Genomic DNA, 144,179 nt, shown 5'->3' on the forward strand with positions numbered 1-144,179 from the left:
TGCAGCATACGTTTTTGTAGTGCAGTGTAACTAATTAGCCCTAGTATTTATGATAAGGAGGATAATTGTAAGATCAAACAGTTATTTATATAACATAACCTTGTTTGGATGCCTAGATTACATGCTTGGACATGCTAGAGCTTATTTATGCTGTTTTGTAAATATTTTAGGTTTGTTTCAGGTTTAAACTTTACCATGCACACCTCAGTGGCATGTAGAGAAATTCAAAGTAAATAGGTGTGCCTTGCTTAGTTATGGTTGCTAATCTATGATTGGACAATCACTTTTGTGGCAGGGGCTTAGCGAATGGTCTTTATTTATTTAAGCTGCAAGAGGTAGAATTTAAAAAGAATTCATCTATATGGGTTATATAGCGGGAATTCAGTGAGAATTGATTCACACACACACACACACACACACACACACACACACAAAGATTGTTAGAGCACGAATGTGCCTTGGACAAGCCTATTGTTTTCGTATTTTTCTGCTGCCACTTGCATTTTTTATGTGTTTGAGATGCTCGAAAACTCACAAAAATTGCCACACATGTCAGACCTGGTGAAAATTGCAAAGTTCTGCAGTGATTTGGCTCAGGCATTTTTTTTATGGTGTCTACATATGATACACATCAACATAACGTATTATTAGTGTGTGTTCTCTAACGCAACATAGTAGACAGAGGAAATGTTACAGGCAACTGGCATCCTGCCACTACCCCCCACGTGCTGGGAGGGGCAAGGGCCCATTCATCGCTGCTTGCAGCTTTAATTATGGAATTGTTGCCCGACAATGTCAAAAAATAAACTGCCTTCCCCAGCTTTTTACTGATCTGAGGTAAAGAAAAATATATTTATAAAACGTTTTTTAAACCAACTGATAGATAAATATAAAAAATCTTCATGTTATTGATGTTTTTTCACTAGTGCTTTTGACTCGACTTTTTTGTCAACCTTTTACTGCCTTTTTATGAGTTTTGGGACTATATAAGCCTCTGACTGAACCGTGTTGGCCAACCAATATAGTGACCCTCCCAAGCTGACAGAGCCACATTCAAAACTGGTCCACACAGGAACATTATTAAAGCAAAGAGGTGAAGGCAAAAAACGAAGACAGCGACAGGCCGCGTCAGACCTCCACACCTTGCTTCAAATCAGATACCTCTGGCTGCTTGCTTGCGTCAAAGGCCCCCGGCAACCAAGAAGTTTGTTACCACTTTGTCAAGGCCACTTTGAGCTTTCCAATAAGCTCCGACTTCTACTGTACTTTTATCCCCAACCCTCATCCACCTCTGTGGATCATCCTCCCCAGGTTCTGCTTATCAAACTGCTTCCTCACTATTCCATCTGTGTCCTCTTCCTTCCAGTATGCCAGTAACCAATGATCTTCCCATCTGCGCATATGAAACCAATTGCTGCCATCCATCACCATTTAAAAACCATTGACTGGATTTCCACATCATGCTGTTATTAGGAGGCCTGAGATACATCCTGCCAACATTAATCTATTAAAACTCCATTAGTCCTCGTCTTTCCGATACCCTGTCTACTCAGGCCGGATCTTCTGTTGCACAGACACCACATTAAGATCCATCTAAAGTAGGCCTAGATATTAATGTTACTGTTTCATGACGTCCATTTCAACTAGCCATTATGAGTGCTCAAGTAATACTGCTGTGGTGGACCACACCTAGGCTAATTGATGCTAAGAAACATGAGAACAAAACAGGATAGTGCAACACTGATGTATGGTATTGGTATGGATACATATATATATGTATATATATACATATATATACATATATATATATATATCATATATATATATATATATATATATATATATATATATATATATATATATATATATGTATATATATATATATATATATATATATATTGTTTGGATGACTGAACAACAAAGTTGGTCGCTGTGTGCATAGAGCGGGCTGTCAACGTCGGTATCAGCAACGGCGTTGTGCCAAAACTCCGGCGACTTGCTGCGGTTGGAGACTCCCTTGTGCACAGAATTATGTGCACCGCACACACACTGGAGAAGCTGCTGCAGTTTTATTTACAAAAAGGTGGAGCAAAAAAAATTGCTGCACTGAAAAAGCTGTGTGAATAAACTGGGATCTCCTTTGTGAAACTGGGTAAGTTTCATAATATCAGATGGTCTGCATGGAGGCATGAAACACTGTTAAAAATATCAAGACTATTGCCAGCCATTAAAATGCAACTGGCTACGAGTGATGACAGTGACTTGCAGCATATGTGCACAGAGCGTTTTCTGTGCTTTCTGTCAAACATGCTTGACATTGGCAACATTTTGAAGACCACATCCATTAGGTTTCCGAAAGAAAAGCTGACCATTGGAGAATGTAAGGATGAACTCATGGTGTCCATTGGACAGTTCACACTTCTGCTTGATGGTGAAGGCCACAGGGCACACACTTTTCTAATGCTGATGCTGACAGAGACAAGACAAACTTAATCAGGGGGGTTAATTGAAGAGTTTGAAATCAGATATGACTCCCTCAAGTCATGTGATCATTTCTTAGTATTTGATCCTTCAACATGGCCTCAGGAAATGCAAGCCCTTTGGAAACACAACAGTTTGCAGCATTCTTAAGAAATATGAGGCCACCTTGCAACTTGACAAAGACACCACTGTGACAGAATGGATGCGCTTAAAGCAGGCAGGAAAACGCCTGGGAGCCTCTTCTGTGTATGACTTGGTCCAAATAGTAAATACAAGTAACCCAGATGCTTACTCCAACACTAACAAGGTGGTTAAGCTGTCTCTTACACTGCCTTTAAGCAGTGCAGCTTGTGAGAGGTGATTCTCACATCTCAACATAATAAAAACCAAGTACAGAGCTCGTCTGTCACATGCTCGTCTCTCAGCCCTGATGCACATTCACCTGTCAAAGCAGACCACAGAGACATTTGACCCAAAGCAAGCAGTTGACCTGTGAATGGAGACAGCCAATTGGAGGCTCAACCAAGGACAGGGAGGTGCATCTGCAGCATCTTCATCATCTACCATGCAGGAAGCTGAAGCAGAGGACAGTGGGGGCGACACTGAAGAGGACAGTGAGGAAGACTGCACTTATTAAGACCACGCTACATATGGGGTGAGTACCAAACACCATCTCCTGGTACTCACCTGGGTAACTCACTGAAAAAGTTATGTGCACCCCTGGATATGATGAATAATAGTAAAGCAAGCTGTCACATAAACTCATTGCTCTGTTTAAATATTTATGTAATGCACAGATGAATATGAAGTGTAGAGAAAATGTTACAAACGCCATATTGAGCTCCCCATGAAGCCAATATTACAGAAATATAATTATGTGAATGGGCTGTGTGCAGTCATGCTTACAGCCCCAAAGCCAATATACAATATTTTTTTCTACAAGAGATCTGGCTTGCAATGAGCCCTCAAAACAACAGCAACAATCCAGCAACAGAGAATAACGCACACAATTCTGCCCCTAGTATTAATAATTTAGTACTCAGACACGTGTTCATATTTCACCACTATGTAAATCAAAAGCACGAAAACATCAACATGTAGGCCTATGCCTAAGTGCCAAACACTAAGCAAAAGAAAATAATGTCGCTGTCAGCCAAGTTAATTTACAATTAATACCAATACCAACATTTTCAATAAATCAATAACGGCATAAAAGCACAGAAAAAAGTCAGCAAAGAAAACATCAAGTGGATCTTAGAGAAAAATAAAACTCTAGTCTCATAGTTTATTGATAACCCCAAGCACACATACCAACTTAACACAGCCAACACATCATCTTGTTCATGTCAGCACAAGCAGCTATAGCTAATAAAAAAACATAGCCTACCTTAGTGAAGTGATATTGGCATGTCAAAGTGGGAAGAATTGGCGATAAAATGGCAGTTAACGAGAACTTCCGGTTGAAATTGGCGTTGAGAGGAGGAATATGAGAGGAGGTCCCTAAGGAGAGGTGACCAACGGCCGGCCAACAAGTAAATTATTTCAAATGATGGTGTCCTTCAGCATTTGGGAACCCAAAAACGTTTTTAATAGTCCACAACGACATCCTAAAGTGACATAATAAAGCTGTTGGTATGCTAGCTTGCTTATGAACTGCTATAGCCTATTTGCAATAAAGGTGTTTACAGCTACAGTAAAGTTAGTGTTAAATAAAAATCAAAAGACGTGATCTTTTGATTTCTGAGGAGGAAGGAGAGGCTTGGGTCCAATTGAAAGAATTAACAAAAGGTTTAATAAACAACATGATGAAAATGACAAGACAGAAAACAAATGTTACACTGCAGCTAACAGCAAGGCCGTAAATCCCAGGGAGGTCGGAGGGGTCAGGACCCCCCGCCCCCATCTAATGGTTATCCCCCCCTAGAAATATCATTAAAACAATGCTGTGTATTGTAAATAACATAATGATGTATACTTAAAATATCTGTGTAAGTAGTAAAACAATACAAACCCCAAAAAATGCTTTTTAAGTTTAGAAACATTTTGAGTCCTCCCTCCCTTGCCTCACAGTGGTTTGGTCCACTGCCTGCTGTACGCATAGACAGTATATAAGAATGGACCAACAGATCCCGTTGCTCTGGACGGAGACCAGTGAAGTCTATTAGAAGCACTTTGCCGGTGATTACTGAGCGTTTCTGCGCAGCCTCCAACTGAGAGAGACGACGTAAATGTGCTGTGAGCAACGTGTCTAAAAGTTGTAAGTCTTCTGGTAGCTGTGCCAAGAGAAATCTCAATTATTCCCAATCTTGCAGAGATGGAGAGCGTAGGTATATGTAAGGAGATAACATGGACACAGGCTAATTATTGCTAACTAAAATGCTAGTTAACATTAGTAATTAAACTAATTCGGTACGGTAATTCCTCTACTATACAACAGTAAGTCGCGTGGTTATGACACAATCGTTAGCCTATTTTTACAAAAACGTCTGCTACGGAGCCATAACGTGAGGTACAAGGTAATGGAGCCTTTTATACATTGTCGTGTTTCTTTAGAAATAAACAACGGACAAATAGAGTCTTTAAACGCTTCAGATGTAAAGTTATTTGTTTTATTCGTGATCGGGTAGTGACAGGAATGTAGTAAGTAGGCGGTTCAAGGCCGTTTTATTCACATTAAACATCGGATGAAGTTGTTCTTTTCTCAAATAGAAATTATGCTGAGTAATTAATGAATTAGTCATGACAAAAAAGTTTGCTATGTTAGTGTAATATAATGTAACGTTACCTAGCTTATTTAATAGCTTGTTGGATAGAAATGCACCCTCTACAACTAACGTTACCACAGCGATAAGCCTAACGTTATGTGTGTTAGTTAAGTTAAGTTAAGTTAAGTGGCTGATCAGTTAAATATATATCCTCTGTCCCAGGCGAAACCTAATATATATGTGGAGGACGCAAGAAAAAAAAAAAAAGTTCATGTGAAAAGTAAAAGATGGCGCCGCAGAATGGTGACACGGTGTGTTGGTGCGCTCTGTTTTGTTTTGTTTTGTGTTTTAACTTTTTTTTTCTTGCGATGGTACCCGTATCTCATTCACCAGTGAAGAGCTCGTGAACTTCAGGGGAACAACACCATCGGACTTATTTCCACCTTCATGCCACTGTTCTCTCTCTGCTGTAATGCTCTTTGCGCTTTATTTTTTATTTATATTTTTATTTATTCTTTATTTTTAACTTAATACATACTGTGTAAATATACTTATACTTATATTGTTTGTACCTATACTTATATTGTTTAATATTCCATCTAAAGAATGTGTGACATGCACCAACAACACCAAAACAAATTCCTTGTATGTGTTAAAAAACGTACTTGGCAATAAAACCTTAATTATAACCGAGCTATTAATATCGTTGTAGAACATACTGACAATGATTGACTTTTTCCTGAGTCTCCTGTTAGTGCTGCAGCACCTGTTAGGGCAGGACAAATGACACATTTATCATCCTTATTGTTAGAAAAGATTGTGACCTAATAAATTCTCATTAAAAAGCTCCGGTCCACCTTCAACTTGAGCAGAGTCTAATCAGTCAGAATAACTGAAAACACCTGTGTGGGTGTTCAGAGGTAAGATTTTTTTTATAGAAGATGATATATTAGGAGTGTTGTCACACATAGTTGAAGGTTTACAAGAGCAAATAATTCAAGTATGAAGACTAAATGGTTGTTTGACAAATAAACGTCACTATAACAATAGATTTATCCATATCTAAATATGTCCATATAATTATGACACAAGCCAATACAACAACAAACAACAAGAGTTTTATTGCATGTCATAATTTTACAATGCCCCCTTTCTGTCTGTTTGTATTTCACAATGCCATTTTCACAATTAAGATTTTCCTTATAATTTCATCACAATATCTTTGTCAATCAATCAAAGAAAAAGAAGGCAGAACCAGTTATTTAAAGTTTATTTGTATTGCACCTTCATAGGTCAGACATCCCAAAGGGCTTCACAATAAAAGACAAAAGCATTATAGGCTCTGCCCTGTTTGTCGTGATTGGCAGAGACTTTGGCATCGCATTGTGAAATAAAAACGTCATAAAACTCTTTGCAAAGAGGCAAGCGGAAATATTAAAATATATTGAAAATGTATTGGCTATTTCACAATGTCATGGTTATATGATTATTTGTCTGTGATTATTCAAGTGATCATTTATTTTTTTGTCTTTCACCTTATTTATTTAGTCTAATATTTAACACTGAGTCTATAATTACTGTAGTATGGCTCTCCTACTGTACAGTTTGCTCAAACTCAATTCTGCACCTTGCAGGTGTTTGAGCTTTAATCTCTCCCAGACTTTTGCCATTATCTTCTGACTCCAACACAGCATGTGAGGGTTAAAATGAGGACAAACCTTGAAAACTGATTGTGTTATTTCAAAAGTTAAATACATTACATTAGAGGAAATAGCTTTATCTTAATCATTACTACTGGTTCTTTTCTGTGTGGATTTTGTATGCATGACTCTCTTTCCATCACAGACCTATCACTTAAAAAGACGCCTGTGTTTGGTGTCAGCTGCTAAAGCCCTGGGTCACGACAAATACTGAGGATGGGTCAAGTGCAGAGGACAATTTACCTGCAAGAGGATCAGTAGTCAGCTAGTAGTCAGTAGTTTATAGCATAAAGAAATGAGGGTAAACAGAATCACTCTTTATTCTATTCTCCTGGGTCACAGCACCAAAGAGGAAGTGTGAATATTAAATATAATTTATTTTCGGCAAAATAACAAGCTCACTCTTGGGAGAAAAATAATGGGCTGTGTGTTTTTTTTTGGCAGAATTTGAATGCCACCGATGCATCTTTTTTTATATTGACAGAAACTGGTGGTAACTTCTTTACAAGATCATGTAACAAATGGCATAAATGACAAGACTCATAAATATTTTAGGCTATCATTACATTCGGGATCTTGAGTGGAAATTAGGGTATTTGTTTACTGTCAAACACAGACTTCATATGGTGACTTCTGATATAAATTAGTAAGTATAGTATAAGCTTTTGATACAACTCACTCATAATTAAATACAATACATAAAACCTGATCATAAATTGCTACTTTCTTACACCAAGAGAATACATTATTTGTAAATACACATATAAAACAACAATAGATCTAATTATAGATATTGGAATGACTGAATGTTGAATGTGAATTTCTTTCCTGCAATTTTCATAGAAACCTTATCCCCTACCACCTACAATGAGTGCATTTGAAACATAATCAACCTCCATAATAATTTTTTAGTGTTGCGGCACACACAAAATGCTTGTTATTTTTCACACTGATGCAAGACCCATTATGAGCAGAGAAGCTGTGAAATAGTCTGACGTTGTAGACTTCTTTCACTGGTGCTCTGAACAGTCCTGTACTGTAACTGCGTGGGTTGTATTGTAGTTCTCTAAAGGTCCCACTGGTTCACCCAAACCAACAGAGGAGGTGACCTTTGACCTTTTACCAGTCACTGACCCTTGATTGAGCTCATCTACCCGATCATTGTTTTCATTCTGGAAACAGAGACTGACAGTTCAACATAAATGATTCTTTCTCCTTAGCTCAGTCTGGATCAAACGGTGTACAGTGTGGTCACTTATGCTATGTTGTTTAGTGCGCATAATGGACAGTTCAATTCCTTGAACCTTGATTTCAAATTTGTCTTATTAGTAATCAGCCGCCTCTCAAAAACTATTGAGCTAGAACAGTGACAGTAACCTGTGGTATTAAAAATTGGCATTGAAACAACAGATATTGGCACTGGAAATGTTTCAACTGATATATAAACACAAACATCAAAAAGTTATAATCTCACAATGCTAATATTTTATTTCACTTTGAAATTTGTTTGCATTATGATGACAAAGAGGGCACAATTTATGTATAATTTGCATACTGGTGAGAGACCGCACCTCCACAGGAATCCTCACAGATGTGTTATACTCAGCTGGCATTTCAACGTTTATTTATGGTTGAAACAACGTCATGGTTCATGGTTGAATCACCGTTGAATTATGTTTCTATTTTGAAAGGTGAATCAACGTTTATACCGCGACGTTGTAACATAGACTGCTTTTATCCTAGAGACCTTCAACAATTAATGTTAAAGGTCTCTTCGGCTAAGCCATCTACCTGTCTCTTAGACCCCATCCCAACGAGGCTACTTAAATAAGAAGACACTTCATTACTAGATATGATCAATATGTCTTTATTAACAGGTTATGTACTGCAGTCATTTAAAGTAACTGTGATAAAACCTCTTCTGAAAAAACCTACCCTCGATCCTGAGGTCTTAGCCAACTATAGACCTATATCTAACCTTCCCTTTCTCTCCAAGATCCTTGAGAAGGTAGTCGCTAATCAGTTATGTGATTTCCTACATAGCAATAGTTTATTTGAGGACTTTCAGTCAGGTTTTAGAATGCATCATAGCACAGAGACGGCACTAGTGAAAATTACTAACGACCTTCTAACTGCTTCAGACAAAGGACTTGTCTCCGTACTTGTCTTATTAGATCTTAGTGCTGCATTCGACACTATTGACCATACAATCCTGTTACAGAGACTGGAACATTTAGTTGGCATTAAAGGAATCGCACTAAGCTGGTATTTTTCTGATCGATCTCAATTTGTTAATGTTAATGATAAATCCTCCAGGTACGCTAAAGTTAGCCATGGCGTTCCACAAGGCTCAGTGCTTGAACCAATTCTATTCTCCTTATATATGCTTCCTCTAGGCAATATTATTAGGAAACACTCAATTAACTTTCACTGCTATGCGGATGACACCCAATGATACTTATCAATCAAGACAGACGACACCAGTCAGTTAGCTGAACTTCAAGCATGCATTAAAGATATAAAATCATGGATGACCTACAATTTTCTGATATTAAACTTAAACAAAAGTGAAGTTATTGTGCTGGGCCCTAAACACCTCTGAACTTCATTATCCAAAGATATAGTTACTCTGGATGGTATTGCCCTGGCCTCCAACACTACTGTCAGAAATCTAGGAGTTATTTTTGATCAAGATATATCCTTTAACGGCCATTTAAAACAATCTTCGTAACATTGCCAAAATTAGGTATATCCTGTCTCAAACGATGCTGAAAAACTAGTCCATGCATTTGTTAATTCCAGGCTGGACTACTGTAATTCCTTACTATCAGGTTGCCCAAATAAGTCCCTTAAGACTCTCCAGCTGATCCAGAATGCTGCAGCATGTGTTCTGACAAGAACTACAAAAAGAGATCATATTTCTCCTGTGTTGGCTTCTCTGCATTGGCTTCCTGTAAAATCCAGGATTGAATTTAAAATCCTTCTCCTGACCTACAAAGCTTTAAATGGTCAAGCACCATTATATCTTGAAGAGCTCATAGTACCTTATTGTCTTACTATAGCACTGCGCTCACAGAATGCAGAGTTACTTGTGGTTCCTAGTCTCTAAAAGTAGAATTGGAGCCAGAGCCTTCAGCTATCAGGCTCCTCTCCTGTGGAACCAGCTCCCAGTCTGGGTCCGGGAGGCAGACACCGTCACCACATTTAAGAGTAAACTTAAAACTCTCCTCTTCGATAAAGCTTATATTTAAGGCGTGAGGAGTTGCAGCGTTCAGCCAAACCGGCGGGGGAGGGTGTGTTTCTACAGACGCAGCACCCCTTCTTTTCTCTGCTTCTCTTCATAGTCGTCAGATTAATCTACCATATAATCAATGATATAATCAAAGTAGAGGGAGGCAGGCCAGTACAGCCCGATCCGGCAGGGGAGAGTTCTAGCCTGACCAGGCTCCTCTCCTTAACCTGTCTCTCTTAATTATGCTGTTATAGTTTTAGACTGCTGGGGGACTTCCTTTGACACACTGAACTTCTCTCTCCTCTCTCTTTCCATCTGTGTGCATCCTTGTCCCAGAAATGCTTGTTACTAACTTAGCTCTGGGGAGCTTATTCCCCAGAGTCCTTATGTTTTTTTTCACCAGCATGTTTCCTTGGATTAGGGTGGCACCTAAATCATGGTTGCAGTTGTCCCGGTGGTCCTGCTCCACGCCCTGCTATGCCCTGTTACACCCTGCTATGCTCTGCAGTGCCCTGCTATGTCCTGCTATGCCCTGATATGCTCTGCTGTGCCCTGCTATGTCCTCTAACGCCCTGCAGTGCCCTGCTATGCCATTAACTACTACAACTACTATTTCTGGTCATTGTTCCATTATCTTTATTGTGGCTATTATTGCCACTGTTCATCACACCCCCAACCGGCACCGTCAGACACCGCCTACCAAGAGCCTGGGTCTGTCCGAGGTTTCTCCCTAAAAGGGAGTTTTTTTCGCCACTGTCACACTAAATGCTTGCTCTTGGGGGAATTACTGAAATTGTTGGGTCTTTGTAAATTACAGTGTGGTCTAGACCTACTCTATCTGTAAAGTGTCCTGAGATAACTCTTGTTATGATTTGATACTATAAATAAAACTGAATTGAAAATTGAATTGAATTGAATAGTTAAGTGCTGTCTTGTAAATGCACACTTTAGGTGTGCATTTAATGTACATAATAAATATCCAAAACAAAATTTAAAAAGATTTAATTGAACATTTTTAAGCTGCATAGGGTCCTGGAGAAGTCTGGGAAAGTGTCAAGGTCCCTCTGGAGGCGTGGTACAAATATACTGTACAGTGGGTACAAAATAAATGCAGACTGGGGATCTAGCAGGCAATCCTCTTAAAGACACATCATGGCACAAGCGCTCCACCCTACAAGATAAATACCAAAACTCAATCAGTGCACTATTAATATCACTTTAAACCCCCAAGTGGGCTAGCTGATGTGGTATTAGCTAGCGTTAGCGCTTGTTCAGCTAACCTCTACCAAAACAGCACAGCTTACATTAAAAGATAACCAGCCCGCTTCTATGTGAAAAAAAATGACAGAGATAAACAGACTTACTTGAGATTTGGAGGTTCCAGGTGAACTTGTGGAAGCCATTGCCGATATGCGGTTATAACGCATATGTGAGGATGCCTGTGAAGCTGTGTCCACTCTGGACTCACGTTGCATGTGTCAATGAATACTAAGCTGTTCCACCACTGTTATGTTGATCATCTTAAAACCCCATATATCCTTTTTGTAATTATTTATCTTGTGTCTCTCATAATTTTTATGTTGAGTAATGGACAGTGTATAAAATGCGCTACACAGATAAATTTGACTGCCTTGAACACATCTCGGATGAGCTGTTTGGATTAATTACAACAGTAGTGTTAAGTCTCATGGTTCTTTAGGTTTAACATGCCCATGATACTGTCACCTCTGTGATAACTGATATAAACATACGCATATACAATACAGCAGCTAAATACTCAGAGTGATGCTGCTTTATTAGCTCTGCTCCCCTTTTCATCCACAGAGAGATGCATCTGTTCAGTGTGACAAGTTAGGCAGATATGACTCATGTTTTCCATCAACATTTTGGATGGGCTCCAGTGTTGCAGGGGGACATCATTTGTTTTCTCAAAAAATAAATAAAACATGGTATAAAATAAAGTCAGTTTATGAGAAATCCAATGGTTTGGTCACGTCAGGCAATAATATATACTCACAGTAGCCTTAAAAAATGTATACAATGATTTCTATAACATTCTCAGCTCTTGCTTAATAGGCAATATGTTATTTCTGTACATTAATTGTCTTACCATGTTGAGGAGTCAGTGGTGTTATGGCGTCCTAATGGAAGAAGAAGAAGGTTTTGTCGTTGGAGCAGAACAGGTTTAATCCCTCAAACATTTATCCTTCAATTTATCCTTGTTTGTTCTGATGGATTAGACACTGATGACAGACTAAGCTGTGACCTTTTCACTGAGATGCATACAGTGGCTAAAAGACATTAATCTCCCTTGACTTTCACTCACGTTGTTGTGTGTCTTAAAGAACATCGCAAATGCATGTCAAAGCCACACACGTTTGCACATACTGTACCACATTGTGTATTGATTGTTTCAATATTCTGAACATTTCACATCCTTGCCTCGATTGATTCAGGGTGGCAATCTTAAAATGCACATATTCACAGGACTAACTCATACGACTGAGCATTAGGGCCACATCAAAGGAAAAAAAATAAGGAGGAAGATATTTTTTTAATTTATTTTGCATTTCGAGAATAAAGTTGAAATGGCGAGAATAAAGTCAACATGACGAGAATAAAGTTAAACTATACCATTTCGAGAATAATGTCGAAATGTCGAGATTAAAGTTGAAATGACGAGAATAAATTCAACTCCTTTATCACTTAATCACATTAGAGCGACTGTCCGCCATGCCAGCTGCCATATAGGCAGCATCAGAGATATGGGTTACATCCTTAGAGCGCCACTCCTTCAGGATCAAACAAGTTGATCAATTGTCTTATTGTGTACTGTGATACAACATATCCTCTCTGTATTGCACGTAGGTGTAACCATTGATACCCTTGCATCTGTCCATTACAAGCTATTTCAGTTTGCAGGAATACGGCCACCTCTTCCAAGTTTGTGTGGTTTCTCCTCCTGAAAAGACGCAATTTTCGGCACAATCTCTTCAAAGTCCTAATACTTATCACCATACTGTGTTTATGTGCTAAAAGAGAACGAGTTCATGCACTTTGTAGAATACTATAGGTAAAGTTAGTAGTTTGGTTTATTCTCAAAAGTCCGACTTGATTCTTGAAATATCAAGTTTTTTCTCGACATGTCGACTTTATTCTCAAAATGCAAAATAAATAAAACATCTTCCTCCTTAATTTTTTCCCCTTGATGTGGCCCTAATGCTCCGTCGTAAACTCAAAAATAATAAAATAGTATACACACAGTACAATATTAGAATTGCCATTTACAGTACACAGGGATTTAGCATATCAGCAAAGCAGATAACTTGGTGATGCTGACAATTATATCTGAAACAAGACTGTGACCTGCCACCTAGCTACATAGAAAAGCAAACACTATATAACACAATAACTAACAATAACACAATATAAAGCATAAACTAGGTTTTTGTAAATTTCTATGACTATTTAATCCATGTCATTTACAGATTATATTAGAATGCTCAGTTGTCTCTGCACAAACAGCCCATTCACTTCCTTTCAGGCAAGAGCAGGACACTATCACCAAGGTTTTAACCATTTATTGCAACAACAATAATACACGTTTTATGCTTTGAAACATACTGTATATAAGCTGTAATAATATAATATTGATACAGACTGTCCGTGAGCTTAGAACCCCTTCTGACTGACCCTGAAATACACATTTGATGAATATGAACAGGCATTTCAATAAACATTCACATACAATGAATGTAAATACAGGAGGAGGCAGAGGAGGTAAAGGGAGTTACTGCCTAAAAGTAGGCAGTATGCAGAAAGATTTAGTGCCAAATGTTTTAATAGACCACCTAATCTCAAAGATAAGCAAGCATAATGTGAGTGGATGGTATACATGACTATGAAATGACCATACCATTTGTATTTGAGAGGTCTTAAAATGCATAAAAGAGAGCATTTTATTGCAGCTGTGTTCATTAATGGCTTGACCAAGTATGGGTTTTGCCTTTTACAAATTATTGTGCAATTAAATTTTAACAAACCGTACAATCACTCAGGATGAGAAGTTGTAAATTAGAAAATAGAAGAGAAGCCATTTTTATTTTATAATACTTTAACTGCCAACAGAAATGGCCAATTTACATGATTAACAAGAGAAACACACACCTAAATGTCTCTTTCTATCTGTCTGTCTCTTGCTATACAGTATGTTTCTATCTGACTGCCAAGCACATTTTATACAATCTTTTTGAAATGTCAGGGGAAATAAAATGGGAATTTTCCATCACCTTGGTGGCAACAAATAAATTGGCTTTCTGAATGTTGACAAGCACATTTGCATGAAAACTGGGTGAACTGAATAAGAAGTATGAAAGTGGTTGTTTGTTGTTTAACCTCAAGACAAAAACAAAGAAACTCATGCTGCAATTTGCTAATACACTAAACTAAACCAGAGTGGCAGTGGTGGAGAGATATTATTGAACAAGTCACTAATGGTTAGCATACATTTATTTTAATCCAAGAAATGACATGTCTTTGCAACACAGAGGATAATTAAGTGGATTTTTGCAGTTGTAGTCCAACCTTTTTTTAATTCAACACATAATTGATATAAAAAGCAAAATATGCTTTGATGGAATCACATCTATTGTCTGTCTCTCATTCTCTGCCTTCCTCCATCGCTGCCTGCCGCACCCTCTCTACATCTGTGTGACATGGAGTTGTGAACAATTCAATGGCAAAAAAGATAAAAAAAAAAAAAAAATCCCACCATTTTTCACTGACTAGAAAAAGAGGATGTCACAGATTGTCAGCAGGAACACAAGGAGGAAGCAGAGAAAGAAATTCAAATTGTTTATTAAGAAGTGGTAGTCAAGGATGATGGTTTTCTATGGCAAGAATGGAAAGTGTCATGTTGCAGCAGTGTCAGACTGTAAAGGAAATAAAGAGAAGGAAAGAGAGCAAGAGAAATAACACTGGGCTACACTAACATCCGTACCCCGTATATTATTACTGAATGTGAACCACATTTAAAAGGTCAAAAGTATATATGTATGCTGATCCATTTTAAGGGGCCACTATACTCCATCCAAACTGATGAATTTAGAAATTTCCTGAGCCACAGCCATTGATTTCACAGTGGTGGAAATACATCAACAATTTTGCAATTAGTCAAATTATTGACAACTAGTTGACACACAGGACACCTGGGGCTTTTGGGGCCCTGGGGCTTGCTTTGCTCTGTTTGCCCACTTAGCCTGGTTGGTAGTCTAGCCTTGTATCGACCTGTCCTCAAAAAGTAGGTGGTGGTGGAGGATTGGTGACGTGATGATTTCACTCTAAAATGTTGTCATAAATGCTGCACAGACCGGGCCCTTAGACACTGATATTGTTGTTTATAAATAACTTGTTAAAGCTACTTTAGCATCATGTACTTATTTTAAATTAGCTTGAGAGCATCAGCAATATGTCTAATTAGTCTTGCTTCACCATTTAAATAATGTACAGCCTTTTCAACAGTTTAGAGACAGAAGAAACCACAAGCTAGTCAAAAACTCCACTTTTCTTCAGCTCCCTGGTTGTTGAGTTCCTCTCTCATTTCCCTTTGTGCTTCTTGAACAGGGTGTACAGGACCTTCAAGGTGGCAGTGTCGTCCTGAGAGACAATATCTGCCACACAATCCACAGGGAACATTTAGTGTGTATCAGTGGTGTAGTCTACGTGATACACAGGTATACGTAGTATACCCACTAAGAAAGCTCCAGGATTTCCATATACCCACTTAAAAATGCCCAATGACACGCAACAACATACTTTCCATTATATTTTTGATATACTGTATTTAGAATTATCATTTGTGTTTTTCTTCTTCACATAGGCTAAGTAAAGGTATTTCCACTGTAAATTGGTGCATAACAGTGTATCCAGATACAGGAAATTAAGTCGTTGATGCTCAAAACTTCCCTGGGGAGAACACCCAGACCCCCCACTATGATATGCCCCCCCTCCCCCAAAGGCAAATTCCCCCAAAGGCAAATTCTGGCCAATATATATATATATATATATACATACATACAGTACAGTATATCCACTACAGTACATTAGACTACACCACTGGTGTGTATTTATAATGGACCATCAGCATATAACAAGCCACTGAGGCAGCGAAAACACGAGGATGCTTTTACCAACATTAGCCAATAACTATGCTCACAATCCATCCTAACAGGTCATAGATCAGGAGGGCAAAAAAAAAAAACATTAGATGGACATTTAATCAACATGTCATTTAATCAACATGTCCTTGGTGAGATCCCAACAAAATTGAACTCTGTTGTGAGATGCACTAACTGAATAAATGTGACATTAAGATCAACTCCACCACCGGCTAACCTAATTAATGCACGCAGTGCGCTCCCGATTTAGACTCTCAGTGCTGGGAATCCTCATTCCATCAGAGCAATTATGACGGTAATTTAAAAGACACTAAAAATGTATTAAATTAGCCACTTGCTCTTGGCTTAGATTAATTGTGCTGGTTCTTACATTAACAGTTATTATGTTGAGGATTTACTTCACGATTACAGGCTGCATGGCTGCCTGGCAATATTGTGGAGAAGATTTAGTGATTGTGATTCAAGCTCAGAGAGAATACAGAGCATCTTGTCAATAATGGATCTGCAGGGAAGTGAAGTAGATCTATTTGCTATTGATTGATTCACACACCTAAATAAGTTGGTAACTCACTGAGTCAGTCACTCTATTTCACGCTTCTCTTTTTTGATTGATTTACTCCCCATGGCCAAAAGTGGACACCCATATGTGATTGTTGATCTCAATCTCATTCCATAACCATGGGCCTTAAAATGTTGCTATAACAGCCTTCTATAACTCGTCTTCGATTCAGGATTTTTTGGCTGCAGGGATTTGCTCCCATTCAGCCACAAGAGCATTAGTAAGGTCGGTGTTACAGTTCATCCTAAAGGTGTTGGATGGGGTTAAGGTTCAGGGCTCTGTGCAGGTTAGTTAAGTTCTTCCACAATAAACTGGGAAAAAAACATTTCTTTATGGACCTGGCGTTGTGCATCAGGACATGGTCATGTTGAAAGATTTAGATTTTTGTTTTGTTTTAATCGGTCGCTCATATCAAATAGCATAATTAATTGTGAAGAGGTACTTATTTAAAATCTTCTCTGAAATAGACCTTTGATTCCCCAAATTTACGAACGACAGCATACCATACTCTTACCTTTTTAAATCAAGGAGAAAGTTTCCATAATGTAATTATTTCACTGTTATACGATTATTTGGATGAATGCTCACACAAATCATGAACTCGTGATTTTACGTTGGGAAATCTGATAACTGACAAACACAAAATTAACGAGGACTTTTCACAGTGCACAGATACAATCATAATATATTTCTGGGATCAGTCTGATAACTGGGTGGCATACAGTAGCAGTGTTCATGAATACAGATAACGTATCTTCCCACACACACACACACACACACACACACACACACACACACACACACACACACACACACACACACACACACACACACACACACACACACACACACACACACACACACACACACACACACACACACACACACACACACACACACACACACACACACAGTATATGTAGCCATAGCTGTGAAGTTAAATCCCTGTGTCTATCAACAGGCACCAGAGTGACATTGTCCTCTTGAGACCGCCTCCCTCGCTCCTCCTCTCTAAATAAATGCTGATAACCCTGGACTGAGCCAATCATCCGCAGTGATACTCATTGAAACAAAAGTCACACTCATTTATATTCCACAAGCAATTTTTCCCCTCCAAAACACTGTCAAACCCACACTCCACCGAGGAGTGGAGATTAACTCAAACTACCGGGGCGACCCCCCCCGTCCTTCACTGATATACAAACAGATTTTGGCGTTTCCCCGTCATACAGATAAATGCTTTTGATAGTTTATATCATCTGAATTAGTTTGACATTGCTGTCTTGGAGCTCTGGTGTTTTTCTGTTGCAATCATTTTACTCGCAGGCACTTCTGTTTTATTTTTTTTCACCCTCTGTACGTGGCATTTTAATTTGAGTAAAATCTGTTGTCTGTATATTGTGTGAGCAGTCTGTGTGTGTTATCTCCTCACCTTGTGGATCAACGCTGGACACTTGAAGGCCTGCGTCATTAAGGAGGTCCAAGGCCAAGGTTACATTGTGGAGCTAGAGATCAGAGAGAAAAAGAATGTCAAACACAAAATCCAGTCACCACATTTTCATTGAAATTAGTAATAAAAATATATGTAATTCTGTTGTGAAATGTACCCACTAATATATTTTAATGAACTTATGGTTAAGCATTATCTCTATATATGTGGTGATATTTTATAGTTGCTATAGTTATTTGTATTATAAAACATAACCAACTATTTATTAAGTAGTGGAAGAAGTATTCACATCTTTTTCTTATGTAAAAGTGTCAATACCACAGTGTAGAAAAAAACTCTGTTACAGGTAATAGTCCTGCATTCAAAAAGTACAAAACTACTTAAAGTACCAAAAGTAAAAGTACTCATAATGCACAATGGCTCATTTTACATTCATGTTATATTATTGGATTATAATCATTGATAGATAAATGTAGCCTACATAACACTTTGATGATTTTATGATGTAACATATTGGCCACACGGGTGGCAGTGAAGGTCAGGGGCCTCGACGGACCAGACCCGGGCAGCAGACGCTGGCTCTGGGGACGTGGAATGTCACCTCCCTGTGGGGGAAGGAGCCGGAACTGCGGGAGGTGGAGCGCTACCAGTTGGATCTGGTGGGCCTTACCTCTACGCACAGTCTCGGTTCTGGAACCATACTCCTGGATAGGGGTTGGACTCTTTTCTTCTCTGGAGTTGCCCAGGGTGTGAGGCACCGGGCGGGTGTGGGCATACTCATAAGCCCCCAGCTGAGCGCCGCTACATTGGAGTTTACCCCGGTGGACAAGAGGGTCGCCTGCCTATGCCTGCGGGTTGTGGGGGGGAAAACTCTGACTGTTGTTTGTGCATATGCACCAAACAAGAGTTCGGAGTATTCGGCCTTCTTGGAGACCTTAAGTGGAGTCCTGCATGGGGCTCCACTGGGGGACTCCATAGTTCTGCTGGGGGACTTCAACGTGCACATGGACCAGCTCCCAGTCTGGGTTCGGAAGGCAGACACCGTCACCACCTTTAAGAGTAAACTTAAAACTCTCCTCTTCGATAAAGCTTATAGTTAGGGAGTAAGGAGTTGCAGCGTTCGCCTAGACCGGCGAGAGAAGGTGTGTAGGGGGAAGGTGTGTAGTCACAGTCATGACGCACCGCCTCCCTATTTCAGCTTCTCTTCATAGAAAGCCTACTATATTAGGGTATGAGGAGTTGCAGCGTACGCCTAGACCGGCGAGGATGGGTGTGTAGCCACAATCATGGCGCACCCCGACCCATCTCTGCTTCTCCACATAGAAAGCTTACATATACTTAGGGAGTAATGAGTCGCAGCGTGTGTGTGTATTCGTGTCACAGAAATGCTTGTTACTAACATAGCTCCGAGGAGCTTATTCCCCGCAGTCCTTATGTTCTTTTTCCAACTATAGAATATATCTACCTATCATATAATCAATAATATAGTAAGAGTAGAGGGAGGCAGGAAGTACAGCCCGTTCCAGCATTGGAGAGTTCAAGCCCTATCCGGCACCTCTCTTTAGCCTGCCTCTCTTAGTTATGCTATTATAATTCTAGACTGCTTGGGAATGTCCTTCCTCCCTATGACACAATGAGCTGCTCTTTCATCTCTCTTTTCATTTGTTCCTTTTATGTGCATCCTTCTCCCTGAAATGCTTGTTACTAACCTAGCTCTGGGGAGTTTACTCCCCGGAGTCCTTATGTCTCTTCTTCACCCAGAATATCGCCTTGGATTAGGGTGGCACCAAGACCTGGATTTTGGGTGCAGCTGTCACTGTGGACCTACTACACCCTGCTATCCTCTGCAATTCCCTGCAGTGTCCGGCTGCATCCTTGCGTCCTACCGCGTCCACCCATGCTGTGCTGTCCCACATTACACCCCGTAATGCCCTGCTGTGCCCTACTATGACATGAACTACTACGACTACCATTGTAGTCACTGTTCCATTATCTTTATTGTTACTATTTCTGCTACTGTTCATCACACCCCCAACCGGCATCGTCAGACACCATAGGGATGCTCATAAGTGTACTTGGTACCAGAGCACTCTAGGCCAAAGGTCAATGACCGATTTTATAATTATTTCATCTGATCTGAGGCCGTATGTTTTGGACACTCGGGTGAAAAGAGGGGCGGAGCTGTCAACCGATCACCATCTGGTGGTGAGTTGGGTCAGGGGGTGGGGGAAGACTCTGGACAGACCTGGTAAGCCCAAACGGGTAGTGCAGGTAAATTGGGAACGTCTGGAGGAGGCCCCTGTCCGACAGACTTTCAACTCACACCTCTGGCGGAGCCTTTCGTGCATCCCTATGGAGGCTGGGGGCATTGAACCCGAGTGGACAATGTTCAAAGTTTCCATTGCTGAAGCTGTGTCGAAGAGCTGTGGTCTTAGGTGCCTCAAGGGGCGGTAACCCACGAACACCGTGGTGGACACCGGTGATCAGGGAAGCCGTCCGACTGAAAAAGGAGTCTTTCCGGGATATGTTATCTCAGAGGACTTCGGAGGCAGTTGCAGGGGCCCGAAGGGCTGCAGCCTCTGCCGTGAAAGAGGCAAAGCAGCAGGTGTGGGAGGAGTTTGGAGAAGACATGGAGAAGGACTTTCGATCGGCACCAAGGTGCTTCTGGAAGACCGTTCGCCACCTCAGGAGGGGGAAGTGGGGAACCATCCAAGCTGTGTACAGTAAGGATGGGACACTGTTGACCTCAACTGAGGAGGTAATAGGGCGGTGGAAGGAGCACTTTGAGGAACTCCTGAATCCGACTAATACGCCCTCTATGTTAGAGGCAGAGCTGGAGGATGATGGGGGATTGTTGTCAATTTCCCAGGCGGAAGTCACTGAGGTAGTCAAACAACTTCACAGTGGCAAAGCCCCTGGGATTGATGAGATCCGTCCAGAAATGCTCAAGGCTCTGGGTGTGGGGGGGCTGTCTTGGTTGACACGCCTCTTCAACATTGTGTGGAAGTCTGGGACAGTGCCTAAGGAGTGGCAGACCGGGGGGGTGGTGGTTCCCCTTTTCAAAAAGGGGGGCCAGAGGATGTGTGCCAATTACAGGGGTATCACACTTCTCAGCCTCCCTGGTAAAGTCTACTCCAAGGTGCTGGAAAGGAGGGTTCGGCCGATAGTCGAACCTCCGATTGAAGAGGAACAATGTGGATTCGTGGATTTGGAGAAGGCGTATGACTGGGTCCCCCGGGAGATACTGTGGGAGGTGCTGCGGGAGTATGGGGTGAGGGGGTCTCTTCTCAGGGCCATCCAATCTCTGTAGGACCAAAGTGAGAGCTGTGTCCGGGTTCTCGGCAGTAAGTCGGACTCGTTTCAGGTGAGGGTTGGCCTCCGCCAGGGCTGCGCTTTGTCACCAATCCTGTTTGTAATATTTATGGACAGGATATCAAGGCGTAGTCGGGGTGGGGAGGTGTTGCAGTTCGGTGGGCTGGGGATCTCATCGCTGCTTTTTGCAGATGATGTGGTCCTGATGGCATCATCGGCCTGTGACCTTCAGCACTCACTGGATCGGTTCGCAGCTGAGCCAGAAGGCAAAGCTCTCAATCTACCGGTCAGTTTTCGTTCCTACCCTCACCTATGGTCATGAAGGCTGGGTCATGACCGAAAGAACGAGATCCAGGGTACAAGCAGCCGAAATGGGTTTCCTCAGGAGAGTGGCTGGCGTCTCTCTTAGAGATAGAGTGAGAAGCTCAGTCATCCGTAAGGAGCTCAGAGTAGAGCCGCTGCTCCTTCGCGTTGAAAAGAGCCAGTTGAGGTGGTTCGGGCATCTGGGAAGGATGCATCCTGGGTGCCTCCCTAGGGAGGTGTTCCAGGCACGTCCAGCTGGGAGGAGGCCTCGGGGAAGACCCAGGACTAGGTGGAGGGATTATATCTCCAACCTGGCCTGGGAACGTCTCAGGATCCCCCAGCTGGAGCTGGTTAATGTGGCTCGGGAAAGGGAAGTTTGGGGTCCCCTGCTGGAGTTGCTCCCCCCGCGACCCGACACCAGATAAGCGGACGAAGATGGATGAATGGATGGACATATTGGCTATAAACTGGTAAAACAAAAAGGGTAACAACTGAATTGTGCCATAATAAGTCATCGTACAGATATAAGAAGCACATTGCAGTGTGAGAAATAATCTACTATTATGTATTGTGGATCAGGCTGATACATAATGTGTTTATAACCAAAATGTTTTTTATTTAGTTTTAATGGTATCAAATATCACATATAATATGGAGTGTCAGAGTGTCTTTTATATAGTAAGTTATTCATAAACTCTTCATATCTGTGATAAAAGGGTCATAACTGTTTCATAGACTCCTCCTATTGCTTCAAGTAAAGTTAGATCAAAGATATCATTATAAGTGACAGAGAAGTAATTATGCATGTACTTTTATTAATTGTAAAATATTAATTTTATCATATCTAATATTGCAATAGGCCAGATTTTTGGATCAGGTTTCAGTGTTGTAGCTCATTATCCATTGTGCTCTTGTGGAAAATTAGCTCAAATTAGATTTGAAAACTGTTTTATGATCTTACAGTATAGTACTTTTGAATTAGAATAATGTAGTCTGTGTATATCTACATTTTCACAAGAATATATATAATATATAAATAAATTAAAACCTAGATCACCCGTGAGCATTTAGGCAATATAATGATGATTATACTAAAAAGTGAACCAGAATGCACTGCCCTTACTACCTTAATGTGTCAGGAATCCATACTGTACCATGTCAGAGTGATTGACAGGTGTCAGGTTGAAGTCATAGAGCGGGATGAAGAAGCCTTCCAGCTGTCCGAGCAGCAGCAGCAGAATCACACCGTCAGCAAACTAGACAGAAAATACACCACACATTGGAGCCCATCCAATGAAGGTGATATAATCTCAGGGGAAGAGATCAATGTATCTTTTATTTATTTATTTATTTATTTTTACAGGAAAGCCTCTACAGTAAGTGCTCCAAAACTGTGTTCAGCTGGGGTTTTTTTTATACCTGTTTGTCCATATCAGCCACCTGCAGACCCATGGTTGACATATTCTGGTTGACAAAGTGTAAGATGGCCTGAAAATGGAAAAAGTTAGACAGTTTGAAATACATGTTGGTCTTATTTAGCTGACATAGAGGGTATTAAACATGCAATATAGTTATAGCAATATAGTTACTGGTTGCACGACGAACGCAGTGCAACCAGTAACATAGCTCAAACACTGCGTTCATGATTCGACTGGTCATGACTGTTTTCCAAGATGGCGCCCTCATGTAAACATGAACGCTACTATCTTTATAATAAATCTTTTTAATAAACTGTCTGTACACTTACAAAGTTCTCAATGCTTCGGTTTGCATGTAGGGACCCTCGTTATGCTACCGTTGAAGTGTGGTGCTATTTTTAACCTTGTAGGGGTATAAAATAGCGATTTACCATCTGCCCCGAAAGCTAGCATTAGCAGCTAACCACCGGTTTGCGTTAGCTTGTTTAAAGCTAGAGACGCATTCGATTAGCATGAAAACAGATCCCAGAGAACGTTCAACTAGGTACACATATGTTATTAACCCCTAGGTTCATTTTGCGCCGGAATTGTCCTTTAAGGCCACAAACAAATTATACTTATTTATTTCCTATCTTAATACCACCACATACTCTCTCACTGCCGGTCTGCCTCAGTACTTTTTCTACTCTCCTTGTTATACCTTCTTCACCGTGTTGACCTTGTGATCCTCAAGCTTCAGCAGTTGCTCGATGGGATCTTCCCCTGAGTGACCCAGAGCCAGAAAAGTGTGTTAAAATCATTGTAGGCTGTAATTCCGCTTCAATGACATTAAAAATGTTAAATCTCCTCAACCTCCGACAGATTTTTACTCACTTTCAGTCTTGTTGAGAGAGTCTGAGCCTGCATCGCTGTTGAAAAAGACAAGAACATTTTAGGTGTTTTTCTCACATCCACAGAATCACACCGGAGAGAAATCTGCTCACCTTATCTCTGTCAGGACCTCCGTCTGTACACCTGATTTGATTCCACCTCTGCTCACCTGCATGAAAGATAACCCAAATTGAGCAGCACTGCCACAAGGTGTGTTTAAGACTGAGAATTGGTGCAGAAGAAAATGCTAAAGCTTCAACTGAAACTCACTTCCAAAACTATAACTTCAACTTTCACATTTGGTGGCAAACCCAGTTCAGGCTGGAAAGATCTCACCATGGCAACCAGCAGATGAATAGTGGCCAGAAGGTCTTTGTTGTGGATGACTGACAGGCAAACAGCAGCGAACAAAACACACATACACAGAGACATAAAAAACTGATATGACAGAACTCACACACTCCCAGTATGGCAGCAAAGAATCATTTTCAGCAAAGAATCATTATCATCATCATAAATGAACACCTAACTGAAATGTAATTACTACTGAAAACGTTAAGTTATAATCCTGCTGTTGATATTGTTTATGGTCTGCATTTTTTCAGCAATAGCCATTTTCTGTATGTATACATTCTATATTTACAGTACCTCTCTTTGCAGTAGTTTCAGACGATTCAATTGCATATGCAGTCGCATACATATACTCAAAAGGGATTCACAGGAAATGATGCAGCATGTAATAAGCCTATTTTTATTATCATATCATTGTTCACTGTTCACTCTCCTACAACTGTTTCAGAGCTGTATTAAATTATTAAGTTATTATTTCCTCCTGCTGCTGCTTCACATTAAAAGCATTCAACTGGTGAAATATTTGACACACTGGGTTGGCTTTTATTGTGAAGCAGTCGCAGGAAATACAATGTTTTTGTCAGAGGTTAGTGCTCACTACGATCATTCAAAACCAAACAAGACATTGATCCTTTTAGTCCTTTTCATCCTTTCAGTCCTATATGATTAATGAAGGAAAAGTTCAGACGAGTGCCTGGAAACTGCAAACACTTGAATATCACAGTTAGGTGTTCAGTTGTTTATATACAATTTGAATTATTTTTGAATTCACTTCACTTCACTTGCTTCCCTAACCCAGCACCAAAATAATCCACTGACAGGTGATAAAAACAGAACCCCATCATGTTGAGCTCCACCAAAATCCCTCACAGTTGGTGTAAGCTAACATGGCACGCTTAAGCTAGTACCAAATCTCGTTGCAATTCCAAGTCATTGCCAGAACAGAACATTTGTCCTCTTGCATGACTCACGTTTGACGTTCCACTTGATCTGGCTGCTGTCCTGCAGGCCCAGTCGCTTGTCCAACTCCTCCAGGATCACTCCCAGCTTGCGGATCTGAGCAGGGCTGGTTAGTGCCATAGCCTCCACAGACATGTGCACATCGGCCAACCTGGCTGTGGAAATCAGGAAATTATTATTATTATTATTTACTTAATATACTCTCTGGGCAAGGACTGTGTTTTGGATATTATAAATGACATGCTTTTAGGTAAACAACAAGGGGAAATATTTGTTAGTTTTCATCTTCAAATTTAGATTATGATTAAGTGGAAGTAGGGCAATGATAAATGACAGCACAATTGCACAGAGCAATTGTGCATTAACTCACACAGCAGGTGATGAAGCACCAGTCCATCGTACAGATCCTCCTCCAGACTCTGAACCACTATGTGATCCGGTTTCAAAGTGCTATTGATCCAACAAACCAGCGCCTGCCAAAACACAATTAATCACACAGTCAGATCAACAAAAACGTTCATCTTCTTGCATAAATTTTTCTGTTTCAAATGTGCCAAATGAAAAACAGCATGAAACCTTGTTTTTCTTTTTATTGATTTTCAGAGATAATACAATCTTGAAGTAGACAGAAATGACGACAAATATAAAATACTTTATTAGACATGTTATGGTTAATTGAGTTGTTTTTTTCATTTACTGCTGCATGCATGATCCAGCAGACTCTGCCGACAATTCCTTGGCCTGACTCTGTTCTGTCTCCCATCAGCTCTGATAATTATGTTCATTAAAATTTCACCGATCCTTTCACCTCTCTCTCCGCATCAGATATTATTCATGCTCTTCGCTCCTCACATATACATGCAGGCTCTGTAATGTATTTCCTGTGTAGCATTCATCTCCTGCCCACTCAGGACACACTCCCTGTGCAGCAGGATGGGTTTTGATGTTACAGTAATAAGTATAAATGTTTAATATAAGACAGAGATTCAGACAGCTATATATGTAGATAACAGGAATTCATTTCTTACCTCCTTTAGCTTTTCAAATTTGGGGTCTTTTAAAGACGCCGGCTGAATAAGCTTCTGCTTCTCTCCTGTGTGAATATATAAACAAACTGCATTGGTGGAATAGTTTCTTATTTTACAGTCTTTACCATGCTACAATTCTGTGACTGACAACTCTTTTATCATTTCTAGAAAGCTGAATATTTTATTTATTAAAAGGCAAACCCCTGTGTTTTCTCCTTAACTACAATATACACACAAATCCTTATTGTTTTTTTTATGTATTTCTGTGTTTCAGGCAGCCAATGGTTTTCATTGAAACCATATGGTATGAAAAGCAATTAGCAGAGTCCTTAAACTTGCATGAGTTGTGTAATAATCACACTAAACATTTAGTCTGCATTATGTTTGGTCAATTTAATATTATTCTCGTTTTGCCAGACCCTCCTCCAAAGCACGCTGAAGGAGAGTCTGGCTACTCCACAGCATTCAGGGATGGGAGGAAAACGTGCTCTGGTTTAATGGCATTTCTTTAAACCAATCAGAATCGTCATGGGTGGTACTAAACTCCGCACTGAGCCGCTGCAAAAAAGTTGTGCGAGAGAAAACTAAGATTGGACAGATAGTCTAGCTAGCTGTCTCAATTTACCCTGCAGAGATCTAAGAAGCAGTCAGACATAGTCCTCAGAAATCCACCGAATTTGAAATTCCAACACAAAGAAAGGAAGGAAGGAAACCTAAAAAATAGGCTCTGTGAAAATACATGCATCCGGCAGATTATAGACTAATCTAATATATTGACTAGAAGTACAGAGGATTTTAGTGTCTTTCAGCATATTGTTTTGGTTTAGTGGTAAACAACTTTATTATTTTCATCCACTATCAATGCCCTCAACAGAGATGTCTCCAGATGCAGTCAGCTGTTTTCAGATGAAAAAAAAGCTCTGATAAACCCACCAAACAGCAGACATGCCAAGGTAGCAACTAGCTGGTGAACATAGTGAAACATTTAGCAGCTAAAGAGACAGATATTTCCCTCAAGTGGTGGAAACAAGACCACAGTTCAAAAGAAGGTGAATATTGGACTTACATTCCCCAGAAACAAAACTCTAAATGAATGATGATATTGCTCCGTGTCTGCTGAAATAGGCAACTGTTGGCTTACACGTTCACCACAACAACTGATACAGTAACTTGACATTTGAGGAAAAAAGAGAAAAAAATGAATGATGCAGACTTGATGTTAATTGTGAGGGATTACACAAGTAACGTCTGCTGATGAATTTTCATATCAAAGGGAAATTAATTGAAACACATAGATGCTCACGATTGGGGGAAAAAAAGTGTTTAAAGAGATGTTTAAAGGTCTAAAATGCAAAAGAGTGATTTGCAAAATGATTAACTGTGATGTAAAGGTTGTGTAAATCAAGGTAAATACAGTAACCTAAAACATGCAAAACTACTGGAATTGTCCTTTCAAGGATACAGTAGGTCCAGGAGCTGATTTGAGACTTCAGCAGTCTGAATAATACAAAATTAAGTGGGCAATTCCAAAAGTACAGTCTTTTTAATATGAAATTATCCTATTTCTGCTAGTATAGACACAACAACCAACGTACATATGTAGGTGTGAATACTGCATTAAGATAGACTTATGTCAACCTAAATGTACTATACAAATCATGAGTGACTAAGACTGAAAATGTTTACTGAATGAACACATACCCTGAAAAGATTCAATGTCCACAGTGTCATCCTCTTTGTGATACTCAAAGACAGCAGCCTCCATCGCTTCTCCTCAGCAAACCCTGCAGAGAAGAAGAGCTTGAATATAAACCACAGTAGAATAAAGAAATACTTTGCTTTTGGCAGAAAGTATATCTCTCTCAAGCGGCTCAGCAAGTGTCCTCATGTTGTACCTCCAAATTTCTGCTTTTCAGGTTCAAAGATAACAGTCTGTACTTAGCTCAACTACACTGCATTTCTATTGTTGGATTTTGGAAGTGTTTTTTTATGACTGAAGGTTCCAAAAACACAAGTGAACTAGACAAAAACTTGTAAAACTGGAAAAAGGAAGAGGTTTAGTTTCCTCACTTCCTTTTTTCTTTTTCAGTAGCCTGCTCAACAGATCTGTAGATCCCCCACAAATTTGCAGGGCTGCACCTCTCCCTCTGAACATTTTTTAATCATACGGTCTGAGACAAAAAAACAGCAAAGTAACACACTACGACAAAACAAACGTGACCTGGAGCGTGTCAAACTGTTGTTTCCTGGATCTGGAGAGTGAAACTTTTCTTTTCCTGTGTGTTATTATGTGTGTGGCTTCCTCTTCCTGAGGTTGACAGTTACTTTCAAACAAGGTCATAAACAAAAAGTCTTTTAGACTAAGCTTACCTTCGGCACTCTTGAGAGTGACTCGGCAGAATGACTTCAGTTGAATTGAGTTCCGCAACTGTCAACTCCACAAACTGTCAAAACAGCGATATAAGATATGGAGGGTTGTACATAGCCTAGCCTACTTTATCTGAATACAGCCTCTTGTGAAGTCTATCAGCGTATAAGGTCTGAAGAAAATAACATGTCACAGGGTTGAAAGGGAAGATAATCACAAATGAGAGGATGTGGCAGAGAAGGTACTTCCTCTTTTTGATACTGGCTTTGCACACAATGTTTTTCATATAAGGGCATTTGAATTCTGTGTCACAAACGGCATTTAAGACTTTAATAGTAGCCTATGCGTTGAGAGAAAAAGAAAACAGGGAAGACTCTTTTTGGGTAGCAAATGTATTGTTGGGAAAACCACACTTCAGGAGGGCAAAGATAAACGTGACACTCAGAGGCCCGAACCACTCAGACTCGAGTCATACATCTCCATCTGTGAGCCGATCAATTTGCTGTCGTCTGGTCTCCAGCCTTCTCCATTCTTCAACAAACAAAAAGAAGGAAAGAGAAGAGAGACAACATGACAAAAAGCTCTGCATGCACACCAGCCTTGTTGAAGAAAAGAAAAAGGACCCCACATCAGCCAGAGGAAGGGGCAATTTGGGGGATGTGGAAGGTTACCATAGCAACAAAGCAATGAGATAAGAAAATAAAGGTCTAAAATAAACCCATAATTCCTTTAGCTAAACCCCAAATTGCAGGAATTGGCTGTTCCAAAGCCAATCTCGTTCAAAAGCCGAAGCAAATTTAACCCAGCACACAAATAAGAGACAAAATGAAATTCTCATTCAGTTGGATTTCAGGCATTTATTTCTTGATAGGCAAGATTTAAAAAAAAACAAAAAAAAAACGCACAAGAATGAGACATCCAGCGCAAGCGCGATTTAGACTGACTCATCCATTTTCTCAATAATTCACCACCGGCTCTAAAATGCTTGAGTGGTCGTGCACTGTGCATCTTAGCAGGGGGCCTATGCCCCGTTTCGGGAGAGCAGTGTGAGGTCCAGGCCTCCTCGGAGACTTGTCTGAAAGGCCAGTCATACAAAGATACTCTGACAGGGGCTCTCCCGGGACGGAGAGAGCACGCACTTAAGGCAATAGCATGTGGTGTGCTGTGTTCATAGTTCAGAGTCAATGAGTACTGTACCATTCACAGTTCCTTTCTGTCAAGTGTGTATATATATATATACAAAATAACGCGTTAATTTCGATTAATCTGAGAAAAAATAACGCATTAAAAAAAATTACGCAGATTAATCCATTCCATATTGACGTTTGCATACAGACGAACATCTGGTGCCACTGATATGTCTGCGCTTCTCTCTGATGCTCTGAAACAGACGTTACAGGAAACACAAACACCGCTGCATGTGACGCTAGTTAACACAATACTCAACAGCAGCTAACGTTAGCCTACCGCTAGCTAGTTAACACTATACTCGACAGCAGCTAACGTTAGCCTACCTCTAGCTAGTAGCTGGATTAAACACGGTTAAAATGCTGACAGCTAACGCTAAACGGTGTAAAGTGTGACTGTGTTTTACTGTAGAGGATTCAACACCGGGATGTAACAATCTGCAGCTGCCGTCGGAGAAACAACACAGCCGGTGCGTTCAATGAATCTGGTAAACTACAGCGTCGTGGTGCATTTGAAGTTATTGTAAATGTCCTTTTCCTATCTGGTTGTTGTTTTTGTCGATCAACAGCAATTTGAAATAAGTTATTGTTATTGTTATACATTATTATTAAATCATTTAATTTTGACCATATGGCCTTAGCAATAAACAAGCCGTTCTTTAATGTCACCAACTGTTGTTTAGTACCCTTTACTTTCTTAAAAAGTATCGGTTCAGGCACCGTTAATTATGTATGCGATTAATTTCGATTAATTAATCACAGAGTATGTAATTAATTAGATTACATTTTTTAATCGATATATATAGCCTAGCTGAAGTAAGAATATGCTAATGAATTTCAGATATTACCAGTAAAGGAATAGTATAAAAGGAATAGTTTTTTATTTACTTTCTTGTCATGAGTTGAGAATTAGATCAATACCACTCGTAGCTATATACACCCATTAAATAGGAAGATACAGTATAGCCAGTCACGAGTTAGCTTAGCATAAAGATGAACGTAGGGGGAAACAGCTCTGCCCTACAAAGGCACAATGCAGCAAAACTACTTTGTGTTAAATAGTAAACTAACTGTGCTAACTATCACAAGACACAGCCAACTAGACAGCTACAAAAAAGAGCGCTATATCATCTGAAGGCCAGCTGGTCAGATAGCCGCAGGCCAGCTAGCCTTAGTTAAAATTAAATGTACTTATTGTTTTTTCCCTAGCTAGTTATCTGTTAATTAATCTTGGTATTTTAGTGTGTTTTCCACATTATTAAATTAAGCAGCAGCTAAATCCAGTCACAATGTAGCAAAAAGCTAGCTAATCTTGCTAACAGTACTATCCTAGCAGTATAACTGCTTCAGCTTTTGGCTCTAGTTGACATCATGCAATTAGATGTGGTTATTAAACTGCATTAAATTCACATAATCAATTGTATTTAATAGTTATTTCTATATGCTATAGACAGTATATTTATTATTAAAATGAGGTTTTCCAAACTATGTTTTTAAAATGAACAAGAAAGCTGAAATGATACATTTTGTTGATTTTTTCTTGCATTTTGTGAAGATTATCCAAAGGCAAAATGTCTGCTATAGTATCTACATTCTTTATAGATTAGATATAGATTACATGGCAATGATGTTTTGAGCATAAAATAAAGGCACCACAACCTTTCTATGGTGCACAGTTTGTTGTCCAACCTGAAACTTTAAAAAAAATTCTGTAGCTTGTTGTTTTTACACTTTGTGTTACATGAGCTTTAGAGGTGTTGGTACGCAGATTTTGTTATTTACGATCAGGGCCAGAGTAGCAATTTCCCCTGTTTGCAGTCTTTATGCTAAGCTGACCAGCTGCTGGTTTTAATGTTAGCTTAATATTTAGCATACAAACCATGAGCGTGGTATCAGTATTCTCGTCGAACTCTTGGCAAGAAAGCGAATACGTGTATTTCCAAAAACTACTCTTTTAATATTTACACATATTAAGTTTAGATATATATATATATATATATATATATATATATATATATATATATATATATATATATATATATAACAGCATTTCAACTTTCTTAAATATTCTGGAGAGTAACCAGGTTAACACACAAATGTTTTACAGTTTTAACATTCCTTTTCCTGTCATGGCTATTGTGTGTATTCAAATGCAGGCTAAAGGTTGCAGGGTTTCCTGGGTTGCATTTAACATTCGAGGAAGGAATAAATAAGTACTGACATTTGGGGGAAATTAAATACTAACATTAAGGTCTCTCCGTGGGTCTTTTTAAGTCCCACATAATAATGATTTTTAAGTCCCAGTTGGTCTCCTCCAGTGTCCAGACTGTAATGCATAGTATCTGTGCAGGCACAGGGCAGCAATCAAAAGTATATAGTGGGGGGTGAAACTGGAAAAGTTCAATCAGAGTTTTTGTAGTTGGTGAACAGATTGTAGAGGACTCTGAGGGTGGACTTGAGGTTCAGGTTGACAACATCTGGAAAACAAAATGGAGACAGCAAAGATCATTAGAGTTTGCCAAACTTGTTTTGAGGAGTTTCAGATAGAAAAATTAGACCTTTGACAAGCACAAAAACTAATGTTGTAGGAGAAAAGTAGGATCCAAAAAATAAATGGACTGTGCCACCATAAAACCATATTTACAATGCAAAGTAGCTTCTTCTATATTTGCTGTTGGACTACTTTCCCTAAAAGGTTATTTGTAATTTCGGTAAACAAAATGGGGCTAGCAAAATAGCTCATCATAGATCATATGATGTATTACTTCTTACCAGGAGAGATTCAAAGGCACAAAAATACTTCCTGTTCTCTTCATCATTAACATGACATAGGCTACTACACAAGGGCTTATTTGCTTACTGTAATTTCTCATCACAACTAGGTCTTTGGTAAGTGATTCAAGCCAGACACCATTTTGTTACCGCAGTGCCATATTGCATCACCATTTAAACTAGGATACCTTAAGCTCCTTATCGTCTGCATTTCCCTGTTTGGGTGACACTGTTGATATCATTAACAGCTACCTTCATTTATAATGAACCTGCAGAGGTGCACAAACCCACAACCCTTAGCAAACTGCCTGCTCCTAGGAACACAAAGATAACAGCTATATATATATATAATACCATCAGCATGGGCCTGTGGTCAATGACTTTGTATCTCAGTGTAATGAGTCCTTCCAATTAAATGTGTAAAAAATAAAAGACGTAATAATCAGGTTTAGAAAGACTCCTAATCCTGTATACTAACCACCAACACAAGTGCTGGTATCCAGTTGGTGGATAGCTTTAAATACTTAGTTTTAGGCATCGTTCTTGATAACAAACTGGTTTAAATCCCATGCTGCTTCCACATGAAAAAGGTCCAGGTTTCCTCAAAGGTTGTTGAGGAAAATGTGCTTATTTAATGTCTCTTCTGTGACAATGACTTTGGCGGGCTCGGTAGCCTCAACAAAGTTGCTAGTAGGATTTCTGGGAGGAGTCAAACCCAGTTTACAGACCTATATAACAAGCAGGTGCTTAGGAAGGCTACTTCCCTTCTGGAGTGCCAAGATCACCCTTCGGACAGCGTTTGAACTGTTACCCCTGCAGTTGTAAGTGCAGTTATAAAATAATAGAGATATACAGACATAAAAAAGGAACATTTAAAGAGCAATTAAGGCCAAGGAAAATAATACAATAGAAGAGCAAAAGAAAAAGTATGTACGATGCAGTAAGTAGTAGAATATACGTTTAAAACTGGAATGTGGGATTTGAAATATAGGATAAGAATGTGAAGCGAAACGTAAAATATTTACGTTTCGCTTCACATTCTTGTCCTTCACACAAGTAGCTCTGAAAACTATGTAGGTATATATTGTAAAAGAGAGAAGTATACTGTACGGTTAAATAAATATTCTTAAATATATCGTCCTGAGATGGTACAGATATTTATGGCTCTAGCATGAGCTTGAGCTAAGAATTTTATTTAAATCAAACAACTCAAATACAATGCATTCTTCTTTCAATTTCATATTCTGTGGATTAAAATGAGTAAGTACCTGATATTAATTTGAATGCTTCAGTGGAGTAAGGTACTGATTACAGTTTAAGTACGTTATCAGTCAACTGTATTAGATCACAGTCTGAAAGCTATTTCTGTAATAGCATTTCTAACGGGGTTAATGAAATGCAATAAAATGGTGATAAAATGGGAAAATACTTAATTGTGAACTAATAATCATTATAATATAAACAACTATGTGAAACCAGTAAGTCATATTAATTAAGTATAAGTTGTTAAATTCTCCTAAAAAAAAGAACAGGCTGGTTTATTCAAACGTGCAGCTCAGGGCAGAATGAACCCAGCACCATCCGACCAGTATGAGAGTTTAAGGGTAAGGCAAGGTCTCCATCTACTGGACAACCTTTAATATGACTGCTACTGTAGGACATCAACGATTAAACTTCCTTTTTAAATGGCATCCTGTCAGCAAAAGAGACTCATAATCTCAGTCAGCCTCCATTAAATCTCCCCCTTGAAAAGGGTCTTTTATCTGATCTTGTAATAATGTAATCTATAAAATACCTTCTGGTCTGGCTTTGGGTTTCTTCAGGCCTCCATCCTGCATCAGCTCAAAGGCAAACGCCACATTGTGGACCTGAGGGGACACAACATGGAAACTCAATGTAATGATAAATTGCAAAAAAATCCTATTCGACCGACAAATTTCACTTTTTGAGGGCATAATCACCTTCTGTTCGAAGCTCTCAGGGGTGAGGAAGAAGTTGTACAGAGGGACAAAGTAGTCTTCTAGCAGCCCCATCAGCAATATCAGGTACACGCCATCAGCAAACTGGACACACACACACACACACACACACTTATAATAGACTGCATGAACATTTACAGCATATACAATAATAAAACTGCAAAGTAAATCAGATTGTATTATGTTTCAAAAATAATACATGCAAATAGAAGGAAGATGAGAGGATGAAAATATGTTACATAACACAAACTCATGATCGTTTTATATTTGACTGGACTGTGAGTCTCTAGATACTGTAAATGATCAAATCTCTTACCTGAGATTCCAGCTCAGTAACTTCCAGGTTCAGCTTGTTCAGGTGTTTGTTCACGAAGGTGATGAGAGACTGGTAACGGGATCAACAAACTTATTAATCATAAATACAGTACAGTTTAAAAAAATACCAACTAATTTGAAGTCATTATACTATCCATTATCTTTCAGAGAAAAGGTTTTTAATACCGTTTTCACCACGTTGAGCTTGTCAGGTGCGTGATCCAACAAAGTGTCAAACGCATCCCTCTCTGTTGTAAAAAAGAAATAATTCAAAGGTTATGAATACTTAATAAAGAAACAGTTTGCCATTTTTGGAAATGTCAATGGTGTACCACTCTCATATCTGTCCAATAATTATATGTCACCGCCATGCTAACCCTGCTAACTGCTAGCTAACGTTACCGGAGGACCAGGCAAGTGGGCCATGGCTGTTTACAACATGTAGCCTGTTCAGCGGCCGTAGCCGACAACGTTGAGTTATTTTAAACCGAGAGAGGGGGGGCTGTAAATCGGGAAGAGAGGACCGTGAGTTTGCCATAATGCCATAATTCTAAGCCAATAAAGTGTGTTCAGTCGGGTGGAGACGACGACAAGGTGGTGGTATTTTTAGCGGTTCTCACCGTAATTCTGAGCCGAGGAAGTGTGTCTGTCCGTCGAGTGGCGAGGACGGTGAGGTTGTTGTGTTTTTAGTGGTTCCTACCGTAATTCTAAGCCGAAAAAGTGTGCCTGTCAGTTGGGTACAGAGCTCCACGTGAGCACAGGCTTTTATGACTGTCAATATAGCCAGCATCTAACGTTAGCTACTCCGCTGTGCTGTGAAGTAATGTCTGGCTATGTGAGACAAGTTTCTAGCAACATTGTTGTGGATGCTGTGGTCTCAGCCTGGCAACCTCCATGAACTTCGAGTCTGGGGAGGAGGGGGCGGGGGAGACGACTCTCTTCAGTATTTTGAATTTGTACTGCAGTAACTATTTTAAACAGTAGATGTCAGTATTACATATTGCACCTTTAATGACTGGAAACAGTGGGAAACAGCTAGCCTGGCAAGTTGTGGTTTTACAGCTGTGGTTGTGAGGCAGCAGAGAGGAAGTCACTGCTCCTGGCCAACAAATAGTCTGATACATAGCCCCAAGTAAAACATTTTTGCTTTTAGACTTTAGTTTTTATTTGAATTAAACAAACAAGATATAACATGTTAATTAGTGAACTTTAAAGGTGCCAGAAGATAGACTGTGTTACCTTCAGGTCGAGCTAGACTAGCTGTAACATATTTAACAAACAAATATGAGAGTGGTATCAATCTTCTCATCTAATTCTCAGCAAGAAAGTGAACAGCGCGTTTCCCAAAATGTTGAACTTTTCCTTGAGGCAGATGAATAAAGAAAGAATAAAAGTAAACAGACATTTCCATAATTGTAACTGTGTGGCTTAAACTCACCAAACCTTCCCATCATCATTCTGAAAAAAAATGAGACAATTTGAAAAACTAGTTATACTATAAGATATAAGATATACTTTATATTACAATTAACATTAATAATACCTTACATTACAACATTGATATAAAAAGAGGTGGATACAATTATTAAGTATCAGCTCTTACTCTGTGGTGCTCGTCAGCTCCTTGGTCACAAGAGCCGTCTGCAGGATGCCCTCTCGTTTCTGCTCAAACAAAATCAAAATGCTTCAGTTACTTCATGAGAGAATAACTGCAATTGTTAATGCACATTCTGAAGATGACATGTGCAGACATGACATTGAAAAACACTAAAAGATGACGGAAGGATTTAGCCATAAACTGACACTATACTATGTCACTATGATCAGTGTTAGCCTCATTATATTATTGTTTTGAATGGGTCTTGGTTATTTTCATGGTTTTAGACAGCTCTTGAGTTGTTTTAAGGTTACATTTAGGCAATTTCTGAGATGACATGATTGTATTACAAATTTTATTTGTAACTTGTAGACATGTTTTTGTTAAATGTTGAGGTATATTTTGAATTATCTGTCTTACGTTGTTTATCTGTACCTCACTGTTATTGCTGCCTATATTGAAAAAGAGATTCTTAATCTCAGGGATATAAATGAATAAAATGTAACTATACACCTTTGTAATCATCCCTCCATTATTGAACATAATGATAGTGAATGCCAACCTTGTGTGAGCTTGATGAGCCACTTTACCTTGATGACGACCACCTGCACAGAAACATGCTCAGGCAGTCTGATGGGGGCCTGGAAATGCATCGCGAGAGCCACCAGCAGATAGACAATAGCCACCAGGTTCTTTGAATGAATAGCTATAACAGTAAATCATAAGAAAGGACTGTAAGCTCTTTGCACACTGCAAGCGAACATACTGATGCAAGCAATTTTCAAAAGACGAAAGGTAACAGTCTCTGCTTTTTTTTCAAGAGACAAAACTAAAAATGAAAAATCTGCAAACGAGCAGTTAATGAAGCATGAATTAATCCAACTCTGTGGACTGCAGTGGGAAATCATGATGTTTGTAGAGCTCCTCAAAACTCTGTACTGGGTTAAATTATTGCTATTTGTAATGCAAATTAAGAGATTATGTGTTAAAGAGGAATTCCACCAATTTTGCACGAGGTTCAGTTTGCCAGTCACCAGGATGCAGCCTGTAAAAACAGATGTATCATGTTTTCTGTGGCTGTGGAGGAGCTCTCCTATGTGTGACAAAATAACCCCAATGATATCATAATGATGTCATCAGGGTTATCTTGGCGATTTGCATTACGTGAAATGTAGGCTCCAATATTTTTTTATCCATCCAAATCACTGAAGTCGTTGTAAAACTCACAGTCCACACTCCACTCAATGGTCCAGCCGTGAGGCCTCAGCAGTTCGTTGACGGCCTCCAAAACCGTCTGAAGCTTCTGCTTTTGTCCGATCTCTGACTGGGTCACCTCGGCCACGTTCAGCTTCCTGCCTGACAACTCTTCTGTCAACAACAGGAGAGATGAGATATCAGCTTAAACACACAGGGAAAGACTTTCCACAATCATTAATAATTGTTTACAGAATCACGCAGCAGTATTGTCTTGTACTGAACACACAGTACATACATATATATATATACACTGTATATACTGTAGCAAGCAAGCAATGTCTAAATTAAGAGGAATTAGGAAATCGTACAGATAAAAAAGGTAGGTATATAAAAGAAACCAGCAATACTGATAACAAAAGAAAAGGAAATCTAAAAAAGGGCACTGATGCAGTTGGTCAAGACAGAGTACATAAAGGTGCAAAGTGTGCTAAAGGAGTGTGAAAACTAAAAAGGGCTTTAACAGAAATGAAGAAATCACACATCACTTAAAATGTTTCCTGCTGTTTATCACACTTCTACTTAAATAATTGTTAAACAGTGGATGAGACAGTTTGTCAGGCTGCAATAATTATTTCCACGGAGGACAAGTGGGAGCGAGGAAGAAACCCTTCAGTGTGGAGATAAAACAATGAGGAGCTGAATTTTCCCTTTGATAACACAAAAAACACAGAATTTAAGAATCTACATACAATTAAAACATGCTCTATGTAATAAATGCAATAGATAATTGGAGCACAAGTAACATGGACATGAATGAACTCAGAGTGATGCTACCTATACAGTACAGGCACATGTGTGACATATAGCAACTAAAACCTGCTAATGTTATTTTAACTGAATGAATTTAGAATTTCAGAATTTAGTTTTTATCACTGCTACTGTCACAATGATATTATTGATTTGGCAGATAATTGTTTCTAAAGTAGATGATTTTGTCCAACCTACAGAGTAACAAGAGATTTGTGTCATCACAAAATGCTTATTTTTTGGGATATTGGCTTGGGATTAAACGTTATTAGTTGATAGCATGCAGAAGGGGAAATCTGAAAATGTTTTCAGCCTGCTGTAACAAAGACAGAAACAAGGGTGAGGCCCCAAACAGACCAAAGACACTGAATCTTTACCAGACACAGCAGCACCCCAGTGAATACACACACTGGACACTGACCACGGGAGAAAACAATGTGCCAATATCAGTATTTTGAAATGTTATTTTATGAGGTGGATGTTTAGTATGAACCTGCTACAGCTTTTCAGTGACAAAGAATAAAGATCAATGGTAGGAGGCAGACATTTCTGTTTTTACTGCAGACAGTGTGCTTCAAAATGAAAGAAATGTTAGGGAATTGTGTTTACAAGTAGTCATTATCAAAGCAGGTTTTAATTCTAATTCCAAGATAATACTTTTAGGCAATATATTCACTGATGCCAATTTACTAATGCTGAATTAAGTTTGGTCTACTGCACAGCTGGTACAGAGGTGCATACAGAAATCATGCAAAATAAGGTACTGAATTACTGCTCACTGTCAGCACTGAGTTTATTGCAAATGCAACGTTATGGTCATAGAACTTTGTCAAAAATTAAACTCACAATAGTAAATAAAAACATCTTTATACTAGAGGCCACAGGCTGCAAATAAAATGATAAATTGCTGTGAAGTTACTCTTTTTCCGACTGGTGCGGCCTGTTGCTCTAATATAAATAATGTTGTTTCATATTAAAGTCAGTCCAAAACTTTGCATTTCCAATAAACATAGTGCTGACAGAGTGCAGGAATTAAACACTTTCTACTACTACTAATACTGCCAATTTTCATACTGGTACATGGCACATTTAAGGCCTACAGAAGCTATATGGATAAAGATGTTGTGAGAGTTGTGATACTTTCTTCCTCACCAAATAACTTCTGGAGCACTTGTCCATCATAACAGTCCTCCTCCAGGTCTTTGACTATGATCCTGTCTTCCTCCAATTCACTGTTGATCCAGTCAATCAAGACCTGCACACAAATCACAATGCAAAAAAACCTACAGTCAAACTCTACGTCAAAAAAGTCAAACTCAGTCAAACTTCATCTGTGTACTGTTTTCTTCGTGTTTTCATCGCTCGGATTGTGCTGAAGAGATATGATGCTTGTGCACAAAAAATGATCCCAGACTACCTTCAAAAGATCTTTAAATTTAAGATTTTCCCGCGATGTTGGGTCCAACATGATCCTCTCAGCGTTTTCCTCTGGTGAAGATAATGCAAGAGAAACTCAGCGTAGGTTATAGTGACACTCAAATATCCTGTTTCATTTCCTACATATTTGTCTCCCCTTTTGGATACATACATACATACTTTTTGTCTCACATAAATACAACTCTACAGACACAAACACACACGGATACAATGTTCCTATCACCCCCACATCAACAGTGATTCACATGGTGACTAAGGGCAAAGGCGTCTCCCCTCCACCCACTTTCATTTCCTGCTTTTCCACTGTCAAAGTCCCCATTACTCATATATATATATATATATATATATATATATATATATATATATATATATATAATCCTCTGTGACCTGAGTAACCTATAACACTGAGATGCAAAAGTCTTAAGAAGTTGATCATATTTGAAATGCAATTGCAGCATCAACAACACTGCAACCAGTTCAGGCAATAATAGTGTTTTAACATTAAAGATGTAATTTCAATTAAAAATGTGATGTTCTTCACATGTGCATATGTGTGTTTGTGTGTGTATATACCCATCAGTGTGTCCTCTGGATGGATGTCTGTCCCTGTAGGAAGCATGGGAGCATTGATGGCATTCTTCCCCTCCTCATGGAGATCACTCACTTGTAAAACAAGAAGACACACAAAAAAACAAGAACAAATTCAATAAAAACAAATCAACAGAAAAAAGACTTGATTGTATTTCTATTCTCCAAGTATGGAGACAGAAAGTGAGATAAGCGGGGAAAGACTATGGAACAGAAATGAAAAGACAACAGAGAAAGCTTGTCAGAGTCACTGGTAACAGTATTAGTGCACAATCACCACAAATCCCCCTTGTAAGGACAAGTGTGGTGTACATTTGCGCCAACTGGTCCTCCTCTACAGCCACTACTTCAGTCACTCCACCAACACTTTTCTCTATTTAGTGTCAGTAACAGTCAGAGCCTCACAAAATTGCATTTATAAAGGTTTCTAAAAATGGGTTGACACTTAACCAGAATCTTAGAGGGGAACTCTACCAGTTTCACACATAAAAATCTGTTCACAGGTCTTGGTGAGTACTGCTGCATACAGTATTTGAAAGAAAGTTGTATAAAGCCTTCTGTGGCTCCCAAGGAAGCGGTGTGTAGTCTGATAAAGTCCTCAACTGACATCACTTGAGTCAGTGTCGGTTGGGGCTGCAGACTACAGGTTTAATAAAAAACAGTTGATGTGCGTGGCTGGGTTAGCCCAGTTGGTAGAGCAGGCACACATATATGGAGGTGTATACCTCGACGGAGAAGGTCCAGCGTTCGAGACCGATCTGAGACGATTTCCTGCATGTCATCCCCCTCTCTCTCCCCTTTCATATCTATCTGTTCTTTCCATTAAAGGCTGAAATGCCCCAAAAAATATTAAAAAAACGGTTGATGTGGACTTAAAAATAAGTGAGTTAACCTCTGTAGGCTGTTGCTCATCTCTGCTTGAAGCTACTTAATGTTTATTAGATTTACATTAGATGCTACTAGCATAATACACCCGAATGTCTGAAACAAACTGAGTATAGTATTGTAAAGTATATTTCAACCATTCTTTTGTCAAATGCCCTATATTGTGCTGATAGGAAATTCTGCAAAAGTTTTCAAGCTGTGAGTTTCAGAAACAGTTTGAAGGAAATGTTTATCCAGGGATGTGTACATAGACAGTGAAATAAATGGACACAGTCGTTAGCCTATTTTTACAAAAACAGCTGCTACGGGGCCATAACGTGAGATACAAGGTAATGGAGCCTTTTATACATTGTCATGTTTCTTGAAATAAACAATGGACAAATAGAGTCTTTAAACACTTCAGATGTAAAGTTATTCACTGTCAAAGTGACGCCAAAATGAATGGGAGTCAATGGAATGCTAGCAGAAGGTGATGGCTTGTTAGCCTGAGAACAACCTACCTTACCCCCTTGGATTTGTACTGCAGCCTGAGCTTTCACACGTCTGTTACTTCCTTATTTTTTCTCCACCCATGTGGGGCTCTTTCCATCACAGATTGCATTAATGTCAATTAACGTCTTATTTAAAAAAAAAAAATAAAAAAAAAATAATCAAGTAATTTAAGAATGTATCTTGGCATTTTATACTCAAAATATGGTTAATTTAATTAATTTATATATTTATACTTTTTATTGATCCCCAGTGGGGAAATTACAATGGTATTAGAATTGGAAAGTCTTTAAGTCTTTAAGGTTGATTTAAGGTGACAATACACAAAAAAAGTAACAAACACTTTGAGTGAAAAATCAATTTCCACCGATATGCTTTCACTTCTGACTGGAGAGACACTCCGGGGATTTAAAGGCTTTCTTCCTCTAATGGCCACATTGCTTTTATCATCCTGCATTTCAATTTGTACAACCTGCAACAGGCTGGGCCCCAATCAATGGTCTCCAATCTGTTATTTCATTGACTTGACTATTTATAAAACCAAGGAGAACCAACGAAAGCACTTTGAGGGTTTTTTTTTCTTCAAATTAAAAGCATGTAAAAGAAATCTATTTTTCTGATTGAAAATATAATGAAAGAAAGTCTAGAACAGTTACAGTGTTTTTATGATACAATCTGTACAAAATCTTAACATCAAAGCTTGTACAAAGATATACACAATTACCCCGGGAGGAGGGGTCCCCACAGATCTGATATCAACTATCGCATTACAGATCAGCAGTTTGCTTTGTAATTACATAGCAAGCTTGCTGCATTTCATCATAATTGTGCTGCTTCCTCCCTCCGTGTCCATGGGACTGCCTTACTGCTGCTGGCACTTCACACAGTCAAGTAAAATGTGGGTGAAAAAGGTCAAATTATATAATATAATTAATTTGCTCATAGCAGATTTCTGCAGAACGATTTATGGAAATAAAAATACTTTCACTCGCTGGTCCAGAAATATAACAGCAAAGACGCCAGTTGATTCTATAATGCTAAGTGAACATTTTAAACACATTTTCACATCTTGATGACCTCTTAAAACAACTGACACAACACATTGCTGGGTATTAACCTACAGTTGCACTAAGGTAACAGGTCCTGCTTCCCTATTTCTACTTCCAAGTTCCTCAAAGTCCAAAATGAAAACCAAATTTACCTTGTTTCTTCCTCTTAGTCCCACACAGCAGCCCCGCCATGTCCCCACTATAAACCTCCGGATTCCCTACGATGGCACCGAGCAAAGGTAAATGTAGGAGTGTATGTATATGTGTGTGTGTGTGTGTGTGTGTGTGTGTGTGTGTGTGTGAATCGTAGTCGGTGGGACTGAGCAGTGGCAGGGGCATCATCACGTGTTTATTTCTGTCACAACCCTCCACCCCACATCTGCGGTCCAGTTACAGGAGACGCTGAGGGGGCGTGTGTGTGTGTGTGTGTGTGTGTGTGTGTGTGTGTGTGTGTGTGTGTGTGTGTGTGTGTGTGTGTGTGTGTGTGTGTGTGCGCTTGGGACAAGAAGGACCACACTGGACATAAATGTGCAAAAGCAACTCAACACCAGTAAACCTCTGGGCTGTTAAATAGTGGACACAGGACCAACTTCACTGATCTATGACAGGTATAGTGTCGACTTTTTGTTGTTGTAACTGACTGATAAAATTGCTGTCTAGTAATTTCACAGCAATATAAGAGAAGAGACTTGTTTTTGTGAATAACTGAGCATGTGAATGGAGCCTTTAATATGTTTTGCTGCAGCGGATAATCAATCAGACAGCAGCTGTATTCCTGTTAACAGAATTACACTAATTCAATACAAATCAAAGCCAGCAGTCAAGAACATTTATCTTATGCAAGGTTCATTGCACAAATGTATGTAAAGAGCCCCTCAGTGTTTTTTTACAAACCAATTTGAAAAAAAGGACACAACAGCAACAACATACGGTCTGACTTCTTTTTGCTTTAGCGATAAAAATGTTCTAAGTATAATCAGTCTGCATCATAAGCAGCAGCATAAAGCAGATTAAAATCGACCTTGTCTTGTTTGGTTCCACTACTTGCGAGGGGGGGAGAGAGAAGGCGGTTCACTGTGGCACAGAGGAAGATATAAATAATGCAGCAGTATAGAGAAAACAGGCCGGACCTTAAATATAGCTCTGGTTATTTACACCAACACAGGCACCAGTGAGTAACAGCAGCCAGGAGACAACAGAATCCCTGAGTTTGTTCCAAATGGGGCCTTCAGCAGACATTAACTCTTTAATTTATTACACCTAATAAATATTATCATATCTTATTTACTTTATGTTGTAATTCTGTTTTTTTTTTTATTTACTATTTTTGTATGTTTTTTCTTGTCCAAATCAAGAGTCGAAAGATAGAGGGAGTTGAATTGCTTAAAACAGCAAGTATGCTTCTGTCCTTTTTTGGAGTAAGTCTACAGGCTCTGACACACTAGCCATACGACCGACCAGAAAAGGCAGTCGGACAGTCACCCAAAAAATCTAAACCGGCAGCTGATTGGACGAACGTGTCACGTGGGTCTGGCTGCTCCTGGATTTTACAACCGGGCATAATGGCGGCTTCATTCGGAATACAATCTCATATTTTACGAAGATAGTTCACCAAAACGTGTTTCTGAAAACATTTTAAGTGAGAAATAGGCTATGCAGTTGCTGAATCTGTCTTAATTTCAGATCGACAAAGGTCAGTTTAAAAGATTTTCGTCAGATTTTCAGAGGCTTAGTCACGCTCATCCCGCTCGTCATTTCCGGGTTAGCGCTCCACCAATCAGATTGGTCATTGAGTCTGACTGCCCGCCTTTCGATTCAACATGTCAAATCGGCCCAAATGAAGGCCGACGGCTCCTCCGACGGACGACGGCACGGAACACACGGAACAGACTCGAGTCACTGACCTCGCCAGACTGTCCAACAGCCGATAATCGGGTTGGTGTGTCAGGGCCTTAATATGTTTAAAATATCAGTGAATCTCCTGAATAATGGCTACTAATAATACCATAACTGTTTAGTCAATATAATTTACCAGCGATTTGGATGTTTTTACGATTTGTACAGTATTTGCAAGACAATTCTACATTCTTAAATCACCAGTATAGTTCAAGAGCAAAAAAGCCAGAAAGCAGCAGTATAAAAACAAAAAAAATCTATTGATTCTAGTAATGTTTGTTTAACTTGTACAATTTTTGGATTAATTAATGCATAATGTACTCAATTCTCCATCTCTTTTTGGTAAAAATAGACAAAGAAATAAGTATGTGAAGTGAATAAAAAATGTTAAATAGCAACAATAAACAAATGACTTACTATTGTCAGCATCCATAGAGTGTAAATACTCTTCACCCTCAGATAATACAGCGAGGATGTGACCTGGCGTTCATCCTCTCCGTCCTTATAAAGCAATAACATGTTTTTTTTCTTCACTAAACTATCACTTGTACAGCACTGCATGTTGCAGACAAGGGCTGTGGAGCCTTGTCAGAGAAGTGCAGACTTCCTTTATGTTTATCAGGGATATACAGAAAGAGCCATGGACATGCAGTTTCTTTGAAAAATACTGTATGTCTGCAATTGCAGAAATCTGGGCTCTGTAAAAAATATTCCTTTATGTCTTGTTGAATGGCCTCAAGTAACACTTTCCATCCTATTTCTGACACAACAAGAAGAGGGTTTAGGGGCTTAACACTGAACTACAATGTGTATGTGTTGTTGCTAAGGAGTGTCAACACAAACCCACGAGTATTTTTTCTTAAAGGCACAATCCTATTACACTATTAATGAGGATTCAGCAAATGTGAAACAACTTTTTGTTGTGGTGTTCTTTCTTCAAGAATATAAAGTACCACACCCAAATGTAACAGAAACCACAACAACAGAAGTAGCAGCATGCGAGGCCACAAGCTGTGCTCCATTACTAAAGACTAAACCTCACATACTTCCATCCTGTTATACTTATTTCTAATTCAAACATCACTGAGATCGACTTTTAAAATAACTTGTCTATCAGCTGAGCTTTAATCCACTTAGAGCACACACTAGGGCACTGCACTCTCATAAACTGCACTCACTCCCTGAGACTGCACTGAGACTATGAGGGATTGCCTTCTGTCCAGCCATATGTTGGCAAAATTAAGGTCTGGGGACCACCAAGGGTTTTGGGAGGTATGTTGGAGGTTGCCAAATCAGGGAACAGTTACATTTTTATGTTGTATCATTCATTACATATTAGCACAAAGGGAAATTGCTAAAGAGAGTATCCCTTTCCTTACTTTTACCTTTCCTATACCTACACTTAAGTCTGCGCCAGAGTGCTATGAGAGATTTCCTGATTTTAACAACCAAGGGGACAGAGCTGCGACAGACCTGCAACTCCTTACACAGGATAATTAAGGTTGATTGTTGTTAAAAAAGGAAGACATTTGGAGGATTCTTTATAATAGGACAACCTAGACGACCTGTGTTGGCATATTCAGTCTTGAAATTCAGACTTCTAAAGAAGAATATAGAGACACTACAGACATTTTGGGAAATCGGGTTCCACAGAGCCAGATAAAAAGATGTGCATGATAGGTCCATGACAGAGTTAGCCTAGCTTAGCTCAAAGACTGGAAGCAGGGGGAAACTGCTAGACTATCTAACAAGAGATACAAAAATTCACATTGATATATCAAGACATATGATGATGTTGAATGGAGGGCTGAAACTAATGATTTTAATTTTCATTATTATGTAAACTGACAAATTATTTTCTCGATTCATTGTTTTGTCTGCAAAACTAGAAAGATGATGTAAAGAAAATCCCATCACAATTTCCTCGAACCCTAAGTGACATCTTAAAAAAAGCTTGTTTAGTCTCACTAACTGTCCAAAAATACAAATATATTAAATTAACTACAATAGTGATAAATCAAAGCAGCAAATCTGAGAAGCTGAAACCAGCAAATATTTTGCACTTTTGCTTTAAAAATGACGATTGCACAACTTACCATTTCAAATTCTGTTCAATTGATGTTGATGTATATCCTCATTTCTAAACAATCAATTAAGCTTCTCTCTCTCTCTCTCTCTCTGTGAATAAATATATCATGCTCCAATATTTATAACAACTTAACAACTCTGCTGTATATGTATCTTTCATGGTCAACAGTTTTGGGACTTCATTTTGAGAAATACTGGTATAAGTTCATTCTGTACCAAGTTACTGTATATTAACCAACAGCACATCTATATCACCATTGGAGCTTTAAGCACAACCTTCAGCAGCAAGACAAACACTCTCATTTACTCATTTAACCAGGAATCCACCTCCCAGTTATCATCTAACTAACTCACTGGGCTGAGCTGTGTGCTGGTTTCTCTGTTTAACCCCTTAAAGCAGCTTTAAGGTTAGAAGAATCACCTTATTCCACTCTGGCGGGACAGTATTAATCAGGGCTCATGATTATTTTCATTTTCAATTTGTTTTTCTGTTCATCACTGAGTCTATTAACAGTCTGAAATCCACATATATTTAATTTACAATTATATGAAACAGTAAAGCAACAAATACACACATTTGAGAAGTTGATCAGAGTTTCTTTTGGCATTTTTTCTCAATAAATTGACTAACAAATAGATTCTCAAAATCAGTCAATCAGCTAATCGATTAATTAACTAATTGTTTCGGCTCTAATGTATATCATGTATCATTGTGCATCATTCATCTTGTGCATCATTTTTTATACACATTTCTCCCCCAAAATTCAGCCTGACATATTTGGTTTTACTAATTTTTGGCTTCAAAACTTTAAGTTTGATTAAAATTCAAACTATTAAATCTTCATCTAAAGATGAGTGGAAGCCCATGGTTTTTAGATGAGATGTATGGAATTTTAAAGGGGCTCCTAAACAATTAACATGTCTCTGTCCTCCTGCTGGTGGACCTCCTTTAATGGAAATTACAAACACATGGCAGTGAGCGTGCACACACAACACAACACAACACAACACACACACATACACACACACACACACAACAAACACAGAGGCGTTAAACTTTGCAGCTGTCTGTTTTACCACAGTGTCTGGCCTGTGGGAGGGCAAAAAATAGTTTGGCCAATAAGTAAGAGGACAATAAGTTAGTGTTTTAATATCCAAAATACAGTGAGAGCAGTGATCCTCTTATATCCTTATCTTCAAAACCTTGCATTCCTGTCACCACTGTGCCTGTATGACCTATTTATGTTCATTACCTCATGTTAAAATGCCTGTAGAGTTGCTAAGGGGACTTTGTCTCGCCTCTCATTCGCTAAGAGAAGTATGAAACCCATATCAAACTACACTAGGGCTGAAAATATGTTTTGAACCTCTAATATAGGCTATGACACACTAATCAGAAGGATGTAAATGCAACATTTAAGCCAGATTACAATAGTAGCCTACCAAAGAAAGTCAAAAAGTCAAGATAAACTGAGTACTAGGGAAACACGATCAATGTTTTCATGTGTGCTGTGCATGATTAAAGTGCCAGTGATGTCCCAGAGGAGAATATTTTAATAGCGTATCATGTGATTGCAGCACCATGGACAAAAAACACAACAATGGTATCAAATAAAGGCCTTTCATAATATTAGAATATCAACAAAAAAAAATGACTTACCTTCTTTAGACTTTTTCTTTCGCACCAGGGTTCCTCCTAATTTCCCGAGGAAAGATTCGTCCTTTTTCATTTTTGCGGACTGCGGGGTCGCAGATGTGTTCGCAGTCCCAGACATCTGATCTTTCAGTAAGATGTGTTTATGTGCTCTCATATGTATTCGTTTATAATGTCACTCTTCCCTGTGATGCGTTCAGGGCACCGGTGTACGATCATGGACTGTATATGAAGAATACACCGAATTCACATGCAGACTGAGGAAAGCAGCGCTGGTCGGGCATCAGGCATCAACACAGACGAATGACTCACATGTGATGCGAGTAAAAGCTTGATCTGCTTCAATGTTTACTGACGCTTCATCCCACAGCGCCTACTAACGGCAGGATGATGAACAGGGTCAGGGTTTATCAAGTCTGGTCGCCTTAAAAATAGACAGTAGTATCCTAAACCAACATAATGATTTTATGTATTTGAATGTTTTAATGTTAAATACATTTACAATGACAATAAATACATAACTATCCAGTGAAGATAAACTAATCTCAATCTAGTTTACAGAGCTTTTCAAGAACTAAAGACCATGAAATTTGTTTGTTTTTTTAAATCCTCTAAAAGCTAGTAAGAGTTTACATTCTCTAAGTGGTGGAAGAAGTATTGTGATCATTTAGGTAAAAGTAGCAGCACTACACTATAGAAATACCTGAAAGTAAAAATCCATTCAATGCATTCAAAATTCAAATTCTAAAGTACAAAAGTATTATCAGCTAAATGTACATAGTTTTAAAAGTAAAGTACTCATTATGCAGAATGGTCTCCGTCAGTTATGTTATTCTAATTTTGAATAATTATTAATGATGCCTTAATTAATGCAAGCAGTGCTTTAATGCTGTAGTTGGTTGAGGATTTACTTTTGGTTAGTTTATTCTTTAACAGAGCAACTGATCATGTTTTGTGCATAAAACTCAATATGAAAAGTAATTAACTATAGCAGTGAAATAAATGTAGTATCTCAAAATTGTACTTACTATATTCTTTACTTTTACGAAATTACCGACAGTAATCATAGTATAACAACAAATAAATGAGAAAAAAAGGTTAACTTTTGACAACAAAGATTTAAGATAAATTCAAACAGAAATAGGTTTGAGTTATCGATGGAAACAAAATCTCAATCACATCATAATTTATAACACAAACCTGTATATGTCCAGTATTGACAGACGTTACTCATGTAAACATATCTTTAACAAGATCAGAAAAGATTACTTTATAGATTGAGTTGTTAATGTGTGCATCAAAAGCACTGTAAATCAATGTGACAATCAAACAATATTTTGATTCATTTTGATTATGCCGTTTTAAAAATACTATTTATTTTAGGGTACAGTGTGAATGATAAAAAGCACCATTTGGACAAAAGAATCTGGCAAAAAAATACAACATTTTATTAAGACATTTGGTTGACGTGTTTCAACTGATTAAACTGACAAAAAAAGAAGTAGGATTGGCTTCAGTGCTCATCACCTCCTCCACTCTCTGGTGCTGTTTTTAGGAGACAGAAATTCCAATTAATGTAGTACAGGTGAATCTTAATTTCTGTGGATGTCACATTATGAGTAATGTTTTTATGTGATGCTGCTGTTGTGAACTCACCTGTAGTCTGCAGTAGCTTCCAGTCCACCTGCAGTCTGTGTCTCAGTCTCTCCAGTGCCTCCACGTCCTCTGGTAGAGGAGAATGAAGCTTCCCTAGAGAGGGGGCAGCGTCCCCGAAGAGAGAGGAGGCCGTGGGGCCGACACAAGACGTCTCACCTTCCTGAAATGACAAAATAACTGACCACTAAAGTAGAACACCTGCCATCTAAACCTCCCCAAAAATGAAGCAAAGGATAAACACTTATACTTCCTCCTCTTCTCCTTCTTCTTACCTGCATGAGTACCAGTGTGTGTCCTTGTGCGATGCCCTGCAGCAGGCCTGTTAGTTGTTGCCACACACTGTCGCACAGCCCGCTATCTGGCATCCGAGCCAACAGAACCAGACTGGGGTCATACTCATATCCAAGAGGCAGAAGGAGGCCCAACACAGCCTGTGTAAACCCTGACACGTCACTGCATCCCTGTAGGAGGACAAGCAAACACACTTGGGATGTGACATCTGTCATTTAACAAACACAAACACCCCCTGCACATAAAACACTCACAGTATTATTTCAATATTTAGTGAAATATTCCAAAGTACATTGTAAATGTGTTCCTATTAGAAGTATTTAAGATCTCATGCTATCTATCTATATATATATATATATATATATATATATATATATATATATATATATATATATATATATATATATATATATATATATATATATATACACACACACACACAACCGCCCACCAAGAGCCTGGGTCTGTCTGAGGTTTCTCCCTAAAAGGGAGTTTTTCCTCGCCACTGTCGCACTAAATGCTTGCTCTTGTGGGAATTACTGGAATTGTTGGTAATTTATATAAATTATAGAGTGTGGTCTAGACCTACTCTATCTGTAAAGTGTCTCAAGATAACTCTTGTTATGATTTGATACTATAAATAAGATTGAATTGAATTTATATATTATTACTTATTTAGACATCTTGATATGAGAAGTCATAATACGATCATACAGGCAATACTGAGTTAAGCCCTATTCACATGGGACTAGTATTACCTGGGGACCTCTAGTAATTTGTAATAATTGCAGAGGTCGTCTGTGATCTTAATCCTGTGCAAATCTGCCATATCCGTAATTTGTCAAATTAATTTCTAAATCACAAAAGGTTCACGGGTAATACTAGCCCCGTGCGAATAGGGCTTTAGCATCCAGTACAGTATTGCATGCACACAGAAAATATGACTTGATAAATGCTCTGAAATGTGATTTCTACTACAGTAATACACAGTACCTTCTTCAGACACACAGAAATGTGATATTTGCATTTCTGTTCCTCTGGCTCCCTGTTGCTGAACTGCACCACAAGCGTTGTCCTAAAGATGGAAAGATTTCTGTCATCATGTTGGGGACAGATGTCTTTTTTTATTTGCTCAAAGGGATACACGTTTTTAATCACAGTCTAATTCAGGGACACAAAAATGATATTCACCCATCCTCTGTGCCGTGACTCGAGACCCCCGCGTCTCCAACACACACGACCAAAACCCTGCATGAGGAGAAAGCCGTATTAAATCAGACTGATTTACTCATATTCAGCTAAGTCAGCTTGTTCTTTAAAGGAAACTTTCATCTCTTGAAAACTGTATTTGAAGCTGAAATCCCTTCATTTGGCCGCACCACAAATGAGAAAAATGAACCAAATAACAAATTGACACCAAAATCCCAAAAACTCAAAACAGCTTAGCTTATAAACATTTTTAAGTGAAAAAAATAATAAAAATCTACGTTGTGGGGAATACGCTTAGTCGTTTTCTTGCTGAGAGTCAGATGAAAAGATCGACGCCACTCTCATATTTGTCCATCAAACATGAAGCTACAGCCAGCTGCTAGTTAGCTTAGCTTAGCATAAAGACTTGAAACAGGGGATAACAGCTAGCCTGGCTTTGCCCGAGGGTAACAAAATTTACCAGCGCCCTTTAAGCTCACTATAACATGTTATAACTCGGTGGTAGGCATATCTGGCTACCTCAGATCCAGGCTGGACTTTCCCCCGTTTCCAGTCTTTATGCTAAGCTAAGCTAAGCATCTCCTAGCTTTAGCTTCATATTTAGAGTACATACATGAGTGGTATCAATATCTCCTCTAACTACCAAGTAAAAACTACCAAAGTAAGTACTTCTAAGTGTATTTTCAAAAAAAGTAGAGCTATTCCTTTAAGGGTGGATGTTTCCTGCACCGAGGCATGCTGTCTTATTAATGGATCCCCTTTTCTATCTCAGTAATATTAAAACATACAGTCTCTGTCCATATGGATTAGAGCCACATTGCTATACCTGTTGCGGAGAGCAGTTGCAGCATGCTGGACAACACACATCATCGCCATGGAGACGTCAGGGACCAGCGCCAAGCCATTGCAGATCTGAGAGGCAGTAGTTAAATATAATGACATCAGCCTGGAGCTCATATAGGCAGGTCGGAAAAGCAGATCACATCACAGCACACGAAGGAGAAGACAAATAACATCCAGACTGTACCTCATTCCTCTCCATTTTCTCTACAAGGGCAATAAGACTGGAGAGGGTTGTGAGAGCATCGCTGTCATCTGCATCTTTGAGGAAATTCTCCCTTATTGTGAAAAAAACAAACACATTTTTAAATAATAATAATAATAATAATAATAAAGAGCCTTTTAAACTCAGCTCCTCTGATGATAAACTTCCTGTGTCAATAATAAGATATAAAGTTTATTGCTATGAAAAATGTAACCTCAGTTTGTTGACTATAACCGGGTGCTCTGATGAGCTGAAGCGTTTACATCCGTCCGGGCAAGCCACGTCATCAGGGAGAACTAAAGCAGTGCGGACAGCAGGAGCGACACGTTTCGGAGGCTCTGGCCACACCTCTTCCTCTGCACTTTTCTCCTCTTCTACCTTCTTCAGCTTATCTTCTTCTTCTGCTGCTAATTTAATGCGCTTCGTGGTGACATCAGAGGTGGGCAGCTCAGCTGGAGAAAGGAGTAGGGAATTATTTGATGAAGCAGTGAATATAAACGTCATCTCTGACTGAGGCCAACATTAGCCGATACTCGCATAACACACCTGAATCTCAGGCCGACCTGTCAGTGGCCGAGTTGCATTGTGGGTTATATGGGGTTTTATATATATATATATATATATATATATATATATATATATATATATATATATATATATAGTTAAGAGGCTATTCTTTTTAAGGAATAGCTCAAAAGAAAAAATGTGGATGTTATACCTGCATGTTTGAGGCAGGACCAGTACTGCCTATGAGCTGCTCGGACACAGTGAAGGGACTCAAGTGCACTGGAAAGAGAAAAATGACTTATTTACACACACACACACACACACACACACACACACACACACACACACACACACACACACACACACACACACACACACACACACACGCTGAGACCGACCTTTCACAGGGACCATCGAGATTTGCAGGTCGAGGCCCAGGATCTCCAAGCAAAGTTTGAACTGTTTGACACACAGACTGGGGGAGGGAAGTCAAGTTGTATCCTCCCTGGAAAACATGCACACAATAAAACATTTTAAAACCAAATGTTCCTCCAACATGATGGTAGCAATATGTACCTGTATGTTTGTGTTGTATCTGCGGCCTGACCTCCAGCACAGCACACAGTTTCCCTCCTGCGAGGTTCATCAGGAGGTGAGTAAGGTGGGCAAAGATGTCCGGGCTGGCACACATTTCACCCTGAAAATAAAGACCCATGTGCAGTCAGTTTACCATATATTGTGCCAATGATGGCAAACAGACTGGACACAGAGTTTTACAGTACTCACAAGTCGTGAGATTAAAGGGCAACGAGACATAAGTGCAAGGGGTGCACAAGCATATGACACTACATACATTCAGTGGCCACTTCATTTAGCCTGACAAGCCAGACCCACATCAAGATGTTGGGTCTGGGAACTCACCATTGGCAGGGCTCAATCCGAGGGGCGGGATAAACGGTTGTCTTTCAAATTCCCTCTGCACCCAATAGGCAGTGTTGGGCAAGTTACTTTTAAAAAGTAATTAGTTACAGTTACTAGTTATTTCTTCCAACAAGTAACTTATGAAAGTAACTAGTTACTTCAGAAAGTATCTAGTTCGTTACTTTCAAGTAAATTTTTAAATGCTCAAATGTGACCCCACCTCCACCTACCCCTCTTTAATGGAACTTAAAATACATTTTCAATTATTTATGATAAATCTGAATATTATAATGAAATTTGAAATGTAATACAATGCATTATTAACAGAAACAATGTACACAAATCTAAACTATTTTAATGTTGCTGTGGGACAAAGTGAGACTAGCCTCCAATCAAATGCCATGTATGTAGATAGTACATTTATATAGGGGATCGATACAAATAACACAACAAAATTAAATTATGCTTGTTAAGCACTATACCAAAAATAAATAATATATGTGTGTGTGTGTGTGTGTGTGTGTGTGTGTGTGTGTGTGTGTGTGTGTGTGTGTGTATGGGGAGTAGGTGATAGAGCAAGGGCGAAGTGAGAGAGTGACGGCGATTAGCTTTGGAGCGAGTAGCGACTCTAGAGTCATATAGTAAAAGAAACAAAGTGTCTCCCTTGTTCTTTCTGACCACGGTGGAAAATCTGTAGCAGGAAAAGTTAACCCTCTCCTTGATTTCATAACGCCATACCTATCTATCTCGTTGACTGACTCGCTTGTGTTATTCTTGCAACGTGTCGTGTGTCCGACTATGCGTGCTTTCGAACAACCGCCCAACTCTACCTCTGATTGGCTCACCATGACATTTTACTCAACCTCAGCCAATCATCAGCATTTATACGCTTGCGTCGTGCACTGCCCACTAACCAAGGAAGAACAGTAAAAAAAGAGATCTAGTTGGTCTGATGAAAAAAACAGCTTCAAATATAGTAACGCGCCACATTTTTTGGCAGTAACGGCGTTATTAAGATGGGAAGAGTAATCAATTAGATTACTCGTTACTGAAAAAAGTAACGCCGTTAGTAACGCCGTTATTTATAACGCCGTTATTCCCATCACTGCCAATAGGATAGCGCTAGCTACAACCAGAGCAACATTTGTTGATAGATTAAACTTTTGCTGTATCCGGTCGTCAAAACTCCGAACGCAGCTTCCTTTTTTAAGAATGACTTCAGTGCTTAAGTCCAAGTCTTCCAGAGTCGCGGCCAAAGCCGATTCAAAAGACCGGTGTTCGCCAGCAGCAGCAGCCATCTTCTTTGTTTTCAAAGTAGCAGGGAATTCACGCGGAACCGTCGCAACTCTGCCGTCCTTATGTTAAGCCCGCCCACCGACTCTATACACAATGTGATTGGCCTGACCAGAATTTGGTTTTTCCAGCTCGCAAGCCAACGGAGAGTTTCTAGACTGACCCTGGCTGCAAATTACATTTGCTGCCACTACGGTGCATCTAGATTTCTAGGCTACACTTCATTAGCAATACCTGTAAAATCTAATACAATGCAACACAACTGCCATATTATATATATATATATATATTATATATATTGCCATAAACTCTACTTTTATGATGCCTATAATGTTCAAGTTTTTGTGACATTGTCATGGAGGTGTTAATTCAATTGTATGTTTTAGTTTAATGAGGGCATAGTTAGTGATGATGTTGTACTGGACTGCATTATATTCAGAGGCGTTTCTAATGTTCTGACCCCTCAAGTATGTAAATGGTACATTATAAACAAAAACAACTTTCAATATAACGTAGTCCAGTACAACACCACCTTTATCTATGACCTGAATAATAAACAATGCCTCCAAAAACGGAACACAAGTAGAATTTATGGCAGAGCTGTTGTATTGAATTGCAATACATTGTACAGGTGTACCTAATAAAGCGGCCACTGAGTGTAAGGTCAGCATACACAGAAATCTGCAGAATCTGGCATTTTAAGCTATGTATATTCAGTACCTCTGGGTCACCGATGGCTGAGTCAAAGCCTGCACACACCAGGACCAAGTCTGGGCTAAACTGTGACAAAGAATCACAAAATGAATCATATATTGACATAAATAATCTCCAACACATCAGTATCTGCAAAACGGCTTACCTCGTATGCGACTGGCAGAAGGATGTGACAGAAGACTGAAAGATAGTCACTGTTCTTCATTCCGACCTGAAATGTCACACATATACATATATATATATACACACATATATATATATATATATATATATATATATATATATATATATATATATATATATATATATACTACATATACTACATATATATATATATATATACATATACACTATATATATATATATATATATATATACTATATACATACACACATATATACATATATATATATATATATATATATCTCATATATGGGACTTTGTTTATAAACAAACATTCATACACACAATCAAAAGCTAATCTGAGATCAGATTTAAGGTTTCACATTATGAATGCAAAAATACAGCAACATTTTCTGGTTTCAGCTTAAAAAAAAAATCAGTAAAGCTGCTCGTTTGTTCCTAACTGCATTATTTTACTTAGTGGTCAGAAAGCATGTTGGGCTCTGTTAACTCATGATATGAATGATCATAATTTGAAAATGTAATACATTTAATTATTCTTTGATTAACCGATTAAGGTTATCAATAGTAAACATGAGTTGCAGCCTTAATTGTTTTTTATTAAAAACTATGTTTTTATACCAATTTCTTCTTCAATTTTTCAAAATACAATTTATATTATTGTTAAAACAGAAACTCCATAAAGTTTTTACTCTTATTACACTATTATTTTTTTCAGTCAATACAAAAGTGAGGCAAAGATAAAGCAAGCAGCATTTTTAAAAGAAGGCCTAACAAATTCAAAAAGGATTTACAATAACTTCAAGTATTTGTTTGGTTACTTACTTTGTTCCATGGGACATTTATATTGAATCCTGACCCTTTCTCTTTGCCAACACTGTTGTAGTCTGATTCTCTAAGTTGAGGCCAGAATTTCTGATGCTCGTAGCGGTGCCATGAGAAGTAGAGCACGCTGGGAATAAAAATGTAGTATGCAGAATGTATAATGCCAGAAGACAAACATCCATGTAAACAATTCAGGATCCTTCAGATAGGAAAGACTCACCTTGGATCATCTTCAAAACAGTACTGCACCCCTTGACCATGATGTACATCCCAGTCAACTATCAACACCCTGAATATATAATATAAAAAATATATTAAGACGTAAATAAATATATTGTGGCACAACTAATACTGTAGGTCTTGCATGAATAAAAAATATATATATCTAAAGTTACCTTTTAACCCCATATTGTTGCTTGGCATATTGAGCTGCTATGGCCACATTGTTGAACACACAGAATCCACTGGCAGCACTGCGCATACTGTGGTGTCCTGGTGGTCTGTCAACGATGACAGAGAAGTGGTACACATGTCAAGATTTATGCAGTAATTGATGAATAATTGAGCCTATACAAAGAACAAACGCCGTATAACTGACAAACGAACGCTTAGTATTTAGTTTATGATGATATAAAGTTTTTTAAGTAGCTGATTTGAAGCTGTAAACAATATTTGGTATTTTTTAGGGGTTGCTTAAATGCTATTCTAGTTCCATACATCCCAAATGTATCTCTAAAAGTTTATTTATATCAAAATTCTCAAATAGTTAGGATATTTCTAGTTTGTATAGAATACTTAAACTGGTTATCGTTCAAGCTTCATCTCTGCTATTCAACGTTCTCTACTATTATTATTATTATGAATTATGTGCCTAGAACTTTCTATTTCCAGGTTTCTATTGTATTTGATAGAACTTGAGACACATTGTCCATCTATTCATCTTTAAAAATGTATTTTATTAATTGTATGAGGAGTGACTCACTCAGGTTTTTTTAATGTATAAAACTGTTTTTTTTCTATTGTGAGCTTGATGCTTGATGAAGGTCTATGAACGAAACTTTGCTTTCTTGATTAACTTAGTGCTGACAGTGTACGGGAGTTTCCTAGCTTTGCATGACAAATACTAGAATATCAGTTATGACCAAATAATTACATGCCTATCAACTTATCAATAAATAGACTAAACCTTCCAGCACTGGTACCACAGCACCAACACAATCAACAATGAAAAAAGAGAGACTCAGACACATTTACTGTAGCATCTGGGTACAAATCCGGACTGCTCTAACTGGTTAATGGCCTCACCTGACCAGAGCCATGCCGTTCCTCACCTTCCCCGTCATAACACTGTCCACAAGTTGCAGTGCGGCACCTGCAGCCAGCTTGGCACAGTGATAGATGTTCTAGGACAGGAAATGAAAAAGAGGAATGTTTACAGTATGCCAGAAGTGAAGCTGACCTGTAGATACGGATAAATGACAACAGTTGCAACTCAGCTAGTAAGAATATTAAGTGTAGGACTAACTGGGTGGAAGTAGACGTCACCATACTGCAGGGTGAACTCTTGCAGGTCCTCCAGAGTCATATACGGGGTCTTCTTCACCGCCTCCAAGTACTCCTCACTGTTAAGAGCAGCAAAGTGTGTGTAGCTGAGTGGCTTTAGGTATTTACTTCAGCCCTTACATAGAGGTAGAAAAATGAACTGAACCAGGTGGGGGCTCTCTGTCGACATCAGGACTGACCTGTGAACCAGCAGGATGTCTGCGTCCGTCGCCTCGCGGACTGGTACGGAGACACAACGATCAGCAAGACCGGTCTTTATCAAAGCTTCATGACTCACTGTCAGACGCTCGGGTACCTCAATCTTACATACAGGGCTGGAGAAATTAATTATTTAAATAATGATCCATACAGTTACATTTTGAGTTTAAGATTTGTATATTATTCTAGGATGTTTTGATCTGTATCTTTGATCATTTGAAACTAATTCTTTTTTTTCCATCATTTGTAGTTTAATCATTTTATTTTTATGTACAGACATCCAAGAAAACAGATAACAGAGGTGAAAATGAAGTGAAGACATTCTCCCAAAAGAATACAAAAAGTAGTATAAACAAAGAAGAATTGGTGCTGAGAATGCAAACACATTATGGTAAAAGTTGTTGTTTTTTTCCTTTTGTACTTGTTTGGTCCATGATTTATGTGCATAATAATAACCATATGGCACAAACACAAACAAATCTCTCCTAAAATATGCGAAATTATGTCAAAGATACTTGTTATAACGTTGTGTCTAACTGCCAAAAGCTGATCTATACTGATGTATCAGTCACAAAATCAAACTCTTTTGAAAAAAAAATAATAATAATTTGTCCATATGCTTACACTGCATTAACACAGCAGTTGAGCTCGCCAGCAAAGAGTAAATAAAAAGTGCTGAAACAGAGAACAAATTAAGTAGCAACTAAACTGTATGAGAAAAACACTGACGACAAAATAAGACCTAACGAGGACATTTGCAAACTTAAATCGACTTAAATGCTAAATGGGTCAACTGCGGGTGCGCCTCACTAACCGTCCAGGCTAGCTACAACGAACCGCAACTTCAGTTCCTACCATTAATTTAAGACCAAATCGCCGATCTGAAGTAACGATTTACTACTTCGTGCGATATAGCTAGCTACATTTTAACAAATATTTAATCAGTGATACCATTTGGGTTAACTAGCGTTAGCTGAGTTAACGTTGCGTCACGTTACTTGTACCAACTATAGATTGTAACGTACGCTACGCTATATGAAAGGTAACGTTACTAACAGAGGAATACAAATAAGTGAAAAGTACGTTAACGATGACTTTACGACGCAGTCGTGGTAACGTAAACTTAATACGAAGCAATTAATTCAGGCTTAACGTTAACGTTATTTGATTACCTCGCTAAAGTTATATGTACCAAATGTGTCGTTACTACATGTACTTACTCAACCCAGAGCAATTTGTATTTGGTCATCTCCTCATCATAAAGCAATGCTGTTCCCATCTTCATTATTCCTCAGACCAGTCAAACTGCAACACATATAGCAGCGTTTCGACGACTTCCTCCTGTAGTAGCAGCAAACTGTTTCTAATATAAAATGAAGTAAGTCAGAGAAAAAGACAAAGATGGAAAATCAATGACTTTCACCGACAAGTGCGCAGTATAACGGAGACCGAGCATGGATGTACCGCCGGGTATTAAGAGAACTGGAGACGTCCTTTCTTTTCTGCATTCAACATTCACCATTACAAATTAGTCTTCTATGAGTTTTATGGAGGTTGTCAAACAGTTTAATGGTGGATTAGCGCCACTATCTGGACGGGGTCAGGTACTTGCTTCTGCAGAAGAGACACGTATTCTTTCAAATTGAAATATGGGCTTAACTACTATTACTTATTCCTATAAATGGAAAAATGCCAGATATATACGTTTTGTTTTTACTGGCTGGAAGCTGCTTTGGTTTGGATAGAAATGGTTGCCACAAATTCAAAAAGGCAATCTTTTTTATAAGCTTATATGTAATATTTTTGCACAGGCCTACACAAATATTTTATTAGAGCAATCCATCACTCTTATGTAGCCTAATAAACACACACATATATAAATGTTGTACATGCGATAAGAATGTTCATAATACTTAAACCTTGTTTTAAACCTTTGCTATATACACTTTATTTGAACACTTGGCTTACCTTACACTTACACCTTACCATACAGTTTTTTAATGTTTTTATCTTTATGCTTTTAAGTTTTTTCAGAATTTTATGTTGTTGTTTTATACTCCTGAAGTAACATTATTTTATTTGAACTTAATTTTTTATAGTTAAAATGACAAATACAATTGGAATTTAACTATATTGGCCTGCTGAAAATAATTAATAGCTATTGTATTTTGTTCCTCTTCTGAACCAACATTTTTACATATTTATAGATGTTCTAGGCCTATATGTTCTTGCAATTAAAAAGACAAATGTGAGTTTACATGATCCTTATTTTAATAGAAAAAAACAACAGTGCAAGACAAGTCAATAAACAACTCAGAGTATATTACTAGTACAACATATAGATACAGATCAGATGACATGAGAACATTTGGTCTGGCATGACTTTCCTTTTAGAAAGGGGTGGCATCTTTCCTGTGGGAAATGTGCGGAGTGAGAGCAGGGAATTTTGTCTATGAACTCATGAATGTTCATTTGATAAGGATGTTATTTTGAAAATATTGACCTCTGACACAGTTTCTTTCAAAGTTTGAAGACCACTTTGGAATTAAGTCTAGTGTTGATTGTCTTTTACAATACTGAAAAACACATCACATACAATGCTGCTTCATTGTCAACAAACAAAAGTTTCACACTGGTTCCTCAATGTGAAATTCCATCATTTTGAAGCAGTTATCTCAGCAATCATCCCACCAACCTCCCCCACCCTCTCCTCTTCTCCCTCCTCTGTCCTATCTGCTGTTTCCTCTTGTGTTCTTGTGGGAAAAGCCGAACTCCTTTCCTCTTTCTCACCTTCATCCTCCTTTCCCTCCCTTTCCTCTCCTCCTCGTCCTTTCCTGCTCGTCCCGCACAACACAAGAAGAGCTCCTCTGCATCTCTTCCTGAATGACGGGTCGCATGCAGCGTATAGGAGAGGATTAAGGCAGGAGTTAAGATAAGCTAAACAAGTGACATATGGCTGAGCTGCCAGTAAAATCTGATCTAAAGAGCAAGAATATGGGACAAAGCCAAACTCCAGCAGCATTGAAACCGTCTTATTAACATGCAGAGGCAGCCAGCACAGGAAGAAAGCCATCACTAAAGTCACGATGACCCTGAGGAGTCTTCGCTGGCGCCTGCGGTCAGGACGAGGGCCCCGTCCAAAATGTCGGCTGAGGAGCTGGGCCAGTGAGCAGTAGCAAACCAGCAAGATGACAAGAGGAAGCAGGAAGCCAATTAGAGTTGATTTAAGACTCAAGGTGGCCGTCCACCACATCTCTGCCCTCTCCCGATCTCTCTCTTCTAGCTCTGCTCCAATCAGCATAGAGTAATCCATCTGGCAGGAGAGGAAGACTGATCCAGAGTCAGTAGTAGGATGAATTTGCTCCAGCTGCCAATCATAATCAGATTCAGGGTCTACCTCTACCTCCCTGACAGAGCGCAGCAGCAGACCAGGAAGTGCCAGCACGCCCGCCAGCACCCACACCCCTCCAAGTATCCACAAAGCCCTGCTGGGGCAGCTCTGTGGGGCATGGTGGCTGGAGTGCCGGCGTCCAGTCAGAACCCAGTACCGCTCCACACTGAGCATGCTCAGGCTGAACACACTGGCATACATGTTGAGCGCAGTGAGGAAGCTGCTGATTTGGCAGAGGGGTTGCCCAAAAGGCCAGTGGTAGCCCATCGCTGTGTAGACCGCCCACAGAGGAAGAGTCACAAGGAAGCAGAGGTCAGCTAACGCTAAGCTGGCTATCAGAGAGTCTGTCAGTGAGCGGGAGGGACGAGGGATGGAGGGAGGATAGGAGGAGGAGGAGGAGTGAGAGGAGGGTCTTTGTCCTGAGAAAGATCCACAGTTCTCCTTGTTCTTCTGAGGAAATGACCCATGGTGAAATCTACCAGCACTGTTAATGCTCTGCTGACTGGTTCTGAAAATGCCAGTGCAACAAAGCTTTCCAGTTCCCTTCCCATCGGCTCGGTCCAGGTAGGCCCACAGCACCAGACTGTTGCCGAGGCAACCAACCAGGAAGGCCAGCAGGTAGATGGATGGGATGATGGAGAAGGAGGGAGACCAGTCACTGTAGTTGCAGTGGAATAGAGGAGGGGTAGAAGGAGAGGGGGAGGTGAGGAAGTCTGACATTTGTGCCACCGTCTCTTTGGTTTCTATATCAAATAGTTTGCCATTAAAATCATTGGAGGTCCCAATATTTTCTTGGCAAGCTGAAGTTTGGTCAAAATAATGTCTAGAAGCACAAAGTTCAAACTCCTGCACTGGAACAGTTGTTTTAGATATAAGATGCAGGGCCTAGATTCCAGTAGTAGACCAGTCCCCTGTTCACTCTTACTTCTTCCTCAGTCCGTTGACTTGGATTGCCTGAAATTTCAATTAAACACTATGAGATTCTAAAACTTTTGCAACAGGCACAAATACTGTAAATATTGTATTTGCACAGCTTGTAACAACAAGGCAACATTTAGCTACACCAAAGATTTTGTTACACACGTTACTTGAGGAATGTAGTTTAGGAATTTTGGACTAATCTGCCCAAGAATGCTGTAAAGTTAAGCAGACTTTTTTACATGCAAACAACAACCACATGATAACATTGTATGTAAATTGTGTTTTCTTGTCCATCATCATACTATAATAAATAATATCACATAAAGGATTTAATTAAAATCTAAGAATTAAGCTGACTTTGAGGCCGTTTTAGGCCTCTCTGACACCATTTAAATTAATGGTTTCATTCCTACAACAATCAAAAGGGAAGTTTCTTGATCAAAAACGCAGAAAGAGACACTTCACACTGCACTAATAAAGTAGCTCCCAATAATTAGAATGAAGCAATTGACCCTTTTAGGCATTGACAGATGATTAGTTAATAATGCAGCATGTGAATCTTGTGTCTGTTACTGTTAACAAGGTTAACTATATGCTGAAATTATTTTTTTTATTTGATGTTGTATGTGATGGGATGGTGGAGGGGGGTACATGGGTTGTGATGTGTTTTATATTTCCCTTAATTGATGAAAATAAACATAATAAATAATAAAATAATAAAAAAAGAAAAAAAATATTATGCTGAAATTGTTTAAATTCATTCATTCATTCATTGCAGCCTTTATCAAACTGCATGTTTTGCATGTAAACGTTGCACCCAAGCAATCCTAAATAAGGGGCTGGGTCTTGAGAGGAATTATGATGAAGCTCACTTACCTCAGGCTACTTCATCAGCTTGGACGATGAAATCCTTTCTAAGATGCTGCGATGATCATTGTGGAGCAAAATTCAGCCACTGTCCTCTCATCCTGTCTTCTCTCTCAATCTGTACATCTGTACTGAGCTAGAAAGTGTGCCTTCCTCTCAAGCCTGAATATATAGCTATGTGCCACACACACACACACACACACACACACACACACACACACACACACACTCCTTTCTCTTGTTCTAAGACCAGACCACCCCAGCAGAGTGTTACGAGACCTGCAAACACCCCCCCACAGCACAAACCTACACACCTCCCAAGAGACACAATATAACCCCCCCCACCCACCCACTGCAAACACACACAAACCCGAGACACACAAACAGATCCCCCACAATCCTTTAGGCTGCTCATATTCTCTATGCACATACAGTACACAAATGTGTGCAAACACTAACAGACTCTTTTGTGTCTCACATGTTCACGCTCAGTGTGTATACAGTCATCAAATGTAACAACTCACACAGAGCACAAACAAATAACAGCCCTCACTTTCATAGTCTGACCGCAATATCAAATAGAATAGTGAATGTATGTGAGGCTGCCTTCATGAATATATTTAAATGGGAATTTAAACCATTATTCTGTATATAGCTGGTGTAAAAAAAGAAAAATACTGACAGTTTTCAGATGAAAGTAGATCCTGATCCACAGCTGTCCTATCTCTTGCCATAAGGAGGATGCCAATTCACAGTATGTGTGTATTAAATGACAGTCAGTGGGGTGAAGTACTGTACGTAAGTACAATTTTGAGGTACTTGTACTTTACTCAAGTATTTCCAATTTATGCTACTTCTTAACTACAAGGGAAATACTGTACTTTTTACTTCACTGCATTTATTTGACAGATGTCCGTTACTAGTTACTACAGTTATTACCTCCTACATAAAATGTGTCTTTGCGTTTAAGTGGGCAAACTTACTATAACTATGACCAGTAACTGTCTTACTGAATAAACAACAGCATATATTTTTGTAATAAGTAAATTGTTATCATAACACATACTTTTTCTCATGATTAAAAGTTCAGTGGCAGCTGACTACTAGGAATGAAATGGTCAGGTTAGGTGTAAGATGTTAGCTGTGTTAACAGCTAAATCAAATTTGATTTTGAACTAGAAATTCAAGTCTTTGAATTTCAATAGAAACTTGAACTTTTACAATATTACATTCATAAAATAATATAATTTAAAGATAGCAATAGTGGAGATTCCAATCGGAGACGTTGCAGTTCATGGTTGGTGTCTTATCCCCTGAGCCTTTATGAGATAATGTTATGTTACTACATTTAACAATAACAAGTACTACTATACAAAACCTCTAACTCTAAGGTAGATGTAGTCCACAACCTCCTCAACTTCACCTTCAGAGATGATAATAAAAAGGAGTTTTAGTGGCATTTTGGCTTTTATATGTTATTTTTAAGTGCTGTTATTGATGGACGGATGGATGGACGGATGGATGGATGGATGGATGGATGGATAGACGGATGGACGGATGGATGGATACAGTAGGTCAGCATGGGGTTACAGTGTAAACAGTAAAGATGTCCCAATAGTAAACAGGAAGTGTTTGTTACCACAGGGGCAGAGGTCATGGTGCCATCAACCTGTTGTTATGGAAACAGATGTTTCTAAAAACATTCCACAGTCTTTTCTCTCACAGAAAATGGTAGTGAACACACACACACACACACACACACACACACACACACAGACAAGGAAAGAAAGGCAGTAGTAAATACAACTGTTTCATTGAGAAGAAAACTGTAGGCTGAGGATCACAGTGGGAAACAACAGGGGAAGAAAGCGCTGCAGTGTAACAAAAGACTTTGGAAGCCCACATAAAGATTGACAATCTTCAGAGTGGACTGAACTACAGTATCTGTATTGACAGTGGTTTTTAAATCCATGCATCATATCATCCCCCCAATTCCTGAGAGAACAAAGGTGTTTGAGTGGTGAGATCAATCCACAGCTTAAAAGAGCAGCCTTCAGTATTCTGGTGCAGCTACCACACTCTACAGGCTTTCAAATTTAAACTGACATCTGAACACTTATACACTTGATCAACAGGCAGTGTTTGATACAACTGTTTGCACAAAAACTTCGTACAGACATTCTGATTACTGGGGATCCCCTGATTTGTCCTCCAGCACCACCATGAATTTCTGTTGGATGTTGAGTGAAATGTCTCAACAGCTATTGAATGGATTGTCATGAAACGTAGTACAGACATTTATGCCCATTGTAGCATTCTGCTAAAAGCACCACTGTGCAGTGCTTAAGTAGTTCTCACAGAGATGCTAACACGTCTTAATACCTAGGGCTCCTGGAGAGCAATGTTGACAGTGGATTGTCCTGGTGAAACAAAGTGAATTAAATTGCACTTGAAGAGAGGCCTCATTACAATATTCAAGGTTCGGTGGTTCCTGGGGCTTAAAAACACATACCTGTATTATCCTGTATTAGCTTGATGATGAAATATCCAGCAGCATTGCTTAATTTGATTGTCAGCTACCAGAAAGTTTATTTCTGTTCTGGATATGTTTGGCTAACCTTTTTCTAGGCCTTTAAAGAGCTTATGACACAGATGGGAAACTGTAACCTATGAGTTCATTATTGTAATGGGGCTTGAATGAAAGGTCTCAAATATTAAACATATTGAATGACTGTAATGGTCTTAATATTATTTTTTTCAAAGCTGACATTTTGTCTCGTCATTGCAGGGAATTCACAGGGTTTTATTTTAGAAAGGTTTACAGGAACACTTAGTGCAAATGGAAAAGAGTCATCATTAATGTTATTAGTTATTGGTAAAATGTCTTGCTATGAAAAAAGGCCTATTGGCTGTGTGGATGTGTTTGGACTCTTCTTGGCTGATATCCCCTCACTCTCCTGGTTTTCAGGATAATAATTCACTTCAATTATAAGATTCCTGTATAATTTCAACCTGAAAGAGGACCAGTCAGACAGAATTACTCAGAACTCCTATGTGGTTGCGCAGGAGGACTTTTAGGATCTCTAAACTGTAATGGCCAGAGATGGATTTTCAAACATGGCAATAGTTTGGCTGCTTGTAAAGTGAAAAAGATAAGAATTTGCATAATATGCCTGGGATGGTATGAAGCACAGAGGAGGCACATACAAGTCCACACAGCAGGACGACGTTTCTAAAGGATTAAATGCTCCGGGGAGACTGCATGATTCGTCATGATTGTCTACAGAAGGGATCAAATGCTCATCTGTCTTCTTGTAATTGTGATGGCAGGAGCAGAGGTGAAGGAACACCTTTCACCTGAGTGTAAACAGTTCCTGTACATGGGCACGTTGCCTCGAGGTCTTGAGGAGCAGCATTTTAAAAAGATTTGCCAGATCTATGTGGGCAGCCCAAGATTTGTCACCCTGTACGACACCTTCAACCACATCCCCGTTTATTCTGCGTACACCTTCAAGCGCTCGGACGGCTCCAAGAAGGTTGATGTGCCTTGGATGTATGAGCCACAGGTAGGGGCTGAGTATTGGATTTGCTGTCTATCCCTCCTTTAAGAAAAGCATACTTGCCAATGTTAAAGATAGGACATTTTGGAAAGATCCTTTGGCAATCAGTCTTATCTGATAATCTACTTACTTAACACATTTTTAGTTTTTAATAATGTCAACGTTTATCCTGACAGCTCTCCACAGTGTCTGAATCACGTGAGATGCAGCCGTTCCCTTCAGAAAACCTCCACAGTAGTTTTGAGGATGCTCAGGCCGTGCTTGACGACTACTCTAACACTGTAATCTATGAACGTGGTCAGCTGAATCCAGACGAGCACCAAGCCCACCCTGATGACAAAGCATCCACCTACACCCTGACAAACGTGGTCCCTCAGGTCCGAGAGTTCAACATTGGTCCCTGGAAAAACCACGAACACATCATTCGCAGGCGGCTCAACAACTACTGTCGTGGCACCGCCTATGTAATCACCGGGGTCACTACCTCGGGGCACACAATCCGCCGGCACAACATCAATCGCCTGGGCATCCCCACCTACCTCTGGTCGGCCTACTGCTGCATTGATTTTGACCACAATGCACCGTACTCAGAGCGCTCTAAGTTTCCTGCGTTTGCAGCTCATGGGCTCAACAACAGAGAGGATAACAAGGTTCAAGAGATGACGGTGCCGCAGCTGGAGGACTTCCTGAAGGGGGTAACTTATGTTGGCAGCTCTTTCCAGATCTTCTATGACAACTGTGTTCCTCCTAATAGTGCCCTGCATCACCCTTAAGAAAATGGAGATGGGTCCTTCATATTTAGCATATATATTGATATCCACATCAGTGTCAATAATATTCAACATTTAGAAGCTGATTAGGAGCAACTCATTTCATTAAATATTTAATTAATTTATTCTAAATTTTACAGTTTTTTGGGGTAAATCAAACTTGTTGCCCACGTCTCAATTTGAATTCCATTATCCAACTTACAGTGTTCCATCCATGTACAGTGGCCACTTATTTGCTGATTCAAATTTTTGTCATACCACTATTACCCTGCATTTCGTTATAATTGGACTGATCTTTACTTATTTACCCAGTATTTACTGTTTACAGTAAAATGAAATAATCTCAGTTAAAAAGTCCACTTACTAGCTTTCCTGAGCTCCATTCACGTTAGAGGATCTGGTTGAAAGCTGTTAAAAACTATTAAGTGGACCTTTGAGCTTAGATTTTGTTACATATACTGTGCCCGAAGGTCAAGATTGATTCTCAATGTTAACATCTGAGTAAAAATCCCCTTTGTAACTAACTATTAATTATTATTTCAATGATGTTGTATTTGATGGTGCATTAAGAAGTTTTTGTTGGGCATGAACTCACCATGAAAACCCTATATGGTTGTACAACTCATTCACTTTATCTCACGGTAACTAATCTTAATGATTGGGAACTACACCTGCCTCTGTAGGCCTTTTGTTCAGCACAGTTAAATTAGACCAACAGTTGTACATTTTGCATACAGCCTCTTAACTGTAGCGCTACTATTCACTTCTCTTATGGGAAGTCACACAGGCAAATTCAGGACAAACTGGGCCAATATCCAGATTTTATTATACATTTTATTATCCTCTAAAATAATATATTTACAACTCTAGTTTTACTGGTCAATGAAAATTTGAAATTTGTTTCCCTGTTAATCAGAATAGAAAACAGTAGTAAGTTGGGTTCAGCCTTTTTAAGTGGTACCATTTCTTCTGAAAGTTTATTTGGATTTCAAACGGTTCCAAGAAATGTGAACTACAAAAGCTAAATAAGTTTAAATAAAGTTGGATGTACACTTTGACTTTGTTCATTTGTCAGGATCTGGTAAGATATCTTTGGTACAGCAGGTCACAGATGCTACAAACAACATCAAAACACAAAACAGTGAAATGATCCAACACTAAGAGGGCAGATACAGATATAGCCCCAGGGAGAATTGTACAATTAGTGACCGCATTTAGTTTGAGTGGATAGCTGTATCCTGCCAGCTGGCATATGCCACAGTGCCAGATGGTCAGCGCCACTGTTTTGACCAGCAGCAAACTGTTAAGAGCTCAAAATACATTTCACATCGTTAAATGTGCTCTAAGCGATGTCACTCGTTTTTTAGGCTACATTTTTTGTGACATACAGCAAACATCTCCTCACTATATTAGCTGCCTGTCCCCTGAACACACTGTTAAAAAACGCGGTCTCTGTAGACAGCCCAGGCTCCACAAACGGCAACACAAACAAACTGTGCCAACCTGCACCACGAAACATAACAAAGTCTTCCAGCGTTCCGACAAGAAGGATTTGGGAGTGGGGGTTGTGGGGTTAGTGCGCAGAAGCACGGAAGGGAAGGGGAGGGGACGGGATGAGGAGGAGGGATGGGCGAGCTAGCCTCGTTTTGTTTTAAAATACTTTGAACGTCAACAAGAAGTGCTGTCACCCAACATAGCTTAGAGCACCTTTAAAGCAACACTATGTAACTTTCCCGCTTCGGTCTCCCTACAGGTTGTCTTATTGGAACTACAGCTGCAGCTAAAAGTTACATAGTGTTGCTTTAATTAGTAGAGGGAGACAGTGTTTATGTAATATTTGTGTAGCTAAACACCTTTCTGTGGAAAAGACATCCATCTATAAATTGCAGGAACGTCTGTCTGTCAGTGTGTGTGTGTGTGTGTGTTATGCGCATATCTCTCGAACCGTTAGTCCGATGGATGTCAAACTTGACAGGTGTCATGCTACGGGCACGAGTAAGTGCGGTGCCAAGTTTGACATTGTTTGGATTAGAAATGCAAAGGATATCGTTAAATATATAGGTAAATATAATAATCTCTCTCTCTGCACACACACACGGTCCGGTTCTGGTGGTTGATGAATGCAGATATGTGCTGATTAGCTCTCATAACAGGCTGGGTGGGCAGCGCACTGCCATGAGTCTATGAGGCTAATGTCTGATTACTCCACATTTTCATTGTCATATTTTGTGATTACATTCTGAATCTGCAGCATTCTCTGTCAGGTAAATATAGAAGCACAATGTCTTCCTCTGATGTAGAACTAGCCTACACTGTAAGTCAGTAGTAGGCTATACAGTGGAGTTGCATATTAAGTGGTTTGGGGTCCTTCTGTTCATTTTATGTCATTTTGGGGTACAATTTGGTTTTGATAAATTCTACAAGCAGCAATACCACAGGCCAAGTAATCGCCCGTTCCAAACAGGCACATTTTCAATGTGCACTGCACTAGTTACTAACAATGGTATTAGGGGTGTGCTCGATTAAAAAAGTTCTCAGTCGATTAACACACTAGGATTATGCAGACTAATTGATTAGTTGATTTAATCGACAGATATGTAAAACGAAGTTTCGCCACTTTAAATCTTATGCTTACCAGATGTGTGCTCATACGTATGTTTCTTGGAATTAAAAAAAAAGCATAAAAAAAAATTATAATTTGACTAAAGAAATCTTAGAAGAGAATCTAAGAGAGGGCAGCCCTACATTGTATTGTTCTGAATAAAAAGGTGGAAAAAGGTTTCTTCAGTGCATTGAACAATATCTAAAAACCCTCATTATGCTAAGAAATGAATAGCATATTGACAATACATACACATGTCAAGAAAATCAAAGAAAGACTGCACACTATTAACTCAACATTTTTTAATTTCTCTCTTCAAGAGTTTTCAATTTACACATTTAGCTTAAAGTTAAAAAACAAAAACTCATATTTCTGTACAAAGAGGGCTTGCTGAGCACTGTGTGCAGCAGGGATTACTGTATGAGACAGCAGCCTGAAAGCAGAAAAGTCTACTTAAATCATTGTCAAAATATGCTGAATCATAGCAGCACAGAAACACTTAAAAAAAGTTGAATAATGATAAATTCTTGATCTTTGTACTCCAAAGAAATAACCTTTTGGCTTCACACCGAACCCAATCGCTCTCGCTGTCACATGCAGCATAACACACTTAAAAACACTCACAACAGTTAGTAGCCACAGTAGACAGGTGCTTTGCAGCCTGCAGCAGCAGTCCAGTTTGTGCCAGTGGGTTTTGGTCTCAGTTGAACCAGGTGGTGTTGAGCTGTGTCTGTTTCTTGATGCTAGTGTCCAACTTGAGGACCTCTCTGATTGCCATGGTAGCGTAGGTTGAGGGAGGCAGGGAGAACTCCATTCGCAGAGCTCGATACTTCCCCTCTGTCGGAGGAAGGAGATAATTACTGTGTTAGAGTGTGTAAAATGATGGCTGTCAAAACACTTTGCCATCTCATGAGAAGTCAACAAAAATCTGCATTCAGGCATCTCAACTCAATGCATCTTATAGACCCCTAATTGGCTACTTCAAGGTTATGCTACATTCATCAACATGGGGAAATTGACAGGGGGGGGTCTTTAGCATACAAATAAAAATCAGGGAACCTACCAGTATATTCACATTTGAGTACTTAAAAGTCCAATATGTAATATATTTACTGTAATAAATCCAAAAATGACCCCAATGCGTCATCATATCTTAAGGGAACGTGCTAAGTTAAAACACTTTTTTATGACAACAACGCTAATGCCAGTATTCTCTCCTTTTGAAATTTCCGTTCCGTGACGGAATTTCTGTTTGTGTTTTGGCCTGTGTGTTGGTATCAACTGCCCAGTTTGACAGCCAGGCCGGGTTGCCAGATATACCTGTAAACACGTAAACCCAGCGCGCTACGGCTGTAACGTTAGTAGAGCCATGAAAGCAGCGAACAAACCAACAGGATCAGCAGAGATAGATTCTACCAGACCAAAAAAAAACAGAGACGTAACAAACCCCGGGTAAATATTGGAGATGTATTTGAACGATGGAGACAGCTTAGAGCCCAAAAGGATGCAGAGTTGGCCAATTTCTCCTGAACAGGTAGCTAAGCATTAACTTCAGGCTAATTTATCACGGCTACAAGGGACGGGCATTTTATGTCATTTCAACATTTGTGTACTCACATTGAATTATATAGCTAGAGTACCCTAGTTGGTTAATTGCAAAAACAATTGAGACACAGCCAGTAAAGTGATTCCGACTGGTCCTGGCTAATAAAGCCAATAAAGTGTGTATTTCAGTCAGGTGATAAAGGACGGCAAGGTAGTGGTATTTTTAGCGGTTCCTATTGTAATTCTTAGTGGAGGAAGTGTGTCTGTCTGGCGTGTGGCGAGGACGGCGAGGTTGTTGTGTTTTTAGTCGTTCCTACCGTAATTCTAAGCCCAAAAAGTGTGCCCGTCAGTTGGGTACAGAGCTCCACGTTAGCACGGGCTTTTATGACTGCAGCCAGCATCTAACGTTAGTTACTCCGCTGTGCTGTGAAGTAATGACTGACTATGTGAGACAAGTTTCTAGCAACATTGTTGTGGATGCTGCGATCAGCCTGGCAACCTCCGTGAACTTCGAGTCTGGGGAGGAGGGGGCGGGGGAGACGACTCTATCCAGTATTGTGAATTTCTACTGCAGTAACTATTTTAATTCACTGACACTAGCTGTCAGTATTACATATTGCACCTTTAAATAATGGGTGAAAATACCAATTTGCAGAGCACAAACAACCTGTCATTTCTTTTAATTTTTTTATTATTCTGAGCAGTTAAGTTGCATAGTGTCTCAATTTCTCAATTTTCTCTTCACCCTCTTAAGTAGAAGCATATTCTGAGCAGTGGTTGCTCCATGTCTGCTGGATGTGTAAATAGGCAACAGTTTGCGAACATGTTCACCATATCAACTTCACAAGGTCATAATAGGTCAGAGTTGCTCTGTGGCCAAAAAAAACCAAACAATGTAGATGTAAGGATGTGTGGGGGCAGAAACTTGGTCAGATTCAGTTTAAAGCGACGTCTATGTATAGTAATGTTTTAACAATCTCACAGCTGTGTCATACATACAACATGTCATACATACAACTCAATTCAGTATTGCTGCAATGGCAATATAGTCTAGTCCAGGACAGTTCAGAGAGTTGCCTTATCTGAATCACTTTTTCCTACCACAGAAAAAAAAGTCAGTCCAGTGTATTACCACTTTTAACATGCACCAAAAACAATCCTAACAGGAACTTTACCTTTGTTGAAGACAGGAGCAGGTTTGTTCTCCAGTTTCTCAAAATCACTATGCACCAGGGAGATCCTGGGGTCATCATACTTAATCACCTCCCTGCGTAAAATAGACAGAAACACCACAACACACCCAGTTAGAGAAATCACAGTATTACAGAATAATTCAGGTAAAGCATTCAAATAACTGCATATAGTAGTAATTTAATTTGCTGCTAACCAGCTGACATCACTGGGTCTGATAATGATGCGTCTGTACGCTCCAGCCAGAGAGTAGTCCTTCACTTTGTGTCTCATGTTGTCGATGTCCAACCCGTCTGCAGAGAGCAGCTCTCTGTAACCTTTACCCACTGACAGAAAGACACGAGCATTACAGTCAATTACAAGCTCAGGACTAAACTTTCTTTTCATTTCCTTTTCTGTGGGCTTACCTTAATTCCATTTATTGCCAATTAATTTAGATTTTGCTAAAACACATCTTTATTTTCTCTTTCATTTAGCTTTTTATCAGCAGTTTTGTTATTAAAACATTTGTCAATCTAAGCTGATGCAGTTTAAAAAGCCCAATGGTGTGGGTCTGTGTTAACGGGTGTTTTTGTCACATACGTTAGTGTTAGAACCCCCCCCCAAATGTTATTTTATCTTTTTATTTAACATGCAAACGAATGAACTCTAAAACACACAGAGCCCCTTCTTACCATGATGAGAGGGGTAGATGACATCAAACCCAGGAAGTGGCATTACGATGTCGTGGATGGAGCGACTCTCGGCCTCCTCTGCAGACAGCACGTGTGCTGTGGCTTCATCAACAAATCAGAGACAACATCAGTCGGCAGCAGTTTCCCTTTTAACATCATGATTGTCAACAATTGTCTTCACGTTTAAAACTGAAATCGCATGATATAAAGTGCATTTTCCATGACTAATATTAGTTTTAGTCTGTTCAAATAATACAAATGATTGGTTGGAAAGGCTTTTTCTTATGTAGACATCATATGGGTAGCAACAAATTGACTACTTGGAAATGTTTTGATTCGGTTGCTTTTAACTTCTGGTGACACAGGAATTGCAAAATGATCTGCATTCTTTAAAGCTTACATTAAAACTAAAACTAGTTAAAGCCATGGTTTGACATTTTGGGACAAAAGATATTTTGCTCTCTTGCTGAGAGTTAGATGAAAAGACTGATACCATTATCCCTCATGTCTGTACGGGAAATATGAAACTGCAGATCAAAACGTAACGTAAAGTGTAAAACCTAAATATTTGTGGTTTTTCCAGGTGAGGAAGCAAATAAACATATTTCCCAAAACAGCAAACCATTCCTTTAGTATAAAACATTAGCTTGCAGAAGAGAAAGATGAACTTCTTACTTCCTTTGAGCACCAGGTCCCCCTCCACAGCCTTCAGACCGAAGGCCTCGATTCTCCGGCTCACCATGGTGTTCCACACCACACTCTGGTAGCTGTGGATGTACATCAGACGGTTGTTACGAGGGATCTGAAGAACAGACAGTAATCAGTAAAGCTTCTTTGGATGTAAATTAAATGTCAGTGAACATGCAGGTTTAACTAAACAGACAGCTGTTCCAAGTAGCATACAACACATATTTACACCTGACATCTGCCCAGTACAATAGTCGTGCTTTTGACCAGTTTGGTTATAAGAGCACTATAACTGGCTGCGTTACTTATTTTATGTTCTGTATGTCTCACCCACATTTCCAGCCTATTATTAGCGTCATCAATACAAAAAAAACCAACCAGTCCAAAAGCAGTGACGATGTTCTTCTTGCCATACATAGACAGGCCCCGCAGCAGCTGCCCCTCCACACAGCGCTTGTTGGGCAGCTTTTTCAGGGCTGCCTCTGGATCCTGAGTCTTTGCCCACTCCTCCCTGCAGCGGACCAGGAACTCTTTCTCCGCTGCAGAATGCAGTAAAGATGGAGTAAGTGTTGACATACTTTTTAACCACTTAAAATATTGAAGAAAAAGAGTGCGATTAAAAATAATAAATAAATAGAAATTAAAAAAAAGAAGCTCATTACCTCCAGGACGAGGCTTCAGAATCAAATCCACCACCTCTTTCCAGTTATCTTTCAAGATAGCCCTGTCCCAAAACAAAAGGAAGAAACAACACTTGTCGTAACTTATGCTATGTCATTATCAATTTGTCAGTATCTCCCCCTGCGTCATGACCTTACCTGCCAACTTGTTGTGTAGGCACAGCTGTGGTGCCAAAGCGCTGCATGCCATAGTAGTTGATGAAGCCTGTCTGCCTGAGGGATGTCATGGCCTGAGCGACCTGCTCATCGGTCCCTGAGATGTTCCTGGTATACAAACAAATCAACAAATTAAACAATAATGAGAAGTACAGTCATGTAACAGTGAAGGTAACACAGTATGCCTGAGCTATTTGAATAGAGGATAGTGTTTTCTAAAAATGGAAGCTAGATGCACACAATGTAAAGAAACACAACATAAAAGGCAATCAATGGGACAACGTCTTTATGCTAGTCGTTAATACATTAGGTATAAACATGACAGGGAATTAACTGAAGAACAGGAACATGCTAGAAGAATCAAATGGAGGTATCAGTTTATTTATTTATTGGTGAGTCGTAGTATTGTAGACGTGGAGATTGTTGGACCTTTCATGATTATAGCAGATGATTTTTGATGATTAGACTAAATCCAAACAGGATCCTACAATTATCCAGCTAATATGCTGTCAGATTAAACTCTTTTATAATTAAACAATAGGGGAGAAGACTGTCCATGGTGACCTGCATTATTTATTTGGATGGAAAGCTGCAATACTTTTTATGGCCTTTATCTGGGTAGTTGACTTCTTGGAAATGCTTTGTTGTGGTTGCTTTTAACTTCTGGTGACAGGAGAATTGCTAAATATTCTAGGTTTGGGCTGCCTGGTTAGCTCACCTGGAAGAATACGTGCCCATATATAGAGGTTTACTCCTCGACGCAGCGGCCGTGGGTTCGACTCCGATCTGCAGCCCTTTGCTGCCTGTCATTCTCCCCTCTCTCTCTCCCCTTTCATGCCTTCATCTGTCCTATAAAAATAAAGGCCTAAAATGCCCAAAACATAATCTTAAAAAAATATTCTAGGTTTGGAGATAACATTGTCAGCTTAATACTTAGTGTTTTTATGAATTCTACAATGTTTTTAATTGCTTGTTTTTTGTAGTACGTACAAAATCGTAATAAGATAAGACGTGCTGACTGTCCATGGTGACCTGCGTTATTTTTTCGGAGACTGATGAAGACCACACAATCGTAAGAATCCGATATCAGCCATCATGGCCAAATTTGGGCTGTTATTGGTCTTTATATCATCTTTATATACAGGTTACACAGTAATCAAAACAAGGCACAGGAAAGGGGTATAATGTACAACAGTTAAGTAAAACGTCAACATAAATAACATCTGCTGACCTGATGACCACAGTAAAGTGGTTTCCCTGCAGCTCTCCCAGTTTAAGAGGGTGGTTTTTGTAGCAAAAGTTTCCCAGCTTGAGGTTCATGAGGCACTTGTTGAGATGAGCCAACCTCTCTGCTGTGATCCTGAGAGGACAGGGACATGGTTTCTTTAAGTACTGATGCTGTACAACAAGCTGATCCACCAGAGATCATATGCCTAGTAACAGCAGAAATGCCTCCAGCAGTGACAAGATGGAACATGTACCACCTATTTAAAAATCATCCACAGACAATTTGCAAATGAATGCACAGTAATTAATGTTGTGATTTGCTAAACGCATTACACACTCACTTGAGCACTGCAATCTCCTGCACAGTGATGGCTCTCTTGTCCTTGGTTCCCATGTAGGAAAACATGTTGGGTCTAAGCCTAGAAAGACACAAATTATTGTAATGATGGTGCTTAGCTACAATCATATTTCATTGGGCAAATAGACTGTCAATCTGTTCCTTATTATTAAATAATGATCATTTTTAAAGTACTACATTCAGACCTGAGGAACTTTGATAGCACATTGATAGCGTCCATGGTGTCCTTGTTCTCCTTGTACAGGACAAAGTGGCAGAAACTGCCCCGGTTTTTGGGCCAGAAGTGTTTCCTTGGAGCTTTTATGGACACAGAAAAGAAGTAAATACAGTAAGAATTGTTGAGCTAAATAATTCAAATATTCAAACACACAAATAGCTTTAAAGATTCCAGTTCAAGCTTAACATATTACCTGTAAAGACAACTACTTTGTGATGGCAACATAAATAAATAAATAAGGGGAATACGTTTTAAATTCTAATTACAAAAACAAAAAGCATTTCAACCACATCTAGTAACCAACACCTGACTCAATGTGGGTTTTAACCACGTCCTCTGTGCTGTGGGGAGAACAGGTTCTTACCTGCAGTTGCTTTGACCTCTATCCACCAGAGAAAAGCAAAAGGAGGATAGAATAATGTTACTAAGAAAGAGCTGTTTAAGGACTGTAGGGAAAGTTGTCAGGGGTGAGATCTCATGCATGGGCCTGAGAGTGGAGCATGGTATTTAAATGGTTTATGCAACAAGGGTGCAAGGCATCACAAAAGTGAATCTCTGCTATCCTTATTGTGTTTTAAATCGTTCTCTCTGACCAAACTAAGCGAAATCTAGAAATCAGCATTCCACTGAATAATAAAGTCAGTTAAAACCAAAAATCAGCTTGTTTAAAAACCACCGCGAGTACAGATCGGAGCAGAATCATGCAGATGTCTTGATCATGCACAAGTGCATGCAACACATTTTACTGTACTGCAGACCACATGCACTGCAGCAGATGAGTGGATGGCAGACATGCAATAAATCATTTGTCTGATCATTGAATTAATTTACTAGTCAAGAGCTCTGTCCAGACAGTTTAAGGCTGACATGTGACATCTGGTTCTGTCTTCTCTCCACATACCAGCTAGAGCTTTCTTCCCAGCAGCATGGTAGGCCACTATGAACTTGCGGCCTTCCTTCTCTTCTGTCTTTGTCTCCAGACCAGCAAACTGAGTCTTGATGGCTTTGTGGACCAGCGTCCGCTTCTCTTTAGTATCATCCATCACCTACGGATGTTAAAAGAGGAGTAAGGACATCATGTAAAACTCCCAATGAGTTCTAAGTGATGTCATAAAAAGGGATCCAGGATGTGTAAACTCACCTCAATAGAGACATTGTCCTCTTTATTCTTAAAGTGCTGCAGCTCCCCAAGCTGCTTTTTCTGCTCTTCAGTCAGCACGTCAGATTCCTCTGGCTGCGACTGAGCCTCTGGGACTTCCTAAATTAGAAGAAGTACCTTGATGTGACAGTTGCTTTGTATGAAAGGGTTTCTTTAATATCTGTTTTGCTAACAGTATCAATAGCACAGTTACAGTAATGCATCACCAAGTCTATGTGTATAATGAATTTGAGTTTCATCTCTGACTGGGTTCAACAAGAAATAATACCACATTCTAAATGCTGACTGGTACTCCCTTGCAGTCATCTTGTGGATATAGCCATGTTAGTAAAATCCCAATAATAGTATAATATAGAAGTAACGCTGGTGATTGAAATTTCATCCAATAGCTTACCTCTGCCTCTGCAGGGATAGAGAGGTCATCTAAATGCAAGATCTTGCCTTCTTTGTTGATTTCATGCACCACAAAATCAGAATATCTGAGAACAAACCACAATCAATCATCTGTTAAACAATTCAAACAGAAATTATTTATGTAAACTAATGACTATGGAGGACAAACCTTTCCTTCAGGATTCCTGAGAAGCCCTCGTGATCACTGACATACTTCAGGATGCCCACATCCAATTCAGTGAGGCCATACTTCATCATATCAGCAAAGGTCTCACCATCCTCCTCTCCATCATTTGTTTCGCCCTCTGGCTCTTCCTCCTCATCTTGGTGGGGAGGGCCTTCATTCTCGTGATCGCTCTCAACTTTGGGTTTCTTTGACGGCGTGTCTTCCTCTTCATCCTCTGGACAGCCTCTCTTTTCTCCCAACTGGACAGGGACAGGCACAGGCTCAGACTCAGCCATCAGAGCCAAGCTGTGACAACAAAGACAGAGAAACTGTTGTAATACAAACAGAGCCACAAAATACAACCGTTAGAGTGTATTCCACCAAATGAACAATTATTATTTGGTGTTTACTTGTCATGGGAAGTAAACCTACTATGAAAACAATTGTATAAAGTTTTCTGAGAAAATGAGTCATTTCGGGCTGGTCTTAGAGACAACCCTTTATGGTATATTTTGCCTTTATTGGGTGACACCAGGAGAGTCTGAAAATCAATAAAGTTCCCCAGATGGACTCAAAACTGGGGACATTACAATTACATGGTCAACATTTTAAGCTATTAACCCATCATGATTTATATACTGTTTTTTCTAGTACAATGCTACACACTATGTGTGTATTCCAATTATCCTGTGCAATTATCCATCATGGATACATCTGTGTAAGTGAAAGATGTAGCTATTTTATTAGTATTTTTGTCCGTTATTCTGGTTGTTTTGTCTTGTTTAATTTCTTTTTATCACTCAGTCACTTTTTTCCTTTGTTTTTTAACTCTTGAGCTGCTGTAACAAGTACATTTCCCCGATGTGGGATCAATAAAGTTTTACCCAGGAATGTAATTTTGGTGTGATCCATCTTGTTTTATATACCATCACTAGTAATATATTAAGAATGCTGTACTTAAATCTACGCAGTAATAGCTGCTGCACTGAAATAAACTTAAAATACAGCTGTATTGCATTTCCGTGTTTGCATGAGTAACATTAATGACAACAAACTCAACTGACATTAATGGCCTAAAAAACGATGCTACTGACTTAATAGCGTTGTTTGCGGAGCTGAGGTAAGGCAAGAGACAGATGTGGCTCTAGGAAACGCTTCTTGTCTGACAGCTGTCAAACACTTGCAGGGACTTCTTAACGGACCCGAGTTTCAGGCAGGTACTGAAAAGACATAACGTTAATGAACATAATGTTGAACACTCAAAAGTTAGCAAAGTCGCTAGCGCATTCGCATTGTCATCTGTTAGCTAACATCACTGGCTAAGGTTAGTGTTGCTAGCAGCAAAGCTAAGCTGAAACGTCAGTGTAAATAAAGCGAAAACGTTGTTGTTTCTAGTCAAACGTCTGATTTAACTTACCTGCGTCTGGAGATAATCACAAGAGTACGGACAGCGTTGAATGCCAGCTTGTTCCACACGTGTGTGTGTGTGTCTGTGTGTCGTTGCTTCCGGAAACAGAACCTACCCTAAAGCCCTCCCACTGCAAACGTTTGGTTAGGGACCTGTCAATCATTCCCCATACTCTCGACCGACAGCAAAAAAAGAGAAAAAATAAAAATAAAAAATAGGAAAAACAACAGCTCAAACTTCTTAACTGTCACACATGTTTTTACATACAGATGTTAAACGTTAAAAAAGGCACTCGCTCTTCTTCTGCAATGTTTCCGTTAACATAGCAACTTTCACAGAACGTTACAGAAGTTTTATTAATGTTGCTTAGACATGTGGACATATGGCGGCTGACTTCACATGGTGAATTATTTTATTTTATAACATCACCAGACCAAAAATTATGTAGATAGGTTGTGGGAGAAAATAAACATGAATGGAAAAGGAAGAAGGAAAAATACATGAAATCAAATCTATCTATAATCAAACTATTAAACAATCAAACAGTCCTTGTCTGGTAAGAAGAAGAATTAATGGTGGTAATTGCCCAAACACCGGCGCCGTGGCTTAGATGGTTAAAGCGCCTGTCTAGTAAACAGGAGATCCTGGGTTCGAATCCCAGCGGTGCCTTTTCACTGTGGAAGCTGTTATTCAGGCCTACTTAGTCTATGCAGTTCAAGTCAAGGAGAAACAGCTGATGACCGTGTGAATAATTGTAATTGTCTTGGTTAGTGCACATTTGTCTGTTTGGCTTACTCAATTACAGTAGAGCTTCAACTATTAAGTGGTTGATCAACTGAAAATGAATCAGCAACTAGATTGATAATCAATTAATTTTTTTAATCTTCCTCAAGCAAAACTTCAAAACAATTGCTGGTAAAGCTTCTCAAATGTGATAATTGGCTGCTTTTCTGATTGCAAACTGAATATTTTTTTAGGGTTTTGGTCAAATAAAACAAGCATTTAAATAGCACCTTTCACTATTTTCTTACATTATAGACTATAAGAGCTTTATCTACCTGACATATGAACTATTTTTTTAAACTGTAAGGGGTTGGGGATTATAATTATTGTAGGCTACTTCTAGTAACAAATGTGTACCTTGTTGTCACTCTGGTAATTCAATTGTTTGTGATTTCAGACTTTGTGAGGGAGCTGTGTTCTTAACAGATATTATTATCCATAAACATACATTTTAAACGCAAGTCTAATTCTCACTTGTCTGTTGGAGAGCTGTATAAATACCACTGCATGAGTAGTGGGACCTGGACAAATAATTTCACATTATTTATCACCCTAAGATGGTGTTTCTCATACTAACCAAGAGTGACGGAGCTTTTGTGCACTACAATAAAACTGTAATATTGTCCAAGCATACAGCATCAAAATCTATGTAAAAAGTCCAATACATCTTGATGAAATAGCATAAAACAGAGAGTGGGCTGTGGACGGGATACAAAAATCACACAGCTAACTAAAAATAGTATAAAAGCAACAAACCTGGGCTTGCTACCAAGTTTTTGTATTGAGTGTACATAGATGCAATGTAGAAATGTAACATATGAGAAGAGGTATTAGATAATATATAGATAACTAAACTACTGCACCTCAGTTGTCTTTCTAAACTAAATACATGTTTTGTCAGTACAGTTTGCTTTTGTTTGTTACACAATATGTCTATTGTGAGGTCTAAGCATTTCATTTTTTAAGCATTTTTGGGGTATTGCCTTTAAGAAAGACTCAGCAGTAGAGAGAGATGGGGAATGTGATGCAGAAAAGGTCATGCATACGTTTGGTATGACCTTTTCTGCATCATATATACTATAAGCTTAGCCTATAACAAGTGCTCATCCTGTGACTTCATCCAAACAAAAAGTGTAGTGGTGAAAGAAATATTATTTAATTAACTAAAAACCGTAAATACTACAAGTAAGTGGAAGTAGAACTGATGCATGTGTGAATAGTGTAAACAGCATTTTAATATCATACTTGATCAATGTGGTCGTGCAGCCAATTACAACTTAATGTATATTACTATATTGTGTATAAAGTACAATATTTCCTGGAGTAGAAGTATAGTGTAACATAAAATAGAAATACCTAAGTTAAGTACAAATAATATACATACAAAAATAAAAATACAAACTCAGTCATTCTCTGCACTTTTGGAGGTACCTCCCACTTTGACCTTAGGACTTCGAGCCCATACTCGGCACAAATGTTCCTGTACACTATGTCAGCCACTTGGTTATGGCGTTCCATGTATGCCGTACCTGCTTGCATTTTGTCTCAGGGGCATCTTTACACAGCCTGCACCTGGGGTCCTGTCTTGTATGGTAGACCCCAGCCTCTTTTGATCTTGTGCTCAGAGCTTGTTCTTGTGCTGTTATTATTAGTGCCTCTGTGTTTTCTTTCAGACCAGACTTTTCTAGCCACTGGTATGATTTCTCGGTATCAGCCAATTCATATCTGTCGGTGGTACATCCCATGCTGGGGCTTGTGCTTCCATGATGGTTCCTCCTCTCCCCCTGCCTCCTCATCACCGGGTTTCTGCTGCCTGAGATATTCACTTAGCAGGTCATCACTTGGGGCCATCTTGATGTACTCCTGGATCTTTGTTGTTTCATCCTAGATAGTGGCTCTGACGCTCACTAGTCCTCGGCCACCCACCTTTCGCTTGATGTATAGTCTCAGGGTGCTGGACTTGGGGTGAAGCCCTCCATGCATTGTGAGGAGCTTTCTTGTCTTGATATCAGTGGCTTCTATATCTTCCTTTGGCCAGGTTATTATACCAGCTGGGTATCTAATGACTGGCAGTGCATTTGTGTTGATAGCTCAGACCTTGTTCTTACCATTCAGCTGGCTCTTCAGGACCTGCCTTACCTGTGTTGGCACTTGGCTGTGGTATTCCAAGGTATTTGTAGTTGTCCTGAACATCGGCTATGTTGCCTCCTAGTAGTTCGACCCCTTCAGTTGTGACCATCTTACCTCTCTTTGATACCATCCAACCACATTTATCTAATCCGAATGACATTCCGATGTCATTGCTGTAGTAGAGCATTGTGATGTGGATCAGTGAGTCAATGTCACGCTCATTCCTGGCATGCAGCTTGATGCCATCCATGGAGAGAAGGTGGCTGATAGTCACTCCACTTCAGAACTGGTATCTAATAGTCAATCCAGGCAGTGCACTGGTTAGTCTGTCTGTTCACACACACACACACACACACACACACACACACACACACACACACACACACACACACACACACACACACACACACACACACTCTTCCATAGAGATAACTGGACTAAAACGTCTAGCAATCTACCCACGTAGGACTGCACGCGACTCCCGCCAGAGGGAGCGCGTGTCATCTAAAGGTAGAGTTTTGTGTGTGTGTGTGTGTGTGTGTGTGTGTGTGCGAGAGAGAGAGAGAGAATCCGGCTGCTGCTGCTGCTGAGCTGCCCGCTCCTGCTGAAGGGAAGAGGAGGAAACATGAGCTCCAGGAAAGGTGCGTATCCCTCAGCCTCTAACCTGACTATGCTACCACACTTCTGGTTTTATTTAATATGAAAGTGGCGGAAGTTACGCGTGTAGCTAACCTACCGGGCACGCTAAATGACCCGTGCCAGCCAGCTTTAGAGCTTAATGATGTGTGTTTGTGTTCTCTCCCCGTCCCTCCTACACCCTTCTCCGGACTCGGACGTCGGTCATGCCCGTTGATAAACGTAACCTCACCCCGGCAGTAATGGCCATCCAGGCCAGAAAAAGGAGGCCGAAGGGAAAGAAAGACAGAACGGGTCACCATCGGAGGTAAGCAGGGCGGCGGCGGTTGATGACTGTTCGACGTAGTGGAAGTGAAGTGTTTGTTTGCCGGGGTTTGGTTTTCTTGGCAGCGGGTGCTTCTCCGTGTGACGCCGGGCGCTGCTGCCGGTGCCTTGGTGGTATAGACTGAGCACATATGGCAAAAGCCGTGTATTTTCAGCACACAGGCAGGCTACTTTGGAGTGTGGGAAGTTGCCGTTTACGTTAGAGGACTCAGACTGGGACTGGGTATCTGTATGATGAGGACCACACTAACGGCGGTTTCCAGCATTTCCAACATTTGCATCCACAGAATCCTACAATTCTTCAGCTTCGTACCTCATTTTGCCTCTCTTAGGTTCCACTACTGATGGCCTGTTGATTGATTGATTGATTCTGACTGGGGTTTGCAAAAGGAGATGTGACAGATTTGAAAGCTCATTTCCTTTGCTCCTTTGCAGCAGTGATGGCAGTAGTATACCAGACGTATAACACTTCAATTTATCGCCTAGCCTATTTGTGAATCTCTCACATGGTGTTTGATTATGTAACTTTTCTTGAATTTGCAAGAGCATTGTTTCCTGGTGTGTGTGTGTGTTTGTGTGTCTGGTTTTGTTAAGCAGTCTTGCAGGGGAGATGCACGGGTATTTAACAGCGTGATTTTCCCGGCATGACTGGTTGCAGCGGACTCGAGTGTGAGCAGCGCAGTGGCTCTGTAAAGTGCATGCGAATTGGAGTGGGGAGAGTGGGAGCTTACTTCATGGCATGATGCTATTGGAGCGACGTCACCGGCACCCGAAGAAGGCCTCAATTAGGTGATACCAACAGTGTGGCCATCCCAGGGGGCTGCTCGGGTCTGCTGCTTGAATGTGCTTGTAGGCTATTCCCAAACCCCTGCACATTGAATTACAGCAAACAGATGTGTGCAAAAAAAATTTAATTCACAATATATTGGATTGTCACATATTTCAGGAAGCTACCTTGTAAATAATAAATGAAGCCAGTGGTAGCTCTGAGATTGGTGATATGTTGTGGATGTGGCCTTTTGCCCAGTGTATGCTGGGATATATACAGTCGGGCTCAACTCTGATAGGATTAAGCAGGCAGAGAAAATGAGTAACAAAATGAGTCGAAATGACTCGGAGGAATGATTCCAGATTATTCTTAAAGATATTCACAATGAAATAGGGCTGCAACTAGCGATCATATCCATTATTAACTAATCTGCTGATCTTTTTCTTGAACAAGAGATAAATCATTTGGTAAATATACAATTTAGCATCATTTAAAACAAGGAAAAGTGTCAAATGTTTACATTTCAGGAGCTGAAACCATGTGTTCCTTGCTTATTAAATGACTTAAACAATTAATCGATTATTGAAATAGTAGCAGCTTAATTTTCTGTTGATGGACTATTTGTCTCAGCTGTACAATGAAGCATATTACATAAACTCATCATCATCTAGCAGAGGCTTATCTGGGTCTGGGTCACCATGGCATCAGGGCACGCACGCACACACACACACACACACACACACACACACACACACACACACACACACACTCTTCCACCACAAAGAGACTTTTACATTTAGATCAATGTGTACTCTGGTTCAGTCAATGCATTGTCACTTGACTTTGATCTATACTAATTTAAGCTGATACAACTTCCCATGTTTGAACTCTGCAAATAAATGCACGACCTTAAAAAAAAAAGGGAAATCTTTCCTCACCCACCGACTGTGTGCCATCTTACCTCGCTCAGTCTTGCCAACAAACACACGGGAAGGAAAGATTAGAGGAACAGATCATGCTTTCTTGCTGAGGACTTACTAGGAACACACTGGAGAGTTTGCATGTGTGATGTTGGGGATTACATATGTACTGTATGTCCATCCGTTTATCAGCATCACATAGCAAACCCACTAGGCATTATCAGTTATTCTTCCCGAAAAGTCCTCTACTCAGGGTGAAGTTTGGTAGAGTCATGCTGGGGCTTATGTGAAGTTACCAAAAAATTGCACTAATAAGAAGAGTAAAGGTATCCTGCTCTAACAGGTGCAACAAAATTGTATATTTTATTAGAAAGTCATTAGTATAGAGTAGACATGACAGGAAATGATTAGAGAGAGAGGGCGGCGGTGTGACATTGCAATTGGTGGTCAGTGTGTCTGTGGGGTTTACCAAGTCTGTTTGGGCCTTTTTTAAATGCAATGCACTTTTTATGTGCACTTTTATTATCCAAATATACATGAGATGTAGTCATACAGATTTTTTTTGTCTTCATTACTGTTCGAGCCAGACTGTGATCTGAGTCACAGAAGTTTAGTTATCGTTAAAAAAGTGTGGCTACTCAACACCTTCTTTTTGCTTTGATTTTCTGTAATCAAGTTTGAATTCCTGCAGATATTTAGGTTGTTTTTTTGTTAGGGCAATCATGCTCGCTAGCCCATAAGATGCATCACTTACTGTGCCTAGAGGATCAGGTTGATTTGCTATTCTGCTTTCTGTGTTTCCCACAGAAACAAACTTTGCTTTTCCTTTCAGTTCTCTTTTCTATTACCAGAATTGTTGTGGATTTTATGAAACCTGGAACCCCACAAGCTGTAACTTTAACAAAAGACCACAATTACTATTAGATGAGGCAATGTAAACAGTACTCAAGTACGGACACATTGACAGTTGTTTATTTACTGAATCTGTTATTTAGGGACAATAATTAAGTGATTTTTTTTTTTGCCACAATCAGTATCTCAGATACCATTGATCAGATACTGTCAGGATGAATGTTGTTTCAGGAGTTTTTCAGTTTCACTTTTTTACAGTTTAAAAAACAATGTGACATTTTTGTACTGATTCACCTAAAGGGAAACTGCATCATTTGTGAGGGAATAAATGCTCCTGTCACCTTGAAGTTTAAAATCGTCAGTACAAGCGGTGGATCAGTCATATGTTATGTTATGTTGTGTTATGACAAATACATTGATTGCTGAGCAGAGCGAGTTTGAAAAAACCAAACACCACATACCAGGCTGAAGCAATGCCAGCAAAATTAAAAGCCACCAGTTTTGACTTGTATGCGCAGCTGTGCTTTGGCATTATTTGGATTTATCTTCTAAAGTAACACAGTTGTGTGTGTGTGTGTGTGTGTGTGTGTACATAGGGGCGCAACTACCTAGTGTCAGGGGTATGCAGCCACAATTTTGCCCCCCCCCCCCCAAAAAAAAATAAAAAAAAAAAATTAAAAAAGTGTGCCAGACATCATCATGTATGGGCTTTAAATAATAAAGGTTTATTTTAAAGTATATCGGCGACATTAACGTTTGCCCGGTTGCCCTTGGCAACCAAATTGTGACAATTGGCAACCTAATCATCACCCCTGGTTGATGTGATTTGAGTGGTGAGGGGCTTTCCATCTCTGTGAAGGACACAGTGAATGGGTTGGTCAACCTGAACTTCAAACCATACTGGACATTTAGTTTTGTGTGGTCTAATAGAACTCCTACCTGATGTCATCACTGGTCTCATCTTTACCTGATGCTATCGCCGACCTCATGTCTGTCTCATTCACTCCTTGCCTGTGTTCTTCTCTACTAATCTTATAGATATAGACATATTGTCAAACAAACATTATGTAATAGGTTTTTCCATAATAATAAGAAATGAATCTGTTGGTATCAAGTGTCTCCCCCTACACTTCCACCTAATGTTAGACCTACCTGTTGCCTCCCCCTGTCTTTCCTGATCCACCATCCTCACACCTGAATGAAATGAACTCACTGTTAAATATAGCAGCCTAAATTCAATTCTTATCAGCCTAGTGATGGCATCAGATAAAACAACTATTATGCAGTAAGGTTGTGCTGCTGTTGAAATTACATTCACATTTTTTATATATATATATATATATATATATATATATATATATATATATATACACACACACACAGTGGTGTGAAAAAGTGTTGCCCCCTTCCTCATTTCCTGTTCCTTTGCATGTTTGTCACACTTAAGTGTTTCGGAACATCAAACCAATTTAAACAAAAGTCAAGGACAACACAAGTAAACACAAAATGCAATTTGTAAATGAAGGTGTTTATTATTAAAAGGTGAAAAAAAATGCAAACCATCATGGCCCTGTGTGAAAAAGTGATTGCCCCCTAAACCTAATAACTGGTTGGGCCACCCTTAGCAGCAACAACTGCAACCAAGCGTTTGCGATAACGTGCAATGAGGCTTTTACAGCGTCCTGGAGGAATTTTGGCCCACTCATCTTTGCAGAATTGTCCTAATTCAGTTACATTAGAGGGTTTTCGAGCATGAGCGGCCTTTTTAAGGTCATACCACAACATCTCAATAGGATTCAGGTCAGGACTTTGGCTAGGCCACTCCAAAGTCTTCATTTAGTTTTTCTTCAGCCATTCGGTGGTGGACTTGCTGGTGTGTTTAGGATCATTGTCCTGCTGCAGAGCAAGTTCGTTTCAGCTTGAGTACACGAACAGATGGTCGGACATTCTCCTTCAGGATCTCTTGGTAGACAGCAGAATTCATAGTTCCTTTTATCACGGCAAGTCTTCCAGGTCCTGAAGCAGCAAAACAGCCCCAGACCATCACACTACCACCACCATATTTTACAGTTGGTATAATGTTCTTTTATGAAATGCAGTGTTCCTTCTCGCCAGATATACTTGGACACACACCTTCCAAAGAGTTCCACTTTTGTCTCATCGGTCCACAGAATGTTGTCCCAAAAGTCTTGGGGATCATCAAGATGTGTTCTGGAGAAATTGAGACAAGCTTTGATGTTCTTTTTGCTCAGCAGTGGTTTTCTCCTTGGAACTCTGCCATGCAGGCCATTTTTGCCCAGTCTTTTCCTGATGGTGGAGGCATGAGCGCTGACCTTAACTGAGGCAAGTGAGGCCTGCAGTTCTTTGGGACGTTGTTGTGGGGTCTTTTGTGACCTCTTGGATGAGTCGTCGCTGCGCTCTTGGGGGTAATTTTGGGCGGCCGGCCACTCCTGGGAAGGTTCACCACTGTTCCATGTCTTCGCCATTTGTGGATAATGGCTCTCACTGTGGTTCGCTGGATTCCCAAAGCTTTGGAAATGGCTTTATAACCCTTTCCAGACTGATAGATCTCAATTACTTTCTTTCTCAATTGTTCCTGAATTTCTTTGGGTCTCGGCATGATGTGTAGCTTTTAAGGATCTTCTGGTGGACCTTACTGTGTCAAGCAGCTCCTATTTAAGTGATGCCTTGATTGTGAACAGGTGTGGCAATAATCAGGCCTGGGTGTGGCTAGAGAAATTGAACTCAGGTGTGGACAACCACAGTTATAGTATGTTTTAACAAGGGGGCAATCACTTTTTTCACACAGGGCCATGATGGTTTGGATTTTTTTTCTCCTTTAATAATAAACACCTTCATTTACAAATTGCATTTTGTGTTTACTTGTGTTGTCCTTGACTTTTGTTTAAATTGGTTTGATGTTCCGAAACACTTAAGTGTGACAAACATGCAAAGGAACAGGAAATGAGGAAGGGGGCAAACACTTTTTTCACACCACTGTATATATATATATATATATATATATATATATATATATATATATATATATATATATATATATATATATATAAACACCTCGGTTTTGCACATTCTAAGTTAGCCGTAAACCCCCATTTGGCTGCTACATTCCCAGTGTTAGCAAACGCTAGCTAGTCTGTTAACATGAATATTTTAAGCCTTCAAGCACAGACGTCACACTTTAAATCCTACTTGTTGCCTTTCACCATCCACTCCTTTTCCCTCTTTCTTTTTCTATTTTTAGCCCCCGACAGCTGTTTTGCTTTGTTTTTTTCCCATAGACAACTCACTACTCGTACCTGCTTGCTATGCGCTCATGGTGCCCACCCGCTCCCCGCTCGCCCCCCGCCCCCGCCTCCCTCTTCTATGTCAACATTCTATGATGGAATCTTATGAGACAGGGCGCCTACTCTAGCCTGTTAGTCCTCTAAAATGTTATATAATAACATTGAGGAAATGCAGAAATGATTTAGAAACGCACAACAGCAGCCACATATAGAAAATACCCCATGCTTTAACCATGCTTTGGCGCCCTCCCTATGGTGCTGCGCCCCTATGTGCCGCATATAGCGCATACCAACTTTTTGCGCCACTGGCTATTAGGGCTGAACGATTAATTGCATTTGTGATAATATTGCGATATGTAAAGACGCAATTTCCTAATCGCAAAGGCTGCGGTTTGGTCACGTGACTCGCAAGAGCAAATCAGTCTGCACCCGCAGAGAATGCATCAACTTAGCACGCTAACGCTACGCCGTACCTTGAGCAGATTTCTATTCATTCAAACAACTCTGAGTTGTAGTTTAAAACTTTTACAGCCATTTTAATAAAATGATGTACATGCAGTTAATAGATACAGGCACGCAGAACTGAAGGCTCAGTTAGCAACGATTAGCTCTGATTAGCGGTTAGCTCCAGTTAGCTAGCTCCATTATAAATATATGGAGTGGAGGAGACTGCCACGGGGAGGGGTAACAACCAGACTCTGATAAATGACGTTCTGGGAGCTTTCACAGCAGCGTGGCTGCGTTGTTTCAACGGTTTTATTAGTACAGTTAATCCCACGGCAAGACCAGCAGCAGCATGCTACTGCTAACGTAACGATAGCCTCTCTGTCTCTGAGTGTGAGTGCAATGTTGACGCTGTCATGCACGCGGCACGCAGCTTCATGAGGGGGAGGGGCTGGAGGCAGCTCCTCTGTGTGCGCTGTAAAAAAAAATACACTGTTGTATATACTGTATATACTATATTTTTACTTATTTAACTATCTAGTAAAGTTCAAAGACAGTGTTTAAAAAGTGCAATCCACATGTTTACATATGTTTATTACAGTAAATGATAATTAAATGTAAATACCACTAAGTGTGGTAAAGCCACATATTTGTTTTTATATTTCTGCAATCTGCCCTTTAGTTTGTGTGATTTGTTTCTGACTTTCATATGAATGTTTACATCAGGCGGTCAGTGCTCAATATACTACTGTGACTGAAAGTGTTCAATTCATATAAATTCATGCATCACCTAATTTCATCATCACATACAGGCCTGGCCTCCAGGAAAGAACAGTTTGTTTAATCTATTTAATCTTGTATTGTTCATACTATACAATGATTTATTGCTTGTCTTTGTTGAATAATACAGAAGACAAAGAGCTTAAAAAATAATCGCATATTGAATCGCAATCGCAATATTTTTGAAAAGAATCGCAATTAGATTATTTTCAAAAATTGTTCAGTCATACTGGATATACAGGTTCTGTAGGTGGAGTAGTAGGAGATGCTTTGATACACTATCTCTTTTCATTGTGCAACTTTTGCTCTTGTTGTCCTTTTGAAGTTTAGGATATTGCCTGCCCATCGCAACCTGATCTTATTAATTTTTTTCATCAAGATATTTGTCATTCGTCTTGCTGATCTGGCTATTGGTATTACACAATGTGTGTGTCGTATTACACTGTGTGTGTGTGTGTGTGTGTGTGTGTGTGTGTGTGTGTGTGTTACTTGAGTTGTGGTTATGAAAGCTTACTGGCATTGAGCCACCTGACTTGTTGTGTATGGTCTAACAGGTTGAGGAACTTTTACTAAAGATTTAGCAATGTTCCCATTCTTGCAGCATTTCTTATACCATTAAGTGGCTAAATATGTTTTCATAGGGCTGCAACTACTGAGTGTTGTTATTATCAATCAGTCTGTCAATTATTTTCTGGATTGATTTGATTATTTTTCAATTGTGAAAAATGTCACAATTTCCTAAAGCCCAAGGTGACATCTTCAAATTGCTTGTTTTGTTCCCGAGCGACACTGCAAAATCCAAAGAGATACAGTCAACTATCACATAAGATGAAGAAAAATATTATATTATCTTATGTTCAAACCAACTTAACTACGTTTCAGACAGTATTTAAACATATACATCTGTGCAATGTTTACTTCAATTCTCACTGTGCAGTTTGTTATATATCCACCATTTGTTTTTTAGTAGAAATTGTTTAATTAATACCAACAAAACGAGTGCTTTGCAAGTTGCTGCAGGAGCCACACAAAACAACAGTTCTCTTTTCTCTGACATGACTTGTTTAGTGACAGATCATAACTTTTACACCTTCACATTTATTTTTCTCAGTTTATCAGCTCTCCCTTTATTGAGTTTTTACTTGAAATAAATGGACCATCATGCCCTTTGTTGTGCATGTTGCCTTAGCAACACTGGATGTATGACTCTAGTAGACCAGTAGCAATAATAACAGAGGGAGGGAGTCCTAGTCACCATAATTACAAGGCACAACAATGATGCAGTAGTTTTGAGGCATGGCAGAGTATAGTTGGCACCTATGTAATGACTGCAAAATAATAAACTTTTCTTTTCTCTGGCTTTTTAAAATGGCGGCTAATGATACAGATACATATATGACTGAAGGAGGTTACTGCAAGAGTTTTGACTAGCAACCCTTTCCTTGACCTGTCATAGGTTACCATCAGAGCAAATGCATCCTCTGGTGCAAGTCGACCCAACTGTCCACTGTTGATTAAAAATCAAACGTTTGATCTGCCTTGTTGAATACAGACTATAAATGTTTCTGCTTTTCATATTAGACAATGACAACTCATAGCAAGTTTCAAGTGGCCGAGGCTTTAATGTGAACTGCCTGCTAGATTAAATGAATATGGATCAGCATACACAAACATGCTAGGGTCGTGAGGGTGAAAGATATATAAAGCGACAGCATAATAGCATTCATTAGTCATAACTTTGCCAGCTGGAGAACTGGTGAGTCTAAATGCTAATATTCTTCTTGGGACATGTATCTGTCAGCTAGCAGTATACCAGTCGTAGCAGTATGGGCCTTTCTGCATGGAAATGAACTGACTAATGTTCCCACATATTGCACTTTAAACTGCATTGATTTTCGTCGAGGTTTTGCCCAGCCCGTAGTCTTTGACTGAAGATGAGAGTAGGCAGCCAGCTAGAACACTGTGCAGAGACGAGACAGGGTTTATTCACTGTATCAGGCAGCAGACTGAAGCTGGAGTCTGTCAAGATTTAAATCACATGTCGGGGTTCTTTTATGTTATGAATTTATAAAACTAAAGCAGTTATATGATGCATACCACATAAATTACATTTTGGTTTAACCGCATATATATGTATACACAAATAGCCATCACTTACCACAATACTGTACATGAAATATGTACACACACAGTGCATAACATTAATATACAGGCTCTATCCTTGGCCCTTGTGATTTCATAAATTCTCCATATTTTTAAAGATAATTTTATGCCTTAATTAGGTTGCGATAGTGGAGAGAGAAGACAGGGAGAAAGACAGGTGCAACAAAGGGCTGTGGTTAATAGTCTGCATATTAACCCCTAAGCCCCCAAGTCCATCTACAATTTGTTCCAAAATTCAGTTTTTCTGAATACAGTTTTTAAGTTTAGTTTGATATAAGAAACACATATTGCTTTAGTGTGTGAGATGTTAGAACTACGGTTCAATATTTGGGGAAGTTATTTGCTTTCCTGCCAAAAAGTTATTACTCTCATACCCGTGTGTAAAATATGAAGCAAGCCTAGCTTAAGTCAACAACGATTGAAAGTAACAAAATCCCCCTAAAGCCCACAACCACCATGTAAAATCACAGGTTGCCGTTTTTCCAGTCTTTATGCTAAGCTTAGGAAGCTAAGCTGAATCCAGCTTCATATTTAAATGTCAAACTATTGCTTTAAGACAGACTTTGGGTTTTGTCATTACATTTAGCAACGCTCTTTTTGGTCATGTGTAAGATCCGTCTGCTGTTGTGATTGTCCTTCATTGATCAGCAAGTGGTAAGCAAAGGGTTCTCTGTTAATTAATTGAAATGATTCCCTTGGGAGCTGGGGAGTCCAGCTACTGTAGCTATGGATGAAAACCATGGTGGGTTAAAGTGCCCATATTATGAAAAAAAACACATTTTTGGGGATTTGGGGTGTTATTTTGTGTCTCTGGTGCTTCTACACGCATACAAACTTGGAAAGAAAACCATCCATGCCGTTTTGAGTGAGATACGGGTTTCTGAATGTGTCTTGCCTTCAGTCTCCGGGTGAGCTGTTCAAAATTGGCAGGGCTTTCTACGTCACTAGCCGAGACGAGGGGGCTAATTGTAGCATGCTAGCTCGTTCTGAATGGCAAAACACTGCTACAACACACACTAGTTCACCATAATCTACAAAAGAACTACTTACATGTCCCTATTCTGCAGGTATTCCATGCAAAGTTGGAAGTGTGCCCTCGTTTAGAAGAAGTATCCCGACTGCCAACTAAGATGTTACAGCAGTGAGAGGTCTCACTCTGTAGCTAAAACAGAGACCTGAACACAGGGTGAAAAGAGGAGCTGCAGCAATGTGTAATACAACAAAAATATGGTGTTTTTTGAAAATTAAACCAAGTAAACCTATTCTGGTACAACCTCAAAATACAATTATGAACCTGAAAATGAGTATAATATGGCCACTTTAATGGTTAGTATGCAATGTATTGTACAGACGTGAGGAAGCGCTCAGAGATTTGATCTTTGGCAAGCAGATTTGTACTGTTCCGCTAATAAAGCTCCCTTCATCAATACTGCAGCCTGGCTGGATGAAGCTGATGGCGGGTGCTAAGACCAGAGCATGTGAGCTGCATGCAGAGAGAGGGAGGGAGAGACAAAAAAGGGGGAGAGAGAGGCATGCTGAAAGCTAGAGAGGTGGAGCAAAAGATAAAGAGCGAGAATCGAAAGGAGGAGGGAGAATCGAAGGGAGGAGGCCTGAGCGGGTGAAGAGGAGAGTTTGCATGTGTGAGCATGTGTCTGGCCAACTTAAGCAACAGGAAAGCTGGGGATGGAGAGAGTGAGTAAGGAAAAGTGGAGAGAGGGAATTAAAGGATGCCACAGGGCAGCTGAAGGCAGGAAACGAGGGTTAGTAAAAACTGCTGCGGTGGACACACATGGAAAGCACATAGGTTGTTGAATGGCAAGCAGCTGAATGTAGAAGCAGAGTGGAGAGCTCAAAATGTTAATTTACATACAAATTTGACCCATGCAGGCTACAGGCCTATGTCCGGTTTGAGTTTAGAGTCACAACCTTTGAAATGTGTCATTCATTACACGTCAGACCTGCAGGACAAGAATGTATATAGTTTCCTTCAAGCAGCTCAACACAGGGCAGGTGCCAAAAGAGTAATTTCTTTTGTTTTCATTGTCATGGCCATGGAGGAGCCATCCACACCCACTGTCTGTAATGTCAGGATTGTTAGGTGTAACTAACTAATGTCAGCCTACAACACTAGACTTTATAGTGACAGTTGAGCAAAATTAAGAGCTGCGGTGAACTGCAGAGTCGAGTGATAATTTTCTGTAGGTTCTCAACTATGAGGGAGACCTTCACCTATACATCGTCATTAAATCCATAAATTAGTGCAACTTTAATCAGAAGGAAAGTTATTTAATCCACAATCAATGTATTTTGATGATGTGTTTAAATTCCTAACCTGTGCATCTAGCTGCATATGAGGAAGGAAATGTTTTCAATCTGTCCAAACTGGGAGAAGTTTACTCCTGATTTATTTTTCTATAATCCTACAGTTTAATATAAATAACCCAAATAGGAACTGAAATTTGTGGATATAGACTCATACTGTCAGAGAGACTGGCTATGCCCCTCACAGCTCATTCATTGTTATACATACTGAATTGTAATATATCAGCCGCTTCCTCTGTGGTGTCTGAGTAGGAATGATTTCCTCCCTGGTGGCCACAGTGCCAGCGCTGGCTGACTGGCTAATTGAATATACTAATAGAAGTAAGCCACTCCAGTAGTTGTATAGGAACTCCTGAAGAGAAGCTCCCAGTTTAAACTCACATTTCCAACAGTCATTAGTTAGTGAGGTGTGCTGCTTTTGTGAGCCACCAGGTTGCCTTTTGACTAAGAGCTTAACAAGGCTAAAGTTGAGTGATTGTTATTTTTTAGCTTAGGCCATCAAGCCTGCCAGCACTATAATCTGTTGTCATTAGGCTATATGAACTGCTCCTAAAGTGTACTCTTATAGTGGCTTGTTTTAGGGACTTACAGGGAGGATTTTTCTGTTGGATTTTGCTCCCCTTTATCAACGTAGATGTTTGTCTGACTCGGGGAGTTTGAGCTGTTTAAGGATTTTCCTCCTGCTTTCCCAGAACGCTGGCCAGGAAAGCACAATATCCGAGGAAATCTACCAAGTCGATCAGATTGAATGAGCAGACAGGACAAGAGGGAATTGAAAGAAGGCGGTTCCCATGTTTAAGGTGTGTGTTCCAAATTGGATTTGTTCAAGTAGGGACAAGAAGCAAGGATTTGTTCCTCTCTTGTAATGCCTCTGAAGTGTGATCCAGCTCTGCAGTTGCAGGTCAGTGGGTCATCACGGAAGGAGGAAGGGAGGACATTAATAGGGCATGTGTAATTCTGTGAAGGCTGGAGGAGCTCCTCACAGTAGGGAGGCTGAACACTGCACAGTCGCCCTCCACTGCCACCTTCTGGACCATTGTGAAGGAGGAATTGTGCTTATGAAGTTCCCCTTCTGATGGATGTTTTGTCAAATTTTCGAATTATTTCTGCATTTTTTAAAATTGAAATGTATTTTTTTTTACTGCACCCTTTCTCATTTTTTTGTTTATTTGGCTAGATTTTATATATTTGATGCTTTGATGCAAACAAGAATGTATGTGTGTGTGTGTGTGTGTGGTACTTAAAGTACTCAAAGTAACGTCTCTATCAAGTAAATCCTTTATTATATAGCCTATCTATATTCTGATAATAATAAATGTGTGTTTTAACTGATACCTGAGACAACTGAGACAAATAAGTGGACAGTACAACTGTCAACTTTTTAAAAACATGTTCACACTAAAGAGTTGACAGAAACTGAGGTGTCACTGGCAGCTTTATTTCCTCAGCATAAAGTGCTGTCTTTGGGTGTTTCTCCTCCTAAAAGTGTTATGCAGTTATATTCAAATGCAAAGCCAGAATACTTGCTGGTACACTCCACAGCCCCCTAAAGCACAGTTATTCTTCTTTGATGAATTATCTGAGCTCATATTAACATGTTATTGTACTTTGAAAGCACAATCTATGGCTTTGGAAGCCTACAATCTTTAAAATGCCAAGAGTTCATTTCTTCAGTATGGTCACACGTATGATCTTGTTTGGACTTATCTTTGATATTGCTAAGGGTGTATGAACTGTAAATAAAACTGATTAGTAAATGGAAATTACACCCTTGCATATTTCCATCTTGGATCATTTTTGCATATTCTTGTCTGTGTCGTGGCTATCTGTGCACCCCTACAAATCTTGATGCTGCAGATCACTTAATGTCCATTTAAAAACATAATCCAGCTCCTCCCATGTCTCATTTGTGCTTGGTTAATAGCTTTTGCACAAAGTGAACTACCACCGTTGATTTAAAGTAATTACCCCCTTTTGAAAAAATAGGAAAAGTTGAACACAAACCCAAAGCCTCATGGAAAATGTAGATACAATTTCAGTTAACTGCAGAAAGCCTATTTTGATGATGAGTTATAAAGATGCTGCTCATGTCGTCAGTGTGGTTTAATGGATCAGACTGCAACACATTTAAACATTTCCCCCCAATTTACTCACCAATAATCACAGATAATATAATGACTGCAGACACAGGTACCACAGGGCAGAATCAATACTCATTCCGTTGGTACTGGATTGCTTGTTTGGGCTGAAATCACTGCTTCGCATGTTTACAGTCCAGCCAAAAGGTATTTCTTTCTGTCTCAGTATGTCTACAGCACTGCACACTAACCCAGATCTCTGGAGAGTGTGTATATTCCCCAAGTGTATATGTGTGTCCTTCACAGTCCATGCATCCACTCTATTCTATCAAGGCTGCTGCCGCCATTGTAAACAGTGAGTAATTGGCTACACTGAGCAGTCTGGTGTCCTCTTTAAGCCCTGCATTGAAAACCTGGCAGGAAAATTGTTGATTGATAGATTGTTAGATGACTCAGAAGCTACTAGCAATGTACATGTAGTAGTCATAAAAGGAAAGGTGGGTACACTTCAAGTTGGTCAAATTAACCTACCAAATCAAAGGATCACATTTAATTTACCATCCATCCATCTTCGTCCGCTTATCCGATATCGGGTCGCGGGGGGAGCAGCTCCAGCAGGGGACCCCAAACTTCCCTTTCCCGAGCCACATTAACCAGCTCCGACTGGGGGATCCCGAGGCGTTCCCAGGCCAGGTTGGAGATATAATCCCTCCACCTAGTCCTGGGTCTTCCCCGAGGCCTCCTCCCAGCTGGACGTGCATGGAACACCTCCTTAGGGAGGCGCCCATTCTTACCAGATGCCCGAACCACCTCAACTGGCAGCGGCTCTACTCTGAGCTCCTCACGGATGACTGTGCTTCTCACCCTATCTCTAAGGGAGACACCAGCCACCCTCCTGAGGAAACCCATTTCGGCTGCTTCTACCCTGGATCTTGTTCTTTCGGTCATGACCCAGCCTTCATGACCATAGGTGAGGGTAGGGACGAAAACTGACCGGTAGATCGAGAGCTTTGCCTTCTGGCTCAGTGTTTGTTATAGACAATCCATGACTAGCACAGAAGTCCAACAACAGACAACCACTCTGGTTTAGATCAGGGAGGCCGTTCCTCCCAATCACGCCTCTCCATGTGTCTTCATCATTGCCCACGTGCGCGTTGAAGTCCCCCAGCAGAACTATGGAGTCCTCCACTGAAGCCCCATACAGGACTCCATTCAAGGTCTCCAAGAAGGCCGAATACTCCGAACTCTTGTTTGGTGCATATGCACAAACAACAGTCAGAGTTAACCCCCCCCCCCACAACCCGCAGGCGTAGGGAGGCGACCCTCTTGTCCACCGGGGTAAACTCCAATGTAGCGGCGCTCAGCCGGGGGCTTGTGAGTATCCCCACACCCGCCCGGCGCCTCACACCCTGGGCAACTCCGGAGAAGAAAAGAGTCCAACCCTTATCCAGGAGTATGGTTCCAGAACCGAGACTGTGCGTAGAGGTAAGGCCCACCAGATCCAACTGGTAGCGCTCCACCTCCCGCAGTTCCGGCTCCTTCCCCCACAGAGAGGTGACATTCCACGTCCCCAGAGCCAGCCTCTGCCGCCCGGGTCTGGTCCGTCGAGGCCCCTGACCTTCACCGCCACCCATGTGGCAGCGCACCCAACCCCAGCGGTTCTTCCCACAGGTGGTGGGCCCATGGGATGGAGAGAGAGGTGCCATGTAGCTTTTGGATCCGTGGCAAACCCGGCCACCAGGCGCTCGCTGACGGGCCTTCCATCTGGGCCTGGCTCCAGACGGGAGCCCCCGGGCTTCCTCCGGGCAGTGTCACTCTATCTCTTCCTCATTTTCTCATAGGGTTTTTGAACCATTCTTTGTCTGGCCCCTCACCTGAGACCACTTTGCCATGGGAGACCCTACCAGGAGCACAAAGCTCCAGACACCACAGCCCAGAAAATGAAATGAAAAATAACAAATCTCCATTGATTTGCTGTAAATGTAGTGCATGTTTTATTTTATTTTAAAAGATTAATTGATCATCAAAATAGTTGCCAGTTAAACAATTTTCTGTCGTTTCGTTTTTGGTTATAAACCAAAGTATTGACAAATTGATAATGTTGACCTGATGAGAGTGCTGGATGAGTATCACCAAAGTGTTTACAATTTATTGTTAGGGGGACATGAATGTCTCTAGCAAATGTCATTGCAATCTATCCAATAGATGTTGAGATATTTCAGTCGCTACCGAAGTGGTGAACCGATGGACCTACAGATGGACCAAGATTGCCATCCTTAGAGCCATGCCTAAAAATGTGCCGTTAAATATATTACTACTGCATTAGTGCTTTCAGTATGAATGTGATACACCTACAGATCACCAGACTATTGTAAACTGGCATTAAGATACTTTTTTAGTTCAGGTCAAATCTGTTGAGTTCAGTATATTAGAATTCTGTTGCATGTTTTTCCCATTATTATTATTATGAGGCATATTTTCCAGTCTGTGTTTGTTCTTTTGGCTGTCTTTTTGGTGTGCCTTCTGTTTAACCCCATTTGAACTTAAAGGCTGTAATCTCACATTTAGTCTTACAGAGACATTTAACCGCCAGCCTCTCTATTTCAGTCCCATTACAGCAGTAGCTCTGCTACGTGAATTTTCACATTCATCGTGTTGACATAACGTTCGCTGGTGACCGCAGGCCTGCCTTCTCTCTCTCCCCTGCTGAATGGCTGTTATCACAATACTCTGAAGCTGGAAACACACGGTGCTCAATGTTGTACGCCCCCTCAGCTTGAAGCCCAGCATATTTTCTGCTCAAGATGCTTTATGACAGTAGGGGAAAAAGAAACCTTGTTGTTTTTCTGTTTATCATTGTTTGGCCTCCCAAAAGTGCTGCTTTTTAACTTTCCCCCTGTGTCCTATATCCCATTATGAATGCCTTGTATTAAGTGAAGAGTGCATTGTGAACGCAGGTTTGAGTCTCAGGAGTGTAATTCTTTTTCTGTCCGTTAGAGGGTAGCCATGCCCATGTGCCAGTTTTAGTAGGTACTGTTCTCTCCCTCTTGTTTTTGTCATGCTGGAAATGATTGAATACTTTATTGATTAAAACACTTAAATAAGTAAAAATAACATTTGGAGAAGGGCCTCCTGATTTGATGCTTGGTGGTTAGACAGGCCTCTCTCTCTGTAACCATAAAAGTCAAAGGTCACAAGATCGATCACAGCAGAAGCCAGTGAAATAGAAAAAACACTTACACAAGTCAAAATAAAATTGCCTGTCAAAAGCTGTCATAATACTTCTTCAAAGGCAACAAATAAATATGATTCTTTAATTGCCATGCTCAAGCTATAAGAATGTTAAGTATTTATTTAAAAATAATGTAGCCATTATAGAATTACATACCGCCATGCATGCATGCAAACAGCATTAGTGTTGCACATAAATTAGATTAAAATAGTAATTTAATAATGGCATTTAAAGAACACTGCTGACTGTCAATACGCTTCCCATTGATTAGATTCCTCACTATAAGCAACATTAAAGGGCAAATCAGTGATTGTGTCTAATGTGTGTGTATGTGCTGATTTACTAGACGTGCAAGAAAATCAAACGATCGCTCTTCAATAAAAGACCTACAAAAGTCAAAATGGGGGACACGATTATGTTTTCTGAAAGTAACAATTAAAGCTGTGTACAATTAGTTGATTAATCAATCAAAAGAAAATTAATCTGCAACTATTTTGAATCGATTCATTTTTCAGTCAATTTTCAAGCAAAAATTCCAAATATTTGCTTCTCAAAGATGAAAATTTGCAGCTTGTCTTTGTCACATATAGTAAATAAAATATAATTTGGTCTTGGACTGTTGTCAGACAAAACACACAATTTCAAGACATCGCTTTGGGATGGCCGTTTTTCACTTTTTGACGTTGCACTGAAAACACAATATGATATAATATTATTTGATAATTGTTCAATAATTGCATATACAATACACTGATGACACAAACACATTTGTCTAAGTTAAGTGTTACTGCTGGACCTGTCCTTCATTTGTGAAGTGGCGTTAAAACAAGAAGTCGGCCATTTTGTGGGTGTGCTTGGTGGTAGGCTAAGTGTTGCCCAGCCCCATGTGTGATAGAATCCACCTAAACACGTCAGCACGGTGAAGCAGCTGGGGTCAGAGTGCAGGAAGAGAGGGCAGAGGTCACTCATTCATCAATTAAACACACACCACTTAGCTAATGAGCTCACGCACGCATGCACACACACACACACACACACACACACACACACACACACACACAGGACCAGGTGCTATTACTGGGTCATAATCTCACTTTTTTGTGTTGGTATTAGCTTTAGGTAAACTGTATAAAACCCCCTTCCTCCCTTCTCCCTCCTCACCCACTTACTGCACCGACACATGCTCGCTTTATCTTGCAAAGTGCACACATTCAAACATATTGCTGTAGAGTGCGTTCCCCGGGGTAATGAGGCACAGAAAGTGCAAGATGCTTACCTGTGTATGTCTGGGTGAATTACGAGCACTCAACACTGACCTGTGTGTGTGTGTGTGTGTGTGTGTGTGGGGGGGCATTTTCAGCTTAACTGGAAGAAAGTAGAGTGACTGAGTAAGAGGAAAAGGAAAAGGGTAAAGACTAGAATGGTTCAAGGCAAAGGCCAGGAGCGAGATTGAAGCCCATGACTCGTCCAAATGTATGGTATTAGGACTTTTTAAGGAAAAGCACAGGTGTAATAAATAACATTATTGATGGCTGCATTGCGTGGACGTGAGCCTTACTGGGGGGCACTTATATAGAACAATTCTTGTAATCTTTTATTTTATTATTTAATGACTCCTGTTATTGTTTTATTTGTCACTTGATGGTTGGTTGTCTGGCTTTAGACGTTTTGTTCTTGTATGTTGGTTGTGTGGTTGTCGTATGAGTGTTTCTTGATCTCAGGTCTCTCAGTGAGAATATCTGATTAAATACAGTTAAATAGAAAAGATATTAATAAACGTAATTCCACCTGTGCTTTTCCTTCTACAGCAAGTCGAAATGTCCACTGTGAAAAAGGCATGTAGGCTTTGGATCTGTGTAAAGTTGGAGCTGTAAAAAAATCAAATTAAAAGAAACATACTTCAGGTGGGAGCCAGTTGTCCAGTTGCCCATGATAACAAATGCTTTTTCCACAAAATCAGATGACCTAAAAATTAAAGTTTTAGAACAAACATGTCTGTACTGCCACCAAGGAAACAAGTGTGAACTGTTAAAAGAGCACTCTACTGGTTTTAATAATGCACTTCATTAAGTCAGACTTAAACCAGGACAAACGAGAGGGTTGAGGTGAACACATTATACAACTGTTTTCACGGGCTGCGTAGTACTTCCTATAGTAGATTGACTTAGATGGGATGTGTCCCTTTAAGATGGTCATATCATTTAAAAAAAATACAGTGGCTTTGAAGATTGTATGTTTTTATCAAAGCAGCAGAGGCTAAGATATCTTGGATCCTACATCTCCCATAATGCAACTCAATAGAAAAATACTAATGCCGTGTTCATGTCTTTACGCAGTGACCATAATTACAGTGTCCGACTTGTAAATAGCATTCAATTCTACATCCAAGTCATAATTACTATAGGAAACCAATTTTCTTTTTAAACAAACAAACATAAATGCCTCACGTTACCTCAAATCCGTTGTTCAAGGTAATTAAACCCAAATTGAATGGATATAGAGCTACATTGACCTTCAAGATAGTTACTTACAACTACACATATTTCTTGTCATGGTCAGTTCTCTAGATTGTAAAGAAAAAAATAGTAGTAGTAGGATAGTAGTACCAGTGGTGAAAAAGTGTACATAATTGTCCTATATATTTATTTATTTATATTTATTATATATTAAGACATTATTCATTGAACCATTTGCTTTGTGTGTGTGTGTGTGTGTGTGTGTGTGTGTGTGTGTTCAGATTAACATCCAGTATCCATTGGCTATGTCATGCAGTCTGAATTGTACAGTCTCCTAGGCGATTGTGCTCCATATGGAAGTCTGTAGCTGTAAGAGATGCTGTAAGGCAGACCTGAGGCTATCAGTATGTCAATCAATCTGGACACTGGCGCGTTTTGCGTCATCTATCTTTTTTCTGCTGGCCTGTAAGGAGGGAGATCTGATGGAGGAAAGTTTAACAGTTCATTTACACATACTACGAACATTATTAAGATACAAAGTTGGTTAAATATCTGCAAAATATCCCTTTACGATAAGAAACTTTGGGTGTATGTAATTGGTGTGATTGTGTTTCTCTCCACTTGGGGGCAGTGTTTTCTCTGCAGACAGTAACAACAAGGCTGCTGACACAAAGAGCAGTGTCACTGTTAAAGTGGAAGCATCTTACTCGTCTGAGTTAGCACACACACACACACACACACACACACACACACACACACACACACACACACACACACACACAATCCATTGTGTATACATATGTCTACTTGTCAGTATGATTGTGCTTTTGCTGTGATTTGTCTGTGGCTTCACTTGTGTGTTTGTTTTTATGTTTGTCCAGGAGCTATTTGCAATGGGACCTGTGTGTGTGTGTGTGTGTGTGTGTGTGTGTGTGTGTGTGTGTGTGTGTGTGTTTGCATGCATGCATGCATAAACCCCTTCTCTCACCCCAGCATCCACCAGGCAGTCAGGAGAAGTAGGCCGCTTAAAGATAGCTCCTGGCAGCCTCAATACTGTCTCCCAAAATATATCTGCTCATGAGAGTCATCATCTCGTTCCCTCCCCCATCTTTCTTATTCTTGCTCCTCCGCCTTTTAGAACAAGAAATAGAACAAGAATCAGCCTTTGAATTTGCAAATTGATACCCTCTGTCAATGTCCTGAGGTGTGGATATACATGTGCATAACTGTAACTGTAAGTGTGTGTGTGTGTGTGTGTTTCTTTTCACATTAATGAGCTTTTCCGTTTTTGGGGGTCTCACTTAGAGGTCATCACCATGGAAAGGTGACATCAGGATTGTACCACAGCATTCTTCAAAATTAGGGATTTTCTTTGGTGAGCTTTGTCTATGCTCTGACACACTGGAGAAATGTGTACTTTATAATCATCATGGGCTTTTCAAATGTCTAGTTAAAATATTCAATTTAGAATGATATAAAACAGAGAAAAGCAGAAACACTAGAGTAGAAGGGATTTTTTAAACAACTTAAACGATGCATTGAGTAATTAATTAAATTGTGAAACAGCTAACAGATCAATTGTTTCAGCGGCTGAGCGAGTAATTGCATTTGGAATAAAATCGCGATATGTTAAAATGAGATTTTCTAATCGTAAAGCCTGCGATTAAACTCTGGTCACGTGACACGCCAGAGTAAAGCATTCTGCAGAGAAAGCATCAACTTGCCAAGTTGCTGCGCAGCGTCAGGTATTACTGTGCAACACCTGCCCTGCTAACATTGCTACCTCACGTAGCAACACTACTAACAATAACCTGTATCACCACTTAAAAAACCATCACAAAGCCATGTACGATAGTTGCATAGATAAAAAGCCGAACACCAGTATGTCAAGTAAGGAAATACCACCCGACAGGGATCACTGACCACATAAGGATAACTTCATATGACCATACTGTACTTCAGAACAGAACGTGGAAATTACTCAAGGAGTAACATAGTTTATCGTGAAAGATATGATGCACCTCAGTACAGTGACCACGCCTGGGCTCACGGCTTTGATATACATTGGATAAGCGGTACATGTACACTTAATTTCATCAATAAAAAAAAAAGAATAAAAGTGGAGTGTGCCCTCTTATATTGGCTCAGTATTCCTCTTGCTGCCTGGATGCGCTGAGACTTAGTGTGTGCTTTACCCCCCATTGGCCCACATACACAGATAATGAGGACAATAGTTTGGCTCAGAGACATGTGTGCCTAATGTAGTCCTTTTATGTGGGAAAGTGGAACTGTATGGAGATTGGAGAGAAAGGGAATCATTGTGTTCCCGTTTTCTTTCTGTCTGTCTCTCAGGCATGTCTCATGCATTTGTGGTTGTACTATTACCATGAAAATGTATTTGTGCAAAATCAGTAGCCATAATACACCCCTATAAGGCTTAATAATTCAACATTTTTTGTATTGATTTTTATTAGAATTGTATCGTGATGGTATGACATGATCTTTATCCTTTTACAAAATTCTGTCGTCCAAATGAATGATTTCCACCCCAATTTAATTCGACATAACAAAAAATGAGATTGAGATTTTTGTTTACATGTGTGAGGAGTTTTGTCTGATGTAACGCATAACTGTGGAGCACAGTTGCAGTAGCCTAAACATCAGTCTGTGCATTTTATATAAAATCTTGTGTGATCCAGTTGAAATGATGTATCACAGTTTGTTTTTTTGAATTGCCATTGTGATATGTGTAGAAATATAGCCCATTTTGTGTGTATATATATATATATATATATATATATACTACCTCACATGGCAATCTATCCAATAGTTGTTGAGCTATTTCAGTCTGGACAAAAGTGGTGGACCGACCGAGTGTCTGACAAACCAACATTGCTTAGTGCCATGCCAGTAGCATTGCTAATAACCAGATAAGAGTGTCTGTTTTTGTTTTAGCCAGCAAATGAAATACTTGACAAATCAAGATACTTCACACTGGTTGAAAATTCAGCAAATCTAATATTGCCATAAAGCTGCCATGCTATTAGTTTGCAACATTGCTTGCAATGACCTAAAAACATAGAGATATTAAAGGGATAGCTACCTCCATAAAATGTATGCTGGCAGACAAAATAATCTCACAGTATTACCCAGCTTTGACTCCTTATATTTATCTATATACTGTACCTTTCCTGTTTAAAAATCTTGTGCACATCACATCGTTGACTATTGGCTAATCTTTTGAATAATCAAGTATTTTAGAGAAAGAAGCTGTATACACTGTTAACACTTGTACTGTATGTGTTCCCCATGTACACTCCCTTGACGACTAGTCAGTCACATTAACCTAAGGATTCCCTTTTAACACACACACACGCATATAGATGCACACACATACATCCGCACACCCACACACTAATATTGAGGTCAAATTGAGAGATAGAGACAGACCCCCCCCATCATGGCACACCCTCCAGCTACCTCTCTGTGAACTGTTCGCTCATGTAGAAGATCCATCTGCCCAGAGAGATGGCGAGAAAATAGAGACGGATGGGGATAGAAGCAGAAAAGGATCACACACACACACACACACACACACACACACACACACACACACACACACACACACACAAAAAGACAGAGGTGGAAATGGGGTTTAGAGAAAAGGAGGGAGGATGCCAGATAGAGTGGAGAAAGGGGGGTGAAGGAAGGCAGATCTGTTCAGCGTTGCCCTGAGATACAGGATGTCGTAATAAAGCAATAGAGAGAGAGAGAGAGAGAGAGAGGGAGAGGGAGGGACGGACTAATACAGTGGGTTAAAAAGGGGAGGAAAGTGTGCCTCAAGGAGAAAGACACTCAATTTTCCTGTTGCTTTGACAAGCCAACACCCCTCTGCCTGCAGAAAGTGGAGCATTCCAGCTTGCTTTGGGCTCTGTTGTTGTGCAGAGCTGCAGAAGGCCTGATAGAGCCAGCTAGACAGACAGAGAAGGAAGGGAGGGATACGTAGACAGAGACAGACACACTGTGGAGCTAGAGCTTGTGTTATCGTTTCATTACCAATTCAACCAGCGACACCAGAGAGGAAAGAGACAAAGGGAAGAGGAAGACAAAAAGGAGCTTCAGTAAAAGCAGGGGAAGTAAAAGAGAGGCAAGGTGAAAGAGGAGAAGGAAGGAAAGGGAGGGAGGAAGGAGGCTGGGGGCATGAGGAGGGGCGCCTGACTGACATTGCTGCTCTCGCTATCAGCTCACACACACACGCCGATGTAGGCAGACACACACGCATTCAGCCAGATTATGCACTGCACAGTAGCTGCTCTTTTTTATCCTTTTGCGGAGCCTTGTCCTCCATCCTTTCTTCTCCTCTGAGCAAGAGGACAAGAGCGACAGAGAGAGGAGGAAGAGGAGGAGGGAAACGGAGGAGGAGGAGGAGGAGGAGGAGGGAAGGCATTAACCCTTTACTCTCATTTACTCAGACACACAGCAGAGAAAGATAGGGGGAGAAGAGTACTAAAAAAGAGAGAAAGCAGCTTTCTGTTCTATTTCGCCTTCTCCTGTGGTCCCTCGGCCAGCGAGCGGCTAACAGGCACCGCTCATGTCCGTGAACTCGGAGAAATCCTCGTCCCCCGAAAGGTAACATCTCCTCCTCCTCCCCCCCTCTGTCCTTATCTATCATTTCATCCCCATATGTCTGCGTGCATGTCCTTCTGTCTGTCTGTTATTTTGCATTCCTCATCTCTCCCCAACCCCCTCAGCACCTTCATGTTTTGTATCCTCTGTCTTTTTGTTTCTGTCTGTGTATCCTTCTTCTATTGTCTGGGTCACAGCAGTCTGACTGTAGTGAGAATGAAAAAAACGCAGTAGTTTGTTGCATTGTGCTGTAACGTTTCAGTTGGCTGCTAAAACAGAACATCCTTCGTACATACATCTACATTACACAACCTCATTTAAAATCATAATCTCTTTCACACACTTATACACAGATACACACTCGAGCTGCTGCCGCCTTCTGTGGCTACAACAACTATGACAACAATAACAAGAACACACACACACACACACACACACACACACACACACACACCACACATACACACATACACAACCACACACACACACACACACACACACACACACACACACACACACACACAGTCTCTTTATGGTGCTGGAGCACAGAGCTTACACAGCAAGAGTGTCAACACACGTCAACATTAGCATAGCCAACAGCAGCAGCAGCAGTGCATCTTAGCAGCAATGCAAGACAACAGCTCGCCACATGACGCACCTTAGTGCATAGCTTTACTGAACAATGATACCTTAGGATGCCACACACCTTCTATATACACACACAGGCAGTTTTATCATATTTTGACCAGCTGTAATGCATCATAGATTTACATATTTACATATTGTGAAACATCAAGTACCGCTGATAAGCATGAATAGCAAAGTCACAAGGCACCATCAGCCACATGGCACACTGTGGCTAATGAAAATACACACAGACAAAGACACACACACAAGCATAATTTCAAATTGTCTAGAAGGATTATTTCACAATACACAATGAGTATTGTGTGTTTTTAGGCTAGCCATGGCTCAGAAGCCATTTCATTGTTGTTATTAAATAAAGATGAATGGCCTCTTTAATCATTTGTACCTATTCATGTCAAATTAGACCCTCACATGCAGACTTACAAGATCAAAGTGAGCACCTTTGCATTTCTTACAGGGTTGCTTGGATGATCCTGATTTAGAAAATCTCTGTTGTTGTAGTGGTTTATAGGTCTGGGTGTCACTGCAGGTGTAACTCAGCCAATTAAGGAAGTTTTTATTGTTGTATTGAAAGACAGACGATGAGAGAAATGTTTGAGAACAAAGGCTTTGTTGTTTGTAGTTTCCATCTCTGTTTTGAGCAGTGAATCTAAACGCGAAACGGTCAAAGTAGTGATATCTGTCCAAACAGCTTTACTGCATGCAAAAGAAACCGTATCCATTCAGATTTAATCGGACCAAGCCCACATTCTTCTTTCAGTGTGCAAATGCGGAAAGAGCTCGATTTGACGGGTGCTCGAGGGTGAGGAGCAGGCAGACTGGATGACTCAGGTAGCCACTGATGCTGTGCCAAGTACGATCAGGCAGAGCTGCTGCCATCCACACAACGTAGCGCCAGGCCCCAGACTGGCACACTCAAACACAGCACAGTGGGCACACAGATAGGCAGAAGTAAATGGGCACTAACAATATCAGGCATTATTACATGGGCAGTTGGGCACAGAGGAGACCAGCCTTACATTGGCAGTTTTGGATGGACATGAAGTGAAGTTTAATTTGGAGGAGCAGGCAGCGGCAGTAGACGTGTTTACACAAACTGTAGAAAGGCATCTAAGAATGAATGGTTATATGGAAATGATCATACTAACTCATATGTTTAGCATCTAGACAAGGAAAATAGGATTCCTGACACACACACACACACACACACACACACACACACACACACACACACACACACACACACACACATATATAAATATAGCGTATCGTCTGGCAGCCCTGGTGTGGGGAGGTTTGTGGATTTCATCACTTGGCTAGTTTTTCCCTTCCTCTATTGTTTGGGTCACAGCAGTCTGACTGTAATTAAGAATAATGCAGCGGTCCCTTGTTGCATCGCTACACTCATACACAAACTGCTGCCCTCTTTTAACATTGCATATGACAACAGAAACAATGCATGCATTAGCGGTTTTCACCGTCTCAGGTTGACCAGTCCGAGAGTATGTGAACAGATGTGTTAGTATAACTAGTCATGAGTATTTATCATCTTTCCTCTCTGAATTAATTCATAGAAACATGATAACGCTATCAGTTATGAACCTCAGGAATAGTCTAGCTGCTAATACCCCCATGCTCAATGCTGTATTTGAATGCCACAAGCTGAACTGTGCACCATGGATCAGAGAGGAATCTGCAGCTTTGTGAATGTTACATACGTAAACAGCTGGGTTGCCTTTTTGGCTGGATATGTGCAGATAACAAACACAGGAGATCCTGCTTTAAATAAAAAGAAGTACATCTTTGTACTATTCATTTGCATAAGTTGGCAGCTCAAGAAAGAGATTGATATGGCAAGGGATATGTTGGAAAGATCAAACTTATTGAGGTGTTTTATGCCACTACCAATATAAACATATGATTGAGTATATAAAGATAGTACTATACAGAATTCTTCTGAACTTACTTGTTGATTAATGAAGTAGTAAATCAATGGGAAATCAACTGTTTTAATTTAAAGTCATGCAATGTCATTTATTAAGTAAAAAAAGGCCAAATACTTGCCACATTTAGCTTCTCAGATGTAAGGATTTGCTGCATTTCTTTGTTTTATATCATTGTAAATGAAAAACCTTTGGTTATCGGGCTGTTGGTGGAACAAAGCAAGCGACTTAGATATTTCACCTTACCTCAGGCTGCTGTGATGGGTGTTTTTCATGACTTTTTGACATTTCATAATTGATTAATGGGAAAAATGTATACCTTTTATTGATAGTGTTTCTAATAATAAGTTAGTTCATAATACAAGTTATGGTTATATTAACTGAGTACAGACATTATTTGTTTATTGCAGCATGAACTGATTCGGAAGTTTGACCTATTCTTTAGTTATTTTTAGTGGGTTATATTTGGGTCTATATTGGACTTGTGTTTAGGGACACACCAGCACAATTTTTCTGTCTACAATAAAACACCATCTGGGCCCCAGGCACCATGCACGCACGCACACACACACCATTATATATCTAGACACTAGACACAGTAGGGACATAACACACACACACACACACACACACACACACACACACACACACACACACACACACACAGATCTGGAGTACTTAATTTGGGATGTGCAGTAATGTGTTTGTCAACAATAAGGCAGAATGGATTGGATCATTTATGTGTGTTAAACCAAAAGGATGGATGAAGTTGAGCCTGAAAAGAGCAAGAGGCAGCACTGTGACAAATAGTATTTGCATTAGGAAGGCGATCCCTGTTGTGTAACTTGGCACATGAGGCATGATGGAGATGGATGGAGGACAAGAAGTGTGTGTGTGTGTGTGTGTGTCTCTAAGTATATTTAAGTGTTTTGACATCCTTGTTGCATGTGAGCAGCTTAAAGCTTTTTCTGAGGGGTGACGGCATGTCGGTTTAGTTGGAAATAACCAACGCTGTTTGGTGCAGGGCTTATGTCCTTTAAAGAAACTTTCTTTACTGTAAGGATTAAACATGTTTGATAAATTAACACCCAAAGGCCAAGAGTTTACCGGCTTTGTTGCAAAGCTGGCTTGTAGCTCTTGTAGCTGATGAAAGGTAGAGCTAAGAGCTGGTGGGTAACCTCACTGTCTTTAATGCTGATTGTCTCACCTTCAGTCAGTGTGTATTAGGGGTCTGCGTGTTTAACTAAGTGTCATGCTACAGCAGAAAATGTCACATCCACTTCAAACAGCACACATAGTAGATAAAATATGACAAATTGGTTTCTTGTCTGAAATCAGCATGTCATCCATATGCATGATTCGAGCATTCTTGTACAGTATGCCTGTGCTTGTGGTTCTGTGACTGTACATTGTAAATGTGATTGGATGATGCATGATTTTACTGTGATAACTGAAACTGCCACTCTTCACGGATACAGAAAAGAAAGAGGGGAGGAGGAGCAAAGAGAAGGAAAGAAAAGGGGGGGAAGAAATATAACAACTGAGGGAGAAGGTGGGAGGTAAAATGAGATAGATACAGAACTATAAAGGGTAGCATGACAAATCCAGATTGATTGACTAAACATTGTCTCCCATTATCTGATATTAGATATTAGGAGGTCAGAAGGAGAAGCATAGACACATCTGCCTCCCCTTTTCTCCTTATCTATGACTAACAGCTCTATGACACTAAAAAGGGGTGCAATTATCGATTATTTTCAATATCAATTAATCTGACAATTCTTTTCTTGATCAGAAAAGTTTTCAGAGCCCGAGGTGATGTCTTTAAATTGCTTATTTTGTCCAACCAACAGTCCAGAACACAAAAAAATAATCAAGTTAGAACCGATTATTCAATTGAAATAATTTCCATAATTGATCAATCATTTCAGTCATCTTTCAAACAAAAGTTCCACTTTCTCAAATGTAAGGATTTCTTGCTTTTCTTGAAATATCTTTGGGGTTTGGACTGTTGGGCGGACAAAACAAACAATTTCAAGATGTGGCTCTGGGAACTTGTGATGAGCATTTTTCTTTCTTTTATAGATTATATGATAAATGGAGAAAATAATCAGCAGATAAATGAATAATTGAAATAATTGTTAGTTGCAGCCCTAATTCAGTTTACTATTTTGGAAACCAGTAAATATTCACGTTTAAGAAGCTAGAACCAGGAGAGCTTTGGCATTCTTATTTAAAAAATGACTTGAACAATTAATTGATCTAAATTATTTGCAATTAATTTTCAGTGAATCCACTAATCGATTAAACGACTATTTTCTCAGCTTTCAAAGTAAACCAAATCTGCGTATTAGAAAAAAAAATCAGAAAGTGATTAAATGTAAGCAAAAGATAAAAGGGAGGAGAAAAGGGCAAATAGAGCAGCAGAGGATGCTGTCTGAAGTATTGGAATGTGTCCAGTCGGTCAGTAAGCCAGGCCAATGCAGCAGACAACATCACATCCAGCTCTGGTAGATTGTGTGGTGGCAGCTATCACATTCACACAGTATATGTAGCTTTGACTGGCCTAAATGGCCTCCACCATCTTCTCTGATCCATCACACACACACACACACACACACACACACACACACACACACACACACACACACACACACACACACACACACACACACACACACACACACATGAGCTGCCCCAGCAATGCAGGGACATGACAATAGCTAATGAAGCGTGGCAGGGAGATAGCTAGCAAACTAGCCTGTCTGCCCTGCCTGTCTGGCGTCCTGGCCTCCATTATCCCCACCAGCCCCCCTCTTATGTTTGGAAAAAAGGCAGATGATTACCTCTACTTTCTCTCCGGCCACCTCTTTTTTCTGTTGTTTGGCCTCCAATCTCCATTTGGGACAGACGGAGAAGGTGACATCTTCATATATGCTATCTTTTCATCCCTCCAAGGCCTTTTAGTGATGTAGCAATGGTAAATAAAACTGCATGTGGGTACATGTGTAGTCAAAACTGGTCTGAAATATACAGGCCTGGCAAACAAGTCTATCCTGACTGCATAGCACAGAATTTCCACCCTGCTCAATGAAATCCTAGGTGGGTGGTAATCAGTAATAGGAATCACTGACTCAAGCATCGGGCAGCCAGGAACAAGACACCTCATGAGTAGTGTGTCGAACGCAATCGTCAAGGCGATACCCCCAAGGCGTGGGCCATGTGAGCCGGACCCAGGCACCTGATCTGGCGGGAGTGCCTCGGCAGGGTTGTGGTGTCAGTGAGTGTAGTATAGGGTCAAAGGTCACACCGTGGCTAAAAAATGTATACACTGCAGGGTGATACTGTTAATGTGGTAGGATGAAACTGGAATCACTCATTAAAGAATATCCTTTTATTAAGTTATTACATGCACCTACACTACTATGACAATTGAAAAGAGCAATACTATTTTACTACTAATACTAATAGAGCGAAAACCCTTTCACATTTGTTGACCTGCAATCTAACGGCACCCATTGTCAGCACATCTGCATTCCACAAAATATTCAGTTGGATTTGGCAAAAGCTTTGAGCAGATTACCACTAAAATTATACTTTAAACTTACTTTTTATAAAAAAGTAGGAATTTTGCCATTGGATCCACATGACAAGCAGCATATCATTGTATTCTGTTTCTACTGATTTAGACCTAGTCCAGTGCTCCCAGTTCCTGTTGACTCAGTATGTTTACATATACAGCATTCCAGTCTTTCCTGTGCTGCTCTGGTCATGTCCAGTCGCTCACTCTTTACTCTTTATATCTTTGCATCTTTTCACTATCTTCTTCTATTACTGTCTTTATTCTCTCTTCTTATCTAGCCCTTTTGTTTTTAACTTCCATATATCCCTTGGCCTACTGGTTTTGCTTCCATTTGGGAGGGTTTTGGCTTCTCTGTTGGAACCAGATCTCATGCAGGCCTAGTCTTATAACTCGCGGTGGCATTGGTCATGTTCATTGTTGTTCACTTGTTGCATTTGTGCAACATTGAAAGTAACAAAATTAGATTTTAATCCAGCATGAATTTATAAATCAGTAATCTAAACTGCACTAATTTTCCTTTTACTACACACGTGTCCTCTTTGGTAACAAAAACAATCTTACTCTGGGTCCATAAAGTGGCATGATTGCGTTGTTAGTATATTGTCAGCCACCAACTGTGCAACAGGAGGAACCCATTGGTTTTAATAAGCAATTCCAACAATGTTAATAATAGGCTGTATTCCCATTATGCAACAAGAGCTTGTCGAAGGAAAACACATTAAAAAAACATTCCCCTTTAGTTCCCCTATCTTAACGGTGTAATGTCTTTAACTTCAGTGTGGATAGTTAGCATGCAGCTCCGGCCTTTCTCTCATTATTTTACAGCTATCTGCCATCACTGTATTAGTCTTTCTGGAGTCGACTGTACTGCTACGACACTGTGTAAGTTGTACTCAGCAGAAACAGGGAAATGGAGGAAGAGTGAGAGAAGGGGGAGAGGGAAGAAATAGGGAGGACAAAATGTTAAATTTTTTTGGAGCAGTGGAATGTCTTGGTACAAGGATAACCAGAGGAATGAACCCATAAGAGGGACTAAAAAAGAAATGATAAAGCCTTAGGAAGAATTCTGATGAGAGAAAGACCAAGATAGAGACATAGAGAGCAGAGAACAGGAAAGGACAGCAGAAACCTCAGGAGAGAGCCGATGGAGACGGCTGAGGAGCCTCAGATAGACAAAGATAAAAAGCAGAAGGGGAAAGGAGAGGAGGGAAAGTGAGGGAAGATGGAGGGAGAAGATAGATGGCTCTCTGCAGACTTGCGCAGTGTGTTGGGTAATGCTAGGTCACTGGGGGACTAATCTCTACTGATGCTGCAGCGTTGAAGCAGTGGAATGATAATGGCATGTTTGTGTTTGTGTGTGTGTGTGTGGGGGGGGGGGGGCAGGCTTGTGTTTGTTTGTGCGGCTTTGCATATGGATGTGTGTGAAAAGATAATTCGTTTGCATTTGGAAGTACCACTTTTTTTCTCCTTTTGTCTGCTGCTACAGTCACACACAAACATACACAAACACACCTTATGCCCTGTAGGACTGAGTCACTCGTCTGTTGTTTAACTGATAACAATATTCATCTGTTGTGTCTGAGAACACTGTTCGACTGTTTTCTTTTCCTGCAGCATGGTCATGGGTGTTTTTTGTTGTCGGTCCACATCAGCCCTGCGTGGGTGGGGTTTGTAGAGCTCTGGACCATGAAACACTTCCAGATTGTCAACAACATGCTCAGCTCTGCACGCTCAGCTCCCACTATGGCCTCTAGTTTAACATCAGTCAAGTGGCGGTAAAGTCCAATAATGCCACGCCTGTGTGTCTTCTTGTTGACGCTGGCACATACGGGCTGGGTATGGCGATCCTGATGTGGGTACTCTCTCCCCCATTATCAGGAGAGCGTCTATAGGCACATAGCTCCTATGATATTATACGAATAATCTAATATAAGAGAAAAATAGAATAAACTGTGTGTGTGACTAAACCAGAACTTTTATTAGGCCTACTATATGACTAATTAGAAATGTGGACAAGGTCACAGGGTATACATAAAATACTAGAGCTGAAATGATTTGTGATGGTGATAACCAATTCATTTAACTGGCTGGTTCATGCTTCGAATGTTAATATTTGCTGGTTTCTCTCGCAGTTATCAGTTCATTTCAGTTTACATAATATGCAAAGTCACTCAATTGTTAAATTAACCCTGCCTTCATTTGTATGTTGAAGTCCCTATAGGGATATTATTGAAATATTATAAAGGCCCTGACATAATCAATTAAGTGAACTAGTGCTTGTGCTTTTCCCCCAGTACTTATTGATAGCTTTTCCCAATTACTGCTACAGCTTTTCTTTTTCATGCAGGCCTGCTGAATACAATAACACATATCCTGCTTATGCTGTGAAATATATTAGGCAAAATCAATAAGGAATTTCATGTGTTAACTTGTTATTTTTATGCACACAGAATTGGAATTAAGTTTATTAGGCTACTTAATAGAGTAAGATACTAAGATCGCATAGGAGACCCGTTTCCTTATATTAGGGACTGTTCGTTATTTATTTAAGGGGCCACCGGAGGATTTTTGGGACCTTTAGCCAAAAAAGACATGACCCTCCCCTTGCCAGTAAAAACATTTCTATGACCCTCCAAAACGATTTGGAAATAAGGCATGACCCTCCCCCAACAATTTATCAATACCTTCTTTACTGGTTTGCATTTGGCAAATATATACAGATTTCCATTGTGTTTTGTTTTGTTTTTCAGCTATGACATATGAATATGACGCATCCCACTCCTCTGTTATGGTGTGGTGGCCATTTCAGTAGATTTACTCACTAACATTGTTGTGGAAACAAAATTAGCATGGAAACTAAATGCACAATTCCTGCATTACTGCATTACTTCAAATACTAAGTTACTCCTCTAGTAAACTAGTATTCACATGAAATAAAACAATAAAATATTGAGACCATTCAGCAAGGCACTCTGGGTAATATTCAACACACAAACTGGTTGCTATGGACTAGGCTAGACTAGGCTTTCTCCACTTCGCCGTTTAAACAAAGTGGAATAAATGTATAAAAGTCCAAATCTACACAAAACCCGCAATCAATTAGTAAGCTGACATCAAATGTGGCATTTAGGAAACCTTTATTGCATCCTTGGCACGGTAAGATGTCCAGACATAGTACAACAGTCATTTTCGTTTTTTGCGTCCTACTGCTCCCATCGTCAGCCAGGTAATATTTTTTTTTACTAAAGCAGTATATGAAATCTGATGTATTACCTACCACCATTTAGTTGTTTTGTGTTATTTAAGATATTTATAAAATATATAAATGCCAGAATTATTCCACTCATATTTTAAACAATGCAATTATCCGTTTCAGCCACCAGGGGGGCAGCTCCCCCTGCCCCATATGTCTATGCCTCTATGATGGGTCAGACCCATCTGATAGCGAAGGAGGGCAGAGACTGAGAGAGCTACATGGAGCTACATGGAAAAATATGCACCAAACAAGCCACTTTGAAATTTTGCTGTTTCATGAATACAAAAGTTGGGTGACCCCCCCGGACTGAAAAATGTTGGATGACCCTCCCCTCAGCAAAGAATAAAAAGACACGACCCTCCCCTATTTTCCTCCGGTGGTCCATTCCATGAATACCAAACGGTCCCTTAAGTGTTTCTTAGTTTTAGGTAAATATTTGTTTGTCTAAAAGCTGTTGGAAGAAAGTGGTGAGCCAACATATAAACACATATAAAGTTCTGTTAAACTCTTAATAATGTTTATGATATCAGTATCCTAATACAGGGACAAACCACACAGGTTATTATTTTGAATTAGCTCCACTTTTTACAACTGGCTTTGCACTTGACACCGCTGGTCTTTCTGTGGGCGAGCTGACCGTCTTCTTGAAACTAGAAGCTAACAGCAATATGTAAAGCTTTGAGGCCAGACACACTGGTATGCTAATGAGCTGACATTCAAATCATATAATAAAATATTTTTGGTAACAGCGTCTGGAAGCTTAATTGACATTGGATGTCTTTTCAGAGTGCTCAGAGTGTATTTTAAGTAATGAGTTAGTCATACAGATGGAGGCGTGTTAATGTGTTGAGGGTGTTGCATTTCAGATCTGTATGCGAGATATTGTGTGTGCGTTTGTGTATAAAAGATGCATCTGGGCCTCTGTTATAGTATGTGTGTGCATTAGTGCCTATATGCTTAAACACTCCAAACATTGAGAAACATCCTTGGCAGGTGGGTGTCACAGTCCCACGTGACTTTTGCTGGAATTCAAGGCTGGGCTCTTCTGTCCCTCCACTGTTGTGTCCGTGAGTCTACAGCAGAGAGCGGGAGCTACTGTATAGTGTCCTCTGTTCGTTCGTCCATCTCTCTTTCCTCTCCCTATGGAGTTAAGTTCGTGTCTGACCACTAAGAAGAAATGGGGTCTGGCTTTGTGCGTGCTCCGCCTGCGCCACAGGGCCCTCCGAAACAGGTAGAGTTGGAAAAAATAAGAAAGAATGAGGGAAATAAAGTATTTGAAGGGGTGCTGGATCGAAAAGACCATTAGGCAATTTTACAGACGGAATGTGAGTTCTCGTTTTCAGCTGGTAAAGTTTTAAGACTATGGTGTGTGTTTTGTTTGAACATTTTCTTTAACGAGTTATGCCTTTTTTACTCCTCTGCAGGACTGTGGTCATTTTTGTTTTAGCTGGACCAATAGCTGCAGCATTAAAGTGTTTTAAGTATGTTTTAAGAAAGCAAAACCTGAGTCAAAATGTCAACAGTGCAATATTTGTCTTGGTCTTGATCTGTTTATAAGTGAAAGACAAACACAACAATAAAAGACAACAGTAGGCAAGCTGTCTATGGAGTGTATTTATTTTGAGGGTGGATTTGCTGAGTTCCTTTTCAGAAAGAGATAAACATTGTTTAAAAAAACCCTGTGATGACCAGTTATATTACTTCAAAATGTTAATGTTTTTCAAGCATTAAACGCTTTTTTTATTTTGCTTTTTGTGTTGCTTTGACACATTTGACTTTCTTACTTTGGAGTAGACCACACTCATTATAGCATCACAATTTAAATTCAGTCGCTTTGTGTCCACTCTCTCTGTAAAGATAGAGAAGAGCAGCGTGGCTTCCGTGGTCTGTGCAGCCTCAGGTAATCATAATGGACGCGCTCTGCTGCGGCCTGGATGCTGCGGCAGACGTGTCACAACTCAAAATATCATGACTCCTCCAACTCTCAGAGAACATAGATGGGATGAGTTATATTTTGAATGTGCAGAACTTTTTTGTGCCATCTAACTAACATCTACAAACTGGGCAGCTGAAATGAACATACTGTACACGGCTATTAACAAACTAGGCAAGCCAATCGCCGTTTATTTTGGTCTGCTCTGTGTGTATTGCGTTCAGTTTATTTTAATGGGTCCGGGCTAAGCCCCGAACCTCATCAAGTCCTAGAAACGCCCCTGGATATGTCACACCAGAGAAGGTGCAATGATCGCTTCTATTTCTAACCCTTTCTTGTTGCATGGTTTTGATGTATTGTTGTGAAACGCATCAAAACATCAATTTAAATTCAACAACCTTGATTTTTGTCTTTCTATTAAGATTTTGCAGAGAATAAGCTAACATCAAAGAGGTTTTAGACACATGGAAAAACATCAATCCACATTAAAACATTAAAACACGCTGTCCATTTTCGCTCTTCCTTGGATTGACAGGTGTCTATTTGACCTCTTATTCTAGTTCTGAGGGACAGTTTTATATACATATCTCATTAATGGTGACATTAATTTTGATTGGCAGTGATAAATAGAAATGATTTAGAGCCTGCTTTAGAAAACTAATAACGTCTTGTTACTTTTCTGGAGGATTATTGTTACTGTACCTAGCTCAAGATGAGGCCTTTGCTATCAATGAAGCCCCCTGGGAGTGGTGAGCAGGCTGCAGTGCTAATAATTAAGTCTCAAATAACAAGTACATGATTTGTCTGTGTTGCTTGTAATTATGATGGATTTGGGCAGATTAAAATATCTTTTTTCTGAAAAAAAGGTATACATTTCTCATAAGGTTTTAATTACTGCAGGCCATTTGTGGAGCATAGTAAATATAATTTAAGTAATTTATTAATACACAGGATTTCATGTTGCTGTTGTTTTTAGCCACAATCCAAGTATGGTAAAGCATGCATAAAGAAGCCTGATTTGTGTAAAAAGATATAGTGATTAGAGATGCACCGATTACAACTTTCTAGGCCGATTCCGATTTTCTTTGAGTTAGGCCAGCCAATACCGATTTTAGCCGATTCCGATTTCATTTCTTCTAACCACTTTACAGCACACACAAATATTTATTTTCTATCTTTTCTTTAATAGAACATTTTGCACAGAACATACAAAAAAATTTGAACAGATAATGGATCACTATAAAATAGAACTATATAAAATTCACACACATCTAAAGTGCGATGTTAGAACCATTTCCTTCTTTTCACATCCAATATCCAACTAAAAAAATGTGATTCTGGTTTTTGGTGTCATCCCTCCACGCCCTACTTTTTCCTTGCAGGTGTTGCATATTGCAAACTTGTTATCTTCTGCACACATGCTGAAGAATTTCCAAACGGCTGACATGTTGCAGGTTAATTCACGAGGTTCCTACATGTGCGAGAATAGCGCAGACACACGCTTCACACCGCGAGCGGCTACGCGCGACACACGGCGGGAAAGTTGAGAGAAAGGAAAAAGAGACTGTGCTGTCGCATGTGTGTGCGTGCGTCCTTGAGAACTGTAACTCGTATAACTTATGTTGTCCGTTAATTGTAGCATTGACCGGCATGAAATCTGCATATGTCAGACTGACCTGCCGGTCGCCGGTCATGGCCGAGCACGCGAAAACCGGCCAATTCCGGTCACCGGCCGGTCTATCGGTGCATCTCTAATAGTGATGCATGATTGTGACAATGGTGGACTTAAGGTACATTCATTCATGCAGGCTCATTATAAATCTGTAGCCAAAGGGAAGCTCCATTTTATGCAAAGTTATTGATATTGGTCTGTCACTAGTTGTTGTGGCAATTTTTTGTTTAATTGTATAAGATTCACAAAACGTCTTGCAGCGTGAGTCAATGTAGGTACACACTGCCAGTAAGGTTTAGTAGGTTTATTGTCTAGCCTAATAGAAGTATGTGTAGGGTTCTGATCCTTTTACATCCTTGCTTCCTGTTGAGAAAGTCATTATCTAGGCCATGTAGAGCACCACAGGTGATGGACATACTTATCTACTTACTATCTACTTACTAATATCACATCGGTGAATGAGAGAAGACAGTTGAAGGCTGTATATATGGCTGTATATATGCCTACAGTATGTTCGTATTGGCATTTTACATACATGCACACAGTCTCTTATGACGCTCTCGCTTTCTGAAACTGAGTGTGGGCGGATGTGACCTCCATAATACCAGGCTTTGTGGCTGGCTGACGTCACTGGAATGTATAAATACAGAATGCAGTCAATGAGTGCACTATATAGAAAGGAGTGCAGAGGTTAAAATGCACCGCACAATAAAATATAAAGCTCACTGTGTATGAAATATTGTTAGTTGTTTCTATACTGAGCAGAAAAAACCAAGACTAATGGCTTTTTTCTACAACAGAGCACAGAAAACACATGAATGTGATTTTCTTGGTGTGCATGTATGTTTTTGTGTTTTTGGGGATGTGGTTGTTGGTCTTTGTGTTCAGGAGATAGAAATGTGCTTGTCCCATTTGGTCTGCAGTCATGTCACTTGACTTCCATTGCCTCAGGCGTTGTGTGTTTTGTGTACATGTGCACATTCACCACCCCACCAGCCATGTAGAGCAGTGCTCCTGTTTTCTAATGCAAATTTTATTCCAAGTCAACTGGTTTTATCACAAGGGTTTTCCATGCAGCCACGAGTGTCTGCCTGTTGCACGTTTATTTTAGTGCACCAACATCTCTATATTTGTGCGTTCAATCGAGGATTGTATAGATGTTGCTTATTAACCTTTGTTGCTTGTCATCTTTAAGTGTGTTTGCATTTGTGCCCTGGGTATACGTGTACGCTATGTATTTTATATCTACTGTAGAGTTCAGTAAATGCAGCGTAGCGTGTGGTTGCCTGTGTGGGGAATTTCAGTAACAGTCAATTCAGCCTGTATAGATTGGTTTGGCCTGAACCCTGCGGCACAAAGCCGAGTATTTATGTTTTTCTGTGTCTATTAATAGAAGCTACAGTATTTAGCTTAATCATCGAGAGCTGAAAAAACCCCACTCTAACCCCATTATAATCATAACTAAATTATGACCCTTATTCCAGATTTTAGCCATTTAGCTGATGCCTTTATCCAGAGTGACATACAGAACAGTGTGTGAGGTGGAAGCAGGTCATTGTCTTGTGTAACAACATCTCTGCAGGATGCAGGCTATTGATGAAACACATATTATTTGCTGTAAAATGCATAGATTCATTTAGTTGCATTGTGTATATATTTTGTATTTTTTTAGAGCTAGCTGGAGTGTCTTGGTTATGAAGCTACTTTATTTGTCACTGTGAAGAAGAAAAAATTGTTACAGCAGGTCAGGAAACGAGGTAGATGCAAACGGGCAATCCATATCTCGAACATGAATAACTAGAAAATAGAAATTAAAAGAAAATTCTACCTGCATTAAAGTTTTGTGCAACTGTGGCTGCCAAAGTGCTGTATAATGGATATGTAAGTTGTGTTATTAGCTTATCTAATAATGATAATACTTTTCTATTGATTGTGCTTTGAGGAACCAATGATATTCCACCATCTCTACTGCCTTCTCCTTCATGGTAACATGTAGAATCATTAATAAAGTTGACCCCTAGCTCCGTGGTCTGGCAAAAGAGTTGCAAGTCTTGCAATTACACTGTTTAATTCATCTTTCTATAAGACCTCTGTACCCTTTTGCATTATACTCATTGATGCATGTGGTGATACATGAGTCATCAGAGGACACTAGGCAACAGATCCACAACACGTTTTAAAAATGTGCACAGTATTCCAGTACAACTGTGTTCCTCATTTTGTGGTGAACCTGCAAGCTTCTCGCCAAGCTTGATGGGCTGGATGGATTTGAAGGCACTTCAAAGTAAAGATTGTGATTTTGATTCAAGTCTTTAAAGTCAATTCAACCATGTTAAATCTGCCTCGTCATTCAATACCCAATTTCAATACCTAAGGAGTAAATCTCATCAGAGTCAGTGAACCAATAGGCATGCAGCATGCTTCTACCAAGATCTAATAATGTTGGTGATTGGCTGTCTTAACGTTAACGTTGCAGAGACACGCAGGAAAAACCGTAAAGTGTAATGTAATTGCTTTTTGTTTTATAAAATTGGTACCAAAAAAATAATTGTTTAGGAACCGGTATCGAAGTCACGGTATCAGTACCGGTATCAAACGATACCCAGCCAATCATAAATTAAAATATCTAGAGGTGTGGAGTTAGAAACAATTGAGCTTACCAGACCTTTGTAGCCCGCTCCACATCTCCACTTAAGACTAGCAGCCCGGGGCTACATTATCCGCTACTAGCTTAACACACCTTTGTGTGTGTCAAAGTTGTGAGTTATATGTGATTGAGTATTATAATAAAATGTTTTATTAAATTCAGGTAACGTTACATGGTAAATAATGCTTTTCTCAGGCCTGAAATCCACACTGATTTTCTGTTATATGGCCATTAAATTGGCATTAAAAATGTCTTAAAAAGTCTTAAATTTAAATTGAAGAATCCTGGGGGTACCCTGCCAGTCACAATCGTCTTGGGCGGAGCCACGGTGCCGCTGCAAAATAACCTCGGGAAGGAACTTGTTTTGGTGGAACGTGTACGTTCAAAGGTTGTTTTAGTCGTGCAACAGAAAACTCAGATTGGACAGATAGTCTAGCTAGCTGTCTGGATTTACCCTGCACAGATCTGAGGAGCAGTTAACCATAGTCTTCATAAATCGACTGGAGTTTAAAATTACAACACAAAGAAAGTGGAAGGAAACAGGACATCTGAAAACGGACATCCAATAAGAGCGGAATCCGGCGGAATTTCTGGCAGAACGAGAGCAATCCCGAAAGTGGAACATCGTGGATAAAGACTACCCTAGGGCTAATGTCTGGCCCTCTTGCCTTTTAAAATACCTCTGAAGCAGAATTTATAGTTCAGGATTATGGCAGCAGCCACATTCATAGTGTATGCTGTATGGGAATCTAGCATTGCACCTTGTGAGAATGTATTGAATTGATGGCTGGTGGTATGAAACAGGATCCTGCTGAGCCATCAGCTAGAGGTTACGTGGGGGCAGTGCAGGCTTCATCCTGAAAATAGCGGTGAGATCTCAGTTCTCTGCACAGACACATACTCTGGAGGAGAGGAGAGAATGAGTCAGCTGTCCAACCGGGCCAAGATGGAGAGACGGAGAGAATGAAAGATTAACAATGAATCAATCAGAGGTGGAGACTGTAGGAATGGTTAAGCAGAGCTTAAGGACACCCGCGGTCTGAAACCCACGCCTTAACATTGAGAGTGGAGGATGATGCTCTTGTTGCTAAGGAATACCTGTTACCTTGGTGATAACGAGACATGTTTAAGGATGAGTCATCAAGTTTTAACTCGAGAGCGGTCAACTATTTTATATGGCTTCTGAGCGGTCGGAGATGTATAAGAAACTCTCTGTGGTTTTCTTTGTCATTAACATCCGGATACCTTACTGATGTCGGGTCTCAAGAGCAAGATTAAATTATTAGTTCCAATTATATGCAATTATACTGCAAACATTTTTTGGTCATGTCTATAAGATTCAGGAAAAATAGAAGAAAAAATTAAATTGCAAAGAAGATATGCAATGATACAATGGGTTCGAGATGCATTTTAGTCTTTCCGTAATAATGTATTTCCGTCATTATTAATGGCACAACTGCATGTATTTTGGCCTGGCGATAGCAGGCAGATCAAGACTGACACATTTTTAAAGCAAAGGTTAAAAAAGGCAATCGTAGTTTGTCATTCTCATGTCTTTTCACTGATGTTATCAAGAAAAGAAATCTTTTACTATGTGTCATTACATGGGGCAAATACAATGAGACCCAGATTCCTTCCAAATGATTGTGGCATTCTTTTAACTGGTTCAGTTACTGATTTGTTGTGGATGGAGGAGTCACCACACACACACAAGCAACAAAACCTAGTCAAATCACAACATCAAAGATATGTATGGGCTGAAATACTCAAAGTAAATGATGTGTTGATAGTATAATATCATAACGATAGACAATGATAGTATATAATAATTCACAATCTCAACAACTTCAACTTACAACAATAAAGACGAATCATATTCTGTCTTTACTGATATCATCATTTCAAAAGAATCATATCCAGGGAAGTATTTTGACATAGACACTGTTCTAGCTTCCATACCTTTTAAAACGGGATGTAACTGTATGAAAATTTAACCTCACGGTTATCGTGACCAAAATTATCACGGTTTTCGGTATTATCGCGGCATTTTTAAAAGTGTGTTCAATATGTTCAGAAAGCACTGATATGCCTACACAAGTAGGCACTACAAAAATATAGGCAATAGGACTGTAAAAACTATTGAAAACTGGCTGCTGAAACACTGGCCCGCTGTAGGGTGTCTGGTAAGAACTTGAACCAGAGATGTCTGACTTTGAGATCCAGGATGATTTATTTACAACTCCAACATGAAGTTAACTATGAAGTTGTATTTGACGTTACATGTGAAGTTGGATGTGGTTCTGAAATATAAGCAAATAATAATGCACATTAATAAGCATTTGACTTACTGTGAACATTATTTACCAAAACTAAATGTTATAGCCACCAGCATATAACAAGAAACAATAGTAAGAATTACATTAATTTCTCTGTAATAATTAACAAATGTAACATATTGCTCAGTAACACAGACTGAGAATAAGCCACATCTATTACACATGGCTGCACAAGTAATATTAAACAATCTGCACATCCATCAGCTATGTAATAAGAAACACAGCAACAGCAATATAATCAAGGTGATAATATATCTCTCTCACTCCAAATAAATGTCATGTCGTAACACGGGCAAAACGTAATCCACATTGTAGCAGTACACTTATTGAAATATGAATAAACGTAGCTTAAACGTTTACACAGATAACGAGGCAGTAAAACCCGTGACAGTTTAGCAAGCTACAGAATAGTTTTAACTTACGTTCTGGTCTGAAAACGGTCTGAAAACGGTTTCTACACCGTGGTAATCCACCGTGATAATAATGATATTTTAAATAAAAACGGTAATAGTTAACATTTTTACGGTGGTTTACCGTTACACCAGTAATTGTTACATCCCTAACCACTGGGAGTGTTCTCTATCTGCAGATCCATGTGCCTCAAAACCGTTTCAAAGTGATGGAATTTAACATGAGAATAGCATTTGAGCTATTTACATAGTTATTAAAAAAACTATCAAAAGACATAAGTGATCCACACGGTTGCACATGGTGACAGCTTTCTCCATTACAATGAACATGGGCACTGTCCTGCTGCTGTAAATACTCACAAAAGAACCAAATCATGGCTGAAAGTTACTCCGAACAAAAACACTATTTACTCCTGATTGAGTAAAGTTTGATAAAAACTACAGGGCCCAGCTGTTTTAGCAAATTATTTAGCTTTTAAAAATATAAGTATACACTATATACAAGACCTATTTTTAAAAAGGATTGTATTTTTTGAGATGGACTAACACATTGTTGTTTTTGTCTTTTCTTTTTTACATTAACCATGATAAACACTATCGCCAGCCTTATCCTTTATACCTGGGAATACAGTCACACTTAGGACTTGTATGTTGGTTAGGCACTGAGAGATGATTATAGCCCGACCAATATTGGATTTTTGAGGCTGATATTGATAGTTTGGAGTTTTAAATATCTTATTACAATATATCAGCCAATAGTAATTTTTTTCAACACATTGCATAAACCAACAGTCTTGATACAGATCCTTGAGATAGTTTTTTATAGCAATGCGACCAAGATAACGTACAAAGACATTTTACATTTAACCTGTCGGTGCTCTCTGGTGGACAAACTATGTAATGGTGACACTTCTAATTTTCGACACATATACACCTATACGATGTATCTGCTAATAAGCTAATATTGGCTGATTTATCGGTCTAGCTCTAGTGATAATGCTGTCCATCAACCAGAGCTTCTGATTCTAAACATGTGCCACTGTCTGTAGACTTTGGCAGCCATTAACACCCTCTGAAGGAGGGAGTACTCTCTGGATCTACTGTATGCTGTGATTTGCATATTTAAAAAAAGGATGTAACATCTCACTTTTGTACAAATAAAAGCAGAAAAAAAACAGATCATCACCACCCCCTCAATATCCAGAACTTTTCTGAGTTCCCTTGAGCAAGGCCCTTAAGCCCAACCGCTCCAGTGGAGCTGCTCCGTGGCCAGCAGATCAGACTGTGGTTGTACTGGGCAGCTTCCAGGTATGAATGTGTAACTGTGTGAATGTGACAGGTCGCCGTTGCAAATGAGAAGTTGTTGTCAATCGACTTACCTGGATAAATAAAGGTTAAAAAAAAAAAACCTGAAACTTTAATTTCATTGACCTGATGACAGTGGATTCTTGTAATTGTTGACACAGAGCTGTATTTATATCAAAACGAATACTTGTTTTGAGGGTAAATCCAGAAGTTGTTTTACCTGTTTCCTTGCCCTGTCAAGTCAGCAAAGCTGTTCAGACAGTGTGGTATGATGAGGAATTTACTGGTAGGAAAAATTGCTTTACGATTGGTTAGGAATTCAGTCTTCAGTGGCATCTTAGTTTCCATCTTCTTCCTGTGGGTTTTGTCAAAGGAAATCACTTTACATCTTATTTTTTTTTTATATTCTCCTCATCCCTCAGCACAACACAGCGTTTCCACTGCAGTCATGATGATCTTCTGCAGATGACACGATGATGTCTTCAGGTGTGAATGATGAAGCTTGGACAAGCTTGGTCCTCCGCTGATTATCAACAAGATTAACCTTTCAAGTTAGCTTAGTACAACACAACATTTGAACTAATCACATCATACTGTACATTACCCGTTCAATGAGTGAAATGTCTTATTTAATTAATTATTTTCACATAAAGCATGCTGGATCTAAAACAGCGTGCCTGTTGGTGGAGAATGTAACACTGGGGTTACAGATGCCATTGCAGGGCGTGAGAGTGGAAAAGCTGACACTGAAAACTGTGTGTGTGTGTGTGTGTGTGTGTGTGTGTGTGTGTGTGTGTGTGTGTGTGTTCATGTTCAGATCTGTCCACACACTGTACAGGTTAGGGTGTAAGAAACAGCCTGGGCATGTCCACACACATAACAAGATGTTGAAGGATGTACTGCACATTCTGCAGTCATTTACTTCCAGTTCCACAGTACAAGGTTGTAGGCTGAGAGACTCTTGTCTCAACCTGTGCTCTACAGTCACATATACTGGAGCAGTGCTACCAGTTTCAAAATAGTGTTTTACCAAAATATGCATTTAGTGTCCTATTTTAAACTTGCATTATGCAGGAGTGGACAATGCATTAATAAGCTCGCACACACACTTTTACATGAACATAAAAATACTTATACTGTACAGGCAGGACATTCCTGATGGTTCATATTTTCTTCTCCCACACTGCCCCGAGGCAAGGTGATCACACACGTGCTCACAAACACCAGCTGAACCATTACAGGGTTAATGTCATCTTGATAATCAGCACAGTTCTTCCATTATACCAACCTTAAGTTTGTGGTGAGGTGCATGTTCCAACAATAGAGAAAGCTACAGTTTCAGGACCGAATTTCTAGGACCCTAGTTTTTCGGATAACTGCTAGAATGTAGTTACCGTAACCCTAGTCTCGCATTGCCAGACCTATCTCCACAGCGCTGTGGAGTAAGGTTATACCACACATACATTAAAATGGTCTCAGGAAGGAACTTGTTTTGGTGGAACATTTGCACCCCGCAAAAGGAAACGCCACATACAATATTAAAACAAGTTCATTGCTCACACAATACAGTAACGTAAGCTATTTAAATTTAGCTGGATACATGGTTAAACTTAATTTGCTCTTACCAGTGTATTGTCGTGTGTATTTTCTCCATAGCAAATCCCCGCCAATTGGTTCCAAAATGTCCCAGTAAGGTAGCTAATGCCGTAAACATGTTCTTTGTAAATCTTTACAACCATTCCCCGAAAGAACCAAGCTTGCCTGCCTTGTTGCACAATCCAATTGTTTTTACAAACTTGCCATTTTCAGCGTGTAGCATGCTAGCTCGAAGTTTGTTGTTGTTTCTCGAAGTGTACAGAGTTTGAGAACGTAGACACACAGAGAGCGGAAGGTGAGGGACAGGTAATTATTTTGGAAATGTACTGTCTTTTAACCCAGCATTAAGCCTTCATAGCTTGCCAGCTGTACAAAATCTGTAAACAAAAACACCACAATCAGGAATTTAACTTCTGATTCTAAACATGTGCCACTGACGTTCAACAGTATGCAGGATTTCATGCTTACCATGCTCCATCCTCTGTTTAAATGTGTAATATATTATCCTCCACTTATTGGCACTTATTTGCACAGTAGCAGCATCAATTTGTTCCTCAACCAAAGGATGCACTTTTACCTTGCCTATGCAAAGTAGCTACCATATGTTTACCCCTCATCATTTCTGTAACACTTACAGTGTTGCAGATGCAATTGTGTAGCTCTCTGTACAGTTGAGCAGTGCAGTTCTGGTCTAGCAGAATGTCTGTAGACTTTGGCAGCCATTAACAGCCTCTGAAGGGGGAGGGGGGATTACTCTCTGGATCTACTGTATGCTGTGATTTGCATATTTAAAAAAGGATGTAACATCTCACTTTTGTACAAATAAAAGCAGAAAAAAACAGATCATCACCACCCCCCCAAAAAAAAATCTTAATTTCTAATTACACAAATGCTGTACTGTGTGTTTGAAGGTAATGACCTTAGTTCACTGTTGTATTTTGGTGTTCAAAGATGAGCTTGTTGTCAGCCTCCTGTTTGTTTTCCACTCGCATAGCACGAATGCTTTTTCCACCTCCACCTGTTTTTCAGTGGACTTTAAGGTGGAATGATGTACAGTATGTCTCAAAAAACATACACCCACATACAAGGCACATTGTTTTGTATGTTTCCTCCCCTGATTGTGTCCATGCTGTTATTGTTTTCTTCCTGTTTCTTTCTCTTCTTTCTCTTTCTCCGTTTCTGTTTTTTCCTGCCTGCTGCCTCTGCTTTTCTCTGCGTGTGTCTGTTTTGTTCTGACTGTTTTCTCTGCTTGTCAGCCTACACTACTCTCTTTCTGCCTCCTCCTACTTTCTCTGTCTCGGCTTGTGTTTGTCTGCCTGTCTCTCTCTCTCTCTCTGTATACTGTATTTGTCTGTCCGTCTGTCTGTTTCTGCCTGCGTATTTCTCTGTCTCGCCTTTCTGCTTACGTATGTCTCTTGAGGTTGATGTTTTAGTCTGATTAGGCTTCTCTCTATATCTGACTTCCTTTTTCTTTCTCTTTCTTTTTTTCTGCCCACCTCTCTGATTCTCTCCTTCCTTGTTTCTCTTCATTTCAACCTCTTTCTTTCTGTTTTCTGTTTGCTCAATTAGTCTTTCTTCTGTCCCCGTCCTTCCTCTGCCTGTCTCTCTTTGCTGTCTTAATGTTTTTGCTGCTCGGCTCAGGTCCAGAAAGTTATGGGAGGCTAAGTGTTCGTACAGCCAATGGCAAGATGAGCCTTATAAAAGCGTTGAGCTTATAGATGTGATGTATGACAGACACCCTACGTGACTGCTTTGGTAAAGAAGCAGCATCCTACTGCAAGGACAGCCCTCTACTCTGTGTGTGTGTGTGTGTGCGTGTGTGTGTGCGTGTGCGTGCGTGTGTCAGTTGTAAAACAGCCATGAAATCTCAATGCTATCTGCTGTCCTTCACTGCTGCATTGGAAGAACCATTGCTTATGTGTGTTGGCCTTGCCACCACATTAACGCTTGGTGTCCTGGATTTTCCCCCCCTCCTCGCTCTGCAGTTGCCATGGCAACACACCAAGAGGCTCCATCATGTGTCTGAGCCTGTGACCGCAATTTTATAACAGCTCACAAGCGCTTGCTTTGTGTGTTTATATTTTTTCTGTCCTAATTTAGCATTTGATCATGTTGCCGGTACTGTAAGGTGACGTGGAATAGGACGTGTTTGTCGAGCTCTCTTAGGCCGAGTTGTCTAACAGAGAGATCATTGAAACGGCCAGTTTTCTTAAGGTGAAGATTTGATTTAGTCATGATAAGGAAATGTTAGATTGATTGAAAATGTCACACTTTTTCCTAGCACTAATGAATGTGAGAGCTACATTCTCACCTCCAATGCACACCTTCAATCTCACAGGATTGTGTGACAGGAGAGCTCATCTGACACAATCACAATCACAGCAAATGTGGACACATTTGTTGGATAGCATTGTTACATCACTGTGGTACTGCAGGTATAGCATACAGTGGTAGAGTTTAGTGTTCAGTGCTTTAAAGCAGGAGTTCCCAGCAGTTTTTGAATTTTTTCAGAGGCCATAAGAGGTAAAGTTATCCAGCAGTTTTCAAGAAAAAAAGTAAACAATAGAAGAATGTCTGTCTGAAAAAATAAACGTAGTTTTGTAATTTTTGTAAATGTCTGACCCCTCAGATTGACCTTGCAACCCCTTGGGGTCTCCCTACCTTCAGGTTGGGAACCACTGCTCTACAGGATCCATGAACAGTAAAGAACCGTGGGCTAGTTAGACCAAAATCGATTACAAGTAGCACAGTGGCAGGTTGGTGTAGAGGTTTGGTAGGATTGGCCCAAAACATACCACAAACCACCCCAAATAGCCACGTGTGCCATGGCAGCATCCTAAAGCAAAATGCTGAACCCCCTGCCTCATCAATCATTGTAAGTCGCCCTGGATAAATGCTCAAAAAGTAGCCAGGCCTATAGAAAGAAGCAGCTTGTGCTCTGCAGCCTATTTTATTTTTTCTCTCTCATGGGCTCAGTTCCAGTTTAGAAATGCAAAAGGGAGTGGAACAAGGCTGTTAACTGAGAGGACGTGGACAGTGGAGATGAACCTTCTGATATCCAATATCATAGTCTAATATGTATTAATATGTCAATGTCATTAATCATGCCATACATTTTAAGAATACCTTCTACATAATACTACATTTCTTCAGGATTGATTCAGAATTGATTTTGGAGGTCATCCATTTTTGTCTGGTGATTCATGTCTGAGGTGTTGGGTGGGTGTTGATCGGTTCAACCTGACTGTCTGTGAGCTACAAACAATATCAGCCCATCAACCAACTGCAGTTATGATTTGGACTGGGTGATAATTCAGTGTTATCATTAAGTTGAATCTTATTGAAATCTGTCATAGCCTTAGATTTTAAAAACACAATATAACGTTTGATTTTCTTTTGTTTTTATTATCTGATTTGAAATACCTCAGAACTAGCCTCCCCCTGCCTTATTGCACAATCCAGTTGTCCGCCCTCCTACGTACTTCCGCTCAATTTTCATTTTCCTTCAGTACGGGTTTTCTCAGGCCAAATATTTGGCGTCCATTCAGCGAACAGAGGAAGTGGCTGAGAGCGATGACGTTGAGGATGTGCGCTAGAAAGATGTGAGTGAAGCCATTCGGTCCGAATATCCAGAAGTTAAAGCCCGAGCAAGAACAATATTTGCTGAGTTGTGATGGTGGCCATGATGTTGTGGCCCTCCTCCCCATGGGGTTCGGGAAAAGTTTGATTTTCCAGCTCGCTCCGTTAGTGGTGAAGGAGTTGGCTAGGTGGGTTAAGGCTAACACTAGGGATGCTAATGCTAAATATAAGCTGATAGTTGTTGTCGGTCTCCCCTCTTGTTGCACATGCGCATGACATACGTCACAACCAAACGTTAGCGATTGGTTATGGCAGATCCAGAGTGGCTCTGGGCAGATCCTATAGTTTTAAACTTCAACAGAGTACCCGCCTTTGAGGAAGTTAACACTTGTCAATGGAGAGAGGCCAGACTCTCTGTACAAATGAAATGTACGAGAGTCTGGTAGGACCAGGCTACCTCAGAACATGAATTGATATTAAAATTACCCTGTGGTTATTATAACAGTGTTAATGTTGTCTGCATCAACTATGCCCAGCCATGGTCATGGAGAGGACCGCTTGTGTTCTGCTCTTTTGTCAATCTGAAAGTGTACTTTTACAATACTTTAGGGAATGTGAGAATAAGATCCATTGGGTTTGACTTTACAGAAGTGGTTGTACAGAAATAAAGAGTTCCTTACGCACTGCACTCTTTAGACATGAATTTCATTTTATTATGTCAAAATTGGGCCTTGCCATACACACAAGAAAAAAAACTGCACCAACTTAAAACTAAAGTATTTCTTTAAGCGTGTTCTGCAAGTAGGCTTGGTCTTCCATTTGCAGAAATCCTTGAATGAATATCAGTTAGCTAGGTTTGATTGGTGTTTTGATCAGAACCTGTTTTTGTTATATATTGTACTTCTGATGATTTAATAAATAACCAAAACATATTCCTGGTGTTGTGACCGCATTCTTGATTAAATATGAGTTTCTGTAGTTGCCACCTTCATTCTTTATCTTTTAGTCATGTCAACTGTAGATATTCACTTCCTCTGCATGAAACACCTGTCTGACACAATGTGTTCAGAGCAGCAAATCAAAAGCTTTCATAAACTCAGTACTGGATGAATCAGTGTTGAATGATACTAGTCAGCGACAAGTTATTATTTAGATATTAGTCATCTGCACTTAAAGCTCAGTCTATAGTTGCACTCGCTTTGAGTCACAGCTAGAAATACTAAAACAAAAATGTTCAGGCTGGGAGATGGGTTTCCAATCAAAGTTACCTGATAGGTTACCTAACTTCCATCCTTCTGTTGTGCTTACAGGCCTGAGACCCAGCAGAAAGCCCCGGTGAGTGCCCCTCCTCCCCCACCCCCCCCTCCGCCTCCCCCTGAGCCAGCAGGGCCCCCGGAGCCGGAGGAGGAGATCCTGGGCTCCGATGATGAGGAGCAGGAGGACCCCGCGGACTACTGCAAAGGTCAGAACAACACACAGACAGACCCACACATACTGGAGTCATCTGTCCCAGCCCATTACTTCCACTCATCCACTACATCTGTCGTACAGAGCTCAACAATGTCTCCTCTCTCTCTGCTTATATCTGTAATTCTCTTCCCCATTTCTCCCTCCGTCCTGATGGGTTTTGCAGCAGCGTCGCTGTAGCCATCAGTGTGAAACGCTCGGCAGTTGTGACACCAGCGTTTCAAGGTTGTTTAGTTGGTGCCAGAAAGGAGCGGCAGTCTAGTTTTCTGCAGTGGCCCAGGATGCCAAAGGCTGTGCTGTCTGCTAAGAGGTTCATTTTCATTACACCGCTGTGTTTCAAAATGCTGCACCCATTCTGTAAACACTTTAGAACTTTCCACTTCTCTTATCATTTGATATCTGTAGGTAATGTAGGTTTTATTTTGCTGTTACTGTTATTCTAAATATACAATGATGTCTTTTAATTATATGCTATAATACATCATGATGTTTTGGAGGACAACTCTTGATTTCTATGAGGTTGTTTTGAAAGAAGCACAGCCAAATTGTCAGATCTCACTTCAGTAAGATGAAAGACTAAAAGAAAACGAAAAATCATCTCTGTTGTGTATTTTGGCTTCTTTTCATTGTCTTTCTGTTAAAAACAAGTGATTCTACTCATAAAGCCCTTCACGTGTTACCTCTTTTATTTATTTCTGAATATTTTAAGAAATTCAAAAACTCATATAATGCATGTTGTAACCCTCTTAGGAGAAGTGCCTATATGGTTTATTATTAGTTTGAGTTGTAGTAGTATTATTGTAGTGTTCTGTGTACTCTACACATTTTGGCCTGCCCACCTTTCTGGTGTGTCTGTGTTATATTACTTAAAAATATACAATTCACCAAGTTTATGTTCAATTAAAGACACCTACAACAGATGTAAGCAAGACATCTCTCTCCGCCAGCTGGTCGTGTCATCGTAGCAACAACAAAGAGGATTTTGATGTTTCAGGTTGAAGCATTACAAACAACCACTGATTTTGTTGTTGTTGTTTAACCTCTTAATTAACAGCCTCCTTATTGAACACAAGCCCAAAGACACAGTCACAGACACAAAATAAGATAGTTTTTGTTATTGAACTCCTTTGATTAACATGATGATCCTGGTCTCTTCTGAACATTTTGGAGTTTACTATCATCTACTGTACTATCAAGTCAGAATCAATCTAAGTGATATTCAACTCAATTTAACGATGCACATATGTTTCTTGTCTTACCTATACTGTTCTGTTTTGTATGCACTCCTGTTACAAAAAAAGCAACTGTTGTTGTCACAGTGATATTGGAATCTTAAAATGGTTCACACAGATAGAATCACGAGGATTTGTGCTTTTGAACAATGTTTAATTTGTTCAATTTTAAGTTGAGTTAGAAAGGATGCCTAATGGATTACAAAAACTACATACTGCAAACACATTATCAATATACTATATTTATGTTTCTGCACTCCAGGGAAGAGGCACAATATGTAAAAAATAAAATGAAAATGGCAGCATGTAGAACACAAAGTATACAGGATATTCTTGTCTGGGAGCTTAAGTTCCTGCGACGTCTCACCTGCTACAAATATTAGTGCTGTTTACATCTATTTTAAGACAATTCATGTTTGCTCAATACTAAATAATGTTAATAATGTTAATAATGTTCACTACAGCTGCAAGTAACAATTATTTTTATTGTCAATTAAATGTTTTGCCTATTAAACGTTTGAAAAAAGAAAAATACCCATCATAGTTTCTCAAAATCCAAGGTGGAATCTTCAAATGTCTTTTTGTGTGTGACAAATAGTCCAAAACCAGAACATATTGTTTTATTTAAAGTGCCCATATTATGAAAAAAATCACTTTTTTTCTGGGATTTGGGGTGTTATTTTGTGTCTCTGGTGCTTCCACACGCATACAAACTTGGGAAAAAAACATCCATGCTGTTTTGAGTGAGATACGGGTTTCTGAATGTGTCTTGCCTTCAGTCTCCGGGTGAGCTGTTCAAAATCAGCAGGGCTTTCTACGTCACTAGCCGAAACGAGGTGGCTAACCGTAGCATGCTAGCGCTAGCATGCTAGCTCGTTCTGAATGGCAAAACACTGCTACAACACACACTAGTTCACCATAATCTACAAAAGAACTACTTACATGTCCCTATTCTGCAGGTATTCCATGCAAAGTTGGAAGTGTGCCCTCGTTTAGAAGAAGTATCCCGACTAATCCTGCCTTGTACTGACTGAAGTTGTAGAAACAAACAGCTAGCTAGATGATGTGATCTTACCTAGATACTGCGCATGTGCGACTGCCAACAAAGATGTTATAGCAGTGAGAGGTCTCACTCTGTAGCTGAAACAGAGACCTGAACACAGGGTGAAAAGAGGAGCTACAGCAATGTGCAGTACAACAAAAATATGGTGGTTTTTGAAAATTAAACCATGTAAACCTATTCTGATACAACCTCAAAATACAATTAGGAACCTGAAAATGAGCATAATATGGCTACTTTAAGAAAAACAACAAATCTCCACATTATAGAAGCTTGAACCAGCAAACATTGAACTAGCATTTTTCTTGAAAAACTACTAAATTGATTTATTGATTATCAAAATAGTGGCTGATTTATTTCCTTTTGATGAGCTTTTAAGGAAGCATTTTGGTATCTTTATTGTAGCTTTTGTCGACACCTTGAAGCTGCTTGACATCCTCCTGGATCCATCTTTTTTCATATATGTTCACATGCCAAGTATCATTTTGTCATATGGATTGTTAGTGTATTCTGTACAAACATCATATATTGCACGTCTGTCCGCCCTGTGAGGGGGATCCCTCCTCAGTTGCTCTTCCTGATTTTTTTTCCATTAAAGGGGATTCTTTGGGGAGTTTTTCCTTATCATAAGCGGGTGTCGAAAAGGACAGAGGGTGTTGTATGTTGTACGGATTGTAAATCCCCCTGAGGCAAATTTGTGATTTGTGATATTGGCTATATAAATAACATTTACTTGCAATTTACTTGTTTGTGCTGTATACTTTCCCTCTGCTTCTTCTGTTTTTTATTAATCCACAACACTTCTCTCCCGTCTCATTTTCTCAGTTTGATCTCCCTCCCTCTCTGCTCCTCCAATTCTTACTCACTAATGGATTTCATGTCATTGCCTGGTTAAGACTATCAGCTGCCTGTAACCTTCATCGTCTCTCTCTTTATCCCTCAGGAGGGTACCATCCGGTGAAGATCGGGGATTTGTTCAACGGGAGGTACCATGTGATCAGGAAGTTGGGGTGGGGGCACTTCTCCACCGTATGGCTATGCTGGGACATACAGTGAGTCACACACACGCACGCATGCATGCACGCACGCACGCATGCATGCACACACACACACACACACACACACACACACACACACAGTTCAGTATAGTGGACCTACAAGATACACACATACTCAACACAAATACGATAATGAAAGAAGCCCTCAACACATCCTGACACACACACACACACACACACACACACACACACACACACACACACACACGCCATATCTGTTGACTGTTACCACAACGACGGTTGCAACCAACACCACCCTGCACTGGTACCAAAGACATCCATTTGCACTGTAATGTTGTTTCTGTGTTCACGAGGCAACCAGTGTGGATGGATGACGCTATCATCAACCCAGTGTCACCTTACCCTGATACACACACACACACACACACACACACACACACACACACACAAACTCATGTACTTATCCACTGGTGTTAATTACACTAATGGTGGTCATAAACTAGTGAGTTGGAGTTGGGTTACCGTACAGTCAGTCAATCCTTGACAAATGTTATATTCAGTGTGTCAATATTAAGACTTGAGTTGTCTTCTACCTCCTAACATGCATAATTTACAACTTTAATGTTTTGGTTCAATCTCACCCTTCTCATAGCATCATTGTTGGCCACAGCAGGCAGCTGTGACTGTACACTACCTGCTCAGCACCAAATGGCAGAACATAGTGGAGCATTTAGCAGCTATAGAGTCACATATTTCCCTCAGGAGTTGGTAGGGACCAAAACAGAACTATAAGAGAGTACATTTTGGTCTTAGAATGATAATTTTGTTATTGTTATTAGATTAAGTTTGTTATGAGGGGCCATCAGGGACATTATTCACAATTACCTCACACATATACAAGTGAAACACACCTGATGGCCCCTCATCGTTGGTAACAAGTTTGTCATATCAACTTAAAAAGTGATGATATGTCAGTGTGGTGTTTACAACTTGTTTCCACTGTGTCCAAGTTGGCAAACAAAGCAGTTGTTGCAGGTGTTTGTTAGATTTTCATTTGCATTACTTTCATTTGCATCATATACTTTGATAGAATACAGGATTTGTTGCTTTGTAATGGAACAGTTTGAGATTCATGGAGTTGAGATGAAAGATTTGCTTGAGAATATTCTAAAAATATGTTTGAATATTAAATGTGTTGTATTTATGGTCTTTGATATTTCTTCTTTTATATACCTGTATTCATGGTGATCTGTACACTAGGATGCAACAAAGCTTGAACGTCAGACACGCCAGACCCTGATAGCCAAAAACATTTGGTGAATAAAGCATGGTGTGCTGGGAGAGAGTTTTGGTTGACTTCCACCATCAGTGTTAACGTTAGTATCGATTTTAAGAAGTGCCACATTGCAACATTTGCATTTCCAATGGCAGTGGTGGCAGTGTGAACGATAGCTGAGCAAATGTGTAATAAAGGCATGGTGAGGGACATTTTATAATTTCGGTCACAAATATTGATTCAGACACATTAATCAGCCTAACTGGCTTAAACAACACATTAGTATGAAAATGACTGCATGTATCTGTGTTTGTCATTACAGAGTGAAGAACTTTGTGGCCATGAAGGTGGTGAAGAGCGCCCAGCATTACACAGAGACAGCCCTGGATGAGATCAAACTGCTGCGATGTGTGAGAATCTGATTAGTTTGACATTTAAGTGTTTGGGAATCATATTCTTTTCATCTTCCTTTGTTCTTTTGTTTGTTCCTTTTTTCATTTTATGTTTCCTTTCTTTCTTACACCTTCTCATCCTTTTCTACTACATTTTCTCATCCTTACATATACACCTTCCAACATCAATCTTGCTTGTCCTCTTCCTTTCCTGCTCTCTTTCCCTGTCTTTCCTCTAGCTTTGTCATTCTCCTTCAGTCCTCCCATTCCCTCTTTCTTCCTCTTTCTTGTTCTTCCCTGTTTTCATGTCCTTTTTTTCCTTAAATATTATTTGTTTGTTTCCGGTCTTGATCCTGCTTCATCTTTTGGTCCTTCTTCCTGTCGTGTTTGCTTCAGCTCTATGTCCTCTTGTCCTCCAGGTGAGAGAGAGCGACCCCGGTGACCCCAACAAGGACATGGTGGTTCAGCTGATAGATGACTTCAAGATCTCTGGAGTCAACGGCATACGTATCCCAATCAGAAGAGTGTGTGTGTGTGTGTGTGTGTCTGTGTGTGTGTGTGTGTGTGTGTGTGTGTGAGAGACTTAGTGTGTGTGTGTGTGTGTGTGTGTGTGTGTGTGTGTGTGTGTGAGTGTGTGTTAGTGTGTGAGTGACAGAGATATGATAATGTGAGTCCTTGACTCTCCATCCCAGATGTGTGTATGGTGTTTGAGGTGCTAGGTCACCACCTGCTGAAGTGGATTATTAAATCCAACTACCAAGGTCTGCCGCTGCCATGTGTCAAGAGCATTATCAAACAGGTAAGGACACACACACACACACACACACCAAATCTATTTAGAGACATATATACATTGCTGACTGTATTTCCACATAATTTGGATAAATAATGTATCTGGCCACTGCAATTAACATTACATGAATTTCCCCTGAGAATGGCGGTGCATTACAGGTCAAACAAGGGGACATGCTGGTACTTCTCTGGTAGATCTCTGCAGGGTAAATCCAGACAGCTAGCTAGACTATCTGTCCAATCTGAGTTTTCTGTTGCACGACTAAAACAACTTTTAAACGTACACATGTTCCACCAAAACAAGTTCCTTCCGAGCCGATTTTGCAGCGGCACCGCAGATCTTTATCTCCGGTGCTTAGCGCCGCCCAAGACGATTGTGTTTGGTTTAAAGAAATGCCAATAAACCAGAGCACGGTTTCCTTACATCCCCGAATGCTGTGTGGAGTAGCCAGACTCTCCTCCAGCTCTCTTTGGAGGAGGGTCTGGCAAAGCGAGACTAGTAAAAGACTGACTTGACAGGAAAGAAAGGAAAAAAAACAGTGGATGAAGAAATATTATATATGAAGAGCAAGAGACTCAGACAGACTCAGACAGCCAAATTCACACCTAATACTTTGGCCTAATAATACAGTGCATGCTTTTGTGCAGTTCCCACTTTAGATTTCAGTACCACTGCCATCCTAAGACGCAGTGCTTTCAGGCATTTTCCCCTCAGCCACCTGATGGGCATGTGAAGTTCCTCCCGCCTCTCGAAAGCCAAGCTGAAGATGAGTAGAAATTAAATTAGACTTTTCCCTGCTTCAATCTCAAAGCCTCTGGGAAGAAAAAAATGAAATAAACGGTGAAACAAAAACATCAACAGCCTTTGCTCCCTGCCCTCAGAGAATGACAAGCATTAGAAGAATGGCTTATTTGGCTCTGAGGAAGAGAGAAAGAATGAAAGGGACAGAGGAGAGTTGAACAGGGAGAGAGGTTTTGTCTGCATTTATTTAGAGTGTATAAACACCTAAACCAACAACTGTGAACATGTTTTTCAGTAATAAAACCTGTGTCTGTTTATCTGAATGTGTTTGTAGGTCCTGCAGGGTCTTGACTACCTCCACACTAAATGTAAAATCATCCACACGGACATCAAGCCAGAGAACATCCTGATGTGTGTAGATGACGCCTTTGTTAGGCGTATGGCCATGGAGGCGACCGAATGGCAGAAGGCTGGAGCCCCCCCACCATCTGGATCAGCAGGTAGACGCACAAACACTTACACTATGTGTATTTTGAAGCAAATAGTGCAACATTTTGGGAAGTTTGCTTTCTTGCTGAGAGTTAGATGAGAAGAGGCTAGACAGGCTAGCTGTTATTCCTTGTCTCTAGCCTTTATGCTAAGCTAAGCTAGCCGGCTGCTGGCTGTAGTTTCTCTCAGCAAGAAAGCAAATAAATGTATTTCCCAAAACTATTTCTTAACGTTTCAATTTATTTTAGCTTTTCCTAAACTTTGCTTAAAAATTAGCATTTATTTTAGTTTGCAAAGAAAAAACTACATTTTTTGGAGTACCATTTAACTCTGCATGTGGTAAAGTCCTTTGTTGTTTGTGTTAGTGTTTTATTTACGCAAAATGTGTAGCTTCTTCAAAGAAATGTAGATTGTATGTAATGGCTGAAGCTTACAGTACATGTAGTAGGTGTGTAGCTCATTATCCTGATTTGAAATTGACATTTATAGTTAATGAAAATAAATCATGAATTGAATCATCAAAAATGTGCTTGTGTTTGATATGTTTCATGAATGAAAAAAAACTACCATGTTTAATATTGAAGTGCTCAGTAAAGAAAAAAGGATCCACAGAGAATACTTTTGTGCCTCCTCAGTTTCTTGCCTTTTGAAACCACACAGAGGAATTTCTTGCTTTTTCATCTCCTGTCAAGTTCCTTGACTGAAAAAAATCAAGTTCTTAAAAACAGTCTTGACAAACCCGACATGAACCCTGTCCTCCCGGTGAACCCCTTCATGAGCTGTCGATTGCTTACATCAGCCAATGGAGTCTCTTTGAGCCTTAGGGCAACCAATTATACTGCTTACATTTCTATGCAATTAAAGTGAGGCACAAAACCATCAACTGTCAAAACAGAAGGGCTTGGCGGTGACAGAATCAGTCTGGGATTGAAGAGGCAAACTAAAAAAAAGTTTGTATTGTCATTAACGTAAGCGCAGACGTGTTTTATAGAAACATGTATTTTATTTCAGCTTGCTTCATTTAACTTTTGTGTTTCAGAAAAGATCGAAGGTATGTTGGTGAAAAATGACAACATAGTTTGGATTGTTTGTGTTATAACAAGTTTATTTAGGCGCACTTTGTCTGTTGAGCATATTAAGAAACAATTAATGGAAAATATGAAAGATTGATCATATTTCATTTGCAAATACTGTATGTTTGGAAGAATATTTGGATATATATTCATTTTCACTCTACTGTAACTCCTTTGATGGTTTATTATCCATATTTGGATTGGTGAGATGATTGAGGTGAGAAAATACTGTACTATACAGGAGCTATACATTCTCAGGCACGAGAAGAATAAACCGTTTTTATATTATGGATCTGGGACAAGCGAAGAGAGTGGGAGTGTGAAAGATCTTTTTGTTTCTTTGTTTGCAATTCTCTCACTTCACCTCCAGATTTTGTATGTATCAGGTCTATAAAGGAAACATGTACAAAACCTAACTATCTCTTTTCCAGGCGAGTGGAATATTGAACGTGGTGTGAACTTGGTTGTGTGACAGATTGAATTTGGTGAAACTTTGGAGCCTCTGATTGTTGTTTTTCTTTGTCTGTCAGTTAGCACAGCCCCCCAGCTCAAACCGGTGAGTACAACAGATGTGAGTATAAAATGGGAGGAGTGCACACACACACAAACATAAACACACACAAAGTCAAAATGTAGGTTCTAACTGGTTTCAAAGCTCCTACTACTCTACATTAGCAATGTTTAATGAATCCCCAATATCCCTAATAAATGGGGTTGT

General features: G+C 39.8%; 7 protein-coding genes and 1 non-coding gene across 23 annotated transcripts in view; 3 read left to right on the plus strand and 5 right to left on the minus strand.

Annotated features, from left to right (window-relative positions):
- Positions 1–11,152: 11,152 nt before the first annotated feature.
- Positions 11,153–29,110, minus strand: parvg (parvin, gamma). Of its 8 annotated transcripts, none has more exons than XM_078257414.1 (14): positions 28,767–28,836; positions 28,247–28,329; positions 26,546–26,610; positions 25,888–25,990; positions 25,529–25,672; positions 24,477–24,592; positions 24,320–24,375; positions 24,210–24,244; positions 24,037–24,098; positions 23,338–23,406; positions 23,073–23,174; positions 18,286–18,358; positions 12,229–12,259; positions 11,153–11,289 (listed from the first exon to the last, which is right to left on the minus strand). In XM_078257414.1, the coding sequence occupies exons 2-14, from the start codon at positions 28,308–28,310 to the stop codon at positions 11,172–11,174; spliced, it is 1,038 nt and encodes a 345-aa protein (XP_078113540.1). In that variant the 5' UTR covers positions 28,311–28,329; positions 28,767–28,836; the 3' UTR covers positions 11,153–11,171. The 8 variants fall into 8 exon arrangements, with proteins under 8 accessions (XP_078113540.1, XP_078113538.1, XP_078113537.1 ...); XM_078257412.1 differs by lacking the exon at positions 28,767–28,836 and adding an exon at positions 28,616–28,712; XM_078257411.1 differs by lacking the exon at positions 28,767–28,836 and adding an exon at positions 28,441–28,568.
- Positions 29,111–29,750: 640 nt separating this feature from the next.
- parvb (parvin, beta) lies at positions 29,751–49,151 on the minus strand. Of its 4 annotated transcripts, none has more exons than XM_078257408.1 (13): positions 48,860–49,151; positions 40,778–40,867; positions 40,185–40,255; positions 39,920–40,022; positions 37,991–38,131; positions 37,354–37,469; positions 36,770–36,828; positions 36,605–36,624; positions 35,353–35,414; positions 35,168–35,236; positions 34,834–34,935; positions 34,668–34,740; positions 29,751–32,577 (listed from the first exon to the last, which is right to left on the minus strand). In XM_078257408.1, exons 1-13 carry the CDS (start codon positions 49,008–49,010, stop codon positions 32,501–32,503), a joined length of 1,134 nt encoding a protein of 377 aa, XP_078113534.1. In that variant the 5' UTR covers positions 49,011–49,151; the 3' UTR covers positions 29,751–32,500. The 4 variants fall into 4 exon arrangements, with proteins under 4 accessions (XP_078113534.1, XP_078113535.1, XP_078113533.1 ...); XM_078257409.1 differs by lacking the exon at positions 48,860–49,151 and adding an exon at positions 45,529–45,623; XM_078257407.1 differs by lacking the exon at positions 48,860–49,151 and adding an exon at positions 43,368–43,525 and having other exon boundaries at positions 37,991–38,128.
- A 1,127-nt stretch (positions 49,152–50,278) lies between these two features.
- Positions 50,279–60,771, minus strand: hdac10 (histone deacetylase 10). Of its 3 annotated transcripts, none has more exons than XM_078257403.1 (20): positions 60,440–60,771; positions 59,201–59,335; positions 58,984–59,080; positions 58,764–58,861; positions 57,854–57,958; positions 57,679–57,747; positions 57,459–57,585; positions 56,635–56,700; positions 56,496–56,555; positions 54,169–54,258; positions 53,960–54,066; positions 53,773–53,840; positions 53,269–53,506; positions 53,037–53,127; positions 52,836–52,921; positions 51,992–52,048; positions 51,794–51,875; positions 50,782–50,970; positions 50,510–50,669; positions 50,279–50,398 (listed from the first exon to the last, which is right to left on the minus strand). In XM_078257403.1, the coding sequence occupies exons 1-20, from the start codon at positions 60,502–60,504 to the stop codon at positions 50,367–50,369; spliced, it is 2,022 nt and encodes a 673-aa protein (XP_078113529.1). In that variant the 5' UTR covers positions 60,505–60,771; the 3' UTR covers positions 50,279–50,366. The 3 variants fall into 3 exon arrangements, with proteins under 3 accessions (XP_078113529.1, XP_078113531.1, XP_078113530.1); XM_078257405.1 differs by lacking the exon at positions 60,440–60,771 and adding an exon at positions 59,844–60,022; XM_078257404.1 differs by lacking the exon at positions 56,496–56,555.
- A 1,104-nt stretch (positions 60,772–61,875) lies between these two features.
- aplnr2 (apelin receptor 2) lies at positions 61,876–63,330 on the minus strand. The gene has a single exon (XM_078256247.1). The coding sequence runs from the start codon at positions 63,328–63,330 to the stop codon at positions 61,876–61,878; it is 1,455 nt and encodes a 484-aa protein (XP_078112373.1).
- Positions 63,331–67,592: 4,262 nt separating this feature from the next.
- Positions 67,593–69,786, plus strand: LOC144522384 (endonuclease domain-containing 1 protein-like). Its single transcript, XM_078257421.1, has 2 exons — positions 67,593–67,964; positions 68,135–69,786. The coding sequence occupies exons 1-2, from the start codon at positions 67,671–67,673 to the stop codon at positions 68,729–68,731; spliced, it is 891 nt and encodes a 296-aa protein (XP_078113547.1). The 5' UTR covers positions 67,593–67,670; the 3' UTR covers positions 68,732–69,786.
- Positions 69,787–71,612: 1,826 nt separating this feature from the next.
- Positions 71,613–81,282, minus strand: pus7 (pseudouridine synthase 7). Of its 2 annotated transcripts, XM_078257419.1 has the most exons (17): positions 81,201–81,282; positions 80,878–81,003; positions 79,787–80,089; positions 79,619–79,703; positions 79,207–79,323; positions 78,967–79,111; positions 78,034–78,145; positions 77,832–77,909; positions 77,495–77,623; positions 76,246–76,371; positions 76,090–76,151; positions 75,806–75,966; positions 75,416–75,542; positions 74,741–74,842; positions 74,263–74,392; positions 74,051–74,142; positions 71,613–72,167 (listed from the first exon to the last, which is right to left on the minus strand). In XM_078257419.1, the coding sequence occupies exons 3-17, from the start codon at positions 80,077–80,079 to the stop codon at positions 72,031–72,033; spliced, it is 1,896 nt and encodes a 631-aa protein (XP_078113545.1). In that variant the 5' UTR covers positions 80,080–80,089; positions 80,878–81,003; positions 81,201–81,282; the 3' UTR covers positions 71,613–72,030. The 2 variants fall into 2 exon arrangements, with proteins under 2 accessions (XP_078113545.1, XP_078113546.1); XM_078257420.1 differs by lacking the exon at positions 80,878–81,003 and having other exon boundaries at positions 81,201–81,276.
- A 504-nt stretch (positions 81,283–81,786) lies between these two features.
- Positions 81,787–81,860, plus strand: trnat-agu (transfer RNA threonine (anticodon AGU)). Its single transcript has one exon. It is a non-coding gene; the product is annotated as a tRNA-Thr (tRNA).
- A 2,782-nt stretch (positions 81,861–84,642) lies between these two features.
- srpk2 (SRSF protein kinase 2) overlaps positions 84,643–144,179 on the plus strand; it is a 73,255-nt gene continuing 13,718 nt past the window's right edge. Inside the window, exons 1-9 of one of the 3 annotated variants that reach the window (XM_078257423.1) lie at positions 84,643–84,745; positions 84,981–85,047; positions 135,230–135,381; positions 138,622–138,730; positions 140,296–140,383; positions 140,785–140,872; positions 141,058–141,164; positions 142,234–142,399; positions 143,992–144,032. In XM_078257423.1, coding sequence (XP_078113549.1) covers positions 84,730–84,745; positions 84,981–85,047; positions 135,230–135,381; positions 138,622–138,730; positions 140,296–140,383; positions 140,785–140,872; positions 141,058–141,164; positions 142,234–142,399; positions 143,992–144,032 — 834 coding nt within the window. In that variant the 5' untranslated portion in view covers positions 84,643–84,729. Of the gene's footprint in view, positions 84,746–84,980; positions 85,048–108,326; positions 109,015–135,229; positions 135,382–138,621; positions 138,731–140,295; positions 140,384–140,784; positions 140,873–141,057; positions 141,165–142,233; positions 142,400–143,991; positions 144,033–144,179 lie in introns of those variants that run through there. The other 2 variants (XM_078257424.1, XM_078257422.1) reach the window with 2 other exon arrangements.

This window comes from Sander vitreus, chromosome 8 (genome assembly GCF_031162955.1).
Source record: "Sander vitreus isolate 19-12246 chromosome 8, sanVit1, whole genome shotgun sequence".
In the NCBI taxonomy this organism is placed as follows: domain Eukaryota; kingdom Metazoa; phylum Chordata; class Actinopteri; order Perciformes; family Percidae; genus Sander; species Sander vitreus.

Bases quoted from the DNA above. Each gene is read 5' to 3' on its own strand.
- parvg (XM_078257414.1), bottom strand. From the start codon at position 28,310: ATGGAGGCTGCTGTCTTTGAGTATCACAAAGAGGATGACACTGTGGAC. The intron at 24,593-25,528 runs GTGAGTCATGCA...TTTGCCTGTCAG, and splicing joins GATCAAGTGGAACGTCAAAC to TCATCCACAACAAAGACCTT. The intron at 24,376-24,476 runs GTGAGTTTCAGT...TCTTTCATGCAG, and splicing joins TTGAAGTTATAGTTTTGGAA to GTGAGCAGAGGTGGAATCAA.
- parvb (XM_078257408.1), bottom strand. From the start codon at position 49,010: ATGAGAGCACATAAACACATCTTACTGAAAGATCAGATGTCTGGGACT. The intron at 38,132-39,919 runs GTGAGGAAGAAA...TGTTGTTGACAG, and splicing joins AGTGCTCCAGAAGTTATTTG to AAGAGTTGTCAGGCAGGAAG. The intron at 36,829-37,353 runs GTAAAGTGGCTC...TTGTTTGAGCAG, and splicing joins TGCAGGTGGTCGTCATCAAG to AAACGAGAGGGCATCCTGCA.
- hdac10 (XM_078257403.1), bottom strand. From the start codon at position 60,504: ATGAAGATGGGAACAGCATTGCTTTATGATGAGGAGATGACCAAATAC. The intron at 57,959-58,763 runs GTGAGGCCATTA...CATCGTTGACAG, and splicing joins AACGGCATGGCTCTGGTCAG to ACCACCAGGACACCACAGTA. The intron at 57,586-57,678 runs GTGAGTCTTTCC...TTTTATTCCCAG, and splicing joins TGTTTTGAAGATGATCCAAG to CGTGCTCTACTTCTCATGGC.
- aplnr2 (XM_078256247.1), bottom strand. From the start codon at position 63,330: ATGTCAGACTTCCTCACCTCCCCCTCTCCTTCTACCCCTCCTCTATTC.
- LOC144522384 (XM_078257421.1), top strand. From the start codon at position 67,671: ATGATTGTCTACAGAAGGGATCAAATGCTCATCTGTCTTCTTGTAATT. The intron at 67,965-68,134 runs GTAGGGGCTGAG...TTATCCTGACAG, and splicing joins CTTGGATGTATGAGCCACAG to CTCTCCACAGTGTCTGAATC.
- pus7 (XM_078257419.1), bottom strand. From the start codon at position 80,079: ATGGCTGAGTCTGAGCCTGTGCCTGTCCCTGTCCAGTTGGGAGAAAAG. The intron at 76,152-76,245 runs GTAAGGTCATGA...GTTTTGGGACAG, and splicing joins CCTACACAACAAGTTGGCAG to GGCTATCTTGAAAGATAACT. The intron at 74,393-74,740 runs GTAAGAAGGGGC...TCTTTCTGTCAG, and splicing joins CATCTACCCCTCTCATCATG to TGGGTAAAGGTTACAGAGAG.